The 144179-nt window shown below is 36.7% G+C and overlaps 1 protein-coding gene and 1 long non-coding RNA gene across 3 annotated transcripts; one reads left to right on the top strand and one right to left on the bottom strand.

Moving 5' to 3' along the window:
• Nucleotides 1-25100: 25100 nt before the first annotated feature.
• LOC100890426 (guanylate cyclase soluble subunit beta-2) lies at nucleotides 25101-95822 on the bottom strand. Of its 2 annotated transcripts, XM_030981563.1 has the most exons (16): nucleotides 95689-95822; nucleotides 71933-72551; nucleotides 57363-57436; nucleotides 45613-45707; nucleotides 43883-44146; nucleotides 41964-42172; nucleotides 39955-40014; nucleotides 37123-37134; nucleotides 35012-35417; nucleotides 32852-33048; nucleotides 32323-32446; nucleotides 30558-30706; nucleotides 29305-29451; nucleotides 28638-28792; nucleotides 27597-27805; nucleotides 25101-26233 (listed from the first exon to the last, which is right to left on the bottom strand). In XM_030981563.1, the coding sequence occupies exons 2-16, from the start codon at nucleotides 71933-71935 to the stop codon at nucleotides 26070-26072; spliced, it is 2268 nt and encodes a 755-aa protein (XP_030837423.1). In that variant the 5' UTR covers nucleotides 71936-72551; nucleotides 95689-95822; the 3' UTR covers nucleotides 25101-26069. The 2 variants fall into 2 exon arrangements, with proteins under 2 accessions (XP_030837423.1, XP_030837424.1); XM_030981564.1 differs by lacking the exon at nucleotides 39955-40014 and having other exon boundaries at nucleotides 95689-95821.
• On the top strand, nucleotides 80474-82438 carry LOC115922545. The gene is made up of 3 exons (XR_004063474.1): nucleotides 80474-80761; nucleotides 81374-81460; nucleotides 81871-82438. It is a non-coding gene; the product is annotated as an uncharacterized LOC115922545 (long non-coding RNA).
• Nucleotides 95823-144179: the final 48357 nt, after the last annotated feature.

Consider the following 144179-nt stretch of genomic DNA (forward strand, 5'->3'; position numbering starts at 1 on the left):
GTTTGCATTATGTTATAATGAAAATATCACATTCAATGGTAAGATTAAAGGTCACCAATTCGTTAGACAAACAGACTTTGACGTTTACTAATGGCTGTTGAAGCTTGCTTTCCATTGTATGAAGGGTTGCTGTGTAGTTCACACTCGGCTGGAAGGTTAAATCACTTGTCTATGATTTACCTTTTATTTCCAATTATATCAGTCATGCAGATAAGTGCTCTTAGATGTTATTATTATCATATGAAAGTGTTATCCAAACAAAGGCTGATATCGATGCAGAAAATCAATTCAAATGCATTACTATTTATTTCATAATATCACCTTATCTTTTGCTGAAACCCTGCCAATGAAAGGTAAATGCTTCACCACTAAAACATCTATACGGCTAAAATACCAACGTGTTTCAAACCAAGCAGAATCATATTTGATTCCATGAAGCATTAGATTTTAAAGGAATATTCTTATTCTAGAGAGAAAACGAATATTTGTTACATGCATTACAATCTCTTTTGATTTGACCTTTGTGTCGGGTTTAAGAACAAGCCATATCATTTGCATACATTTTTTAATATGCAAACATTAAAGTATATACAAAGCATTTCAAGGTGAAATGCTACGTGCCTGAAATGATTCATACATAGCATTAAATAGCAAGAGTAAAAGGGGCCGCCATCCAAAGCCTATGGAGGCTGAACAGTTAACAGAAGGGTGTTTCATAAAGCTGTTCGTAAAGTTACGAATGACTTTAAGAACGACTTGTATATGAAGTGCCAGATAGGATTCCAAAAGTTTTTTCTGATAATTTCAATAACCTCAATTAAGTTATGGCAAAAAATATACTTTGCATTAAAAATGTTTGTTATAATAAGAATGTTAATCTACATCTGTACAGTTCAACTTTAGTTAATGCAGTTAATAATGATTGAGCATCCCATTTGGCTTTTCATATACAAGTCGTTCGTAAAGTCATGCGTAACTTTACGAACAGCTTTATGAAACACCCCCAGTTTGATTATCCACAGAATTAGAAAGTTATACAATTTATAGTTTGGAGGAAGAGAAACAAATTATTTAAAACAAAGGTGTTGGGGTATTGAAATGGAAAGTTAAAATTATAACAACAACTTCTGATCATCACCTATTAACAAGAATATATCAGGAAAAGCAAATTATTTATCTTTTCAGCTGCTATCGCTAACACATTTATACTATTAAACAGATGCACATGCACGTGTATGGAAAGTTAAGGAAATAAACCTCGAAAATTGCCATTTTCTGCGGCCTCACAAGATGGCAATAATTATATTGGCTAATGTCAGTAAACCTTTATTAGAAGACGAGGAAGAGGAGGTGATAACTGTCGGGAAGTACGGACAAGTTCTGCGGGGGTTTGTAGAACAGTTGGCTATACCTTCGACCACTTGACTTCAATCCTAGATAGCTGGAGGCACCTCTGATTCCATTTCCACCATCTTTACAAGCCCTGCGCTGTCATGGAAATTGAGTGGTAACCGATCTTATTCCTGACATAAATTGCAGACGTGTACCATCGCAAAGACTGACTTTCATCAATCTAGCTTTACAGGGTTTCCATCATCTTCCCTCTTATCAGTGGCGTGGTATTTGAACGGCTTGAGAGCTATTCGTTGCGCTTCTCATGTCACCTGATGAACGGAGTCGCCGTCCGGTCTTTATCCTCTATTTCATTGTTCATGTCAAGAAGTCGCGTGCTTTCCAGTAAACACGCTTGATACAAATTATCAAGTAGCTATCTACGACAGGAATCTCAGATCGTCATCTATTTTTCTTTTCTTGGTAAAAGAATGAGTCGCTTTATTGTTCAGGGTTATACGGGGTTCTAAAAAATTCCAAATTGTGAAATTTTGAACATTTTATTAAATTTGGCGTTAATTACCTCTTTTTAGTCGCTGCACCCTTTCAAAGAAAAGAAATAAAACGCTTCGCGTCACCTAAATTAATCACAGAAGATTCCTTTTTGCATCACTCTGGCACTCCTCCAGTGCCATGTACACGCCTCTGTGTGCACATTTCTTCGAGCGAGTTATGCGAGCGAGCAAAGATACATTGTCATTTTTACTATGTATGTATTAATAGCGGTTGTGATATTTAGTTTTCACGAAATCCACGTTTTCCAAAATAGTTTTCTGATAAATAATTTTATTTCTCTAAGGGCGAACCTAAGATTGTTGGTTGTTAATGCATGATAATCGTCAGGAGCTGAATTAAATGTGTATACGATTTTATAATAGAGTGTGGACTGTGGAGATTTGAGACCAACCCTTCCCTCTCAGTGATATGCAGCATCTGTGGCAACATCGGATTCTAGGTTAAAACTACCATACGTATTGCTCAATGTATAAAATTGCTAAACGTTATCCCTTAGGAGCTGAAAATACTGAAATGAGAGGTAATAAGAGAGAGAGTGAAAGAGACAGAAAGAGAGAGAGAGAGAGAGAGAGAGAGAGAGAGAGAAAGAGAAAGAAAGAAAGGAAGCAAAAGAGAGAACGAAATGTTTCTGCTTGTCTTTATTAGTCTATTTATTTGCATTTTTTTATTAGCTTTGTATGGCAATTGTACAAAGTCAATAAGCCCTCTTCCACTTAAAATCATAGACATAATGCAAATACACACATTATAGGCCACATGGACATGAGCGGTGGAAAACAATCGCTCACTTGGGGATCGCTGAATGTTCCATATTTACTTCTATATTTTGGTATCAGAAAGGGTGAATGATGACTGCAGTGGCGTAGGGAGCGTCCAGGCATTGAAGGGGCACTTGCATAATCGGGTAGGGGCATCGGTGACATGCCTTTTTGTGAAGTTTCACAATTCCGAAGGGTCGATATCGCGAAGAATCGTGATTCCTTTGGTTCGTTTCTCCAAAGATTCACAATTTCAAAAGTTCGAATTTCCTCAAATGAAATAAGGGAATATAAAACATTCTGAAACTGAACCAGGGTTTATTAAATCCGTAAGTGAAATATGGTTGAATGGTGGTGGTTATTTTACCTGACTGCTAAGAAAGCCTACATGCTTGTAAGTTAGCAGCCAGACGGCCGACGGCTTTAGGTCCTCTCCGAGGGACCTGGTAATGAGGGTTAATGCCTTACCAAAGGGCGCGCATCGCCTTGGTTTCGAACCCGGGTCACCGGATTACGAGACCACTGCTCTACCGACTGAGCTATCGCGCCTCCGGTTGAGAATTGTAACGGTTCATATTGCTCAGCATTTTTTTTAATAACAAACCTTGGAATCACACAACAAACATAACAAGTGGTCGGAACTATGAAGAATATTTAATTTTCAGAATGATAAAACCCCTAGAATTGGTTGTTTGTGTACTGGAATTACAAGCCTTCAGAATGATTAACCTTCGGGAAAAAACGAGTGCCTCTCGATCTTATCAGGTGTAGGAAATACATATGCCCAACTAATGGGGGAGGGGTGTTTATGACTTGGGGGAGGGGGGAGGAAGTCATGTCTGCTTCTTTTCACATTCCTTTCCTCTCTCCTTTTTCTTCTTTTCCCCTTTTCCCATTTTCGCTCAACCTCCTTCCATAAAGCGAAAGCTAGACTGTGCCCCTTCCTCCCCCCCCCCCCTATCCAGCGTAGCTACGCCAGTGGATCTCTACCAAATACTGAAGAAACAGAGCATGAAGCAGACCTGACGGTGGTGTGTTTGGAAAGGATACAAGCAAACCTGTTCAAATCCAGCAGTAGTGTGTTGGTTGTCCCAGTGACGTACATGTCTGTTTAATGTGACACTCCTGCCTCCTCCGAACAATATACATACAAAGCGAAGACATGCTGTACATTGCTGTGCAATCAAAATTGCTGTCAACTCAAAGACATGAACATTGATGAACCTTTGATTAGGGTACATCAATGATTGGCAATTTAATTTCCTGTTCTTTTTCTCATGTTTAGACGCCGAAAACGGTACATGCTAGGATATTAACAGGATAGATGTTACTTTTTGTTGGTTTGTTTTACCTGACCAATGTTTAGGAAAGTGTGCCTATGTGTATGCGTGTGATTTAGCAACCTGGTGACTGATGGCCTTACCTCCTCTCCGAGGGACTTAGCAATGCGGATCAATGCCTTTCCAAAGGGCACTAGCGGGTCAACTTGGTTATGAATCCTGGACCTCCCGGTAACAAGACCCCTGTTTTTCCGCTGAGCCATTGCGCCTCCTCTCTTTCGAAATGTTAGAATTTGAACAATTAGAAATGTCTCCTCGTATAGAGAAGCTATATTGCAACCGATTCAGTATATTAAAGGGATAGTTGAGTTCTGTTTTCAGACCGCAAATGCCTTCAAAGTGCATGGTAATTGCTCTATTCTTATCTATGACACTTCTAGTGCCCTTTTAGAACCTTTTTGCTATGTTCTTTTAGACCCCAAAATGTGTGAAAATTAGCTAATATACGATCATACCAATTCAGCTCCACTTTCCCAAAAATTACGGTGACCGTTAATTAATTATTTGATTAAAAATAACAATACATGGGCCGGCTGATTGTGCGTAATTATAACCAACACGAAAATGCCAACAAAAAAAAGCATCGGCATTGGCTGAAATACGACGTAAAAGGCCCTATTTCGTTTTTTTTTAACGGCTTTTTCAAATTATCTAATATTTGTGTTGGTACACATGTATTAGAAATCATTAAATTTATGGATTTTTAGCCGTCTCTGAACCGATTTTGATCAAACAAAGATGATTTTGTCATTTAAATTGTATGTTCTTTCAAATTTGTCACTCAGTTTTTCATTATCTCACAATTATTTTGTGTAGCGCCCTCTGCAACTGAACTCAACTATCCCTTTAAAAGAGATGAGATGCATTGACGACCGTCGAGGGTGTTATTAAGATCCGTTGTATTATGTTGGTTCAGAAAGCTGTTTTCTATTCTCCATTTTCACATTTTTCTCTTTACCTTCTCCATCTCAGAGACGTAATTTTGAATATTGATGTCGACCGCTTAGGCTCGCCCCAATTAACCCATATACAATTTATAGATCTAATTCATCTACTCCATTCATCAGGCAACGAGCCGATGCACTTTCTGTTATCGGACATTTCGGCGGTAACCAAACGATTCTTCCCGAATAAAAACATATATCAAACATTGCTTAATTATCTCAATTCTTTAGTTAGGCGTATTCTTACAAACACGCCGATAACGGACAATAAAAGGTCAATGGCCGCAATTGGCATTACACTGTTTGAAACCTACTTGCCTTCGACTAAACATGTGCTAATTTGTGGTTTAACAAATGGATACCCGACCACTAAAAGGTTCCATTAATCACACACTCCTTTGTCCTATCTCATGTCACGTGTTGTGAGTATAAGTGTAGATGTAGACCCTCTTCGTCTTAAAGATAAAGTTGAGTTCTGGTCATGCGATTGCATTGTGAAAGAAACGGTATGGAATCGATCAGAAAAGATTGATCATCTAACATATAAGTATTCGTGTGTATTGCAAGGTTCTAGAATCATCAACATGATAAGAAATGTGGCACTGATGTCCTTTGGCAAGACATTGATCTACATCTGCCACACAGGTGAAGTAAATGGGTACCTGGTAGGAATTTATTTTTTGAAACGCAGCGCGCGTAACAGCTGCACTGCTAAAGCAAGGGTAATTATGCTGCATTATTGTAGAGCGCTTAGAGACTTCTGATCAAGTAAGTGTTAGGCGCTATATAAGAAAATATGATAATTATTATTAGGAATGGTCTGGTGTTTTAAAGAGAATCAACATGAAGTCAATTTACTTGAAATTACTTTAAGAGACTAACATTAAAGAGAAGGTTGAGTTCTGGGAAGAGGTGAAAAATAATTTGTGAGCGTTACTCATTCTTATTATGCAAGTGTGGAAGAACATCAGATAAGACATGTTCCCTGAAAAGCATGGCTCTCCAAATGCCTTCATATTCTAAATATGCATGTAACATCGTAAAAATCGGGGGGCCGGCTTTTTACGCCACGTGTTAGTGTAGTCCCATATATATCTTTCTGTGTACAGTGTTTGTAACTTTACCAAGACTTGGCCAAATTTCTTATCATTTTGATGATTCCAGAACCTTGCAATACACACAAATTCTTATATGCTAGATGATCAACCTTTTCTGATCGATTCCACACCATTTCTTTCACAATGCAATCGCATGACCAGAACTCAACTTCATCTTTAAGAGCAATGAGTACTCGGAAGACTTAACACCCAAATCAAACGAGTGTTGGGGTGGAGAGGATATTCGATATAATATTGCCCAACAAAAAAAACACGAAAAATACAAGGTAGAATACACGGTAGAACGAAAGGTATATCATTTAATGCAAATTACTCGCTATTTATATATGATAATGATAACAATAACTGCAATAGATGCTCATATTGGAGGCTTTTAACAAAATTATCGTCACTAATATTGATATGTATTTTGATTTGTTGACAGTGCAGACATTATTATGTACCATATATTTCAATCGCCATCAAACAAAAGTCATAACAAATAAATACATGAATAATTACATAGATAAATAAATAAATTAATTTTTAAAAAATTAAAAAAATGATGAAAACCTATTTATGACCTAGCTTTGGACTGTTTCAAATACATGTAGTGATATTCTGCCGAAGGCAATGCAAAGGAAACTATTATATTCGTGACATGTCATCCACCTTTAAAAGGTGGATGCAAGGTAGACGGAACTCGGCTGATATCAATCTCACTGCAATAGACTCTGCCTGTCATAAGGCCCGTTCACACTTAACAATTAGTGCGATTTAGAATCCTGGGATTAAATCAATCGATAGGTTATTCTCAATACCATTCACACACACAGTGCCTGGCAAACTATCGCGATTATTCTGAAAAATCGCAAGACTTACTGAGAATTGGATCGCGATGCGAATCGTGAAGACTAGTGAATTTAGTCTGTCCGCAAACGCCAAAAGAACAATTTTTGGCTCGCGATGCAATTTTGTTGTTTTTAATCTCACTTTTTTGGTAGGTGTGAACGCCCCTATAGTTTCTCCTTCTTACCCGATGAGAAATACAGCCTGTGTATGAAATGAAACAAAGATTCGATGATACACAGAGAAAAAGAAACAAAACAAAGAATAAGCAATGCTGCAAAGAGAAAGAAGAAGAGGAGACTGAGTAATTTTCTTTTTCTGTTAATGGAGACGATAAAAGGGGAAAGACGTGAAGCCAAGGGATTAATAAAGATGTTTATGAATTGGGATAGATAGATAGATAGACGGATAGGCAAGTAAATATTGCAAATAGAAAGATATACAGACAGATATCGACCACTTAAATGAGTTTAACAGCGTTCTCGCATGTCCTTTCCCCACGGTCTAATTGCCAACGTTGTTTGCTCCATTTTCCCTTTTTACAATAAAACCATCGATCACACATACTTACCTCGTAGGGAACCTTGTATTATTATTGGATACCTAAAGGTTTTTTCATAATCAGAATCATGAGGATTAAAAAGTACACTGGCATACCTGATATCGATTTCTGTCGAGCGGGGGACTTTATTGCGCCTTTATTTAATAATATTTTGAATTGCGACCAACAGGTCATTAAGGTTTTTTGGGGTCTAATTGTTTCTTCATATATTTGGGGTTTTTTTTCGTTGACGATCAGCCATGTACAGAGATGACGAAAGACTTGATGCATGGCTGATCGTCAATTAAACGGAGTTTAGTCTTTTTTTCAACTCTGTTTGTTGCTACGGTAGACAGCCAGTGAAAACGAATTCGTTTAATCAAATAATGGAAACGCAAGTATCACTTTAAACAATAAGAACCTGTTTAGTCCTGGTTTTTCCTGATTGAGGTGTCATATGAAAGGGCAGAAAATGAACTATCTAGAAATGTGATTTTTCTCTTTGAAATTCAGATACTGCCCGCCAAATGACTTTTTGATTTCCTCTTTCTCAATTTGTTTGTAATCACTCATGCGTGCAATATGCATCATATGAGTTGCATCAAAAGAAAGAGGGGGATCTAAGCTTTACAAATATGTGTCATTTATTAATTATAATTGTAATTAGGTTATGATAAAACATCGATCACTCTCGGTTTTGTTTTTCCTGGGCCGCACTGTATAGTTTATGTTATATTAATATATACCGTGTGAGTCCAAAAAAAAATTTACACCTAGAAAATTGCTAATTATTTTTAAAATCATCTATAAACAGTAAATTATTATAGATCTTACGAAAAAGTGTTTTATCCCAAATCGTTTGGTACCATTTTTGTGTGGTATGTGTTCACGCTTGGATGAACAGGTGGCATTGATTGCGAAAGTGCAAAAATCGACTTGCGCCAAAGTGATGCCTTAAGTATGTATTATGTTGGCATTAGCGGAGTGAGAGAATGGATTGAATGTATCAAATGAAATGCATTGCATATGTTTTTTTACAAAGGGCAAAGTCACACACACCCACACACACGCGCACAAATGTTCGTTGAAATTTGATATTCGACATATGATATGTGTGGCATGATTAATTTTGTTAGGGGTGTTATTTGGATCTGCAAAGACCGAATTAATACCCAAATCCCAATTGTTTTATTGAAACATCACATAGGCAACTTTGGCGCAATATGATTTTTGCACTCTCGCAAACAATGGCTCCTGTTCATCCAAGCGTGAACACATACCACACAAAAATGGTACCAAATGATTAATGAAAAAACACTCTTTCATAAGACATATAACAGTTTAATGTTTATTGATGATTTTTTAAATAATTAGCAATTTTCTAGGTGTAAACTTTTTTTTTGACTCACACTGTATATACGTATGTAATATAGTAACCTAGTAGTACCAATATTTATTACCAAAGACAGGAAACACGACTCGATTAGCACTTGTGCTAACTTTTTGTACTCCCTTTTACATCAACATTGTACACATAATCTTTCTTATATTTGTAAATATCATACTTTGTAAAACAATGTTTGTCTGATTCAAGTGTAATGTTATTTATCTTGTGCTGTATTTTTATTTGTTATGAATTCATGATTTATTCTTTATGTTTGGCCTGTTCTTATTGTTGTTGTTGATAAACTCAAACACAAATATTAGCCAATGTAAACGTGCCATCGGCGCCTTCTTCACCTTCCACCATACGTGTAGGCGTATTAGGATTGTGTATGGCATTGGCTTGTACAGTGTCTTGTGTGAGCGGTTACTGCTTCTTGAGCTTCTTAAGAAGGATTATTTACCTCTCTTTAGGAATCTAGCCATCTGATTGGTCGAACTGATTTTAGCCGTTCCCGTAAAGAAAATAACAATGCCAGTAACGGTTTATAGTTTATGAGTGAGATTCCCGAAAGATTCAGGGTACAGGGAAAATAGTAACATTTTGATAAGATCCCTATTGGTTTTAATACGTGTTAAAACTTACTTTGTGCGAGCTCGGATACCATACAGTTCTTTTTGTCTGCGATTCCCAAATGATTGTTTAATAAACATTCAGTCTTCTTCCCAGCGAAGATTAACATACAGTGTCTCAGATTTTCTGCGATGTTTTAACCAATCTTTACTCTATATTGTACGTCTGTCTAGAATGGAAAGACATATAGCTGTAAAGTGGCAGTTGCTACAATTGTTGTTTGTATAGAAAGATTATTTTGAATGTGTTTAAACATGCACATATATTTGATTTGTTTATTTGTGTGAAGATTGTTAATGAATGGCCCGTGGAGGGCTCAAAAAATGAAGAAGAAAAAAATCTTTACTCCAGAAAAGGATAAGGTAAGATTTCTTGGTAGATTTTTGTGTCAATTTTGTATATAAAAGATATATCGACTGCTTTAATATTCGAGGCCTGGCTGTTTCTATACTGGCTCTCGAGGACCCAGGCGCGCCTTGGGGTCATGACAGGATGCAACGTCCCCCTGAGCCTATAACATTAGCCAGGCCTCTCATAGCGGTCGATATATATATATATATACCATGTTTCTCCATCAGCAGAGGCTTAACCCTATTTAGCCCGGGAGGGGGGGGGGGCTTCTAAAGCCCCCCCCCCCCTCGACATTTTTCGCGATAATTTTTTAACGCAAGAAAATCTTGTACTGAAATTTTGTGACTTTTTTCTTTCGAGTCTTGCGCATCTTTTGAAAGAAATTTTTCGAAAATCGGACCTACCGTTACAAATTCACGTGTCCTTTTGTCTTTGCATGTCAGCCCGAAAATCGCTCATTTTTGTGATTTGTGTACAAAACATATGGAAATCTCATTTTTCAAACGTTAGTGGCGGTCTAAGATTCGAATCCTCAACCGTTGGATTATTATTCAAGTATAACATGAACGTTATATGGCACAACCATACTATAGCTCATTTTCTAATAGGCCTATACGTGTTTTTTTTTTCCGGTCTTTTAATATTTTGACCTGGGGTGTTGAAAATGCCCTATAAGGAATGAGCGAGTATGAAATGTTATTTCTTACCTGGGAGGTGGTGCAGGAAAACAATGAGAGCCAAAGCCCACGACTTGTTATGTACGTTATTCTCTACCTCACCGAATACACAAAATTATATGAATACAATTATGTCATATTTTATGTTCCTAGCAATATACAAGTGTATTATGTAGATTCAAACTCGAGAGAGAAGGCGGACTTCTGCTTAATCCCATAAAGGGGTTTCCGTCTAATAAAGGACCATTCATACATCCGTCGATTCCATCTATAAATTGGTTTGTTAACTCATGCTTGATGAATGTATATGGTAACGTAGGAATATCAAATGGCAATTTTCCTGAATGCTCTGGTATATTGGAATATAACTTGTACGATTCAGCAAATTGAAGGAAATGCGAACTTCATTGATGACTCTCCCTTTTTTTGGCGGGGGGAATTTAAGTTATATACATTCATGTATGTAAGACGTGAATGCATAATATGGATATTTTTATCACATGCGTCGAGAACTCTGCTGAGTTTTATTCGCATGCTTGTTAGTTTTTTCTGCCTGTTATGCATCTTCTCATAATAAAATTTCTTGGGAAACGTCGAGCTAATCGATGACTAAAATTATTCCAAATATTGTTAGTTCCTTGTTTGTTTGTCTTGTTATGTTTCTTTGACTTTTTTTTCTTACTTGTTTTAACTCTTTAGTTGCTGTTATTGTTGTTTTTCTGAGAAATGGCAATGAACATCTTCTTTTGAAGGATTTAAGCTCATTTGTTATCGAATTATTGTTATTGTTATTATTGTTATTATTAAGTATTTGGCATATTTGATTAAACCAATACAGTGTGCTTTCCATTATCATCTATTGCCCCTTCTTTCTTTCTCCAACTCTCATACACTCTCTTACTTTGTTTTTCTCTTATCCCCTCTCCCTCGCTTTCTCTCAATCCCCATCTCCCCTTCTCTCTACCTCACACCCTCATTGCTGACATGTTTGTCCCCACCGTTGTTCCTTTTTTTTTTATAGTGACAAAGAGATGTACAACTGTGATTAAGACAAAACAAATTTATTATTTATTTCGAACACTCGAGAATGCAAAATATATTATCTTTATTCATTAATGGAATGTAACACAAACTGACATAAGACAATAGTTTTGGGTATTTGAATGTACAGGTAGTAGGAAAATCAATGTACAAATTGATATGTACATCGATAAATACTGATATCTACGTCTTATTCATGCTCGAAACAGAGCCATCTAAATTATTCAGTACAAATGTATTCACCATTTTAAGGCCGAAGAATTATCTATTAATTCCGAGGAACTACAAGGGGAGAAATTAGAATACTATAACACTGGAAGGTAAAATCAATCAAGGGTATATATGCTTCCGTATGTAATATTTAACCTGACATGTAGCAACAGACGATGACAATATGCCCATGAATATCTGGGTCTTGATACTTTTATGATGCCCTACAAAGCAATAATTGTATATCTAATTACAACGGTTTATAGAGAGAGGTCGCTTTTTCTGTCCCCTCCCCAGAATAAGTCAGTGTCGAATGTGAGTCACGTGTTTTTAATATAAAGCATGGTAGATTAAGCCTAGTAATCACATAAACGTTTTAGAGAGTCTTCCATGAATTAACTTATCATGATAGCCTTAAACAATGTCTTGATTTTCTTTATGATAGAACACGTTATTATATGAATAAATGGTGAAGTTGCATGCAGTGCTCATTCTAGGTTTAATGGATGGAACAAGTTAATTGACACATTTAAAAAAACATATCAACATTAATGTTTTAATTAGAATCATATCCATACGACTGCTTCCTACCTACCCCTCCCCCGGGGCGATTTTCTCCTTAACCACCCCTCCCCCTATTGAAATAAACATGATAAGTCTCCAATAGCTATCCAATATCCAAACAGTCTTCTGAGAATGAGGGGCCAACAAAAAGACAAGGAATCCTAGCTTAAAACTTTTCTGCCATAGTTTACAGGAGGGATTAGACCGCCCTACAAGGTAACTGGACAGGTGGTTATCTCATCAACTCAGCTCTCAGTTAACATAAGAAAAAGAGGATCATGGGGGACCAATGGTCACCGATTAAGCATTGTTTGTTATATAGAGGGCGCAAGTAGCTACAAGTAGTGCAGTGGGCCTTTAAAACTTATATATGTCACCGTCTGTCTCTATTAGCGTGACATATTGGATATTATTTCTCTGTGGCATGATTTATTCACCGATTCGCAAGATGAATCTACCTAATACAATATAACATAAAACAAACAAAAAAGAATAAATAATGGGAGAATAAAGATTTGAAAAAGGTTAGACTTTTCCTAACGTGCGGCAGTGAGAATATATGAGTTCTTTTTGCCCAATGAAAAAACAGTCTCTGATAAAAGAGAAGACGAAGCAGAAGAAGAAGTAAAAGGAGGGGAAAAGGAGAAGGAGGGGGAGGTGGAGAAGGAAATGTGATGAAGAAGAAGAAAAAAAAACTGAAGAAGAAGGAGGAGAAAAATAAGGAGGAGTCAGAGAAAACGGAGAAGACGAAGAAGAAGAAGAAGACAGCATCGCATAAATTATGTTACACCCAAGTAATATCTCATTCTTCATCTGCCTATCTGAAGAAAAAAAAATCGTAATACCATCTGTACCATCAAGACATCAACCATCCCCCCCTTTGTTGCTACGGTCTTCACAGTTTCGAAAATGATGTTCTTCCACTGTCTCATTTTTGTCTTCCTTGAAGCATGTTAAATACGGTTTTAACGGATTTCTAGATTTTCTTTTTCATTTCATTTCACGGATACTGCTGGAAGACGATAGGTTATCCGATTCTAGGGCAATATATATATATATATATAGATTTATATAAAATTGATAATTATTTAAATTTATGTATGTGGTACAAAAAGCAACAACCTCCTGTTGTCATTTCATCAAAATCTGTTAATTTGTCAGTATTAAATCTTGAACTTTGAGCTGTGGTCGAAGCTATATAGAAGATCTGTTGTTTATGTCGAATCTACAAGCGGAATACGAGGAAAGCAGATGAGGGATAAGAAGGTCGTGTTTTCTGTGCGTATCTGTATCACTAGGTCGACTAGATGTTGATCTAAGGGGAAGTCGTTTGAAGATATCCCTGCGGATTCTATCTAATTCAAACAAACCCACATAAAAAAAACAGGGCATATTATTTCAGAGTCTAGTTTCTTTTTGAGTTGATGTATGTTTAGACGCCTCTCTCATTCTTTCTTTCCCTCTTCCTTCGTTTCAAATTTTTCTGTTTTTATGTTTATTAATCCTGCTTGATCATAACACAGAGGCAAGGGGTTATATTTTAGTAGTGGATATGTTTGCACACATGCTCCGTGCTTTAACTTTATTACACTGCAAATAACGGAATGAAGCTTAACGATTCTCAAAAACAAGCAATTCTCTTCTATAAAGCCTCCAGTTTTCAACTGCTACTGTTATTCGAAATGAAACAGTGGTTGGAATTCGAGGCGCCCATAGAAAATAGGCAAGTCTTCAAATGTTGCCAAAAATGCATCGTAGTCAAAGATATTTCTTCTTATTGTTATAGAAATTCAAGTGCTCGTATCGCTTACGAGAATGCTTTCCAGTCTGAAATTCCTGCCACAAAATGGTGATGATGGGGAAAAAGGTACATCTCTGCACTTTTTTTTTCAAGAATGAAATCCAAAGTCAATAACACTGCCTCCAGGAATCTAAACAAAGTCCACCCACTGGTTTCGGATGATTTTCCACCCGAAAAAAATGTTTGCTTTTTTTAAAGAAGATCCCTATCTTTCTTATCATGGGTTTTCGCATTGGATATGGCTAGAAACGGACCGATATTTGCTTTAATCTCTTCGATTCAAACTAATGCTATTAGAACACTTCAGTAATGTCAACGCATCACGAATGATATAAGCTGATATGATGTTTATCTGATCGTTGGTTGCTTTTTAAGAGGCATAGAAATGACTGAAAACTCAAGGTGAATAGCCTATGAAGTGTTTGAATTTTGTTGTTGTTATCAGTTATTACGTTTCATCTCAGGAATACGATGCGAACATGTTACTCCTGAAACAATCTTAAACGGTTTCAGATATGTTGTAAATGCATTCTTGCATTTTTCTACGCTATTAGTCTTATAAAACATATACAAACAATATCTGGACTTATTTTTTATTCTCCTTTGATTATGCGCAAATAAACGATATAAATAATTGTGAGGAATGTAAAAGTGAAAAGCAAAAGTTTTAATAATAATTAAATTAAATTTTAAAATTATCGGCCAGTATTAAGTGACACAAGTCGAACGTGTATGCGATATTGCCGTTCGAATCCTCACAAAAAAGACATTGTTTCCAACAGTATTGCTATGATCAACTTTACATTCCTTTTATTGAATGAAACATCGCCATGGTTACTGGTAACCTGTTGATTTATCGCCATTTCTTTTGCCCTCGCCAAAATGTGCGAGCTCGTGTAAATGCACGATGGAGATGTTTCCTAGATATTTTGATTCCAATTGTGATAATTGAATCAACCCATTGAGTAATCTGATATGGATTTTTCCATTCACATCGCCTCCTATTCTGCTTCCGTCTCTTCGACCGAGTCGCAAACTGAAAGAGAGGGAGAGAGAGAGAGAGAGAGGGAGAGAGAGAGAGAGAGGGAAAGAGAGAGAGAGAGAAAGAGAGGAAAGGGGCGAAGATAGAGCAAACCTTAGTTTTTTGTAACACCATTACTTTCTCTTTCTGGGAACAAACTGACCTCTGTCTCGTAAAGTTGCCTTTTCACAAGACAAATTACTCCTTACGACCTTTTAAGTTATTGAGAGGAAAGGGAGTAATCGCCTGAGGTCTGATGGTTTTCCGATGCATTTGATAAATCTACGCGCACAGGATTGGGTAGGGAGAGGCACACATCGAGGGTAAATCGTTCAGATTTTACACGGAGGGTAGGGTGTCGCCTCGTGGATCATGTTATTCCGAGTATCATTCAGTTTAAAGGGATCCCGTAACTTTGTCTCAGATCCTTTTAAAAAAATCCTTGATTTAGCTCATGCTGCAATGATAAGTATAAACCTTTAGGTCAGTCAGGAACCCCATGACTTTTACAAGCCGATCGCCTGTCTGATTATCAAGATATTTATGATTGAAAATCGAAAACAAATTTTGCGTTTGCCAAACGGTTTTCATAACAATCTATTGGGGAAACGAGTATGGTATAACCGGTCACTCAAAGGTTTTTTCTCTTTTGAGGCACTTCTTGATCATTTTGAAGCGCATTTGTTGTTAGGGCTTCAATATAACACCATATCACATACACTGATAACACGTATAGGGCCGTGCATCTCAGATTTAACATTGTTAAACGATCCCTTTAAAACATTTACCCGGTTTACGTGGGATACGAAAAACGTCACATTCTGGCGCCAAAAAGGTTTGGATAATATTTTGTTTAAAGATATACTGTCAGCTCTTAAAGAATAATTAACGTGCATTACATCATACTTTGCATACACTCGAACTTTATTTATGTGTGTACAACTCTCGCGCACAGCATAGTAAACGTGTGTCCCTCTTGAAACAAGCTGCGAACTTAGACTCCGAAAGCGTTCGGAAAGCGTTCGGAAATTTCAAAGGGATCCGGTAACTTTGTCTCAGATTCTGAAACAAAATTCTGGATTTAGCTCATGATGCAATGATAATTATAAACCTTTAGGTCAGTCAGGAACCCCATGACTTTTACAAACCGATCGCCTATCTGATTATCAAGATGTTTATGATTGGAATTACAAAAGTTGAAAACCGTTCGCCTGACGGTTTTCATAACACTACAGTCTTTTGGGGAAAACGAGTATGGTAAAACCGGTCACTCAGAGATGTTTACTTTTTTGAGGCACTTCTTTATCATTTTGAAGCGCAATTTTTTTAGGGCTTCAATATTACACCATATCACAGACACTGATAACACGTAGGGCCGTGTATCTCAGATTTAACATTGTTAAACGATCCCTTCAAAGTCATATCTCGAATGCGCAATTTATGATGATGGTATTTCCTTATCTGGTGCTTCTTTTTGACATTGGTGCAGGGCGAGTGCAAAGATACCACCAATATCGAGTATTGTCGAATTCCCATGGGAAGCCAATATGTTTCTTTCAAACCAAAACTAAAAAGAATGCGAAAATAGCTTGATATCTTTAGGGTTCTCCCTTTCTGAGTCAAACTCATGACACAGATAAGATAATGCAGGCAAGATATCGCTTGTTTCCCACCGACGAATTACTAAATCATTATTATTCGTACATAAGTATATTTTGTTTTGTTTACAAAGTGTAATGAAGATATAGGGGATCAAAGTAGATAGATCAAAAGACTACCTCTTTCGAGACATCAATACAGGGTGTCGGTCTTTGTATTTCACTTCGCTCGTCCCGTACATTATTTTAAAGGGCAATCAAAGCTTAGTAATGAGTTCATTTGTGTTAAAACAGAAAACAAAAGAAACCGAACATCGATGTGTATAGTGACTACAAATTAACCTCAATAAATATTTCCAATTTCTCAGTGCTTATCGAATTTCACGCACCAATCTCCTTCTCTGATTTTCCAGACTTTCTTTTAGTTAAGAGAGATGTGCTTCTAAGATTGGATCTTCCTTTAACTTGGATCCTTGCAAATGGGTGACTATTCGTAAAATATGGAAGATGGCAAATTGCTCTCAACATTCCCCCCCCCCCGTCTAATGCTTCTTTCTTCTGGTAAACAAATCGATATTTTGTCATTTTAAGAAAACAATCGATTTCCACCAACTCAATTACCACACGCGGTCGTAACCAAGAAACAAAGCGTACGTATGAACACGGTCTATCCCTTGGGGAGCTTAAGATGGTTGCAAACTTCTAACCTCTTACTCGGGTAAACATAAATGGTTCTCAGTTGTAGTTGATCAGGGCTATATTTAGTGAAGCCAGGCACCCCGATAGCTTGTGTTCTTCCATTAGGAGGGTCATATTGACAGAAGGGAAACGTACATATCCTTGCCTATTAACCCAAAGTCCTCTGGAAAGGTTTGCTTGTTTTATTTCCGGTAAGCATCAAAGGTACCAAAATAGAGTGTGGATAGAGACAATTTTTAAAAGAAAAATCACTGTCGCAAATGGCACCCACCGGCAAAGATCACCATAACTATTTTATCAGACGGGTAACGTGTCAACATTAAATAGACGGAATGCTAAAATGTCTGTTTGGATAAGAACGAGACAAATACATTCGGATACCGCATCGGAAGTTGTTTACGCTTTATTCATACCTTACATTTTGTGTTTCTTTTCTTTTTTTAAAGTCAACCAGTTTTATAATAGGGCATCTGATTTCGCCTATTTCCGCTAAATGAATTTCAAAAAGCTAAATTCGTATTCTAATTACTACTTATGAAACGTTAATGCTTGGAAAATATTATCAAAACAAAGTTATATAAATGCATGTATAAGTTGGCATATTTAGCAGTGTACTATAGCAAGACCAACAAAACATGGCAATGTTCAAATAATTGACGTTTACTGATCAAACGTCATCAGCAAAGTGGGTTCCAGAGTTACACAACGTCGGTCTGATACTACCAGACTTGCTATAGGAAAATTGGCACAGTTCTCTGTATCAACATTCAAATCAACAAAAAGCAACTTTCAAATGCAAATTACATACAGTAACGAATGCACTTGCTCGCTTTAGCCAAGGTTTTTCGATACTGGTAGAATGGGTTTCCAATCTGCATATATTTAGGGAGTCCTTTTAGGTTTCAGCTAAAATAAAGTGAGATTCAATTGAACTATTTCGAGCTGAAGGTTTCATGACATTTCTGCACGTCGACCAGGCCATTGTCCGGAGAATGAAGCGACGGAATTGAATAATAGAACATATTTGGGGGTCGGCGTGTATCTGTGGATGGTATCAACACAATATAAAACTAGAATGGTAACATTATCTGGCCCTTTGGTATAGAGATCATTAACAATAGACGATGACGTGTGCAATGAAATAATACATAACAAATTAAATACATAAACACAACGTACACACCTATCTGTCGGCTTTGTAATTTGGTTCATACAACGGGGATTCATCACCCAAACAACGTTTTTATCATTCTGAACGTGATATGATTATTAAAGCATATACATGTCTTTCACACACCTAAACAATAATGTATTCCTTAAAATACCTCTTAAATCAATCATATAAATAAGGAGTAATTAAGCAACTTATAAATCTAAAAATGAAAAAGAGGGAACAAGTATTTGGTGCCCTGTGATCTGTTAAATCGTTTCGCGCAAAAAAATATCATACGTACAAAAAGTTTACTATAAACTCTTCTTCTTGTTTTTCCACTGACAGTTTGAACCACGACTAGTGTTTCATGCATTTAATGAAAGACTTCGTTAAACCATTCAATTACTGAATGGGTTTTCATATCAATATCGTTTTTTATTCATGCCTATTCATCTACCATTTGGTCCTAATAGTACAAACCTAAACGTATTACACACCCACGACCATTCCCAACCCACACACTGATCGTATTATATTCAACCGTAAAATCCCTGCTTCAAGTATTGAATTTTCATATCAATAGTGATTACTTAGGCCTATCTGTATATTCTGGTAGATAATGACACCATTCAGTGGCACGAAAAGGGTAAGGACATCCTCATAATGCTTCCGAAATCATCTTAAGATATAATTTTTGAGAGGAAGATGGATTTTGACGGAATAATCTTATCGATTGAGATGACTCTATCATTCCAATGACTGGCGGGGCGCATAAGCCAAGCGTCATTCAACGCTTTCTTTCATAAATCTTCGATCGCTATTGGTATTAGAATGATTTAACTTCCTGAACGCGCAATCTTTATTTGAATTGTAACAATAAATAATGATGTATATTTATTAAGCAAATATTCTGCATACATGAGACAAAAATGAATGTTGTTTAAATGTATAATAGACAGAATAAGGCAATAATTCAAAAGAAAATAAAAATACAAGAAATATAAATAATATGAGTGATCGAGCCTCCAACCCATTCAGAGTAAAGGCTATTGACTGTGTTTCTTTTCCTCGAGAGTGTATTAAAGAAGAAAATGTTTCTGGGAAGGTTTTAGGAGCGTTTAATTGTAATGGTTTATTCACAAGTTATTGGGTCTACTTCGTTGTAGGCCTGACAAGGACAAAATGAATGAAAAAAATGGCAGTCTTGCAGGAAAAACACTGCGTTATAAAAGCGGTGGAATTTTGAAGGCGTATCCTGTTTTGGAGAAACGTTACACTTTGATTCACTTAACGCAATTAACCATATTTACGCCATTTCATTTCAAATGATAATCGTGTAGCATTTTCATTTTTAAAACGTCCATCGGTATTGGTGATATGTTTTGAATTTATAAAGGGGTATATGTTTGTATTGAGGTCAAAGTTTTAACTTTCGAATAACAAAATATGCTTGTTGATTAATTTCATGTCTCCTTTCCTTACCTTGGACTTCCAAGATTCCGTTTTCAAATTGGAGGCTTCGTTAATTAAACAACGTGGGTTGAGGTTTTCTTAGTACTTGTGCGAAAAAGTGGGTTATCCAATAGCAATATATGTGGCACGCAGTCGAGTCAAAAGGTCACAGTTTGTAAGCAACAATTAGGTGTTTACCTTTAGCAATAAGTGTAGTATTGATTGAAACAGAATGATATCAACTGTTTCGTAAGTGCCTCAATTGTCATGATGAGAGTAGGCACGTGAATCCAAGTTATGTAGCGAGGAGTGAAAGTGTCTTTGCTAATTTTTCTAGCAAGGCATTGATATGTTCTGTTATGTCACCTGAATTCAACTGCGAGTTGTATTACGTTGATTTGATTATTATTGTTGGAAAAAAAAAGGTAAGGGGGAAAAATTAGTCACATGTCGTGTTTTTTAAGAAAATATGTATTTCCAGCATTTCTCTTGATAAATTATTGGTAGGTTGTGTTCGGATATGCAATAATTATAATTAATTTAGTCTCATAAATGGGAATTCGACAAACAGTTTGTGCCGATAATTCTTTTTTACCCATTCAGTAACCTATGCGTAAAAAAAAACTATTCTACACTTTGGGAAATTACCCCTGTCTATTCAAAATTATTTTAGACAATAAGTTAGGTTTCATTTTTGACATATGGGATCAATATTAGTGCTGTTATCTATAAAGACAGTACAAATTGTACGAACAAAATAATGATGAATATAATAAATGAAAAATATAATTCGGACTCATTATCAGTTGTGGTTGATTGGCTAGAATATGGCGCGTGCATATATCTCTTTGAAATTTATATTTGAAATCCAATGTTCAAAATCCTCCAATGGAAGCCGTGTACGTCATAAAAGCACACACGTCTTAGAGCCCCGGATGTCAGGAGGTCGACCGCTACGTAACGGACGAGTTTTCGCTGAGCCTTGACCGAGATATTTTCTACGGCTTGATACGTTGTCCACCTCATCAGCCCGTGAATCCTGGCCGTCTGCTCCGGGTCGGGATGCAGCAGCACATGCTGCGTTAACCATGTTCGATGCTTCCTTTGATGACTCTGTAAGGTCAACAAACCGGTTAATTACATTATATGAAGCTACATCCATGAACAGATAATATATCGAAGAACAACATGATATATGACGGAATATTGCGATCATTGGCGCTTCTCGTTGCTTTGTTTACCTACAGGGTTGTATATTCAGACATCTTTCTTGTTATTTGTTAATGTTCTTGTTTAACCAAGGAACCAATCAAGAAGTAACATTGATATCGGCTCTCTTTACATTGTATATGAATACTAATCAATCATATTTTGGTAGACAATGACTGTGTTCCAGAGTTATCCAGCAGTCCTATTACAGTCGCAGCATATATGTGAACTATAGTGTATAAAACCGCAATAGAGTACTGTGTTCCGGCCTTATTAAACGGTTGAAATGAATTTTCAAGTCACACTATTTTGACAATGTTTTACATATTTTCGTCGGTTGCAAATTTCAAGCTAGTTATTTTAATCATACTCCTCTTCATATCGAATATGGCATCGGCCATTAAATTATCCAGGCAAAATATCCTATATTACGAGATTCATTTAAAAATGTACGTCTTTTACAATTTTACTTCATTCCACTACACTTGGCTTTCTTGGCGTATTCTTTCATCGATGTATTAATCAAAACCGATACCTTCTCCGCTTTGATAAGGAATAACAGTAATAATTTCGTTTATCCAATTATCATTATCATTATTATTATCGTCTTTATTATAGTTATTGCTAATGTTATCATCATCAGGAGCAGCAGCATCGTTCGTCTTATTTTGTTTTATAAATAGTTCCTTTCTTTATCACATTTGTTTTCATTGACGTCACTCTGCTACATATGGGCTGTATGAATAAAATTAAATCTACGACCCTTTTAATCTGACAATGCCATTGTTGGTGGCGGTTGGTATTCTTCTAATCAGCATGCGCTATTTTCAGAGCACGACCAAAAGAGGGCGTTGTAGCATTGGGAACGTGACGTGCAGCGCCAGGAGAGTCAAGTTTGACAGACATTTAAAATAAACCACTATCATTATTATCATTTAAAGTTTTGGACGACGTCTCTAAAAAAAAAAAAAAAAAAGCCAATTTTAGCTAACAAATAACGATATCACCTGCTATATCGCCTACTCTGTAATTCAAAACCCTGCTTGTAGTGATACATTTGTTTGAATGTGGTTTCCGTTTGGTTATTTGTTTTGTTTGTCTAAATTCTGTTTTCCATTTGCCTCGGCAGGTTCGTTGGCGCCCTCATTCGACAATGTTCGTACAATAGCTATTTTCGACGACAGTTAAACTTCAAGTGACTTGGTAACATTGTTGAAGGATGATGAAAAAAATTGCTTAATTTTTGTATAAAATATTACTTATTATATTCCTTCAACTGTACTAACCCTCTGACATGCAAAAAAATCCTGAACAAATTCTCAAACCACGAAGATATCTATGGTTTTCTCTGAAGGCGTCGATGTATGACCCCCTCTAACAGTGATTAACAGTAAATTCTCCCAACCATTTTTAAATTTTCCCAATCGTTTTTTCATGAAAGAAAGACATAAAACAGGTTATACACAAATGTGTCAACACTTAAATGTCTGGAATGGAATGTAGAGCCATGTCATCGCTCTGGGACGATTTCCATTCACCTAAAATGTAATTAAATTGTAATAATATAGTTGGGAGAATTAAGGAATCGATCAGATCAGTTTTTCCCAATTTGTACCATGAATAATGATCCGTTTTCACTCAAATTTTCAGATTATCTTTAATTGTACATCTAGCATTGAAGTCACTACCTTAGCACCATCATCTCTCATCTGAACAATGTTACCAAGTCCCTTTAAGGTTGTATCGTCTTCTCATGTTCAAGCAACCATCGCACAAGAGCGTTTTTCAAGAAATGTGATTCATTGAGGTAAAAAGAGGAAAGGCACGGGGCATTGTACATTCACGACAGCATTAACAATACAGGCCACGGCAAACGAGCTTAAAAACAAAGCATTGTAAATCAAAGCAAATCAAAAGAAAAGCAAAATAAAGAAAGTATAAATGTACTTAAGAAACGTTTATTGCAAGCAACATCACGTGCCCTCATATGTCATAGAAATAATAAATACATGCATATATAACTCTGTAAAAACGGGAGGTGCAGATCAGAAATGAACAATAAGTGTGTAAGAATACTCTACAATCTGAATACAATAAGTTAACATGCATAGAGTAATCAGAATATTTACACTAAACAGAATGAAATGATTCTTTTACATAATAAACACAATTATTTCATCCATCTTGAATTATATATAATACATTTACAAAGTTAGATATGACAATTTGTGTTGGTCTTTTCAATAAAATGTATCATACAAAACGTTCTATATTGGTAGATATAGAACAGAAGCGAAACACTGAGAGACAAAAAGAAGTATAAAGCAAATCGACTCGTATAAAACTCATTTTTATCATAAATATGCACTAAAAACAAAATATAAAGAACGTTACCCTGTAAAAGCGCCATACTCTTTATGAGAAAACCACAATACTTTAAACATCATTTTGGGGGAGGTAATGTAATGATAGTGTAAATGTCTTTTGTTTACGACCATAGCAATTTGTGATTTTGAAATGTACAACCTCATTTAATTTGTTTGGAAATATAGATTATTACATGATCTAAACGCAATGTCACATACAAAGACAAGCTTCACTACCATTGCTTTGAAATTCGATTTTAGCCAAATACTATTTTGTCATCTCTTAAATAGCCCTCCTTCTTTTCATTCATCATATAGATGGCAGAACTAAAGATCCTGTGATTCTAATGGTAGTGAATAAACCATGGTAAGAAAATAGCATCATGTGGTATGCATTTATAATAATCCTACTTTGTCATAGTGATGAATTGCAACAACTGCAGCTTTTAAAAGTTTAACATTACAAGAGAGACCAAATATATACATTACTCGAGATACACCTCTCTATCTAACATTTATTTGGCATAGAATATAAATGTCTAACTTTGGCATATAACAAACAAACACATACATGCTCAGAAGAAATCTGAATAAGGAAAAACAACGGCACTTATGTAGTACAACTTTATGTATATCGATAATGTATCAACTAGGCCTAAGCATAATTATACCCCTTGCAACTTAAATCAAAATAAGCAACTATATGCCTTTGAAAAGAACGGTTCATAGCGAGGAAGAAAAAAACAAAAAGAACGTAAGAAAAACGAAATAAAACTTGTATTTGAGATATAATTATGACCACAATTTATGGACTTCTAGCGAGGTCGCATACACGGACCAAACATTGTGGACATTGTGGACTAGGAACTGCATATGATTCCCCATGTTTTTGTGGCAGAAATGTATGATGAAGTTGAATGGAATTACTGCATTATGGGCTAAACCTATTTGGAATGAAAGGGTAAAGTTCGCAAACAATGTTTGCGACTGCGCCGACTAAAAACAACTGTTAAAGTAGTGGCGTGTCAAGAATTGAACGAGGGGCCAGAGTAGGGGGAGGTGCGTCCGAATTTTCCCTTCAAGGGAATGGGAATGATACATCTGGGATTCCCGTTAGGAGCATCCCTGTTGATTGAGTGGGTTTTAAACTGGGCGGGAAGGGGGGGGGGGGGTCGGGAGGGATGGAGGCCCGCTTTATCATATGCTAGATACGCCACAACCGATCGGAAGGCAAAAGTACAGAACACACAAAATTGAATATATCATTTGAATCGTTCTGGCATAATTAAACAGGGAAACATAAAGCTCAACCCACTAGCAAATACTAAAGGGATACTTTTCAAAACAAACAAGGTACATGCAAGTAAGGTATTCGAAAATGTGGAAAAGGAAATGTGTCCATACATCAGCATTTTCTTCTATTTCAATTACCAACGGTATAAAACCTCAGGTCGAAAACAATTGGCCCAATGCGGTTATCCTTAGTAAATAAGACCCAGGGTCTTATTTACTAAGGATAACCGCATCAGTGCTGGCACTGCAACTATTATTAACCCATCATTGCCAGGGACCCATTATCAAATGGGTGGAGAGTGGATAGGACATTAGTGCCCGGTTGGGATTCGAACCCTTAACCCTTGTATTGAGAGTCAAGTGTAGGAACCACAGTATCACGACTCCTCTATAGTTCCAATATTTAAATATACACGTAGCATGTACACCGATTTAACAATTGAAATAGTCAAGACATAATTTGATGTATGGACACAATCCAGCTAGCATGCATACACAAGAAAAATATTGGTAATACGTCTATACATGCAGGGTCAAAGGTCCAAGGTCAAGATACCGCAAGAAGACGTCACATGAACGGGCAAGAGTCACATGTTCTCCACTGATGCGCGCGCATGATAAATATGAAATAACTACCAATTTGTTTTAATATATTGGGCTTTTTTTTTGTTCATCATTTAATTTTAACAGATTCTTTCTCCCTCCTCAGGCTTCGTGAATTATATCAAAGTAAGTTTCATCTATGTAAGGCTTATTTCAAATAGGGTCCGTGTTTGTAGGTTGTTTTGTCTCATCAAAATGAAAAAAATATCGTCAATTTATTTATAGGAATCAGAAACATAAATGTTGAATCAAAAACATAAATTATGAATACTTAGAGAATACATTTTTTTCTCCTTCTACCCTAGAAATTACAAAAGAGCTGACGATAATTACTGTGGCATGTTAGTTCACATTCTCTCTAATTTGAGAATAATTTGTCAAAAAATATGTTATTATTTCACATATAGCATCAAAAGTCATAGTTGTTACCATACTCTAACATTATAAGCATTGTCCCTAACTCTTTCCACCAACGCGGGAGAGGGTGTAATAAAATGTGGGTGTGTGTTATGGACGCGTGTATTATCATGCGCGTGCGCACCAGGTTAAGAGATCACGTGATGAAGGTGACATGGGATCAGGAAGGGGTTCCAGCTGATGTATGTGTACTACCTGAATCATTACTGCCAGCGTTGGGGAATATTGGCGGTGAAATGTGGATAGCACTTCCGCTTGTCATGTCGTTATCGGGATACCACATAGGCACGACCACTGTACTATTATGGTGGAAGGTGGACACCCCTATCAAACAAACAAAAAACGGGACAAAGAAAAGGAGGTAGGTAATAGGAGCAATCTTAAGATCCCGGGAATCGGTATGCTAGTATTTCCCTGTGTTTGCAATATAATCTACATCTACAGCATGTGTGATTTATAACAAAGTCTAAGTCACATCACATCTAATAATTCTCAGAATTGATTTGTTGATATTTGTTGACTTTCTTATTTCTAGCAAGCTTTAAGATTATGCTGCCATTGGGTGTGATTTTAATTCTCATTCTCATTCTTTAGCAGTGTGTTTCAAAACAATGTCAGTCCTTGGTCAAATTATGGCATAAAACGTATGTCTGCCGAAAATCGCTTATTTTGCAATAAAACCGAAAGTAGAAAGTGAAAACATGCAAATCAAATTAAAACACGTGTGTTTTTTGCAGCGTGAAGTTAAAAAAGGAGTGTGTCTTTCAAGTATATACAAAATCAGTCTGACTGATGGGAAGACGGATTCATTTCAAATCAAACGTGAATGTGTAAAAAAAATAGATATGATTAATTGCATATAAATGTACTAAAATATAATGCAAAGCAAATAGAAAGAGAAGTGGTTTCACATAATATGACATTCGTAATAATTGATGTGAAGAAAGAAATCAAGATTTAACGATGTGTAGAATGTACTTAACAAAAATGACTCAATGTCACCGCCAGAAAAAAAGAAAATAGTACGCAAAATGTCATAAATATGTCAATAGTTTTGGAATGCACACACATTGCACACTTGATTCTGGTGACGCTTTGTCAAACATTCAAGCATGAGTACGAATGAAAAGAATAAGCATTTATAATTGATTCTTTCTTTGCCATTTTGAATGTCTTTGTATTTGTTCTGGAAGTGATGCTTCTAAAACGTTACAAGTTTTACAACGAAAAAAGAGCAAGTTTCAAAAGGCAAAAATGAGAGCGATTGAAAATGCTGGCAAAATTGTCATGACAGTGCATCATAAATGTCTTTGTATTACTTCTGGTATAGTGTTGCTTATAAAATGGTGCAAGTTTTACAACGAAAAAAGAGCAAGTTTTAAAAGGCAAAAGTGAGAGCGATTGAAAATGCTGGCAGATTTGTAATGGCATTACATCTTTCATTGGCCAGGAAATAATGCTCGCACCAGTTTCTGGAAATCTACAAAATCAGAATTCTTGGAAATACAAGAAAAACGCGTGTTACAGAATCAACACGCATTCAAAATGGATGTCCACTAATACTTCTCGAGGTTTCAAAGAACTTGCCCCTGATGGTGCTTTAGGGCATATTCTGACGATATATGCAGATATAAAAATAATGTTAAATTGTAAAAAGTGTCGAAAGCTAAATAGGTTTGAATCTTACCGTTGGGCATGTTATTGGTTGGTGTCTCTGGTGGTGACTTACATCTATCCGTCTTCTCTGGTGTACTAGCCTTTGACTGGCCCTTACCCATGATCTCATCCAAACCAGCCCCTCCGTTCTCTTCAAGGAAATAGGTTCGCATGGTTCCTTTACCCTTCACCACGATCTCTCCTCTCTCGCTGAAACGGAACGGGTAACCTTGAAGACATCTAGATCGGGAAATAAAAGCAAAGAGAACAAATCTTAGCTGTATTTACACTGCAACCAAAAATATTTGAATTTCTCACATTCCGGTGTCTGGTTAGTTGCTATGCAATTACCGGCAAAAACGACGAAACATCGGAACCGAAAAATCCACCTGTGGAGTGTGTTCTTTTTTAAACGCCTGCCTATGTTTTTTTTTATATATACGATTGTTTGAAGTGTAAAAGCAAATTTCTGTAATATACCTATTTTTGCGCACGTGACTCTTCTCGCTTCTGTGCTAAGGCATGCAGGGCATCGACGAGTCGCGCATGCGCACTACTCACACACAATTAATCAGTATATCAGGGTTTTTTCAGTAGTGTGAATGGTCTACCGAAAAATCACGATTTTTTTTTCAAGTGGTTTTTGGATGTGTTAATGGGCCTTCTGACTATAATTGACGGAGAATTAAAAGAAAAGGAATACAATGCCTATACCGACAGCGGAACGATGGGGAATTTACAACCAGTACGGGGTGGTTGCCTCCGCACCCCCCCTTTTTATAATAGTATTGAAATCAAGTGGGTATCAGGTAAACATTATGATATTGGGAAACGTTCCATCGTGGTAGAACGTATTTTATGTCCGAAGATTGTTATAAGTTTCCATGGATTACCTTCAGTTAAAAAAAAAAAAATCCCGAAATAATTTGTAATGCCATAGACTCCTTAAAGGCATTTTTTCTTGTCTTGTTTTCAATAATTTTCCCTGGCATATTGACCAGGAGATACGTTGGTTTCATATTATGCTTGATATATAACCATACAAACCTAGAAGATGGATGTTGGTTTTTACCTGTGAGTATGGCAGCTGAGATGGATTCTACTGGGAAGACCATGGCTCTCCATCCTGGAAGCTGTGTTGACTGTATCACCAAAGAGACAGTATCGAGGCATCTTCTCCCCGACCACTCCAGATACAACAGGACCAGAATGAATACCAACACGAATCTACAATCAACACAAGAAAAGACCACAAATTTCATTTTCTTCTGTTTATGATAATGTGTTATAAGATTGGAATAGATTGAGTATGTTTAATAGAAGTGATGAATCGTGTAATGACCCAACAATCTAAGAATCTAAGGACTGAGAGGCCAAGGAGAAGTACTAGCCAAACTATGGCTGTCATGTGGACCAGAACACCTAAGAAGTGAGAACCAAAACAAAAAATCAGACATACTAGGGTCGGCAATTTGGAAACTTTAAGTGGGACTGCACTACTTGTAGCTACTTGCGCCCTCTATATAGCAAACAATGCCTAAGCGGTGCCCGTTGGTCCCACATGATCCTCTATTTATTATGTTTAATAATTGAGAGCTGATCTAATGAGATAACCACCTGCCAGTGACCTTGCAGGGAGGTCTAATCCATCCTGTCCAAACTAGTGCAGACAGACGTTAAGTGTCTCTATTGAACTTTTCGTTTGCAATAAATAAGTTGACCTGTAAGTAATTACTCACCCCGATAGGCTCTCGAGTAACCGGAGACATGACCTCCTTGCATATGAACATCATACCTAGAGCTTGGTTAGCTATTCTAGCAGCATGTGAAGCCATAGGGATCGGCAGACCTCCTACTACCATGTAAGCATCGCCTATCGTCTCCACCTGTCGTAACGGGATGAAATACATAATGTAATAAATAAATAAATAATAGTGGGTTCTTTTATAGCGCTCATGTCGGTCAGATTTGACCCCCCTGGCGCTCCCGATTATTACCCTGGCTTTAGCACGGCTGCCATACGGCGATCTAGCATTTCAAGGAATAAATTCCTACCAGGTACCCATTTACTTCACCTGGGTGGAGTGTGGCAAATGTAGATCAATGTCTTGCCAAAGGACATACGCAATGTATTAGAGTGCCCTCTTAATTTGAAGTTCATTTCCGTCATAAATGGCAAATATCAATTCGTTGATTCATTTACTGAAACATATTCATAAAGGATAAAAAGCATGATTACCAGGGCTGTTTTCATCATGGTCCTGAATAAGGAAAAAAAAACACATTAAATGGAACTAACAAATACAGAAATTCATAAATGAACATTGCAATAGAAAACACAGTGAAAATAAGATAAACGGGAAAAAATATACAAATCACTTATCAGTAATGCAACAAAGAAGCCCCAATCGCGGACTCGGGGCTATTTGAATATGGAGAAGTGCATTCTAGAAGGCAAAGGGATTCGTTTGAATTTATATTAGGAAAGAAATAGGAATGTTAATTGTGAGGTACTGAATCGAACTTTAAGTGAACCCCTTTAACAGTTTTCTTATTACACTAACTTTTAAACGATTTTTTTTTCTTTTTTCTTTTGCCCTAGGTGCACAGCCTGGTGGGCTCAGTTGGGTGACCAGCTCAAACTTTTGCTACATGGGAGGGTACCAATAGCTTCTCTCTTTCATTCTACATTTGCCACTCTCCACCCAGGTGTTAAATGGGTACCGGTAGGAAGGAACTCTTTGAATGCTGTGAGCGCCGAAATCGACAGCCTAGCAGAGCCGGGTAATATTCGGAGCGCCTTGAGCACCTTGTATGGTCGATATGTGCGCTATATAAATATTTGATATTATTTATAATTATTCGTCCTGGTATGTAGGGCTATCCTATTTTTACAGCCAGAGGTGTAAAGGCAATTAAAAATAGTTGACATTGTTAACAGTACGACAATGGTAACATTCCTAACTATCATTTATTGTATTGATAACTTTACCTTATAGACATCGTGTACTGTAGTGAGTTTGTCGAATCTCGTGTAGAGAGCATTGAGCATGTTGACAATATCAATTGGACGGCATTCAGCACAAATATTGGTGAAAGACACGATATCACTGAAAAGAATTGTGACCATCTCAAACTCGCCTTGTATAGATAAGAAAAGGAGAAAATCAAGGAGTCAAGATAATACTGTGATTGTTCTTTCTACATAGGACCTACATGCACAGTCTATGTAAAGTATGATACAAAATCTGTTTGTACCTCTCTCAAATTTGTGTAAATGACATAGCAGGTATGAAAATTAATGTACTTTAAAGATACTATGTCCCTTTTGCAGCCAACCCCAAATTCTGTAGAACTTTGCAGGAATCATGAATATGTCATGTATGTCCTATCTGTGAAATTTAAACGTTAGCAGTGTCCTCATATTCAAATTATGCAAGAAATCCCGTTTACTTGCTAGACTTCACTGTCAGACACTATTGAGTGACTGACTGGCTTTTTTTTTCTTTGTTAATAACATACATGAAAAGAGTTGTAAAGGGTACATGAGCATTTGTCTACATCAATAGCCCACTTCTTGTGATGGCCAAGATTAAACTGATTGAATCTTTGCGCAGCATAAAACGTATGACCATTCGGTACAATTGTCTGAAAATCGAGACTATTACTTTTGGGCTCTATAGCCCTAAAGTCGATTTGACAACTAATAGTCGTTATTTTCCCACTTGAAGACATTTTCAAGCCCCACCTTTTTTAGGGAAGTTCTAAATTAGTATTATCTTTCAAATGCAGTTGGAATTTAACTTTTTCATTTTTTTGGCCTGCAAATGAGACATAGTGCCTTTAAGGAGCATACGCGTGCTTCAATTAGTTTACTCAACAAGTGCTTTCACTCTTTCCCGAGAGTATACTTAGGCCAAATTTTAAAAAAAACATGTTTAGCGTCCTGTTTTTTTGAAAAATAGGAAGGAGGAGGCCCTTTTTTGTTTTTTTTCTTTCAAAATGGCCGCTCAAAATGGCCGCTAGGTACATTTTCCCTGTCAGTCGGGCTATTTTTCAAGATGGCCGCCGACAATTTTTTTATTTTTTATTTTTAAAATCAGAAAAAGATCCATTTTAGCATTGTTTTTCATGTTTTTTTCTTTAAAAAAAAAATCAAAACAAATTAAAAAAAAAAAAAAAAACGGTAAACATGTATGATTTTTTACTTGGCCTCAGACTGCAAAGTCTCTTTGTAAAAATTAATATGTGAAGCTCATACTTTTAATTTATAGCAGCGACATGGAAATCGGTGATACATAAAACAGGTTTTAGTAAAAAGTACACTTCCCACCCTTGGAAAAGAGCCACATCCTGTTTGCCCAGAAGATGGCGCTAGCAGCAAAGAGAGTGTGTGGTTTGGTTCAGAATTCTTGGATATATCACATCACCTGGACCGATATTGCAAGTAATTAAATATTTATCGCAGAATTCTGCACAGGGCCTAAATAATTATGATTACTGTTATTCGGACGAATAGTACAGCCTCGCCTTTCCGCTTCTCATCGGCGGTCTGTTTTGGAATCATAGGGTGTCTTTGAAAGAGAATCTTTGTGACAAAACCAACCACTACTAGACTTACTAGCCTCGATCTTGTTGCCATCTCTGAGCTGATCGGCCACTTGTCATCATGGTCTTTGTTGAAGCATATGATGAGAAGCACGTTCATTACCCTTACCATGCCCTAAACCCAAGCCCATGAACCAGCAAAGACTTACCAGCCTCGACCTTCTTGCCCTCCCTGAGCTGATCTGCCACCTGTCTCGGAAGCATGGAATGAAGAAGCATGTCCGTCTTCTTCTTCTCTGCTTCAAGTTCTCCTAGTGCACCCCGAAGCTCTTCCTAAATTAATCAGGAGTGTGAAGAGAAGGACACTGATGATTAATACAATGTAAAACCTGTTGATTTTTGTCTAAGTAGTTTTCGCGCTGCCTTTATGGTCTCAACTCTTGTTCCCTCTCATGCCTGCCACTTTATCGTGAATGGAATGATTGGAATCTGCCGTCTTCAGGTTCTCGTAGAGAAATGATAGGTTGGAGTTGAGCGGACTTTCCACACTCGCCTCCCTCCCAAATGTTCATCTATGGCTATATATTGTGAATATGAATATGGTTGTGTGTTGAGATGTGATCCAAACTTGTGTATTATACAAAGTTCAAGTCTAACATACATGTTAGATATGTGCTCGAACAGGAGTTATCTTATCATGCTTATTATCAATATAATTTCATTGTAGACAATCCATACCTTCTTCTGTTCAAGCTGCTTTCCGATTTCAATCTCTGCTAGTCTTTGGTGATTGAAGAGGATAAGATCTCTGGTGATATCATGAAGAGGGATATCCGATAAATGAAGGTTCCTTTCTTCTAATTCCTTCAGACTAGCAACACGAGGTGAGCAAGCAAACAACATGGCGTCCAGGGAGTCCATCCATATCATTTGACCTATAGTACAATTGAAAGAGGTTAAAAATACCTGTAATAGAGAATAATATTTCAAGACATTCATTGATTACATTCTACTCAACGAGTTTATCCAAACAAGGATACACAAAATGTTCATCAAGTTTAGCACATAACCTAGGAAATTGTGACTGAGAGAACAAAATCTTTATTTCTAAGGGAGGATGTGAATGATTCGTTAAAATCTTTTATTATAACAAGCCATACGGCACACGACTACATTTCCGATATTTACTGCAATGACTATAAAAAAAGGGGGGAAATACACCCAGATACTATTTTTTTAAAGTTTGTTTTATTGAAGCAGAAAATGGCATCCAGTGAGTCCATCCATATCATTTGACCTATAGTACAATTGAAAGAGGTTACAACTGCCTGTAATAGAGAATGATATCTCAAGACATTCATTGAATACATTCTCCTTAACGAGGTTGTCCAAACAACGACAATAATAATGATAATGGTGGCTTCTTATAATAGCGCACGTGTCCGTTACGTTGTGACGCTGCCCCGATTATTACCCTGGCTTTAGCAAGGCAGCCACTGCGGCGCTCTAGCATTTCAAGGAATTAATTCCTGCCAGGGACCCATTTACATCACCTGGGTTAAGTGTGGCAAATGTAGATCAATGTCTTGCCAAAGGATACACATAATTTTCATGATACTCAGGGGATATAAATTGACGTTCATGAACAGTTTAACATCCTAATGCGTTTTAGCGAAATAAGTTAGATCGTTGGGTGTTTGATAGGAAATCGTTTTCACTTTAAGGCTATGACAAGGAAATCGTTTACACTATAAATATTTAGAATGAAAAGTACATTATAGGTCGTTTCACTGCTGAGCTGAGTTGTGACCCGAACAATGATTTTTTTTTGCTTGTTTGTAAGGTTATGACACTCCAAGTTCGTTCTAATCTCAAGGTATTACATGACACTTTAAAGATAAGACCAGTTATGGTCATGCGATGGCATTGTAAAAGAAACGTTGTGGAATCGATCAGAAAAGGTTGATCATCTAGCATATAAGTATTGGTGTGTACTGCAAGGTTCTGGAATCATCAAAATGATGAGAAATTTGGCCCAGTCTTCGTAAAGTTACAAGCACTGTACACAGAAATATGTATATGGGACTACGCACACGTGCGCGACACGTGCGTTATATCTATCAAGTCCAAATATATATAATAATATACCAAATATATCAATTAGTAGGCGGTTTCTCGGCAAAATTTGTATGATCACGTATTAGTCAAAGCATATTCTTTTACATGATTGGTAATAAGAGCTTCCATTTCATTTCTTGAGAGGGGGGGGGGGGCATTTCCAAAACTGGTCTTTACTTTTAAAGGCAACGAAGTAGATTATACGATGTCGAGAAGTTTGGTGGTCTATTTCGCATGTTTTTATTATTTAGACGAGCGCCATCATGGTGCAACCATCGCCATTTATTTGACTTAAATTTGGTTTACCTCGAATTAACTATATATGTGAACTATGGTGAACAGGAAGAAAGACAAAAACCACAGCATATTTCAGGAAATGTCTAATGGTCTATTTAACTTTCATACATAAATAAAGTAATGACGGGGTAAAAATTGAAATAGATTATATCTAAATACAATTGTTTATACAAATTGTCATTAGTTTTTCTGAGGTTAAAGAACGAGAAAAATGCCTTCCATATCTAAAAGTGACCTGGTAGAAAGAAAAGAGAGAGGGTGAATTCCCAAACATTCTCACCTCCTGCAATGTCTAATCTTTGTAAATGATGCATTACACCACCATCGTACACAAATCACATTTTCTACTACTCCCATAGTTTATCGGACGAAAGAACCCTGTACTCACTTGATTGATTTCGAAGAAATGTGCACTTGATACTTTCTTTGAAATACTGTGGTTGAATATATTAATGTTTGAGTTGATAAAAGACTCTTATTTACCTCTTAGTTGAAGCATTGGTTGTTCTTCGCCCCATCCGGGAATTATCATCTCTCGTTTCGTCTCCAGGACAAACTGCATATTGATGAACTTGCGTATACTGGGCACACTCCAGTCAATCTGCGGGTGCAACATGTTGAAGAGAGCGTTCACAGTGGTGTCTTCCATTGTCCGCAGCTTGGGCAGCGCCCTCTGTATGTGAACGCCGGATTGCAGAAGTCTGAGGTTGGAGTCAAAGACGAGGTGATAGGGGAAGTACTCGCAGAACATTCGCTGGTCTAACCAGAGCTTCTCGGGGTATGATGGACTGAAGCTGCCGTAGTCGTTGGCGAGGGAGACTAAGGAATTGACGTTGAGGGTAGCGGGGCGTTCATTGTTCGGTTTCAGTGCCTGCCTTTGTCGAACATTCTGCCAAACATAGGATTAAAATAATCGTTACAGCGTCCAATTCTTTGAATGCTTTTGAATATAAATAAATTGATACTTTTCAACAACAACAAAATCCGAATCAATTCAATATGTTCATGAAAACGTCCCTGGCGACCATGTCTATTTTTTATATATTGTTTTAGATATAGGCTTTACTATACTATCAGCTAATAAACAAGAATAATATGAATATCAAAGCATAATATAAATTAAATCCATAATTCATTTTACCATGAAATGTACGGGTTTTTATTTGTATTTTTAAATCATAAACTGTAATTTTTAATTCAACTGAACATTTACACTGTACACTTTAATAGAGAAAATCGAAATGCGATACGTCATGGAATACGATTCCATAAAAGCATAGAAGTTAAAATGTTAAAGAAACAACAATGGCTGATATATAAATGATATAATTGCATCGATCAATATCCCTACATCTATCACAGTCTTTGATCAACACACTGCGAGCCACATCGGTGCCAATCAAATCGTTTAAGGGCACACACAGGTACAGTTATTAGGAAATACAATTTGAAACATATTTTTCGACACATCTATGTTTTCTAGATATTCATAATTATGAGATCCAATTTTTATATCCGAAAAAGTTGAACAAAATGAGAACAAAAGTTTACTAACAAATATTTCTGACGCGGCCGATGAAGAATTCCTTTTGGGATTAAGTTATAAATGAAAATACCAAATGTCTTGTAAAGTTAACGTTAATTTTATATGTGGAAATTTGCAATCTTCGAAATTCAAACTTAATTTCTCCAAACCACTTCATCTTGTATTCATAGTTCATCTATAAAATCAGGGAATGTAATTTGTGGTTTGTTTATTCCTTTGAGAAGAAGAGATCCTCATACGGCTGCAATATATTTTTTTATTTTTTCCTCATCACATCTCCAGCCAAAACCACAAGAGATTCGTTTTTAAAAACCAAGACTCATCATCATCATCATCATCAACTTCAGGTGGCGCTGTAAAGCGCTGCTGTGGTCTTCACGAGAGTACGCCATGCAACTCTTTCACCTGCCATTTGTGTTGCACCTTTCATTCCTTGTCCAGACACTTTCTTGATATCATCAGTCAAGGATATTGGTGGACGACCTCGTTTTCCTTCTACTGCTCCTTGCAGTATTTGCTTCTCAACACCTTCAGATCTCCTAACAATGTGCCCAAAATAGTTTAGTTTTCTTTCCATGGTTCCCCTTCTGATGGTCAAGTCTGTTCCAATCTAATCCAGGACCCACACATTTGTCTTTTTATCTTAGACTCAGGTTTCCTAATTAAAATATTTCAGTACTGTTCATATTCCCAATACTATTGAACTTCAAATCCAAGTATTTCTTAGAGTGAGTTGCCCTTCTAAAAAAAGAAAAATTCAACCGCGGGTTCTTCTGACTCTACATATAATAGTCTTGTCTTGCCAAAGGACGTTAGTGCCGGGCTGGGATTCGAACCCTCAACCCTTAGATTGAGAGTCAAGTGAATGAACCACTATACCACGACACTTCTACACCACATCCACATAATTGAACAGGCTAAGCTTGAGCCTTACAATCATTCAAAATGCATACATCACGTGACCGATCGAATCAGATCACACTTATCAGGTAATACATATGTACCAATAAGAATAGAGGAATTAAGCCGAACGCAATGATATACTTACATGGTCTTCATCCTGAAGAAATAAATGTGCCGGAAGTCGAGGGACCAAAACAAAGAAAAATGTTGATATTAGCAATTAATATAACAAGTCATACAGAACACATGTAAAAGAAACTAGTACAATAAATTTATTTCGTATAGGTAGATAATAGAGTTTACTTAATGGTATTACAAAGGAAAATATGGTTATATAGTTTTGTTAAAAACAATAAATAAGTCAATATGTTGTTAGTAAAAAAATAATAAATTATAAATTAAAAGTCAAAATAATTCAACGTGTGCATACATTAGTCATACAAAATGGCAGAATACACGGAATTAGAGGGATGGGACAATTCAAGTTTAAATAATTATTTTGTGCCATTATTCAACAACAAATATAAACATATTCCTGTATTTATTTATGAGTGATATAGCTGATATAATTTGTAAGAAGGGTTTCAGATGCATACTTCGACTCTCTCTTCGCAAAATACGAGCGATAGCAAAACGTCAAACATAGAAGTCACGTTTTGATTATGATAGCAATAATGGTGATGAGACCTGTTGCTATGTCGGATTCTCCATACTCCTCTCGTACAAATGAGTAGAAGAGACCGTCATGGATTCTGGTTTGAGAATGTGATTTTGGGGTGGTGTAAAATCATTAGGGATAAGGACATGAATGAGGAGATTAAATACTTGTGAAGTCGTTATGACTGGTATGATGAGTGGCTTCATTGAAGTTCATGCAATGATTGAGTACTGAATAAGATAACTCATCCTTGGGGATTACTGATATCATGCTTTAATATAAGATGCAAATAAACTCTCCGTTCATGCTTTTGATCTACCCATGCAATTACGATCATTAACTATTAAGCCTACATGCCAGTATAATAATACAGATCAACACTCCCCTCAAAAAATTGGTTGACCTAACTTTATCTGAACAAGATTTGATCGTTTTATTCGACAAATTGAATCCATTGCCCTGCGAATGAGGCAAAATACATTCTCTCCTCATAAAACAGAAATGCTGACTGCATTTGATTAAAACGAACCCCTACAAATTGAAAAGTTGTAAGTCTCAAAACAATTTGAAGTAACTGTGGAAATCATGATGCAAACGAATACGGGCAAAAATAGTATGACCAAAATGGGATTTAAAAAGATCAAATTGCGAACGAATCATTTCCCGCAATATTTAGCGACTCGGAATACTCACAAATACGTTGCAATCTCCATGAGCACTTGTGAAATTACGCGCCATTGTTTCCAGTTCCTTTAATAACCAAGTTCTCGTAAAATTCCTTCTAAATGTAACTCGTGTTTTCACATGCTGAAATTGTATCGCAGTATATCAGGAAGCAACTGGCACAAGATGGCGAATCACCTTCGTCTACTGAATGTTGCCGTTTTGAACCCCTTGTACAAAGACCCGAAACTGATTGTTTTATATCAAGACGGCGACAGACCTGATCGGAACCACTCGGGAGCTTTAAACAGCTACTTATCCATCAATTTGGTTCGGATTTAGAAGAGACGAGCATAATCTTAAGCCGATTGCACAGTATCAGCTCGGTTCCATTCAACAGTGATGCTTATACACACTCAACGAAAAAGGGAAATTCATCTACTATTTGGTCTCGTTGTGTGAAATTGTACAATATACTATTTACTTTAGCCGCGGTAAATTGACTTTCTTTTATAATGCATAGAAGCGATTTAATCATGTTGACGTTCGTTTAAGGAGTAGCCGTGTTAAGGATTAAGCGATATGGCATTGTTAAAGAGAAGAGCATTTTGCTTATATCATTTCTTCAAAGTGATCTTCTAATTTGTTTTTAATTTAATCTTAATCTTTGTGCGTACATAAAGCTTAGTTTTGTGTTTCAGAAATTTATTCAGCAAATTTAGAAGACGTCATTTATGGAAATAACATTATGCTATTTTTACTTTAAAGTCTATGACAGCACTGTCAATGTATATCTATCATTTTCGCATCTATAGAAGCTATCCTAAACTACTTTCATTTTGTATTAGAGGTTAAAGGTAGAAGCAGAAATGCACTAAAAAGATCCCTTTGATGTCGGATTTGCTTTCTTTTCTATTCTGTGTTCTTTTCTTCGACAATTAACTTCGGGGATCACCGCGTTTTAGGTGAGTTGTCCAACTAAGAGTTCATCTTCGAATCAAGTGTCTGATTACGGCTGGATTACATGTTAAGTGTTCTTGTAATGACCGATGAGTATCGATGCTACTAATCACCAATCGTTCCTTTCTCAAACTCGTCCGTCGAGGGTTAGACGTTCTTACGGAGTTGTGTAATGAGCTTCAAATTACTGTGCGGGGGGGGGGGGGGGGGGGAGGCCTGAAGGCGGGGTGTTTCCACGAACCTCACTGTGTCACGTGTACAGAGAGTCTTTTCTTCGTTGAAAGGATATTTTAAATTCTCAAAGATTTGTCTTCCTTTTTCCTATTTTGATACGCGGCCCCCTTTTTATTTGAATTTCGATTTATCCAAATTTGTCGCAAGCCCACTAATAACTCAAATATAAATCTCTTTTCTCGATGTAAATCATTGAGATTGATAGTAAACTCAATCGCAGCTTTTATTAAGCATGGTAAGATGATTCCTAGTTTTCTTATAGTTTGTTTGTTTGTTTATTTATTTTCACTGCAAACCAAACATAACACTCGTTAACATTTCCTAGCCAAATATTTTGAAGGATAAATATGATATTTTGTTTATATTTGGCTGAGAATATTGTGCATGTTTAATAAGATAGTGCTGTGGGTGTTCGATCGCCGAGGGGTAGTGTGGTGACATCAAATGGATTACTTAACTCACCCATTTATAAGGCACCCATTCTGATGACGTCACCGATATATTATCATCAGTAGTGATGTTCTAATGAGAGGGTAAAAGATGGTAGTCATGATCACATGAACCAATCACAGCAATGGATTATAGTCCCGTCATGTCACGTGACGTGCAGTAGCATGCATGTAAAAGAGATTCCAAATTCCCGAGGAAATGTTCAGGTGATTCTTTGATTCTGTCATTTTTTAATAATTTCTTTTTCGGAAGTAGATTATTTGACCAGGAACAGCGGAATTTACCAGACCATGACATAAATTCAAACCCTTTTATTTAAAGACATAAAACGGAGGTGCAGAGCTGCGTGAATGTTCACATGAAGGAACATGATTTTACATAAATTTATCAGGCGTGAAGAAAGAGAAGTTCTACTAAAATTTTATTCCAGGCCTTTTGAATCGTTTTTTCAAACAATGAAACACTAAAAAAGTGACATTTAAACTCTTTGTTAATTCAAAGGTCGATATTTTGATGGTAACATTTTGTTGAATCCGCAAAAAGGGCAGCAATTGATGAAGCGGATATAGATGTTGTTCTGGGTAATATTCAAAAGATTGAAAGAAGCAAGCCGTTAAAACAATATTAATGAACCTTGCCGCGATACAAAAATAGTCTTTTGCAAGATAATCGGTATGGAACTAGAAATCAGAATGAGAACGAAGCGAAGAAAGAGCATTATTCCTGATCTAGAATGCTCTAGCACTGCTCTACGCCTGCCTATTTTGAAATATTCATAAATATCAGCATGGTGAGTAGTCATCTGAGAAAAGCATGAATTTTGCTTAGCTCTTATTTTTCACATGCAGTACAACCAGAAACTTCCACCACATTTAGCGGCAGCTCGTGGAATTCTCGAAAATGTAATACGGGGGATGGTTTCTGTTTTGTTCTGAACATTTCAAGCTCGAATTTGGAATCTCTCTTGAAGATAAGTGCTGGATGATAAGGAACAAAAGAAGATGGTTGGAAAATGAAGGATGTGCAAGATGGATTGATACCCCGAGCGTAAAATGACCAGAAAGAATAGGAGAAAGTATATCAGGAATCTAAAGGTGAACAAAGCTTCCTGGTTATTAATAATGGTAGTATGATATGGAAGAACGTAACACGTGCAATATACATCATTCGTATTCTGGTATACATTATGATTAAGAAATAATCATATTCAAAATTGAACAGGCATATACTACGAAGCCTTACAAAACTACCGATTATAGTTGTGTGTATTCCTGAATTATTTCAGGACTACATTGATCACATATTGTTATTCAAAGTGCTAACAAAAGTATTTTGTATTGCTAAATTGTTAAAATGAACTCCTCAATAGAAGAAGCTGTAAAGATAACTATGGTAAAGAAAAGTATGTCACTTCATCATTGTAAAGAAAACGTTACCAAATTGTTAGTATAAAGCTTTTAATCAGTCATCTTGTTGGTTAAGAATAGCATTTATCTAATCGAGTTCGCCTCTATAACGGTTTTTCTCAATATGCAGAAAATTAGTGCTATAATATAATTAAGGCATGGTATTTTTTTACCAATATCGCTACCACTGCTGCAATGTAAATTCAATTGCGATACATTTCAGGCGCGCGTAATTAGAGGAATATACGGTTCTTATTCCGCAGCATCACCGTGCGCGCGTCATGCAGATGGTGATGTATTGTGGGAAATGGCCGGCGACCCATCGGGGTTAGTTTGAACAACAGATGGCAGTATACGTAAATCTGAAGTGGTGTCAGTATACTACCCTGCTTTTAAGTGAAAGACACATTCCAACTGCACGTCTTTCCGGATCACTACAAGTCTATTACTGGCGTCTACTTTGATTTTTGTTTACTAACTATTAAAGCAAAATAGATAGTTGAACGCTTAATAAATCTTTTTCTACGCAAACCTAAATGCTACTGGAGCTCCTTGTCAAATGCTATGTTATAGAGGCATTCTCATAACATTTTAGAAATAACAACAATCTTCTACCTCTTTGTTGTGTTTTGACTCGCTCTGCTGCGTTTTATCGGAATCCGATTTTGGCGAGGTGGTATCGATACTTTCTTGTAGTTTCTTTTGAAAGATGGCAAAGGTCACGTGTTCCTTTTTGCCATTCCTCTCCTCCTCGTGTGTTTCATCTAGTACATCCATTCTGATTTCACTTTGAAAGAACTCTCTTGCAACAGCTCGAACAATACCTGCATAGGGAAATAATAGTAGAAGGAGACGTATTATGTACCAGGAAACTTATTATAGCTGCGAAATAAAAAAAACATATAACATGTTTAAGTTTTAAACAGAAATTTTATACATTGGAATTACGATTTACTACACTGCATTGTTCTGTAAGCTCAGGTAAGTTCTAAACATGAACTATAGAGTCATCATTAATCACATTCATTTTATATATTATTAGATTTTTTAATAATAGATGTTTAAGTGTTTAAGTGTTTGCGAAAGGCAATTGGCGACTATTAGCGACTATAAGCAAATGTTAGCGACAGTATTTGCGAAGATTAGCAACTATTCGCCAATCCTTTGCAACTATCTGTGGATGTTTGGGACCTTTTGCTAACTCCTGGTACTTAATGGGTCGATCATAATGGTCACGTGGTCGCTAGCATTGGCGAAGTAAAAAGAACTTCAGGGACACAGTCTTACAACCAATTGCAAAGGCTTAAAACTGTTCTGCAAACGCTTGCAACTGTTTACAAAGAAATCGTTAACAAAAAACAGTCGTAAGCATTTGCAAAACCATCGTTTTTCTGGATTGCTAGTTCTTCTAATCTTAATGAACACTAAGTGGGGGAATGGTCTACTTCTAGAGATTCGTAAAAGCAGATCATTTAAAGTGTTAAAAAATATTTATTAAAGTATCTTTTTAATTCGGCATATAATTAATTGTTCTGCCATTTCTGTATGGTCTTGCCGCTGTGTATTTGTTATATAATGCAGACGCTTTTATATTGTTTGTGTGTTTCTGTTTCATAATCGCGCCATGGGCATTTGAGTTCAAGTGGATTCGTCGCCTTACAAATATCTTATATTTGTATTGCTATTATTTTAATCAGAGTAAGATATAAAACTCGTAACGTAACCGAATATTTTGATTCACCCGATGCAACTCTCTGCCTCTCTCTCTCCGTCTCTGTTTCTCTCTCTCTCTCTGTCTCTCTCTCTCTCTCTCTCTCTCTCACTCTCACACACACACTCTCTCTATCTCCCTCTCTCCCTCTCTCTATCTCTTTCTCGCTCTATCTCTCTCTACCTATTCTTATGGCCAGTGACCCATAGCTTGGGGGAAATTGTCTATTGTAACATGGTCCTTGTAGAACAAAACTTCGGTGGTAAGCGCTTTATGAGCACCGTTTTTATTATTATTGTTATTATTTATTATTATGTCATAGCGTGGTTGACAAAAGTGGACCGAATGCTTTTAAGCCGTTTAGCCAATTATTGTTATCCAGTCGACGGACTTGACCACGACACAATACAATCAAAACAACGTTATAGGCATTAGTGCCGACTGACACGTCCTCCTTCTCCTTTAGTTGCAAAAGAGAAAATAACATTTATCAGTTATACACTGCAATATGATCCATTTTCTTTCTCCCTTTGTGAATATAAGTGACGTTTCCCTCACCAAGTACAAATGGGTGTACTCCTTACTAACCTATGTTGTGTTTTCTTACCACAGAGTGATGCATTAATAGACCACGTTAAATTTCACCAGCTACAAAGAGATACACTCCTTAGTAACATTTGACTCTTACCTACTGCCATGCGTACAAAGTTAGTTAGGTGGGTACTGTATTCCTAATTATGTAATAAAATGCACGTTTGCCCGTTACCAAATACAATGACTATAAACTTATGAACTGTCTAAAAGTGGCCTTTGACACCCTTACCGACTACTATGGGGTGCAATCCTTTCCTATGAGAGTAGTAATGTAGGATGAGTGCTCCGTCCGAGGTTCTCCTCTCGCAGCGGAAAGAGGGCGCCTCCATCTTCTTATAGGAGAAGCTGAGGTATGAGTGGAGGGCATCCAGGTTCTCCAGGAAGCTCTTGAGATTCCCTCCAAGAACCCTGAGCATCTCATCGTAGCCGGAGCGCTGACAGAATGTGAAGAAGAACTCCCCGAACAGCTCCAGGATTACTGGGATCGGTTGACCTAGAGGTCAAAGTCAAATGAGATGAGATTCATTCTTGAAGATGCTTCATACATATTTGTGACTGATATCACAATTTTGGTTACAGCAAACGTTAATGTTTGCAGAGTTCATATCTATTGCCATCTGCATACCCTATTTACGTTGGTATGTGGTGTATATGTTTGTCAGTTTGAGATTTATGTTTTTACTCAAATGTGCCTGAATGTTAAATCCTGAATAAAAACATCAATGTAGAAACAAGAGAATGTCCCATTCCTAGATCCTTGAACAATCGGATTAAAACTAATATATTGCTACGCCTATTATGGAACATAATAAACAATGAATGAAATTGATATTGCAATGATCGTATGCCTGCGTACCTTAATGATCATTCCTATACATCTGTTTTTGTCAAGAAAGTGCGATTTCTCTCAATACGTTGAATCACAGCTCCTCCATTTCCTAATAAATCCTGTCTACACCAATGCCAAAAGAACAGTAGGAAAACTTCTCTGTGACCCACTTCTTTGTGACCCCCTCCCCCCTCCCAGCCATTACACGACAGCGTGAAGGGTATGCCACTTATCAGAATAGTAAAAACATTTCATCCAATCGATGTACATTTTCTCATAGAACTAAACAATATGTTTACTGAACTGAACGCGCTATTTATGGAATCTGCCTGCTGGAGAGCGACAAATGTTCAAGGTCTAATTATAATTGTAATTCAGTTAATTTCCAATATTTAAAAACAAATTGACATTTACTGGCGTCAGTAACTGGTAGCCACAAAAGAAAATCAATTTTTTCACCTGCGAAAGACACGCATGAAAATCGGAAGAAAGAAAATATTTCACGGTTACTCTATTAATCGATTTTAATAATTGTTTCTTTCTTGGTTAGAAAAAAACATATATTAGTTGTTGTTTAATTTTGAATGGGTTAATGAGTAAGGAAAGGCTTGGGTTTCAGGTTGGGCAGGGACAAAAGGCAGATGTTTCATAAATAAAAAGGTGTCTCTGTAATTATTCGAAATTGGCTATTGATTTAAATAGGTTACACAATGCCCATGGTGACACTTTTAAAACAACTATGTCCCGTAACATTTGGAATTAAATGACCGAGTTTTGTCAATCTACAATAAATAAATTGAAAAGACAGGTGCATTGTTGTGGTCACACTGCATAAATATAATCAAACGTTCCATTTTTGTTCAGAGGAGAGTGACTTTCTCTCTCATGGGTGTTAGGAAGGCGTTTAGTTAAAGGTTAATTTCAATAACAATGTCGTGAAATCAATTAAATCTATTTTGTTTATTGTACTTATTTGTAAATACTAAGAAAACAATAACTACATGTATGTAGTGCTTATTGTTGAAATTTACATGTGTTTTGGAGAGACCTTTAACCCCTCCCAACTCCATGTGTAAAGTTAGAGTCTGTGCCTGCAGAGTAGTTCAATGTTAGAGTGTATGTCATCTTACCTGCAACCTCACTAGCTGCTTTGACTAGGTTCAAGGTGATCTGATCTGTATAGGTTGTGTGAGATATAAAGCTGTCATCTACTCCTGCCAGTGTCCTGCAATGCGTTAAGAAATGGAGTAAAACATTACAAAATATAAACAAAAGAAAAGGTTGGTACATGTTTGATTCAAAGTACTGATAATTCGATTTATGTAACTTTACTACATAGGCTATGGTTTAGCACATTCATATTCAAAGCAAAACACAATAAATATGGACTTGACTTATGGCCGCTCTTCTGTATGGGTAGGTTTGGGGTAGGAGGGGGTCCTCTGTTTCACCATTTTTGTCTCCGGGGCTTCCTTCTTGAACAATATTTACTTTGTAACGTTTTCATTTTCTGCCTTTTTAAAATCTTATTTTGTACCACTTCCTTTACTTCATGGTTATTGCTTTATTCTGTTTAGTGAATTTGTTTCTAATTATATAAATTATTTGTAAATAATGTGATTTCTTTTGATTAACCAATAAAACACAAATTAAAAAAATCAGACAATGGTCGAATTCTATTCATCTGTAAAGGTAAGAAAAACCTGGCAGAAAATAGCGTCAAGGTTTACATCTCAAAGCAAGGATTTATTTCACAATGTATAGTTTTGGCAGTTATCTTTAAATAATTAAATGGGTTTAAAAAGAGACTGCTCTTTATTAAGAAAAGAAATCGTATCTAACCATGAAAGGCAAAACATATGTGATCAAACTTCATGACAAAATACCTACAGAAAAATTTGTATTCTTGTATTGTTATCGTCTAAACAGAACTCAATAATCGCTTTCAACTCATTGATCTTGTGAGGTTGCATAACTTAATAGGTAAGCCATCACTGAAGACGACAACATGACGGCGTTATGGGGTTTCTTTAAAAATTGATAAAGATATTGGCGTCAGCACGCGGTTGCCGCCATTGTGAATGATTAAAATATAAGAAATATCACAGGCTGAAGAAGAAAAAAAAAATCGAAAAAAGATGTGGGCTGAAAAAGGAGAACTCTTGCCTAATGACAGGAAAGAGCATGTCATTCTAAGGTTACACAACACTCCGGCTCTCTTTCAATTACCGATAGGAGCAGCCGTAGACAGCCAAGAAACACATATCTATGTAGATTGGGAGGAGTGATAATCGAGAGAACAAGTCTTGAGGGATTAACAATACTCCGCTGATATCTGAAATTGAGATACTGAGACCGAACTAAGATTGAGACGGAGTGATGCCGATCCTCGATATACAGTTGTGTAAATGAAGAAACATTGAAACAAATCTTCGCTTGTTAGGCCTAACCAAAAAGAACTTATAAAAAGTTATGCATGTTGAACGAGAGGAGTCAACTACTGACTTAGCAGTGCGTCAGTGAATGGCGCGATCTGTAACGTGAGCGCCATGTTGTGGAATGCAAAATAAACAGTGTAAACGTTTCGCTCATATGATTGGTAAGATCATTGAATGACGGAGTGCAACGGACATCACAGTGACGCACGGATGTAAAACGTATGACGTCCGTTGCATACTAAAGTAACAAGACGTCATTTTGACTGCGTTACTGCCATGCTCTCATACGGATAATTTGTGTATACACAATACATTTTTCGAAAACTAGCCAAGATCATTTTACATTCAATTTCTGTACGATGTCACTCTCTCACGACGCGCCAAAGACTGCGCTAGCAGTTGACGCAGCAAAATGACACACAGTGTACAACGACCATAAGTCATAACACGAAGCAATTGCGAGCTTCACTTTCATTTCTCATTGCGTTTATGAAAGGTGCAGTATGAAGAGCGACACGTTCGTACAGCCATTTCTTACATCTACACTGCATAAATGTAGACATTTTAATCTTCATCACTTCTCTGCATCGGCCGGGGGAATAAATGGTTACCCGACATGAAGCAGAATTTATTTTTCTTTGAATGGTGTTATCATTATTTTGCAAAGGTGATTGAGCGGGAAGCTTCCTGGTAGACGTTTAGAATGGGGATTTGCGCTGTACGTGGAATTTAATGAGGAGTATAGCAATGACTGTGTAGATCGCTTACAACCGGTGGAATTAGGCTACACAAATGTAACTATTGTTATCATTATAATGCATGACATATTCGTAAATGTAACCTTCATCCATGTCTTATAGTGGAAAAATGGGAATACCAGAGAAACTATCAATTCCACCGCTATAAGCTGACAAGCATTCTCCAAATATAACGGATTCACGACAGGAAATATGATACGTGCACCTTGACATAACACGGAATACCTCAAGCACATGAGTTTAAAAAATCGGAAGGAAGAAAAGAAAGTTTAGGGGGTTGTTGCATAGCATACAGAGAACGACAGGATTAAAAGAGAGTGCTAGAGAAACAGAGAGAGAGAGAGAGACAGAGAGAGACAGAGAGAAAGAGAGAAATAGAGAGAGAGAGAGAGAGAGAGAGAGAGAGAGACAGAGAGAGAGAGACAGAGAGAAAAGGGATGGGAAGGAGAGGGGGACGGAGAGAGAGAGAGACGGGGAGAGATTGATGGACAATATCAAAAAGAGAGGGGTGATACAGAGATAGTAGGAGAGAGAAGATGAAAGTAAAGTAGAGAGGGAGAGAGAGGATGTGCGAGGGGGAGGGAGGTTTATTTTGATAATTTGTAAAAAAAAACATCTTTTTACGTCATGTATACTCAAATTATACAAATCTAAAAAGAAGCAATTTCTATAACCCTTTCTCGGTGTTTTTAATCTAGCAAGTAGCATCGTAATGCTGCTATGTTACAATGCCTCTCTCCGTGTTGATGTAATAAACATTCTGCTAATGTATATTTGTACACCTTGGTGAAACAAATTGACATGGTGAAAGACTATCGCGTCGGAAAATGTCTTTGCACAAAAAAGTTTCCTGAGATCTATTTCACATTGCTTGAAAATAGCATGGTACATACAACTTTTAGAAATCCTACACAGGCGACAAAAGGTCCTTATAGTGGTCGTAGGCCACCCCCCCCCCCCCCACCCACACACTCAATGTGTAAAGTAAATACGGGTAGGGTAGACCTTTTTCTTTTGTTATACGAGCCTTTTCAGCACCCCCTCCCCCCCCCCCCTTCCAGCCAAAGGCCGGTGTGTAAAGTCAATATGGGTATAGACCTTTTTTCTTTTGTTACGAGCCGGAGATTTCGGGAACACACATGGTATCCCTCCGTTCCCGGGGTGGGGGGGGGGGGGCGTAGGGCGCCGTTTCGCTATGAGTGTGATCGTTTCTGCTTAAGTATCATGTCAGCTATTCAGTTTTTATTAATCGTGAGCAAGTACGTTTGTTTTATAATGTCGAATAGATAAAAACATTTTTCTAAAGTGTGTTTATATAAATTATTATTCCACCTTATTCAACTAACTATTCATGTAATAAAAGAGACCGTCGTATTAGACATCCTGTCCACTGCAAATTATTAGCCCACGGACGCCCTAACATCGGTTTCTAACTTTTCGCTGTCGCTGCCGCCCCGTCCCCCACCCCCTCGCAATGTTCCCCGGTCCTTTTTCATAAATTAGGGTAAGGGTTAGCATAGCGTTGGATCAAAGATTGAATTTAAGCATTTGTAAAGCTTAGGTAATTGATCTCAATCTGAGCATCTGTCGTACTCCTTCTAAACCTTTGGTCCCCCGTAACCACGTTACATACCAAGACTCGAGATTCCCCCTATGAGCGATACTTGACACCAAGGTTTGCGTCTAATTTATTTTTCCCAATTATCCTTAATCGATAATGTCTAGTAAAATACAGCTTTTAGCGCATCACCCATCCGAACACATGTCCGCCGCGATTTGTGTTTCTTCTTCACTTTGTAGTGTGGCCATGAAAGACGGAAGCGCCGCTTTTAAGCCAAATTTCGAGAGGAAATGAACAAAAATGCCTCACGTCTGTTTGCTGGCAGAACTAAGAGAAGGACAATGCTCTGCATACGATGTTTGCTTATGTCATCTTTAGAGTGCCATAATTCTGAGTAAATAGGACCCGTTAGCGTATTAATCACGCCCTTAGCCTTGCTTAGAAATGACGCAAGAGATAAAAACATTAACAAGTCGGTTCGATTTACGAACAGTGCTTTAGTGGTGAAACTGCAAAGTTAAGAGAAACTGGCTTGAATCACGATGTTTTTAAGTAGTACATCAATCCTTTAAAGCAAGGCTTTAAAAATTGAATACAAAAGCTGGGAATCACATTGACCACGTTCACTTAAAGTAGTCTAACGTTTGCTTCCCTTCTCTTTACAAACTTCTGAATCCATCCTTAGTTTGGCAGATATAATATTCGAGTCTTAAGCAATCATCGACAGTTTCCCTTAAAACAATGGATATTAATTTAGCCAATACCATGCTTAAAGGCTTAAAGGGATTATATAGGGGCTGGGATTAACGACTACTAGGATAATCTCAGTAGCCTGATTTGTACAGTAAGATGTCCGTTGCTCTCTCTCTCTGCCAATCTCTTCTGGATTTCGGTCATGTTTTAAGACAGTATCTGTTTCCATTAGAGCGCCTTTCAATGACCCCAAGCACTGAGAAACACGGTGTTGGCTTTCAAAGACGCGTTACTTCTTCAAATGAGAAGTAAAACCGTCTCACGGATTAATACTTACTTCTCTCTCTAAACCTATATCTTACTGGAACCACGTGGCCTGTGTATCAAACCATGAGGGATTGTGTGAATACAGTAGTCAATGGGGTAAGAGCAGTGAAACGTCCCGCTGACTGACAGTATATACAAATCACGTCGGTACCGTGAGCACCACATCAAAGTATCAAATACTGAATTTGTCACTTATATGTTAACCCGTTTGTTACAACAAACCCTATGACGCCTTCATTGCCATGGTTAACAACTGAAGGCCCGTTCAAATATGAACCGGTAAGCCCCCGCAACCCCCCCCCCCCCCCCTTGCGGTTCATCAGTATTCAGATATGGCGAGGTAACGAGGTGCACAGTACGCGTCAAATAAGTAAATTTAAAGATAAACTTGAGTTCTGGTAATGCGATTGCATTGTGAAAGAAAAGGTGTGGAATGGATCAGAAAAGTTGATCATATAGCATGTAAGTAATAGTGTGTAATGCAAGGTTCTGGTGTCATCAAAATCATCATAAATTTGGCAGAGTCTTGGTAAAGTAACAATCACTTACACAGAAAGATGTATATGGGACAACACACATGGTGTCGGGGCTAGTACTACCCTGATTTCCTTATCTTTCTTTGCTCATTACTCAGCCAGTATACATTTTCTTCCAAGATTGTTTGGCACATGACATTTATTTGTAATCTTGAACATTCAGTGTAAGTTTCGTTAGATTCTGTGAGAATTCATTTTCTTTTTTTTACCAGAACTCAAGTTTATCTTTAATCTTGTTAGGCATTAAACTCAACTAGCAAAACCACCCAATTGATACACTGGAAGTATGCTAAGCAAAATATATCCGTCGACGTTCCAGTGTTAAAAAATTCTGAGGGAATTAAAATCTTTGTTCGGAGTTCTCTTCGTCAGTTTTACAATCAAAAGTCTGCACGACCTGTCATAAGCAGAACTTTCGTTGTCACGGCTTTTAAAGGGCCAGATAAAGTTGTTGAAAGAACAGATTTTACAAAGGCGTTGTTCATACTATCTGTAATTCTGATATCATTCAGCCACTTAGAAAACTGACATTTTAATAGGTTTCTCATGGGGAATTATGAGCAACGTCAAATTGATTCAAGTATATCCATCTTGAGGGCATGGTAATAGTATATCTGTAAAGCGCTAAGAGACATCGTAGATGTATTAAGCGCAATATAAAAGCGAAATATTATTATTGGATACACACATTTGACGATATAATTTGCCAGAGGAATACAACGCAATTGATGGTTTCCACCTGAACGTTCAATAGAACGTCCATTAAACTTGAAGGTGAATGTCCGAGTTTCGAGTGCACCCATAGTATGACCACTAATCTATTTCCAAACTAGTAAAGTTTGTATGAAAGTGATTTTGTCGAGCATTTGGAATCGTTAAGAATGTGAAATATAATTTACTTTTATTTAAGTGCTTGACAAATAAGTGTCCGGTGTTATAAAAGAGCATACTTTTTCGCTTATACACAAATTTGATATTTCCAGGGTTTTGATGATCCTCGCTAAATGCCACAGATTCACCGCTTCAAAGTTTTTGGATTTCACTCATGGTGTTTGTATTTGTATGTCACCAACTATTCAAGACATGTCATTGCAAAGTTTTGTTTGTAGTACCAAGAAATAGCGTTAGGGGTCGGTAATACGTTAATGCATCATACATAATACATTCATATCTAATCTAGACGAAACTCTTTCCTGAGAGTAGATTTTCTTCTCATTTCTCTCACCTATCACTCGCCAGAAAAATAGTATCGACTTCGTGTAAAATTACGAGAATAACGCACATGCACCAGGGAAACATATCTCCCAATTATGACTAACTAGATCAATACCATAAACATTGCTACATCTAAGTCCTCAGACTTCAGCGCTCCTGGCGTTACTCGATACACCTTTGAAAGCATTATTCTGTTGTTTTGCTGCAACTATCTTTGTTTCTGTGTGGGTTTGGGGTGTTATTTTTGCACATATTACGGTAGTACTGTTCATGAGGATCTGTACAGCAGTATAACTACACTAAAAGCACAACCCACAAATCTATCAAAGACAAAATATGTATAACGTAGAGGAAAACAGAGGCAAGAATATACTGAATTGAGTTGGAGGTGCCGATAAGTCTGTGACATATTTGCTGTCAATTGGGGGTTTGCGGGATGGAAAACTCTTTTATAAAATGCCAAATAATAAGTTTCTCGGTTTTCTAATAAAACTTAATAAAAATCCATATAAATACAAATTTACCTCGTCAGACAAGTACAAATACGATATGTTGGACATGAATGGGCGTCTCTAGAATTGAAAAATTTACAGACGGGACGAGTAAACAACTTATAAAATGATCATTAGTTCATTGGAAATAGTGACATATTAACATGACCTACATACATGTACGCCCGTGAACAAAGATGTTAGTGAACGCACGCAGTGTGCTAGAGGAAAATAAATGAGTTTTCCAACCATCTGAGACATTCTTCAAACAAAATGCTCTCACCATGATTTAGATATTATAGATGAATAAGGTAACGCCATCAGCATTATGAGGCAGCGACTGTGAGACGGGGCAGAGCCCTTCAGAATGTTACAATCCCCCACATTTGGGCAGCCGCCTACTTGAAAAGAACATTTCACCCAGAATGTTAGTTCTGAAATGCATACTAGGCGGTGTCACACAGAAAAATCCCTTAAAAATCCCTTGAAAAATCCTTTCAAGGGAGAATTTTCTTGCTTCGTTAGAGGATTTTTGAAGGGATAATATTGATGACAGACAGCAATTAAGAGGATAACTAAATCCGGATTTTTGGCCTCTGTGTGACACCGCCTATAGACAATAATAGATATACAACGGCAGAAAGGGGGGGGGGGGAGAGAGAAGGGTTTTAACAAAACCACATGACACAGCTATCTGCATTATTAAAGTAGAAATTGAAAGAAAACAATCCAAAGAGCAGTCTTTACTGCTTTATTTTTTTGTTTTGCGTTATTTCAGTCTTCTCTATACAGGCAGGCTCTGAGTTTAAAATATTGCTCTTCAAATCTTTAATCAACTTCATAGACATGTATTTAGCAATTAGAAAATGATGATAATGAAGAATGGGATAGAGGGAAATAAGGAGGAGAGTTCGAGAGAGAGGGTTTCACACAACCAGAGAGAGCTCATATTATTTGTCCTTGTTTCATTTGGCCGGGTTTTTTTTTTCTTCATCTTTTCAATTTCAAGTCGGACATATAGTCAACAGGCTTGTTCTGATTGCACCTAAACTAACCAGCAAAGCACGGAGAGGAACTGGGACAGGATATTGAAGAAGCGTTGGTCACTGGTCAAAAATTAATTTAATCTCTCCTCCCGTTTCCCGAGGTTGACCCGCTCCATCCAGTGAAGCACCTAGGATCATTGACCGTCTGGTAATATATACACAATCATGACTTGCTTCGTTCTATAGCTACTACACGCAGAGGCACATGTAGGGGTGTCGCTAATCCGTATTTTTTGTCCTGTTTACTTTTTTTTTAAATTGCAGCCACAATCGACTGAAATGACTTTGGAAAAATCTTCAGTCACTAGCAGACAATAAATCTGAAATGTTATGTCCGCTCTCTGTAGCATTGAAGTGTTCCTTCTTTTTTATTTTTTTTTTATTTTTTTTTAAACAAACTTCTCTGTACTAAAGAAACCAGTGCCATTTCCCCACTCAATAATCTTGTTCACGCTCATTAAACTCCACACTATGTTGCATGTACATTTCAGAGATGCATGTATGAGATGTGCTACGTTTATACCATGAAGATATGAGAAAGATGGAGAGAGAGAGAGAGAGAGAGAGAGAGAGAGAGATATATACACAAAGAGAGAACGAGAAAGATAGAGAGGAAGAGAGGTTGACATATTGAGGGAGAGGGAGAGAGAAACTGTCATAAACGATTATATTTTCATTTAAATTTCAGGTAGATCATCATGACGTTGGTTTAGGGGGTGAGACATTAGTATAACACCCTGATAATAGTCAAACCCGTTTCGGTGTATATATATATATCTTGAATGTATGTCCTATGGAAATGTCACATGAAGTAACTGAATAATACCAATATATCTTCTGCAGAATAGCGCGGCGATGCTTCTAAAATCATGGGATTTTGATGTGTGAATGACGACCACTAAAAACATCGCGAATACTGCTTACAAACCTGCTAAACAATTAAACCCTGTGATATGCGTATGAACATTGGAAATAATCACTACCATTTAGCAAACGATAATTTGCGCATGCGCACAACGACTGTGTATAGCGGTATTTCGAGCCTTGCTGCATTTTAGCAACAAGTGCAAACATCGTTTCAGAAAAAAAGGACCTTTTAAAATCCTGATTTTGTTTTTCACATTTTTCCTACCATTATCGGGAAATTCTGCAAGGATTGATGCTAGGGAAATTAAGAAAACGAGTATCTGAAAAAATAGCCTTGAACTAAGTCACCTTTTCCTTTGACTCGGTTTTCCAAGAGATAAAGGTTACGAAAACAAACAGTGATGCAAAGAAACTGGAAGATCGAGAGACACTAAGAAAACTGATGAAATGAAAACATTTATCTTCGTTAGTCTATGATATCGTGCGCGTAGGTTTCGTTAATGTTTCCAGGAAAATACATTTTTTTTCCTTCTCTATTTTCCCCCAAAATGGCGCCTTTAAAGGCTGGATTGCTAGCCGACATGTTACTTGATCTTCACCAAACCGCGACCTAGAGGTCTATCCCGTCAGAGTATGAAGATGGAGAGTAATTTCCGCTTCATAGGCAAAGGTATACGTCGCTAAAGAAAGCCCCTCTTAGCAATAACAATAGATAGAGAGACGGAGGAAGACGAAGGGGAAGGCTGAGCATGAGTGGTGCGCGGGGGCGGAGGGCGGGGTGGGTGTGCATAAATAACAAGAGGATAGGCAGAGAGAGGGGAGGGGCGATGAATGGAAGAGGAAAGGAGATAACGTATTACATAGTGTTGGATTGAGATGAAGAGAGAGAGAGAGAGAGAGGGGGGAATGACAAAAGAGGGGGTCGAAAAAAAAAGAAAGACTAGCGACATAAAACCTCTATCGTTTAAAATAGTAACGTAAATATTTTAATCGAATAAACGACTAATTTACCCCCCCCCCCCCCAACCGAAAAAAGTCAATGAAGAGTAAGGAGCGGGCCTAATATAAGTATCAAGTTCTTGCGCGCGAGGGACAAAACATTATAATAAGTTGAAAATTGATTTGGGACGGGGAAAGGAATAAGAAGAAGAATCAATAAAATGAAATGTGCAAGAAAGAGAGAGAGAGAGAGAGGGGGGGGGGGGGGGGGGGGGGAGAGGAATAAAGAGGAGGTGAATATTAGTGAGGATCAGTTAGGCGAATAACAAATAACAAATAAAAAACCGAAAATTAGGGGGAAAGGGGGAATATGCAGATGGAAGAAAAAATCTAGACGTTTATATACAAATTTTAAAAAACGAGGAGAATATGAGTATAACAATATTCCGCCTCACTCGCCATTTTTTAATTTCCCTAGTCCCACACGTGCTAATAATTTGCGGTTACCCGCCATTGACTTCATACCCCCAAAGCCCGAACGTCTCATATTCTGTTGACTTAACTCTCCGTTACATGATGAAGTCGAAAGTGCCGTACAAAGGAGCTTCCAGAACGCCATCAGCACTTCATCGCTTCGTCTCAATTTTTGTCGTTGGAATTTCTCATCAGCGGTGAGGGCATAACTTGGATAAAAAGATTTTTTTTTAATTGCCGGAAGGGGAAATATTAAAAATAAAGATTGCTCAAATCAGACACCGACATTTAAGTTTAGGCTACAACATGGTGTTTTCGTGCCACTTTTAAAGGGATCGTTTAACAATGTTAAATCTGAGATACACGGCCCTACACGTGATACACGTGTCATCAGTGTCTGTGATATGGTGTAATTTTGAAGCCCTAAAAAATTCCCGCTTCAAAATGATCAAGAAGTGCCTCAAAAAAGTAAAAAATCTTTGAGTGACCGGTTTTACCATACTCGTTTTCCCCGATAGACTGTAGTGTTATGAAAACCGTCAGGCGAACGGTTTTCAAAATTTGTAATTTCAATCATGAATATCTTGATAATCAGACAGGCGATCGGCTTGTAAAAGTAATGGGGTTCCTGACTGACCTAAAGGTTTATAATTATCATTGCATCATGAGCTAAATCCAGAATTTTGTTTCAGAATCTGAGACAAAGTTACCGGATCCCTTTAAGATGGCTACAATATTTTATCAAAGCCTTCGACGACGAATGTTTGAAAGAAGCATCAATCTTCGGATAATATTTACGGGGAACCCCCCCCCCCCGACCTTCCGGCGGGTGATTTAAATATAATGCTGTCATAGGTGATTTTTTTCTTAAGAGGGTAGTTATCCACGGTACTCTGGTTAGATACAGGTTTAATAGACCTATTGTTAAGGTAACAAGCGACGATATGTTTTTACTGTTCTCATTGGGTTGTTTTGAGTAATACGACATAAATAAATGATGCGATCGTGAAAAAAGCGGGAAAAACACAAGCTCAAGCAATAATAACGCACAAAAATCACGTCTCAAATTATTGCAACGAGAGGGGAAGGGGTACTCATTGGGGGGGGGGTGGTACATGTAACGGTAGAACTCTCGCAAAAGAGGGTGTAGGGGTGGTGGTAGGGGTATTCTAATAATTTCGCTTTCATATAACTACAAGCGCTTTACAGATTATTATTACCCCGGTCATCGGATTCATGCACATTTTCCAACTCCCTGGGGAGCATTCCGGCCAGGCGCCATTTTACAAGCGCACACTTGCTCATCCAACGGACACTAACTTTCGCATCCTATCGGGTACCCATTCAAAATCTAGGTAGAGAGTGGCAAAAGAAGATATACGTCTTGCCAAAGGACATTAGTGATGCGGTGGGACTTGAACCCCGTACCTTGTGATCTGCAGTCAGGTGACTTATCCACTTAACCACAACACCTCATTCAGGACACGTAATGTCCTGAACCTACTAGGCCCCTCCTAAGAATAAAAAGAACTTACTTTATTTTGATCCATGCTTCTTCTCCGAATTTCTCTGTAACCAGAGCCTTGACACAAATATTGATGAACCCGTACTGCAGAAAGAGAAAAAGTAAGAGAAAAGAAATATTCATCGTTAAATCGTAGGCTTGACAATCTTACCTTTGCTCATTAATATTGCTCTATATTCAGATTCAGATTCAGATTAATTTATGAAATTTATTAATAAATAATTTATTAATTTATTGATTTATTTAATTTATCTTTATATTATAAATGTATTTTGACTTTGCAATATCAAGGGTATTATGAGATAAAGATATGAGATTACGAGAATAGTAGATCATTGATTGTTTCAATGTTGTTGTTGGTTTTTTTTTTTACCAGATTATTAATTTCGCTGAAATTTAGTACTGTACAAGGCATTTTTTATTATCATCCCATGCTCACTGTTTCTCATGAGGTTGAATTTAGAAAAGGTTCGTATTGTCGGGGTCATCTCGTGACGAGTGGTTGGTAAACATCAAATATATATATACATTTTGTTTTACTATCATGTTGCATTTTTTTCTTTCCTTTTTCCTTTTTATTTGAAAAGAAAAGAAATAAGTTGTAAAAAGTATTACGAGTAATTCAATTTATTTTCATCTCTGTAGTATATTCCAGAAAAGACATTTAGTAGTATATTAATGTTTGTTATGCCTAGTTATTGTAATCTTATATTTTGCACTACATTATCTATGTTACACTTTAATTTTGGAACTTATTATCCAATGTTATTAAAATTTAGAATGTTTCTATTTGTTTGGATTTTAATCAACACAATTTTGATTTTAATTTGCATTTAATATTATACCTCCCCCTCACTGTTTCTGCAGACTTGCTGAACTATTCCATGATCTTATAATACTTACCTATATTATTTGTCTTAAAACAAAGAATATTTCGAGATAACTTTGTTTTATTAAACACCCCAAGATATAACGAACAGCTAGTAAAACATAAACCCTAATATACCCGTTATATTATCAATTTCGTTAATGTTAAGATCACGTGTTCTCTTTTCAATATATTTCATCACAACTGTAACTTTCAAATTTGGGAAATTTGTAAAATAAAATCCAACCGAACCTAAAGTAACAATAATAATTCAACATTATTGTTTATAAGATGATGGCGTGGATCCTAATCAAATGATTGGTTGAGAGTGTACACGTGATCAGGCATTATTTTGCCTCACACGTAATTTTGATAATGACCGGTCATTATCAAATGCTACTGACCGGTCATTAGTAAAATCATAAAACGTCATTTTATAAACATATAATACACGATCTTATAAAACAAATTATAAACATCATTTTGTTCGGGCATTAGTAAAATTACCCACAGTCGGTACCTTCGAAACAGTCCAAACACCCTCGGCTATCGCATCGGGCGTGTTAGACTGTTCCAAAGGTACCTTGTGTGGGTAATTCTTAGTAATGCCCTCAGTGCTGTGTATTATTTGTATAATAGCGCATAAAAGGTATAATTACTTTCGTGTTTTAATATCTAAATTAACAAGATTGTTTAATTTGTTTCTAATTTAAAAGGAATTAGCATCAAGCGTTTTATCAATTTAATTCACGTGCAATATGTAATGTGTAGGGAAATGGCTTACATGATTGGTAATATGTTACATTGTAATCGCGAAATAGCCGTCAATTAAACAGTTGTCAGGGTTGTATGCAAATCAAATATGACTAAGTTTCCATTCACCTCACGCTACCAATCACTTTCAATTATATCGCTTGGAACATGACCGCCACATCAAATGAAAACCAACATCCTGATAATTGTCATTTAAAGGGATTGGGTATCTTTGTCTCAGATTCTGAAACAAAATATTATTATCCTGGATTTAGCTCATGCGGCAATCATAATTAAAAATCTTTGGGGCAGTCAGGAACCCCATGACTTTTAAAAGCCGATCACCTGTCTGATTATCAAAATATTTATGATTGGAAATCGCAATTTAAAAAATCGCTTTCCCAACGGTTATAACACTTTAGTCTATTGGGTGAAATGAGTATGGTAAAACCGGTCACTCAAAGATTTTTACTTTTTTGAGGCACTTCATGATCATTTCGAAACGCAATTTGTTAGGGCTTCAATATTAAACCATATCACTGACACTGATAACATGTAGAATCTTGCATCTCAGATTTAACATTGTTTCAATTCAATTCAATTCAATTTATTTATGTTTCCAACATAACATTACAAATCAATTATAAACATTTACAACAAATGTAGAAGTACATATTGGAAACAGAGTGGTCCACTAAAAAGCGATGCTTGTACAAGTGTGAACACCTCAAATGAAATTTAGAAATTATGACTAATTAAATTTAACGATACCTTTAATACAATATCCCATGGTTGCTCAATATAGGTAACATTAGTGTGACCTTTGTGACTTTCAGTACGCTTGGGTTTGATCTAGCTGCTCATCAATTTCCAATCGAAAACCAATTGGCGCTTGATTGCTGCAATACCCACGATGCTAACAATCAGATTACCGTTTGCATATCATATTGTTTACTAGACTGAGTACAATGGAGTGCAAGTGTGGTTGAAGTAGTTTATTATTTCACTTCACAATTAATATCTTCATGACCATCCAGGACATAAATTCATGGCAAGAATTCATTATACTTCAATTATCTCCACCCGTGCCTTATTCCCACGTGATAAACGCGAATCAATCAATTCATGAATAGAATTAGACCACGGTATCATTGATGCGATTAAATGATATTGTTGACTTTTTTGCACGTCGCTAAGAAGACCGGTCATATTAGTTATATATATATATAGAGAGAGAGAGAGAGAGAGAGAGAGAGAGAGAGAGAGAGAGAGAGAGAGAGAGAGAAAGAGAGAGAGAGAGAGAGAGAGAGGGCGAGGGGAGAGTTGAGATAAGGTGAAAATGAGAGTATGTTAAAAGTACAGTTTTAGATTTTGTTTTGGTGACGTCAAGGGGAATAAATTCTCCTTGAATGCCTTAATTTAATTAATTACAAGTAAACAAGTGTAATAATCTCCTAACTGAAATTTTATATGCATCCCTCTGGTAAAGAAATGATATATACAAATAGATTCCAGTGTAGAAATGTATGCCAAGGCTGATCATACTCTTGACTTGACGACCCTTAACGGATAATTCTTTTAAATATATAGATCAAGTTCAATAACGTTGTCAACATCGAAAAAATAATATGAAATGAAATGATATAACAAATAATGTTTTTGAGCTGTGCCTTGTCTGTTAACAATTATCCTTGTCATGAATAACTAACAACCCTTGATTCAGTCAGTGAAAGTAATTAATATGATTTGCACGACAGATTTGATTGTCATTAAGGATTTAGGACATAGAAGGCCGATTGAATGATATCCATATACAGCACATATATGATGAGACAACAGGAACATCAATGGTAATTCATTACAACTGGTGTTCAAAACACGTGTGTGTATAATTTACATATACGATTGATCAAAGACTTGATATTTTGCTTTATTAAACAAAGTAAACGCTTAAATACCTAAATATAATTAATTTACGATAAACACATTTTGGAATTTACTTTTCATAATAACGCATGAATCCTATACAGACCTCTGCAAATAGAATCTCACTTTAGACCCCTATGTAGCCTCTTGTCGATGCCCTCGCGGTGTTGGAGTCTCTAAATTCTGGCGAGCGAAGCGAGTCAGAGAAACGCCTCGATTTATCTGACTCGCTTCGCTCTCCAGAATTTAGAGACTCCAACAGCGTGAGGGCATCGACAAGAGGCTTACCTCTTTGCCGTATACGGTGCTTCATTTTCTTACACAAAACTTTAATTTCGGCTTTGTTGTTGTTGTTGCTTTTAGTTTGTGCTCGCTTCTTCGTTTGTTTTAATAAATGCATTTTTTGCCCGTAATAGCATTGACGTTGCGATTAACTGCGCACCATCCTCAGTATCATCACAGCCGTACATGTACTCGATTAAAGAGGTTTCGAACCATTCTGATTTAGCGATATTTTAACCACACTGAGTGACAGTGACACACAATTCATTATACTTCAATTATATCCACCCGCCCCTTGGACCAACGTGATAAACGCGAATTAATCAACTCATGAATAGAATTAGACCACGTACGTATCATTGATGCGATTAAATGATTTTGTGCACGTCGTTAGGAAGACCGGTTATAATAGAGAGAGAGAGAGAGAGAGAGAGAGAGAGAGAGAGAGAGAGAGAGAGAGAGAGGAGAGAGAGAGGGGGGGGGAGTTGAGATAAAGGTGCGAGGGAGAGTATATTTATGTGTACGTATGCGCGCATTTGTGTCATCAATTTTGTTAGATACCAAAGTCTTTAAAAAATGATTCCCGACGAACTATCAAAGCCCGATTTGCTAGTCTATTGAAAGTATTTCTTATATTAGTTTACTTTGTTGTTTCGGTATTTCGAGAACGACATATATGTAATTCCACACGACAGTTATGAGGTTTACGAAGAAATGAAATTGACATTCATGATTACAGTTCAATTAGAGGAATGCGTCAGGATGTCTAGGTAAAAAAAATTAAAGCACGTATACTGATAAACCTGTAGATGCAACCCTTCAATCAATTGATCAAGTATTAATCACGGTGATAAGTGGTTTCCATAGGTCCCATAATGTAGACAATTGATTCACGCCATGATCACCATAATCCTGATAATTTGAAGTGAAGTACTCGTATAAAGCGAAATTACCGTTCTCATCAAAAGCTATAATACACCGCAAGGTCCGGGCTGGTATTCATGGAAACGATTAAATGCGTGGGAGACACAAAGCACACTTTTATCGTCATTGAGGTTCTACAATTAGGCCAACAAACAAAATTATTTGGTTGTCCTCCATTGCTTTTCTGGAGTAGGGGCGGGCGGGCGGATTTAAAAAAAAAAATTAAACTTCATTTTTTCTGGTGTCTTTTTTCTGGTGTCTTTTTTTTTAAAACATTTTTTTCCATTAAAAAAAAATCATTGGGATGTCAAGCATTTAAACAAACAAAGTCTATAAAACACTTTAATATGGTAAAAGACTAGTTTAATGTACAATGAATATCAAGACCAACACAGAAAGTATTTTTGGCTTTGAAATACAGCACCTTTTAAATCTCCATTGCACTACCTATAGCTACTTGCGCCCTCTATGCAGCAAACAATGCCTAATCGTTGACCATTGGTCCCTCACGCTCCTCTTTATCTTATGTTAACTGAGAGCTGATTTAATGAAATAACCACCTGTCTAGTGACTTTGCATGGTGGTCTAATCCCACCTGTAAACTAGTACAGATGGGCCTTAAAATGAGTTTAAGAATGCTCAGAACCTGCTTTAAATGAACGGCATTTTGACATAGAAAAAAAAATGGCAAGTTTAATAACTACTTAATTACGTACTGAAAAGACCAAACTGGCAACGGGACGCATTTCGTTCCTTGCAAATTATTCATAAAATGATACGTTTAGCATTTAAGATTACTACCCCCCCCCCCCCCCCAAAAAAAAAAAAAAAAAAAAAAAAACGAAAATGACGAGCGGGCGATCGAGGACAACCAAATGATTTTTTTTTGATTTTTTTTTTTGTTGTTGATTTATTTATTATTTTTTTTATTTATTTATTTATTTATTTATTTTATTTATTTATTTATTTATTTATTTATTTATTTATTTATTTATTTATTTTTTTTTTGGGGGGGGGGGCCTTATAGCGTTCAATTTGGTAGAGGAAAAACAAAATGAATGGAGAGATAGTAAAAGACACGGAGGGACAGACAGGAGGGATAGGCGAAGAAGGAATCACTGAAATTTTGAGGGTATATTGAATTCAACGAACATATCTGGGGGTCTTTGGAATGATCTGCCACTGTTTATTATTTTATTTTTCAACAACACATAAAATGTCACAGTCGAATCACAATTTGTTTTGGATAACAAAAACTCTCTGATCTATACTACTAACATGATATAGGAGGTGAATGATTCGAGCAGGGATGCTGTTACTAATATCTCTGATTCGGGAGAACTTCGAATACGAGTAATACGAGAGGATGTAAATGCGATTATTTTGGATAAACAATGCTATTTCAAAGTAACAGAAGTACATGTAATGCCATTTCTAATGAGCATAGGGATCAGGACTTGATGATAGCACCACAAGTTTAATAAAGTAGGGTTTACTGGGCAAAGCAGAAGGGTTTCTTGTCAGTGGATCCAAACCTGTAAAATGACCAAGTAATAGATCCGCATAATAACTATAAAGTAATACAAGCGATCACTAATAAACAGGATACAGTAATATGTCAAAGGTTATATACACTACAGGCGGTGGGCCCTGAAAGATAATACAGCGTAAACTCATACTTGAGGATGGTCTTGAACAAATCAATTGGTTTAGTTCTTAAAAGCGACAAGTGTTTGTTCAAGGCTTTTGTTCTTGTGATAGGCAATTGGTTTCGCTTCCAACCTGACGAATCATCATTATTGTAACACAGTTCTATAGTCCTCCGCAAGAGTAATCAACACGAATATACTGTGATAATGATATATGCATGTTTTAAGATTATCAATTTAAATCAAGAAGTAATTGTAAGTAACGTGGGATCGGCTTTGAAAACTAGAATAATGTCATTCTAAGAGCCCATCATCTGCTACAGTCTCTAATTTATCCTATTCTGTTTGCAATTTCTATTTCTTTTCTATCATGTTATCCTTATAATATGCAATATCATTGAGTAAATAATTGTATCAAATATACCAATTAAATTAATCTATATATAAGCTAGGTTATCTATTGTTATTTTTTTCTATGTCATGTTTTGTGCAGGATGTGAAATAAACGAACTTGAATCCAACTTGATAAATGAATTTTATTTCAATCCCTGTCATCATGAGCTTTAACGCCTTTATGTCATCGTTCTTGTAAAATCCGTCAAACGTGTCAACAGATCCCTTATTGGCTAGTCTTTTGCGTGAGTTGACCATGGTTATTGCTTCCAGAAAATCTCACCTATTATTAAAATAAATAGAATACGAGATTTTGCTCTGTAATTTCGTCCGTCTTGTCCAGTGTGTTTGCTCACAGTATTTGTGTTGCGGCCTCAATAATAATATTGTGCACTTGTGTACCTTCTTTATAAATCCTTCTTCCCTTTCTTTCTATCAATCTATCTATCATGGCTAGTTCATTCTTCGCTGTCTCCTTCACTATGCTATCTAAAGAAGATATCAAGTTATTACAAGGCAAAACATGTCTACTCTTACAATCAATACACTTTATGTTTAATACTCAAATCCTTATGAAAAATTCACGCAGCTCTAAGAATCAGATTATGCAATAATTAAAATTTTACGAGTTGGCCTAGAAACGACAAAAAAATCACAAATTAATTAATCAATGTAACCTTTTTTCCTGACGAAATGTGTTATTGCTTTAAATCTCTACAGTCTCCTTAGGGGGTAGGCGTACCCATTATACAACGTAAAATCTCAAAGCAAATCATTAACTAACAACATAATATGGTTTTAAAAACACATGACACAGGGTAGAAAATTAGTAAATTATTTAAACTCATTTAATATATTCATAAGCTATTTTAGCTGACATAGTTCATTAACGTAAGCACACCGGATATCAACTTCTTTTGTTCAAATGTGAGGGCACAATACACCCTTATATCAAAGAGTCCTTTTTAGCTGTAGCTGATGTTGCTGTTGCTTGTTTTTTAGATTTGATTTGTTTTGTGTTTGGCGAGATAAATTCGTTTCCTTTTTATCAAACAGATATAAATCTCATGTGATCACTCTGACACAGTTGTATTAGAGGGTCACGACTGCGTTTAATATATCACCTAAGTTGAAAGATCCCTTTAACATCAGGAACCTTACAAACTTAAGATCCCAATTTGACTGATCTTCAATAAATCAAGATATGAACTCACGAACAGTTTTGGGGTTAACCGCGGGAAGCCAATTTATTCAACCTTCGTAGAGTTGCATTGTCAAATAAAGCAGCCGAAGATATGTATGTTGGATATATTGAGCATTTAGGTGCGCTTTTTTAATGAATGAAAAGAATTCGCCTCATATTTACATGATCGATATATATGACAGAGTTGATGGCAGGTTTGATGGATAGTTTAGACTTGGAGATTCAGTCGCTATCGATCACTTTTATAAGGAATGTGGTTTTCCTCAGTCAGGTTTGATTTATTTTCTTCATGTCATCGTGGAATGATATTAGGTTCAACCGGATCCATGGTTTGTAGACTGTGTAGACTACATTTGTACATGTGCAGAGGCAAGGGCAGAAACATATTTCTAGTATTTAAAGAGCTGGTCATACAGTACATACAATTATGCTAGCATGGTTCAATGATCGAGGCCCGTTGCATATAAACTCGAAAAGAGAGTCTGAACTAGATTCTCGGCGACAGTTGCTTGCCTTGTGCAAAATTTCAGAATCATTGAAATTGTGAGTTAAGATTAAATATTTCCGGCTTTGGTAGATGGTATCATATTTGACTATTGTAAGTGGCTTATCATTGTATAATGCAGTCCAAAGCACCCTAAGAAAGAGGTTGAGGTTAAAAGCTACCTGATTACATTTGAGGTGTGGATATAAAAGATATATCATATATTAAATTCGTAGATTTTAAAGAATCGGGGAAATACAACCGCTATTTTTATTTGTTGTTAAAAACAAATTTTGGAAGCGTTTTTTTTTATAAAAGAAACAAACATAATTATTTTGACATTTTTCACACACTAAAAGAAAGTCTTTTCTAAATGGAACTATATGAATATTTTTCTTTTGTTTGATAGTTTATTTTACTTTCTCTTACCCTATCCTTCTTCTTTCCCTCCGCCTCAGTCTCTCCCCCCTCCCTTCTCTCTATCCCTCTCTCCCTCGTAGGATGCCATAAGCGATAATTTTGTACGATCCGAAAATATTACCTTATATCCTATATGCTATATTGTCATAAGCAAATCATCAATCTTTCGTTTAGGCCTTAATTTCTTATACCAAGGAACATAGTTAAACAAAATAAAATATATATTATATTGCTAATATCAGAAGGAAGCCTTGGACTGTATTTATGATTATCGTCCCTTTTACAAAGAAGAATTTCATTGTTCCATCCTCCATTTATTAAACATATGCTTAGTATCCCACTCCTTCTCTTCGGTTTTTCTTTATACGAACAATCATTTACAAATCAAAAGTATGATCATGACTTTTAATTTCCCTGTATTCAAAATAATGCAACAGACAAATGAAGATGAATTACAGCAATTAAAAATGTATTGTTCCTCAAAATCATATTGGCGGAAGAGTAACAATGAAGGACAAACTTTCAAAAGATAAGGAAATGCCCATAAATACACCCATAAATATTGCTTTTTTTCTCCTATATAAGTTCTTATATAGTCACAAAGAGAATTAATGAGATCATTGAGTAGTAAAGTTTGCTTTTTGTTTTAATGTTTTAGTTTGATTTGTTTCTTTGCTTGTTTTTATCTGCTCTTTGTGTGTGTGTGTGTTTTTTGTTTGTTTGTTTGTTGTTGTTTTTTTTTTGGGGGGGGGGCGGTAAGAGAAGTAAGAGAAGGCAAGCATGTCATCTGGTTATTTTGTTAAACTTCGTCATTCATATTCAGGATAAGGGCTCTCTTATTCGAGGCCATCTTCTCTCTTGAATTCATCAGGAATACATCCGTAATATCCGTGTTCATGAATACACGAATGAATGAGACTGAGATGAGTAAAGAGGTCTGACCTAAAAACATCAGATGCATGCATGGGAGCCGGTTTCATTCACCTGTCCAGGCAGTATTATACAAACATGGGTCAAGGGAATATAATAAGGTAAACCCATTCTGTAAGAATAAAAGAGCTTAGATTTGTTCATTCTTCATCATGTTCTTGTTGTTTTACTTTTATTCAGCTTTATCCATCTTATTAAACTGTCTTTTTTTTGTGCTAATCTTTAAATATTAATTTTTCTAAATTTGCCTTCTTTCTATTCAGTATGTATGCCTCACATCCCTTCCTTTCTCTATGTCTTTATGTATGTCTGTCTGTCTGCCTGCCTGTCTGTATGTCTGTCTCTGTATCTTTCTCTCTCTCTCTCTCTCTCTCTCTCTCTCTTTCCCTCTGTCCGTCTGTCTGCCCATCCCTCTCTGTCTCTCTTTCTCTCTCTTTCTTTCTCTCCCTCTTTTGTGTTACGATATTCTTTTAAATATTAACGAGTATCTTTTTCAAAATTTGACGATGCACATGGCAAAACATATTTAAAGAACTTCCACTTTAACATTTGAACTAACACTGTAAGCATACATCCTCAAATGTATGCAATAAATGCAACCCCTGAATCAATTTTAACTCCTCATCCATTCCATTGCCTCCATGTGAATCATCCGTCAGCCAGCCACTTATACATCCTAAATTCAAACCAACAACATAATCTGAATGCTATACACAATGATTTTGCACATCATTCAAGTCGACATCCCAAAACCAATATAACATTTTACATTGGCTGTCTGTCTGGACCGAGTTGAGAATGGATGTTTGTGGTTCATGGCTGAGGTTAGACCGTGGTAAGGATAGATCGGCTAAAGGATTCATGAATATTTTCTATTCAGGGTATTGGGTTGGTTTGGTTTGGTTTTATTTTCTGTATTATAACCTATTTCCATACATATGAATATAACAAAAATAATTATTAAGAATGAAGATGTCTGGATTGCTCCATTCAGAGCCATTATCATAATGACTGTGTTCATCCTAGGCCCAGATAATCGTGAACAATTTGTGAGAAATATAGTGTTGACTGAGCTATGAAATAGAGCTATAACTTGGAATAGCCAATGCCCTCATAATTTTGGAATATAACTTTTTGCATTCTTTGTCTTATGAAGCATAAATGATGTTTAACACGTTCAATGATGCAATGACGTTCCATATCATTATCCATGTAGTATGTATAGCATGGCATTTACAAGCTCTTGCAGCGCACTACAATATATCCATAGAGTTATTCAGCTTTACAAGTGATTATATTATTATTATATTATTATTGCAACACTCGAAACAAAATGTGATTCCTTACGCATTTATCGTCGCCTATAATTTACAATCTGAAAGTAATCATAGAAAGTAGACAGGTGTATATGATAACAACAACTATACTGATGTATAGACAAGGCTCGAAATTCTATTAATAGGTACAGGTTTTATCCTGCCCACACCTTTGAAATACATGTTTGTAGGATATGTTTGCATACTCGGGGTTAGAGTGGTGAAATGTGACGTCTATTTTTAGAATTTCTAAAAAAAAAAAATCTTCGTTTTCCGAAAGAGCATATAAAATAATGTCCAAATGTCGAAAACCAGTTAAAAAGGTTAAGTATTGGCTGAGATATGACCATATGAATGAAAAGATTCCCTATAGGAGCTCAGTCTTATATCGATCGCTCTGGCTCATATTCATAACTTTATGAACCAGATAGATATAACACTGAGTTCCTATAGGAAATCTTTTCATTCAGATGGTCATATCTCAGCCAATATTTAACATTTTCAACTGGTGTTCGACATTTGGACATTATGTTGTATGCTCTTTCGGAAAATGAAGAAAAAATTGAGAAGTTATAAGGATAGATTGTTGTGATGCCACAGCTTCGGTACTCTATTAACGTTAATGGTGACGCTATACACAGTACAAATACGAAGAAGAAGAAGAATTAAAATAGGTTAAGTAGATCCATTAAAGCAAATTGATTTGTAGGTTATGGAAGTGCTCTTAGCTCTTAGCATTAATGAAACATATGAACGCATATCCGTCAATGGCTATTAACAAATCGCCCATGCATTATAAATTAAATCTCGCTCGTTTTCCTTTGGGAATAACTTGTTGAAAGTACTGGGCAGTCAAACATCATACCGTTAATATCTCACTATTTGAACTGATATGATTTTCAAACGATCCCTCTACCAATTAAAGTCCATTAGCGCGTGTTGCTGATATGAAATGATAACAGACCATTTCATATCCTTCTTTGAATCTGAGATGCACGGCCCTACGTGTTATCAGTGTCTGTGATATGGTTAAATATTGAAGCCCTAAACAAAGTGCGCTTCAAAATGATCACGAAGTGCCTCGAAATATCAGACCGCTTTTACCATACTCATTTTCCCCATTAGACTGTAGTGGTATAACATTTCTAATTCCATTTATAGATATCTTGATAATCAGAAAAGCGATTGGCATGTAAAAGTCGTGGGATTCATGTATGACATAAAGGTGTAAAACTGTGATTGCAGCATGAGCTAAATCCAGTATTTTTTTAGAATCTGAGGCAAAGTTACCCAATCCCTTTAAGGATCATTTCGTTTTCGAGTTGAACCGATTTTAAATGATAGTGAAATTCAGTATAAAGCAGTTGTTGAATTACTCTATGCCAATCCTTTGAGTGTAAATTTTCATGTTAAACGAAGTGATGTTTAATATGACTCCTAAAAGAGTGGATTTTAACTCCTGAGGTGTTTCACAAAGATCCTAAGTCGAACTTAACCCTAATTTGAACTTAAAAATTATGAAGAGCCATTTGTAGCCTTAAAATAAAATATATTCAAAGGTGAAAATCCAAGTATTTTAGACTTTTTATCATTGATGACAGAACATATGAATAATTTTAATCAACATTTTATGCCTTTTAAAATAACTTTTACAAAATATTTTGATAGATGCTAACGGTTTTCCATAATTGTTAAGCCCAACTTAGAGATAATTTTAACTTAGGATAGTTGTGAAACACCCCCTAGACATTTAGAGACTTGTTCAGTATTGATTGACGGGGTTTATAGGAATGAGCAAGGTATCCTGTTACCTTCCCTATCTATATTGGGATAACATGATGTGATTAAATAATCATCCTCTTAATACACAAATGATCAAGATAAAAGAAAAGCGCTCCTAAAAATAGTGAATGTTTACCCCTGACTGGTATTGCTGAACTCTATAGCCTGCTTGTCCCTGTGCCAAATTGAAATACCTGTATTTACATAGCCATCATGAAGATGTACATGATCCGTTGCTCTATCACTTTCTACTCGTTTTCTCTTCTATTTAATCATTATTCACCTTTTGATACCACTGTGAGTCATACTGTGTCTCTTTGTCCGTTAATCAAGAATGCGACTAATGGGTCATGAAGGCTGTAATGACGATTTCACTCTCACAACATTCAGGTTTGTTAGGTTATTTAGAAATGGAGTAATGAGGTTATGAGCTATAACTACCTGCTATATCACTAAATCAAACAAATGAGCCTGTAACATGATAGATGTTGTTGTCATGGTTATACAATGCGAGCACCTACCCAAAGCAAATCACCTCGTACTCGCTCCGTCTGTATTATCTAATGAATCTGAAGATGACATACAACATGTACTATGGTACTCGAAGTTTGCTTTTATGGGGTGGCTCCATTTAGGTACATTAACATTTGTTAAACTACAGTAATAGTGATAATGATAATAGCCTATATGAGATTTGTAAGGCGTCGAATCCACTTACAATCATATGATTAATTTAAGAATGGTCTCTTCCAGGCTTTTTGTTATTCGTCTTCGTCGACTTATTCTTCTTTTTCTTCTTGTTCTTCTTCCTCTTCTTCCTCTTCTTCTTCTTCTTCTACTTATTATTAATATTGTTATTCTTCTTATCCTTCTTCTTCTACCCTTCCTTTGTTTTGCTTCCTTTTATTAAAGACTTATGTTTGTATTATTATTAATGTGATGTAATTAGTATTGTATTCGTTCTTTCATTGCTGAAATACTCTATTATCTTATTATTAATGTTGAATTTAAAAGAGCACTGAATGACAGCCCTTCAGTGGAAAAAATGGCGATCAAATACTCCATCCATTTTTTAGTAAAGAAATCATTGCCTGGGAGAACATGAAATTCTTGAATTTTAAACTTCCCACAAAATTGTTTTTGATTTACTATTGAGTATTTCTTTAGAAAATGCAAGTCAATAATAACCTCGAGACGTATAGATATATAAGCGAATTTAAAATCATGTTAAACTTGCATGAATTTGTACATTCAAGGCTGTCATTGTATCCTTTCTTTTAAATGGCTACTTTGATGGCTAGACATACAATTAAAGGATATATATCGCATGTGATTTCCCATCTTAAATACGATAAAGACGACGGTGAATTTGTACACTAGTAATTAGATGCACAAATATGGTAATAGTCAGAGGAAGATAGTAAAAAAGAGAAAAAGGAGACAAATACCCTGTGTTACTTTAAATCATGATGCTCTTTTCTCCTCATCTTCTTCCTTTAAAAGTATTTTTTTGTTCTTCAAAAGCGAGCCCCAAACTTTGCGTCAGGTTTTAATCGTGAGTTTCTTTTCATTTTTTCCTAAATATGAATAGCACGGACCTAAATGCTTTAGGGGCTTAACAATTCAAGATTCAATTTTGTTTGACTTACCATGTCGGCTTTGCTTTGCTCCTCTTCGTCAAATCATGAATCCCTAGAATACAATCAGTCCAGACGGCGACACTGCGGCGGGAGAAACACGGTAGAATAAGGGCATGAGGCACTGCTGGGTAGTCGTCTGCTACGGCACACATACAACAATCACCGCTCTCGAAAATTAAATTCTCGATTCATCTACTTTTATGGTTTCTTCTTTCTCATCCAATGTCACCCTATCTTGGGCAATGTAATTTTAGAGCAAACAACAATGTCTTTAAACGGGTGCTTGCTTTGGCTTTATTATTTATGCGAGTTTATTAAATGAATTGGCGCTGAGCACACGTCGTGGTCGAAATCAGAACTCATTCAATTCCGCAGCACATTCTGAACTAATAGCGCATCGTCCGGTGCGTGCCAGAGACTGAGTAACGATGTCGTTTATAAATTGGACGAAGTCGTAGAATGCAGTTATTTCCAGGGGATTGTTGGTTGTTGGTTGTCGATGTTGCTATGCCGATGACCTGGGATGTCGTGTTGGTATAATGAAGGCACTCTAATGCGGTTGGTCGAATCTTTGGTCGAGATGAGCTTGATTAACTTTCCTTTGCATTCTGCGTCACGGCGAAGTTTTCTGTGAATAGAAACAACAAAACACATTCCATGACAACCTGGATATAAATAATTTTAAATTAACGGTATCCACATCTGAATGACAGTGGCATCAACTTTCATAACCAAATGTGTTCGCTTGTAAGTTACGATTGATATGTAGTCTAAAGAAAGAAAATAACTCACTACACTTAAAACAGTTATTAAAATATTTAACTCAGTTGCCTTTCTCAAATAAACGGCTATCCAATTTTTCAATTCGCCTCTTCAGAACCAGAAGGACGTTAAATGTTAGTTGAAGTAAATGAGTTAACGCCCTTCTCGCTCCGTACATAAAATGTTGTATATTTCATTTCGCTTGAGGTGTCTCATTTACGTGTCCCTGAAATTCTCATCTGAATTGTTGCAAATACAGACCATAATTAACGTAAGCACACACCCCCCCCCCCCAAAAAAAAAGTCGAGCTTAATTTAGATTAGCGGTTAGTGACCGGTAAGAGATAGATACATTTTTGACGAATTCGTCTAAATCTTAATGAACAAAACCATATCGTCTTATATGCTTTGCTTAAGTTTTTGTCCAATGGGGGAATCGCCTTTCTTTTACATTGTTCTACGTGCGTTTTGCTTTTTAATCACTGCTGTAAACTAGTCAAGATATTTAATGAAACCGTTCCAAACCTACCCGAGATCGCTTTTTAGCGAATCTTAAATCGCTAAACAACCCTATCATGACCACATCGTATGGACACGGAGTTGAATTAAATTGAATTGAATTTATTAACAATGTTTTCCCTCTCAACGGTACAATGTAAAACACAATGTATATATCAATCATATGCGTAACAATTATTTCAACATTGTATACAGTAAATAATTCAGATAACAGAAAGAGGCGAAAACCCGAAAAAGCATAGCTTTTGTTTGGGACCGCCCATATTATAAAGTTAACACAAGTTACTGAGAGAACAATTTTGATATTATTATGAAAATTACATTTTGTATAACAGAACGGCTATAGCAAAGAAAATATAATAAATTGAGGAAAAACTGAGAAGAGAATTAAGTAATCATATTCACTTATAAAGAGAAAGTTAACTCAATTGCATATTCCAAGCCCTCTTGGACTGTGCATGATTGTGTTACATCATACAAATGACAAAGTACTACTACTACTACAATACTGAAATAGACAGTGCGTACATATCATTAAAAACAAGCAAAACTAACAAAAACAACAGTAGCTTCATCGGACAACACTGTCCTGTGGAATATAGAGATGGTACCTAGCAACAGCTGAGGCGTGTACGTAAGCGATCGAAATAAATAAATGGTCATACAAACATGTTATTGACTTGTACAAGAAGTCACTTTCACACAAGTCATTTCCATGTAACGTTAAATAAAATTTGTCGTACATACATAGCGATATTCGGTATGCCCATCCCCTCCCACCCCCCCCCCCCCCCCAAAAAAAAAATATATATATATCTCATAATTGCCGACACAGTTTGATAAGCATGTCAACAAAATCTTAAAAGAAAACATGAAAAAAATGAGAATACAAAAATCGTTATGCTCATTTACATTTTTTTCCCCTGCATTTTAAAAGTAGGAGTGGGGAATTGTTTCCAGTTTGTTTGAATTTTAGTTTTTTAGGTTTTGCTTTTGTACATGACCTGTTTTCCGTTTTTGTCATCGCATGAGTTTTTGTTGTTTTGTTTATTTTTATTCTTATTATTTGTCCATCCTTCCATCGTTCGTTTGAGCGGTAATCTATGATGAATCTGCATTCTGTAGATCCATCACGTTGTGTGTCATATTGTGCATCTGCTCAGTTGCTCAGCCTAGATGATTAATGGCAACACTATTCAATGGGCGCCGACACATATCGATTAGAAATCATATCGCGGTCAGTCCTCATCATCATTCTCGAATATCAGTCAAATGGTTCACTGTTTCACAAGCTATGTCTCTTACTCTCTTTCTCTCTCTTTCCCTCTCTCTCTCTCCCTCTGTTTTCTCTAGTTATCTTCTGCTCTCTCTCTCTCTCTCTCTCTCTCTCTCTTTCTCACCCTCTATTCATTCTCTCTTCTCTCTCTCTCTCTCTCTCTCTCTCTCTCTCTCTCTCTCTCTCTCTCTATATATATATATCTTTTCTGTATTTCTCTCTTCTTTCTCCACTCCTCTTTCTGCCCTCTCCCCCTCTAATTCATAATCCCATATTATTACCCCAGCATTGCCAGGTACCAACTTGGGTGGAGAGTGTCACGTGGGGATTAATGTATATCCAAAGACGTATGGCATACCCGAGTGCCAGGCTGGGATTCGAACCCTCAACTCTTGATTCGAGTGAGTCAAATGAATGGCCCACTATACGACCTCCGAACCTCCATGCACGACAACCCTCTGACCATGTGAATCATGCCTCCATGTGTAAACTGATTATTCAATTAAATTCAATTTAATTCATTTTATTTGAATTATATATCCAGCAAACTTCTATTCATATGTAATTAGACAATATTTTTAGTTCATGGTGTGTAATGCCGATTTATTTCCTCTCCTCAACGCTTCCGTTTTCCCTCACAATGACTATTCTTGCCTCCTCTGAAGTTAGTTCTGACTGAGCTAGGAAGTTAACCAACACGTTTTAAAGTATACATTTTATAGTTGATGATTTACTCTTAACTTCACACAGTGCAGGTGTAACCTTTCCAGCACGACAGGTTTAGATACAATGTTTGGAAGGTCCCTTTTCTGATTCAATCTCTATTTATATGTCTACATTTGTTAGGAATAGTGCTACAGATTCATTTAAAGAGCTCGCTAGAATTTATGGTGACTTTCACAACGTGTGACTATGAAGTAAACATATTAAACAGTTAAATTCTAGCTTCCGGTTGGTTCTGCAGGGTGTTCATGGCGACTGTATTAATGAAAAGGCGCAATGTTACCCATTTGAGTGGATCAAATTAATTCAGAAACAAGTATTTTCAGAACAATAAAAAAAAATGTAAAATCTGAAATATATATAGTTTGACCTTATACATCTTGTACAAATGCAACTCTTACCATTATGCTTTTGTTACTTTTATTTTCGTATACAATTATTATGGATGTAGTTACTTTATTTTGTCTATTATTTGGTAAAGAAATTACTTCAGCAGTTCTACTTATCTCTTTGAAATACATGTGTTAGTACTCGGCTATTCATCCACCAACTTAATGATTCGACAACCATGCCCACCCCCACCCCCTCCTCCCCCCCCCCCTTCCCACTGTGCTTTTGATTTCCAATTGTCTTAGTAATAAACACTTTATATATCATTTACAGGGCAACCTGGAATTACTTCGCCCAGAGTGCGATCGTGATGCTATTTGAACTTAGTCGTAAACAAATCCTTCCTCCTCAATTCATACCGACAAAACCGATACAAGACCGACGATAGACCAAACAATTACCCTCAAATGGCCTCAATAGCAAAAATGTAGACGGATATCGGTTAGTTTGGAGTCGGTTTGACGGTTTGACCGAGGTAGAAGGCACGCGAAACACTATTTGCGGCGGTGTCATGTTAAAGATTCTTCACAGAGTGCTTGAATACGTCATATGATACAACAAGGTCTCATAAATTGTCTTGATTGTTTTACACATTAAGGGTGAGATTTTAAATCCAATTTTTAAAGAAAAATCCCCCATGCTGGGGTAGTAGACGTAAGTCTCTAAGGGATAGAAATACAGTGGTTTCCATCATGATATGCATGTTTATGCCTGGATACCAAATCCCTTTTTTTCTTCAAATCAACGTGTCATGAAAACACAAGGAATCAATAAATTCTCAAACTATATATTTCAATCGATTGTATGCTGTCATTTTCCAGAAGAAAAACCTAGCTTGAGTGACTTTGGTCCATCTATCTCCCTCCTTCCTTCCATATGAATTCGAAAATGTTCACATGATCTCTTTCGAGTGTACCAAGACTTCGTTACTGATCTCTCACTCTCCTCCCCCCTCTCCCCCCCCCCCCCCCTCTCTCTCTCTCTCCCTCTCTCTCTCTCTCTCCCTCTCTCTCCTTCTCAGGCTCTATCCCTTCCTCTTTCTTTCCCTCTCACTCTCTCTCTCACTCTCTCTCTCTCTCTCTTTTCCTCTCTCTCACTCTCCATCTCCCACCCGCTGCATTTATCCCCTACCCCTACCCCCCCCCCCCCTCGATCAGAATCTTCGGAATTATACAATAATTATGTAATGGAGCGTTTAATAAAGGCCTAATGAAATTTGTAAAGATCACTACCTGTTGCTACTTTCGTTAAAAAATAACAAATAAATCACAACATTTTAAATTCAAAATTAAGCTACTCTGAGTCGGAACGAGAGAAACCTCTTACCTGCACCCCATCCCCGGACACTTATCTGCACCCCATCCTCTGACACTTATCTGCACCCCATCCTCAGACACTTATCCCATCCCAAACAAATAGATAAACACGCCATCGCTTTGAGACATGGCAGTTAAGACTGGAGAAGGCACATGATGTAAACACAGCGTTCTTCGGATCATTGACATTCAACTAAACATTTACAGTTTCTAAAAAGAGATCTTCGGTTTGTATGATAATAAACACACCCCTCATGTTAAATATATCCATCTACACGATGTCAAATTGAGTGACTGGTATATCTTCTATGTTACATGAAAAGGCATTGTGAGAAACATTAACTCTTGAATAAAAAAATAAATAAAAAAAACATGCATGGTTATGAACCTGTGTTAATGATGTACATGTATGCTGTAAAAGTTTGAGATTGTGATGAAAGAATTAATAAAACAAGACTTCAAAAAGAAGAAAAAACGTGAGGAAATGTGAAAAGAAGATATGCGATAAGCAGAAGCCAGATCATATTATATATCTTTCGAAAAGAAACGGAATTCATATGAGAAATCTCTGAAAAGGAAGCCTTAAAATGATCCAAGATGATGCAGAATCTCTGGTGGAACCTTAATTAAATTCGATTGACAACAGGCAACTTGTGTTGCAGTTAACCAATCGACTGAATCAGTCACGACAGTATTTATGTTCGCAAAACTGCTAATTACCATAATGAGTACTGTAAATATTAGTCACATAACCTCATATCAGAACTACCTTGAACATATTGAATGCATTTTCATCACATCGTAATCAATTTAAAGAAACACTCTTTGTCGACGAAATTTTGTGTTCGGAATAATCAAAATAAATGCAGTAAAATCGAACTTCAACATGTTTGAAAGGCCTGCTCTTAAAATGTATTTTGTTAGAAGAGATGTCACTCTTGCTGGGGCTGGCTTAATATTATCTTACATTTTCGCCTTACAAGACAACTCATTGTATCAGTTAGCATATGTCTTTTTTCTAACATCCTTATTTAATGCAATGTAATGGTATGTCTCTATATTGATAAGGTGATATGATGTCGACTCGTGGGGGTAACTCAAAACGACATCGGTCGATTATGACATGATCATGATGATCTCATGGATTTACAGGAAAATGTCATCTAGGATTTGCCTATAACGTGAAGCTTTACCTCATTCTTTATGTGCGGAAGACAAAGTGTTTTTTTTTTATAGAAATGTATCCGGTGTTACTCCTTTCCTCCCCACCAGCTAACTAATGGACTCTCAGATGAATACAGGGAACAGCCCGTTCCTGTAGTCAACATATTTCGGAGAATGTACCTGCTTTAAATCATATGGGGACATAGAATAAATGAACGCTTTGGAATTAACAAAAAAATAAATTTAAGAATTGAAATTCCACGAATGGGATTTCATAAATGGGAATTTCAAAGTATGTCAAAATTAGCGATTGTATTTCATTTTGTTGATGTGTTTTTTTACACATCATTAACTGATTCCTCTAAAAAAGCGCGTAGCCTCATACTGCAGCTCTCTAATGTCAACAAAATTAAATACATCAATGGACAGGCTATAGAGCTTAAATAATGATCATAAGTCTGCTAAAATGCATATTAGAATGCTTGAAATAAGGTCAAATGAAGCCATCTTTTGTCCCATCTTCACTTTTCATCCGAAGATTCTCAAAGAGCTCCTCAAGTATCATCTTGATTTCACCTCAGATATCACGTGACTTCCTCTGAGACGTCATCGATAACAGAACACGTGTTGAGCTTGTAAACTGTACGGATGCCAGTCTGCTAGGTGAGGAGCTTACCAATAAGGGAAGGGGTGAAAGGATGCGGGGAGCATTTCATCTCACAAATTCATGTCTTTCTAACTCTCTTGTATTTCCTTTGTCTTCATATCAAGGGCGCTGTTGTTGCTGCTACCGCAGAGCCATCTATACACAGAGTTTGGCCAACCCGGTTTGAGTTGGACACAATATGGCGACTACTGCTTTGTTGGGCAACCACCAACCAAAGGAATATACGCCATGTTGTACCCAGTGAAACCAAGTTGACCAAACTCTGTATATAAATAGCCCTGTGCTACCACTATCACTACTTTTGTACTCTACAATGTTTCACTTTTTCAACTGTTTTGATAGCGCTTTGAGTCTTCATTGGTGTATCAATCTCCATTCGTTGAAATTGTATAAGGAAACAAATTTGACATTGTCGGAATTTGTGTAGTGGGTGGTATTACATCAGTTGGATATACAATATACAATATACATTTTCCCCGCCTTCCTCTCTGGTATGGATCTGGGGGGTGTTTCATCAACTAAAATCGATTTCGATTTTAAAAATCAATTTTAAGGCCGAATCAGTTTTAGCTTAAAACCGATACGTGTGAGCTGTTTCATCAAATCGATTTTAAGCTAAAATAGATTTTTAGGTGTCTGCAATCAAGGCTAGTCAATTTGGGGTAAATCGATCACAAAATTGCTTGCTAAACTACTGCCAGAGAGTCCTTGAAAAAGTAAGTAAATTCCGTTTTTCTTTCAAAATATTAATTCTGTTGATAAAAAATCTTTTATTTTGGAAGAAGAAAAGTGTTCCTGTCATTTTTATAGAATTACATTTGTGTATAACTGAACAAAACTTTAGATAGATCTAATATCAATTGATATCACCCCCAACTGGGCTAAAAAGTGGACGAATTGCACTGGTTCAATCATTTCAGTCCCATTCATATAAATTCATGCAGGTTCAATAGGAATTTTCTACCGACGGTTAGGGCAGGTACACACTCATTAATCTAGTTTATTCTTGCAGTAGTCTTGGGGTTATATACAATATACTAGGCCTACTAGTTGATCTGGGCCTCTATTCTAGGGCCTAGATCTAGGCCTAGATCTAGGCCTAGATCTAGGCCTAGACCTAGATCTAGTCTATCTAAAATCAAAAATCAACGGGATCATTGTTTTGATGTTAATATTTTATGAAGAAGAAGATTAGTCTGGACTCTAGAGAGTAGATGGTCTAGAGTGTTGCTGTTAGACCCAAGTTACATTTAGATCTAGTCTAGATGTAGACCTCTAGACTCTAGATTTAGTCTAGATCTAGGTCTAGATCTAAGTTCTCGGCCTAGATCTAGATCTACTTGATAATGATACTTGATACTAGATCTAGGGAAGATGTAGACCTAGCCTCTCTAACGTACTACTAGGTCTAGATCTAAGGCTCTAGCATACTTCAGTCTGCAGCTCTCTTCTGCTGGACTAGTCCTACTCCTAGATGTGGACCTAGAATCTAGTCTAGACTAGAGCCGAGGTCTACTGGGAGTTACTCAGTTGGGTCTAGATCTAGTCTACTATAGACTCTACCTAGCACTACAGTAACAAGTTGGATTGTAGACTAGTCTAGTAGGCCTAGGTCCAGGCATATTAATATTAAAATTAGGTCGAGATCTATTACTCAGTAGACTATTAGTATTAGGGTCACTAGATCTAAGCCTTAGGCTCCCTATATTGATTTTTTATTCTTTCTTAATTTAATTTTTCTTTTAAGAGGCAGACTCAAAGATGGAGTGGACCTCAAGACTCAAAAGTTCTCTTCTGCCGTGTCTCTACTCTCTACAGTCTTGGACTTCTCATTCTACTACTAATTTCTACCTCGGCCTCTGGCTCAATAAGGAAAGGGTTTGGATATGCAGAATGTACTCAAACTCAATGTATAGGTGTACAGCTATAGACTCTAGACTAGATCCTACTGTGCTAAGCGGCCCTGTGAAGTGATCTTTTTACTAGTAAAAATTGCACACCAATATTTAAACAAGTGAAAGGTAAGTTTTTTTGTGTGTGGTTCTTCTAGACCTAGACCCTACATATAAATAAATTAATAACTTGTTGTTGAGGGTGTAATCTTGTTTTTCATTACATTTTCTACGTACAATCACAAACTGATAAATCCATGTAAGGAGAAGTCAACCATGGCATGTCTAAATCAAAGATAAATGACTACGTCAGCCAGACTGATAAATATTGTACAAATAATAGGGCAGCAATTAATGTATAAAAATGTGATTGAACAAATTGTTATGAGCATATATGTATGATGTAGACCTAAGCTGTTTGTTATTTACCAGCTGAGGTATATCTTTCCCTTTTACTCACGACAGGGGAATGTTCATTGATTCTGTGTACAACATTGTTTGGTTCAAGAGTAGGGTAACCGAGATCAAGATTAGACTCCATAGTCAATCTTGCAAATGTCTAAAACTTTCAATGTGGTTGGTAACAATGTGTGGGACCAAATTCATGTAAATTGCTATTGTAATTACTGATAAAAATGTACTGATGTTCTGTTGAACACATTAGATACAATGACAAATATTTTTCTGGAAAATAGATGTGCTCTCTTCATCACAATTATGTATCTCTGTTTTAAATCTCAGGTTGCAAAATAAAGAGCTATGGCATCTTCATGTACTGCTAGTTCATGACATATGGACTTTTATTGTCCATCTCTTCAAATTGAAAAGGTAAGCAGTATCAATTACCATGATTGGTCTTATCAGCATGTTCTGTGCCTGCCATTGTTGTCATACCTCTACAGCAGTCATTAAAAATGAAAAGACATTAGTCAGTACATTTTTCATAATCCTTGTAAGAAGTCTTAAACCCATCTTAACCATTCTGTTGTATAAAAAGTACACAAATGGTTATGAAAGGATTTTTCTTCTCCAAAGCAAACAATCATTTATCTTCTATAACTAAAACTACTTTTGTCTCAAATTTTTTAAAGAATATTTTGTATTCTTCTTCTTTATTTATTTAGCAATTAAAGTATTTGAAATAAGCATGAATACAAAAGTTGAAGATGGGTTGAAAAATTGCACTAGTATTTACTAATTGATTCATTTTTTTCCATAACTTTAAATTCTGATTCTAGACTGCAGAGCCTGAATTACCTGCAACGTTATGCTTCCTATGAAACATCAGCCAGCCCACAGATAGAAGCTCCCTTTTCCAGCTTTAAGCAAGAGAGACCACAATGAGACACAGATCTTGATATCATGGACTGGTCACTTTTACAACCAACACTATTTGTAAAATAAGATTTACAAATTAATTCCTAAGCTATTTCAAAGCTGATAGAAAAGAATTGATGATTAATTTCATATAGACAAACTATTGTATCAAGAAAATCACATTCTCACCGACTGCGTGACCTAGCTAGATGACAATGTATATCATCCATAGATTAACAAACATACGAGTAACAGAAATATTTGTGACAAGTATTACTCTTTTAATCTCCTTAAAAGTAACTCGAATAGAGAGTGGCAGATATCAGCTGCAGTAGTTTTAACAACTGGCTGATACTTTCATTGTAGCACTTTCATTTATGTCTTTTAAAATGTTCTTATTGTATCCCTTGAATGTATTTGCTATGCTCATCATTTACAAAACGTAGATTTCATTCATTAAAGCATAAGCATATTGATTAGACATTAAAATCTGTGTTAATTTTATTTTGTATGTATTTTTTGTCTTTTAAGAAGATAAAAAGGGGGGGGGGGGGTGAATAGATGACATTGTACGCTAGCGCATGGTGATAATTATTACATGATGATAAAGGGCAATGATGTTATTCAATAATGGTGTGTTTGTTTGCTGGTGAGTATTCAAATATCCCAGTAATGATCTTGTTATAAGTTAGTGTTTATTTATTCATTTTTGTTCTTTTTTTTATTTTTGTGTGGGAAGGGGGGGGGGGTGTTTTATATGAAGAAACAAAATTACTTTGAAAGGTGCGGCAAGCTAAGCGTTGTGATGGGAGTGTCATTTTATTTTAATGAAAGAGAGAGAGAGAAAATGAACGGAATAAGGACACATAATTTTAAGCACATATGGTTAAACAAATATAGAAAAGGGGGCACATAACAAAATGGAAAAGGGGCACTTCTAAGAAGAAAACATAAGAAGTTATTAGAAATAACATGAGGAAATTAAAAACAAAGAGAAACGGGACAAACTACATAAAGGAAAAGTGCACTTTTAATAAACAAAAAGGGTTGTTAATCCGATGTAAAAGGGGCACTTTAACCCTATCTAGCATGGGTTATTTTGAAACTGCATAGCCTGGGGGCACTTCTAAGCAGTGACAGATGTAGGGAGCCTGGGCCCCCTCCCCTGGGAAAAATAATGTGTAACGTTAACTCTACCTTCTTTTTGGAGATGGGCCCCCTCCCCTGGCGTTCAAGGGGGTGGGGGTGTGCGATTGTTAACATTTTTCGAGGGGCCCCCAAAAAACAGTGCTCACCCCCCCCCCACAATGAGCGAATTATCGGCCGGCTGTTTCGCTGCTAAATATCGTCTCACAAATTGGGCGTCCTCCCGTGCCGCCGGCTGGATAAGGCCCCCCCCCCCCCCCCTCCCAGGCTAGATTGGGTTAAGTAGAAAACGGGCCGCCCATGTATTTTTGAAGAAAAAATGGGCCATTGTGCTCCCCCCCCCCCCCCCACCAGAGTGCCAAATTTGGTATTGATCATGCCTTACTATGATGATTTAAAAAAAAATTGGTTATGAACAAAGATTTGTTCCCCCCCCCCCCCCCCAAAAAAAAATGCCATTCATTTTTAACAGGATTCTTCATTTTCAGATGTATGAAGCTAGCCGACACTTACGCCTTTAAAACCAATGAATGCTGAACATAGCATATCAATAATGCAAAGACTAAGGATAAAATTGATTTAAAATTGATATGGATCACACTCTAAGTTAAAATCGATTTTAAGGCCAAAATCGATTTTATTTATTTAGTGAAACTGCTGCTAAAATCGAAATCAATTTTAGGCCCTTAAAATCGATCAAATCGATTTTAGATCGATTTTAGGGCTTTAGTGAAACACCCCCCTGGTCTGACAGTGCCATTTCGTGAGCGTAATCCAAACCCAATATAGGAGATTTTCTCGGCTGAGATCATCATTTCAACACTCTCTTTAACTTGTGGTACTGGTTGTGCGTATTATAACCAACACGAAAAAGCCGACAAAAAGCCATTAGTGGCATTGGCTGGAATAAAACGTAAAAGGCGCTCTCTCGTTTTCCAACAGCTGGTTCAAAATTACCGAATATTCGTGGGGCACCACAAATATTAGAAATGGTTATATTTATGGATATTTCAGCCGTCTCTTAACCGATTTTGATCATACAAAGATGATGTTGACATTTAAATTGTATTTTCTTTCAAATTTGACACTCAGTTTTTAATTATCTCACACACACACAAAATTCTGTAGCGCCCTCTGCATCAAAACTCAACTACCCTTTTAACTTCAGCAGCGCAGAAAGTCACTCTAGATTGTCACGTTTCAGGTGATAATATACATGTATTTTCAGTTGTATTGCCAAAATAGTATAGTCTACGTACCAATACCCAATCAATGCATTATTTGACGTGCACATGCATACATTAGTAGTGTTGAATTCAGATTTTGGCCCCGATATTAATCTTTAAAAGTTTAAGTATTTAATTTTGGTTGATAAAATACTCAGTGGTGCTTTATGCATTAAAGTGTTAACAATGGATTTTTGCATAAAGTTGCATAGTTACACATTATCATTGAGATATAATGTCCTGGGTGGCAAGAAAGATATTTAGATCAGCATCAAAAGTTATCGGAGAATCCTTCGCCTTTCAGTTGATTTGATGTTAGCTTTTTCATTTAAATAACCAAATAATGGATTTGCATATCAATGCCACTTTTCCCAATGGGATACTGGTGATTGTGTATTGATAAACAGCAGATTTAGCATAAATTTGCATAAGGAAGCCCCATTAAACTTGATAAAGAGCGATTTTGTTGCTTGGCAACATTCATGTTTTAATTCAGCACACAAAATACACTAAGGCTTTTAGGTGTGGCGCAAATGCGGCCCACAAAAATTAAAAAACGTAGCCTCTTTTTCTATATCATCCCATATAGGAGGAATTACGTCGCTCACCTCATTGGTTATAGTTTCTCAGTAGATCTTTGGAATTCACATTGTGTACACTGTTGCTATGTCAGAGAAATATTCGGCAACTTGAGAGTTAGTAAATCATTAGCTGCATATGAAAGGTGTGTGAATGTGAATTTCATGTGCATGCAAGTACGGCATACGTAGCCTTTTATCCCCAATTTTGTGTGTCATTCAAGCACCTCTTTGATTTATAGTTTCCGAGTAGATCTTTAGAATTCACATTGTTTACATTGTTGCCATGTCAGAGAAGTATTTGGCAACTTTAGAGTTAGTAAATCAAAAGTTGCATTATGAGGAGTATTTGAATGTGAAGTTCATGTGCCATTTTAAAGTAAGGCCTACGTATAAGCAATATTAGTCTATTGTAAAGTTCGTTTTCAGTAAATGCATTAATGTGCATAAATTTGCATACTTAACATTTGAAAAAAGTAACTACTGATGTGGAAAAAATGACAAATGCTTGTCATTTGTCTACTTATCACTAATTAACTTTTTTTTTATGACAAAGTGAAGTTGTTATGACAATTCAAAATAATCGTGCCCTCTTAGAATAAATTTGCCTATGATAGTATGATTGAGACCTGTTTATTTAAGATATTTGCTGCAACGATTGATTTATTAACAAGATGTATGGTTACTGTAATTAATGACTACTTTCAGCCATAGTTTAACCAGTTTTTTGAAAAAAAGAAAAATGTATACTTTTGATAACATCTGCTCTTATAAAAATAAAAACAAAATCTCATTAATTTTCATAAATTTGTATAAAATTACCTAAATGAGAACGACTTAATTCATTAAAGCAAAATATTCACCCAGTTAATCATCTACATGTATATTGATGGAAAATCACACAATTTTCAATACAAATTTGACTGGATACTGATTGGTAAATTTGTAAAAAATACAAAATATTAATTTGTTATACATTTTCATAATTCAGCCTCATTTTCGTGAGAACTGAGAACGTGCACATTTTACGCGCGGCAATATTTCTTTTTAAAATTCCCTTCTCTTGGTTTTGTATACGAACGATTACAAACTACTAAACTACTAACTTAAAGTAGCCTGAATTAATAAGCAATAAAATAATTGTAGGGGTGTCTCGTAATCACGTAGATACCGAGATTCAACAGAGGATAGAACCAAGAATGATGAAGAGCAAAACAAAAGTAGAAGAAACCTATCACCTTCTGTACCAGTTGCGAGAGCGATGTTGATTAAGGTTACCTAAGAGATGCGATGAGAAGTAAGTGATATTGTATTATTTCATACCCGTAGTCGTATTCCTCTACACAGGGGGAATGAAAAGATCTTTATTAAAGTCAAAACTACCAAGACCTCTTCGAAGGAAGTCACGCTTGGTAATTCCGTTTTATGATTCCCTGTGGGAAAACTTAGGTATATATTTCATGTGTAGGCCTATTTATCAGGAGAGGTATCTTTGTAGTTTCAGTTAAGACCTCCCTGGTCCGACGCGGTCAAATATAGAAATACTGCTGAAAATCAGCACGTGTTTTCAAGAATAAGACACTGTGGAGAAATAATATCGGTCACCCTGGTGAGGTAAGGATGACAACAGTTGATGTGGTGAGTGTCTTCAATTAAGGAAACAATACAAACAAATCCAAAAGCAAAAGCAGTAGTTTAACGTATTATTGATATGAAGTTACACATAATACAAATTCCCGACCCTACATGTCATACTAATCATGTATTATCCGTAAACTTTGTCGTAGTCGTAATTAATAATCGTCATCGCAATCATGTTAGTTTTTGCATGGACCTACAGTTGTTGTCAGTGTCGTGGTGTGGTCATAAACAAAAGTCGTAACTTTCGTCGCACTCCGGAGTGTCAAAATGCTATGACAAATTGTCCACATCCAATAGAGTACAGGGATATAAAAAGCTTATATCAGTCAATGAATTTGCAATTAATAATACGTGTTTTTCACAGAACTAGTCGCAACCCATGTAGGTAGAGTATGTCGTAAACACGTTAGCGCTCGTAACTTAATGTACTGTGTTGTTCATTTGCTAAATTGGTGATGATAAGATGAGCGTTTATAATCGTATTGTGTGTCGGCATTACTCAAGCAACATCATCCATAAGCAGTACAGATCATCAATCTGAGAATGATATGGAAATCAAATCTATGCCTTGTTTACTGACGTAGATGTCTAATTTATTTATAGATTCAGCGTAATTCAACGAAAAACAGAAAATCAGGGCAAAATCTGAAGAATGCCCAAATCGATAAAGTCTTGAATAATCGAAAGTCTGGAGAGGCTTGACCGACGAGATCGCGATTGTGACGAAGCCTTAATCAAATTGATCAGAATTCTCGCCACTGGCTCATCCAAACAATCAGACAGTGAGCTCTCACATCTTTTTTTTTTTTTTTTTTTTGCTCATTGTTGTTGTTGTTTTGTTTTCGGTTTTTGCTGTTGTTGATGCTGTGGTTGTTGTTTTCTTCAAGGAGTATTTGTTGTTTTATTTACCTATTTCCGAGTCCGTGCATCAAACGTGATCTCATCATCATTATACAGGTTTGTCAAACATATCTGTTTATGGTCATGGTCTCCACATTACCAGTTTTAAGAACCTCTGCTCTATACCACATTGTAAACAAAGAAGATTAATATCTAGACAGAGGACTTAAGCTTGAAGCAAATACTATTATGATATGTTTGATTTTAGTGAGTAATCAATTCTAAAAATGCTGTCATCTATCTGATTCAATCTATTTCTTACATAATTCTACTATGTTTGTGAAAGCACCGAGTTACTTGCATTATTTTACAGTTAGTCTGCCACAGCATTGAGTATAGTGCCATATCACAATAGACAATATTCCTATCTAAATCAAGGGCGTAAGAGACAGTGCCCTTTTCTATACGATGAGTTAAAGCCATTTATAAGATGATGACGTGGATCCTAATCAAATGATTGGTTGAAAGCGTACACGTGACCAGGCATTTATTTTGCCTAATGCGTAATTTGTATAATGACCATTCATTAGTAAAATCATTTATAAAAACATCATTTTATATAACAAATAAAACATAATCATATAAATAAAAATAATACACAACATTTTGTTCGGGCATTAGTAAAATTACCCACACTCGGTTCCTTCAAAACAGTGCAAACACCCTCGGCTACCGCGCCTCAGGCGTGTTAGACTGTTCCAAAGGTACCCTGTGTGGGTAATTCTTACTAATGCCCTCACTGCTGTGTATTATTTGTATAATAAGGTTGCAATAGTGATTACAGGCCATGCGAAAAAACATATCGTTTGCGTGCAAAAATACCTGAACTTCTGTGTATGATTTTAAAATTGATAACAGAAACTTTATTAGTTAGTCCTCGAGTTGGGAAGGGGTTGATTTGGGAGTTGTGTTTTGTTGATCCTACCAATAAGAAGCAATCATTGAGCGGGCTCCCACTGAGGGATCTTATTACATGAGATCAAGACACCTGTATTTGCTGCCTCCCTCCTGCAAACATAACACGGTTGTCACTGCAAAGACAGGTGTATTCAATGAACAGAGTATCGGGTTGGTTATGTATGCCCTTGACATAGACGGTTCAAAAGGGGGAGGGGGCAAGGCTCTGCCTCTCCCTTTTGAGAAAAAAAACGTACGAATAACTCATGTTAAAAAGAAAAAGTCCTACTACCTATACTTTACTGTTCCCCGATGACCGGATATTAAGTACTTTATCCCCACACAACAACAACAAAAAGTGACGCCGATCCCCCCTCCCTTGGACCCGCCCCTTCTTTATCAATGTACTAGAAACAAAATTTGCATGCTCAAGAGTTTCGAGAAAAACAGAAACGCAACATACGAAAAAGGAGACATTTCATTTATGCAAACTCAATTTGCTTTCATTCCAAAGATGCATTTGTAAATTGAGCGATATCGTCCATAAAAATAAACGTTCGAATGTTTCGTAAAACTTGATAAAGAAGCCCCTTCGACATACCAGGGTTATAAAACACCTCCCTGGACATACTTTGCCTTTCATAGATTCAGATGATAAAATGGCAATAATAGGATAAATGCTGATAGACTAGACGCTTTGATTTATATCCTCAATTAGCCGTATACAAATAAATTCACTGAGCACGTAATAGATACACGCAACTGTTAAAACTTACAGTTAAAATAAACCTAATTTGTTATTATTATCATGACTATTAACTCCTCTTTCACTATGTTCACGCGGTACATGAAGGCACTCAAGAAATCATAATTTATTACAACTTCTTCAGATTACATGAATGTCATAAATAGACGCCATAAAAGAGCCAATCCAACATCATAAATTCAAGTCTAACGAATTGTACCGTCCTGAAGAAACAGACCGTTTGGAGGCGATCACCGAATTCGGTCAAAATGTTTTTGAGAGGTTTAAAGTTACAAGCCCGGGGTTTGCGTGTTACGAAGGGATATACTTGACTTTGTATATTTGACACCTTCGACCTAAATATATTGAGTTAATACAGAACACGTGGGATTGATATAAGGTGCCATGATTATCGTTAATTCCGAATAGTCCACCTAAATACATTCGTGTATTTTCTTTGGAATATCTAAAAATATAATGTTATTTAGAGGAGAAATAGGCCGTGATGTTATGAAAGTCGGTACCTCTTTAAAAATGGCAAAGATGTTGATCTTTTTATTTTAAGCTCTGTCCTGCTGTTTCCATGCCATTTAGAAACCGTTTTGTAAAGGCACTAACATTTTGTATCGGGGCGTATACAAAGCGAGGAATATTCTTTAAAGCATTTTAGTTGCATTTTGATATCGAATTTGAACTCAATATTCATCAATGCTTAGGATGACGATGCTTAGGATGACGATATCATCAAACTCACAAATTTTCATAAGAGATTCAATATAATTATAAAATACAAAGGGTATAAATACGATCTCCATTGCTTGAATTCTTCTCTTTCTTTGTATGAAATCGATGGATTTAGTTGCAGATAACGCAGGCAGCTCCAATTCGGGAAATATCTCTTTAATTAGAATTTTAAGTTGTTTTTGTTATCAATGCAAACCTTTGTTGTGTAATGCTATCCAATTAAAAATTCTGGAAAGAGAGAACAATAAATGATAAATGATGAGAACAGAGCAGAATCAAATTTGAAGAAAATGCCAAATAATTATCTTATAGTTATCGGCGAATTTTGACCTTAACATTTTCCGGAGTCTCTCAATATATTTATCGATATCATTATATATAAGTGGTTTGTTCTCGCCATGTTTGACCTCTATAAATATTATTTGGCCCGGTATATCAGCATGATTTATCGTTTCATTTTCGAAATAAACACCAGTCTGTCCTTGTCAATAACTGAATAAAATGATAAAATGGTATTCTGGCACAAAGAGACATATTGCAAGTAAAGAAAATCTCGCTGTTTTTCATAATCATGTATTACTTCATGCAGCTCATGGTTGAATCGAAATGAGTTGCATTGTTCACGTTGCCATGACAATCGCTTAATACAGGTACGGGATGGGTAGAACATATATTATTTCTTATAAAGATTAAAATGATTTTTGTTTTCTTGTTGTTGTTGTTAGTATGTGTTATTTGCTTTTTCGTTTGTGGGTTTGTATAAAGTTAACAAAATATGTTATCATACATGCACAACCTGAGAGAGATTGATAAACAGACATTTTCGAAACAAATATCATTTATCATTATCTTATGGCTTCAAACAGCATACCAGCTATACATTTATTAAAATATGTTGGAAAGTTTAAATAATTGAAAATTCAATCATCACATCGTAGATAATATGTACATATTAAAGTCTAATGCCTCACATTACGCACAGTGGCGAAAATATAAAAATGAAAATAATGGCAGCCATGCTAAAACCGGGGTAATACTTGTGGAGCGCAAGGAGTGTCAAATCTGACAGACATGAGCGCTATACAAGAACCCACTATTCTTCTTCATATTATTATTACTAATAAAGGCGGGAAAAGTCTGGTTAATAATGATGAGAATGGATACCTAGCATCCTATTCAGAACACTAACACCTGACAGATTATCAATGTAGAACTCCGGACATTGACCGCGCGTCATCTACTCAACTTACATGTACATGTATATCACGCTGAAAGTCGCTGTTATTCAGGTATATTATATCGGTTAGAGAATATATGATACTCAGCATTTCAGTTGCTTGAATGAGTAGCATGGAAGTTACCGCATGTTGCCAAGAAACCAAGTTAGGTCGTTAGAGCAGGGTCTTAAAGGTACTATGTCCCATTTGCAGGCCAAAAAAATGAAAAGGTTAAATTCCAACGGCATTTGAAAGATAATACTAATTTAGAACTTCCCTAAAAAAAAGGGGGGCTTAAAAAATGTCTTTAAGTGGGAAAATAATGACTATTAGTTGTTGAATCGACTTAAGAGCTATAGAGCCAGTACGTAATAGTCTGATTTTCAGACCATTGTACGGAATGGTCGTACGTTTTATGCTGCGCAAAGAGTCAATCAGTTTAATTTGGGCCATAACAAGAAGTGGGTTACTGATGTAAACAAATGCTCATGTACCCTTTATAGCTCATTGTATGCATATTATGACCAAAGAAGAAAAAGGCCAGTCAGTCACTCTATAGTGTCTGACAGTGACGTCTAGCAAGTAAACGGGTTTCCTTGCATAATTTGAATATTAGGACACTGCTAACGTTTAAATTTCACAGATAGGACGTACATGACATATTCATAATTCCTGCAAAGTTCTACAGAATTTGAGGTTGGCTGCAAAAGGGACATAGTACCTTTACACTGTCCATCATTTTAGGTTTAACTCTCTGCACATGTAGCATACTTCATTACTATCAATTCAAGCTTTGCATTAAAATATAGCCATCCTTCATTTCATTGAATCCTATAAATTATTCTGTATGAATCCGTATATCGTCACATTTGATTGACGTATGCTCATTGAAAACAGTCATCATCTACAACTTAATAGATGAATTATAACGATTGGGGTCATGAAATTTTGAAAGAAAATATATAAGAATCCATTAATTTATATTTAAATATCTGTATTACAAAATATTTTTAAAAATATTTTTTGTTCAATTAAAAGAATTGTGTGTGTGTGTCTCTGTTATTACAATCTACGTTTATTTGTACCATTTACTTTGTGAAATCATTGCAAAATGTTAAAAATATGTGAAGTGTATGAACCATTAAACTGAAACTTAATACAGCAAGTTTCTCTTTTATACAAGTGAGCTACAGTCAAGCAGACATTACAAACAAAATGATTTCGTTATCTTTGATATGAATATATTAATATTGTCTATTGTTTAAATTCAGTTTATGACAGTTTTGATCGGCCAATTTAATATGCCAAGCAACTTAATGCAGAGTTATCATTTAATTGACGCAATCAATTAAAATCCAATGCAACTTAATGCAGAGTTATCATTTAATTGACGCAATCAATTAAAATCCAATGCATCTATATTGATTATCAATGTCTTTTATTTGCTGAAACCCAGAGAGACTGAAGTATTTCCGCATAGATTATATTCAGACCCTCAATCAAATTCAAGTAACTACATATCTCTACAGGCGGGTTCGTTGTGTCAATATAGACAACCTTTCTGCAAATGAACTGCGTAATGCCGAAGAGAGTTTATTTTTGGTGAGCGCAAGTTTTGTGATAACCGATACCTGGTGTATCCAGCAATTAATACCTGGTGGGGGGCGGACTGGCACCACAAACGTATTCGATCCTTTGCTGAACAACAACCCCAAAATAGAAACAAGATATGCTCCTTGCATATGGGCTTGTTTTGGCGAGGCCGCTTGCCGTATTTACATTCAAAGTTGCATGGATACCCTACCCCCTTCCCCACCCTCGTTTTTCTAATTTATTGGTTAATTGATTAAATTATGATATTCATTCATCCATTCATAAATGTTGTCAGTAATGAATTTATATTTAATTTATTTATTTGCTTATTTGCTCGTTTATCCATTCATTTATTCATCCATCAATTCGTGCATTCATTCATTCATTCATTCATTCATTCATTCATTCATTCATTCATTCATTTGTTTGTTTGTTTGTTGTTGTTTGTTCTTTCGTTGGTGGATGCGGGTTCCTTTCTTCGCCACTGCATTGAAATATAGTACAAGGGTGAGAGATGGGAAGACACACTCAGGCTAGAAAAATTAAATGCATCATTCACTCACACAATTGAATCAAGCGGGATATTTCTGGACTCTATTCAAATATTTGCGAAATGCAAGAGAAAGTTGGAGACAGACATGGATGCACATACAGTCGCAAGCTAACACAATTAGCCGTGAATGATTGCTCCTACGTCTAACTTAAGAAACTATATTCATGCCAAGACCTTCGTTTGGCTTCGTCATTGAGGCATCATTCGTAATTGTTCTTAGAGTGAAATCAAGAAACCAAGTTACATTCCTATATTGTTCTCTTTGCCATCAATTTGGAAACAAATATTTTACTCGTAACATAAGTACATACTGGTACAATACATAACCGTTTTTATTTGACGTATGGAAGTGGATATATTCCTTAATTTATCAAACTGTCTGTATGTGATCAATCTCTCAATTAATTGATTTCATTACTTTCGACTCGTTTGAAGAGCACTCAGAGCGTTTTTCAATTATCTTCCAAAGAATAATAATTATAATAAACTGCCTTTTATAAAATCCAGGCATCGATACCAAATAATTTGTATAAATCATTATCGCTGTGAAAGTATTCATTTCTATTTTCTGGAACAGATGATCAAAGTTCCATTTGACGATTCAAGCGTTAAATTAAATTAATTAATTGGCGATTATTGTTTTGTTTTTGAATGGGGGGGGGGGCATTCAAATATGTTCATTCTAAGTCCGGAGCAGCAATATTTTATGTTTTAGAGAGGCTAAAAAAGAAGAAAATTCTAGGGCCAAACAAAAGTATTTAACAAAATAGAATCTTTGCATTGGCGAATAATATTTGGAAGTCGGGGTAGGAGAAAACAGTGTTTCTTTCAACATCCAAGTCAAAAGTTGTGAAGAAAACATAAATTGGAGTGAAATACAAGAGAAAGTGAGAAACAAAATGACGACATCGTTTCTATAAAATATACACGTATATTAGACACGAAGATAGAGAGAGAGAGAGAGAGAGAGAGAGAGAGAGAGAGAGAGAGGGGGGGGGGAGAGAGAGAGAGAATGGGGGAGGGAGAGAGAAAGAGAAGGGACAGTGTTAGTATGTTTGATTTATATCAATCATGCATATGTGAGAGAATCATTTTCACATTGATGGAATATCTTAAGAGGCTTAAAGCACAATGATTAACTAATTATCTATAATTAACCAGTCTTTTCCTTGGCAACTATGTATTGCATTGAAGCCTTGTCGTGAACGATGCGAATAGAACTATAATCACGATAATCCCAATTGGAAAGCTCTCAACGCGCACCAACGGCGAACCACAATGGAAAAAATAGAGCTAATTAGGGCATCATCCAGACAAGGCATAACCAAGAACGCGTCTGATCATTACCGATATCAGAGAAAATACTCACTAGAGAGTGACGTAGAGGGGGCACTGGTACCGGTCTTAATTTTTTTACTAGGTCAGAGTCATTGATCAGGAGAGTTTGACAAACCTTGTTCTAGTTGTGCACAATATGGCGAATACTGCTTTTTGGGGCAAGCACTAAATACAAGAATATAATTATATTGGCGTTAATTAAAATTGCGCGCTCATCATGCTCTTAATTCCTTCGTACTTCCTATTTGTATATATACTGTCCTTCAGCCATCCTCTCCACACCCATTCGTCCCTTTTCTTTTGTATAATTGTGTCCGTCATCCCCTTTGTAACCAGTGATGGACGAACAATCAGAATATCCATTCAGCTATTTCGATGAAACAAGAGGAGAATTTGACAGCGGTAAATGAGTCATAAAACCCTTTAAATACCAGGGTTGTTATTAACGTTATCCATAGAATCAACAACATCAACGAGTACAGAGATAATATAGTATGCCATGTACACAAATATACAGGTTTCTCTAAGAACTTAGATAAAACCCTTTACTACAATATATATTTTGAAGGAGAATTTATCTACTTTTTTTTTTAATCTGAGAAATGTCTAAGAATATAATCTGTCAGATAATTTTGTTAAACGTCAAATATCTTAACCAAAGATTGCGTTTTTTCTTCTTCATGTGAAAAATATATGTGAAAAAACATATCATATTTGAATAACAAATATTATCAATGTCTTTGACTCATGTCTCGTGAGCTTTAAGCACAAGGTACAAGTAATAACGATAATAATAACATTTAATTTGTATATAGCGCTTAATAGAAATAGCCCAAACGATCAAAAGACAATTATATAATGGAATAAAAGCTTTAATGATAAGTGCCTCGTCACCTCACCCCCTAAAAACACAACAACAACAATACACACCAAATCATCTGATTTGAATTTTCCCCCCCCCCCCCCACCCCTTACGATACTCTAGTGTTTTATTCTTAATATCGAGTCATTAACACAAAGGATTATACATTGATGAATTAGAAATAATATACATCCTACAGTTCTCTCTCTCTCTTTCTCTCTCTCTCTCTCTCTCTCTCTCTCTTTCTTTTTTTTTCTCTCTTTCTCTGGTCGGTAATTCAAAATAATGGAAATACTTACCGTATACCGAACTGAATCCCTTATAGAATCACTCGAGTAACCAAAAGGAATCTCTGCAATCATCCAAAACAAGAAAACACACTTAACCTATCGCACACAGCACAATGAAGTCATCTTATATTCACATAGTACATGCATATCGACACACGAACCTCTTCAGATCAACTGAATAACCATGCCAGGAGGTTTCAACAAACAATTTACCCATAATGCACCTTGATTGGTTCTGAACGAGCCTGACTACAATAAAAGACGGTCTGAAATTACCCTTAATAGACTGAAGGTATCATAAAACGCGACGAGAAGGAGAGGGGGAATCATTGTGCAATTAAAGTTGATAAGTACTTTTATCATGTCATATGGTGGTCAACAGAAAAGCGATTTTTGTTCGTCCGTCTCCCTCTCTCTCTTTCGTTCGCTCTGTCTTCCCTTTCTCTCTCTCTTTCTCTCTCTCTCTCTCTCTCTCTCTCTCTTCTCTATTTTTATTTAAAACGAATATGTACATGTCACTCTTCTCAGTAACAATAATTTAAACTAGTAATTAATTTAAATTTTGTATGACATTGTAAAATCTTGTTATAACAGGTAATGATATAATTTGTATTATGTAATCAAATTCTTTGAAGTCATTAGACTTTCGTGTTATACACGCATATTTTTCGAATGACCAAATTCTCGCTACCCCAAATAGCGATTCTGCCGAGATCCGGGGAAAATCCTGAAAACGCGCGTTGCATTATGGGATAGCTTTTCGACATTACAGCTTCCTGTGCAGGCGCTATATTACTAGGCGCGATAGCGCAAACGTAAAACGCCGTCGCCACACAACGTGTATGCACCGAATATGTCGTCTGCTCGGTCTTGTTTTTTTCTCGCAAATATTTCAACGTTTATTTGAACATTTCATTCGTTGTTTTTTGCGTCTTTTGACATCAGTGACGATGGTTTTCTTTTGTGAGGCTGCACAGTGCTGGGCTCATGATTCCAAGCGTAAGAACCCTGAAAAATGGGGGTGGATGAAGGCCGTGACCTGGGTGAAATTTCCCACCGAAGCTGGAACACGAGCGACATGGCTGCGCTTGATTCGCCGCAAGGACAAAGTGAATTTGACCAAAAAATCGCGGCTTTGTTCGAGACATTTCGATAAGGAGCAGATTGATCCAGATGGTTATGCCAAAGGCTATCCCAAATACTTTTTCTGGAATAATTTTGGTCTCATTGGAGAAGACAGGCGCTAGCGCCAGCGGGATGGGACTCTATACCGGAAGTTGTAGTGACGACCCGAGAGAGTGAAAATTACCTCGTCTCGCGAATTTCGAGATTTTCGTACCTATTTAGGGTAGCGAGAATTGTTAAGGGTACCTGCATTTTTGTGTAGACGCCTTTAATACACATTTCGTAATACTGAAAATGTTTTGTATAAATGAGTTGGAATCTTAGAATCTGCTGAAAAAATATATCAATTTGCTATATTTATTTTGTTTTTGTTCCTTAAGATGTGTTTCATATATAGGCCTACCATTACTTCTAAAACCGGGTCTAGTGAATTTGCCATGGGACCCATAATCCTATTTTACAGGAGAAAATGATTACACCTATCTTCATTTTATTGAAATTATAGCACACCAAAAAATGTTTGATATCCAAAGCATTTCAATCAAATTAATTAGGATGAGTTTGTGTATCCTTTCCGCCAATCCCCACCCTCTGCCCTTCTATTCATACCCCTCTGCGGATCTTCAAATGGTGACACTAACCAGACATTTGGGATTCACTGTCACACCTCCAGGCCCAATCAATCGGAGCTAAAGCCTCATGAATAAAGTGTTCTTCTCTGGGAGTCAAGATGATCATATTGGAGCCTAGATTGGATAAATTCAATTTCTTCTCATTTATATTAAAGTAATTCGGTAACATTGCCTCAGATTCTGTAACAAAATCCTGAATTTAGCTCATGCTGCAATCATATTTATAATCCTTTTGTCAGTCAGGAATCCCATGACTTTTACGAGCCGATCGCCAGTCTGATAATCAAGATATTTATGATTGGAAATTGAAATTTCATTTTTCGTTTTCCTAAGTTTTTACAACACTACAGTCTATTGGGGGAAACGAGTATGGTAAAACCGTTCACTCAAAGATTTTTATATTTTTTGAGGCACTTCATGATCATTTTGAAGCGCTTTTGTTCTAGGGCTTAAATACTACACCATATCAGAGACACTGATAACACGTAGGGTCATGCATCTCAGATTTAACATTGCATTTTAAACGATGCATTTAATGTTCATTTTCATGATATTCAATGTATATACTATGCAAAATAATATGTAATCAATCTAAGCTATAAAGATATGAATATATTGTGGAAGGTACGAAGCATTCATTGAATATAATAAATGTAAGACATCCTAATACGAAGTTTAATTCATGCTTTCACTTGGCCTACATGGTATTCAATGGGTGGTATAAGAGAGTAGATGGCATCATGTTTTCTAACGACAATCTATTCTGGTACTAAACAGAAAACCCCGCTAAGAGTCATGTTTGCGAGTTCTCAAATTTTCGATCACTTTATCATGACCGTCGTCAGGAACTGAAACATATGAATAAATATGATGCCTTCATATAGTCTGCCAGTATGACATTGAGTAAACTCAAAAGGGTATCTTCAAACAAATGTTGTTTACCCTAAATGCTAATTTTGGGGTCCCTGTTGTTAGTTTTCATCCGATATTTCTCCTTAAACAAAATATGAGAGTATAAAAACATCTGCCTAGCTCATATCTATCATTTGCATGTCGCCTCGCTTGCTTCATTCTTTTTTTTTTTACTAATAGTTCGGTACCAAGGGAAAATAATAGCTTCAGACAGGTATGTGTTTTTTTTTGGTTATTCAAAATGCCCCGCGGGTCGTTTTCCATTAACGGAGGATGCATGATATTGTTTTCTGTTCTTTGAAAGCTTATGATTTTCCTCTATAGTTTTAACCATCGAATGAATTTGCGCTTTACTTATGATATTATCTGCTTCCTTCCTAAACCCCTGTAGGTCGAAGAATGATTGATATTTGAAAATCTCCTGATGCTATTAACATGTTGGAACAAAATGTTACTTTTACATGGGTGCATTTTATTAGGTGAATTGGGGAATAACAATTATCCTCTAAAACTTAAACATTGGAAAGGCAACCCTAATTGCAATATCACCTCCATAATTAGATATACGACTCGAGCACAGCTATGATAATTGACAATCACGGCTAGCCCCGCTTGATTAGGGACAGTGAAGAAGAACAAATCCATCCATTTTATTCTCGGTTGATCGCTGTTTTACCCCAGATTCTTACTTCTGATCTAGCCTAAATTTTCGTGAAAGTGTTTGTGTCCTACTCTAATTCGTTTCATTACACCTTGACCGTGTTGAGTATCGGGTATTTTGAATTAGTAGTACTTAAAAGTCAAGGCTGGTCCACATGCTGTCGTTTTTACATAATTTTTTTCTTCAATCATCATTTTCCCTATGAGGCTATTTTAATATGACTCCTAAACTAGTGGAATTAGACTTTCCTGCAATTGGGAGACTAGCGAACATAGAAAATATATTTTTTTATTCAACCACGAGCCGATCCAGGAGAGTTTGCGGCAATAAATCAACCAATGTTTTTAGCTGAAACGTCAGAATTAACGAAGGGAAACGTTTTAGACTGAGATAATTACATTTGAGAACATGACATTTGATTGAATTGATAAAAGCGGTAGCATCATTGTTTCTAATCTATAATCATTAAAGAAAAACAAAAACAAAAACTACGTGTCCTGATTGATTAATGATTCTGTTTCCTCCCTATAGAATTGAATCTGTTAAACTCTAGGGGCCTCGGCTATCACATTAGGTGTAGATGATTCTTCGTAGAAAAAATAATTGCTACTGGGATTACACTTTCTATTCGTTTACCAGAACGCCTTAAAAACGGGGGCACAGTATATATTCTCAATCCTCAGGAAGTATAACCTCTCTAAGGCATATGTTTTACCCGTTTGTAAAATGTTTGCACAATCCCAAGATGGTGTCTGATTTTATTTTCCAATGAAAGTGGCTCCCAGTGCAGGATGGGACAGGAAGGAAGAGGTGACGATTTTAGCATTGTGACGTCCCGAGACGTTAAATGGATGAGATAAATGAAATACCATGGGAAACCTGAAAGGTTTAGTTTGACATTTGAAGTAATATGATCCAGAATATATTCAACGTGCGATGGTTTAGAATTAGAGCAAACTTGACTAAGAAGACAAACATTGGGTGGAATGATCAAAACAATTGAACAAACAAAGAAGGAAAAGATATTGCACGACAGACCAAATTTACATCGCCTTCATCATGATCATGCCATGCATTCCGATACAAAGGGATAACATAAGTACGAAAATAGATTAGAGAGCATTCATTCCTTGTTTAGAATGATACACGTACATGGACATTTCTTAAAGGGACTCGGTAACATTGTACAACCTGACATTATAAAGATGAAAGAAAATGGTGCTAAGGTGATCACTTCAATGTTAGATGTACATTTAAAGATAATATAAAAGTTTGAGTGAAAACGGGCCATTATTAACGATAAAAATTGGGAAAAACTAAACAGATCGATTCCTTAATTCTCCCAACTACATTATTACAATTAATTACATTGCAGGTAAATGTAAATCGTCACAAAGCAATGAATTGGCTCTATATTCCATTCCAGTGTTGAAAGATTTTTTAAAGCCTGTCTTTTGTCTTATTTTCATGGAAAACGGTTGGGAAAATTCAACAATATCTTTTGCTGATGATATACTAACATCTCATCACATCCGTATTGTGGCGGATTCCTAAAATGCAGCACGAATGCCCTAGTCTAATGTATACCAAAGCGATTAGCGTCTCAGGAGACATTTACTGATGATAGTGATAGTTCATCGAATCCACTCAGCATGCTCAATAACGGAGTCCTAACAAAACGATACATGTACCCCAGGCCAGGAGAGAAAATTGACACGTTGATTTGTGATGAGGTGTGATCATTGATGGGAATGGACTCAAGTATTTGTCACGTTCCGTGTCATTCCCAGCGTAACAATGGCGTAGCTACGGGGGGTAAGGGGTTTGCCCCCATCCGAATGATGGAAAAGGGGAAGATCATGAGAAAAGGGATAGAGAGAGAGAGAGAGAGAGAGAGAGAGAGAGAGAGAGAGAGAGAGAAAGGAAGCACCTTGTACTGTCAAAATAAAAAGCCCAACATGGGGGTCATTATACCAATCAGCTCTTAGGCAATTGTATGCCGAATTTGTGTCTTTTTTTCTTTCTTCTAAATATGTAGAAGACGGTAATCTTGACATAAACCATGTTGATCGACACATAACTACCCCAATTTTTGATATGTTGTAGTGAAATACATTTAACAGTGTACATAGAAGGGGGTAACACGAATCCCTATTACACTCCCGCAATATATGATTTCCATTCACCTATAAGTACCAGTGCCCCACCCCGCAGCACTGGCACCCCTGACTCAGGCTACGCCCCTTGATAGTGGTATTTCTCTCACCTAGACTGATGTCCCCAAACAATCAAGCTAACAAGCCAGGCCAATTCGTCGTACCCATACTCAAAACAAAATAACGGGTTCGTTGCAACTCGGAGCAATTATCTTAATCATCTGACACCAAAAGGGCACCTTCATTACAACATGCAGAAGGTCCGTAATTAAAGATAAAGTTGAGTTCTGGTCATGTGATTGCATTGTAGAAGAAACTGTGCGGAATTGATCGGAAAGGGTTTGTCATGTAGCACATAATTAATACTGTGAAGCTTTGGAATCTTTGAAATGAGAAGAAATTTGCCTAGTCTTGCTATTAAGTCACATGCACTGTAGACAGAAATGTACATAAATATAATGGGGATATGCAACCATGTGGCATGTGAGTGTGATTCACAACGTATAGCTGTTACTTGACTAATTTTGAATATGGGGGACATTCGAAGAGTTATCCGTTTCAGGAGACACTCTTTCTATGACAATCTTCCACTCTAACGTTTAAAAAAAATGTAAAAGCTCACAAAATATTTGGTTCACCTTTCTCAAACCTCAATCTTCTCTTTAAAGGCAAGCAACTTTCTTCCGTGACACAGATATATACGTCATGTAGCTATCAGTATACCTTTTTATGCCTCCGTTACGAAGTAGCTGGAGGCATTATGTTTTCTGGTTGTCCGTCCGTCCGTCCGTCCGTCCGTACGTCCCGTTCTCGTGATCGCGTTATCTGAAGAACCGATTGATGGATTCCTGCCAAACTTTGGTCATGTATGTATCTTGCAGAGCCGATGAACTGAATAGATTTTGGGGTCACGAGGTCAAAGGTCAAAGGTCACAGGGCTCATTAGGTATGCAAAAACAGCTCCTGATCGCGTTATCTGAAGAACCGATTGATGGATTCCTGCCAAACTTTGGTCATGTATGTATCTTGCAGAGCCGATGAACTGAATAGATCTTGGGGTCACGAGGTCAAAGGTCAAAGGTCACAGGGCTCATTATGTATGCAAAAACTGCTCGTGATCGCGTTATCTCAAGAACCGATTGAAAGATTCCTGCCAAACTTAGGTCATGTATGTTACTTGCGAAGCCGATGAACTGATCAGATTTTGGGGTCATGAGGTCAAGGTCAAAGGTCATGTGGCTCATTATGTATGCAAAAATAGCTTGTGATCGCATTATCATTAGAACAGATTGATGGATTCCTGCCAAACTTAGATCATGTATGCATCTTGCAGAGCCAATGAACTGAGTAGATTCTTTGGTCATGAGGTCAAAGGTCAAAGGTCATGGGCTCATTATGTATGCAAAAATAGCTTGTGAACACATTCTCATTAGAACTGACCGATGGATTACTATTTAACTCGGGACATCTTGCAGAGCCAATGAACTTGAGTAGATGTTAGGGTCATGAGGTCAAAGATCAAAGGGTCATATATGTATATGAGAAATTGCTTGTAATCACAATATTCTGAGAACCTGTTAATAGATTACAATTGAACTTGAATTTGAAAAATTTCTTCTGTTTTGGTTTGTAAATTGCTCTATGACGGAGGCATCATTTCGACTGCGCGCAGTCGAAGTTCCATCTAGTCTTTGAAGGCGTCACTGTGCAACACCCTCTAACAGTCAATTTTCCCAACCAATTTTCCCAACTGTTTTTCCATGAAAATAAGTCATAAAAAATGCTTTTAAAATTATTTCAACAATTAAATGTTTTGAATGGTACATAGAGCCAATTAAATGCTTTGTGACGATTTACATTCACCTACAATTTAATTAAGTTATAATAATATAGTTGGGAGAATTAAGGAATCAATCAGATCAGTTTTCCCCATTTTTTATCGTTAATAAGGGTCTGTTTTCACTCAAACTTTCTCAAACTCAAACTCATATTATCTTTCATTGTACATCTAGCATTGAAGTCACTACCTTAGCACCATTTTATCTCATCTGAACAATGTAACCAAGTCCCTTTAATATATATCTCTTGATAAACATCTATGTGTGAACTGATCCCTAGATGGCCCTTAAGAGCTCCCTCCGTCATGAATGATCAGCGGTCACGGCCGATTAATATCCACATGTGAATGAAGCCCCAGATTAATAAGTGCTTCGGACTGAAGCAGTAAAAAGAGATAGGTGAGATAACATTAACCTAGCGGCTAAGATTTCCTCAGAAATCGATTGACACTGGCATACTACACTGTGATTGGAAGGCAACGGTGTTCAGACAGTGAATGAACTCTCAACATTTCTTTTTTTAGAATGAAAACAAAAATGAGAAAAAGAATGATGAGCTAGGAATTGAAGAAAATGTGATTAGATTAACATTTTCTCTAACTTTATACAATTTGAAGACTTGGAAAGAGTAGCCTTTGTATAGCATTGGAAGAGGGATCGGAAGTGCGATTTAGAAGTACCTTTTTGCCAACATGCTTAAAGACATTATTATTAAACTAGTTAATAATCATAATAAGACAAATATCAATTGGAAGCATTCAGGGCAATGATCAAAGAGTGGTTTTGTAAATACAGTGAAGAATTAATAATAAATTCTATCAAGAAATTTAGATGAATTTTGGTAAACAGATTTTCAAAGGTACAAAGACCATTAGGAAAGGAGGAATACCAAGGAAATTTCATACCACTGTCGCCCTCGGTTCAGATATAGTTGCTTTCCATATTTCAATTTCATCTCGGCAGGAACTCAGAAATAATGAGATGATTTTTGTTATTAGCACAAATAAATATGCAGCTTAAAGCCTCTATCAAAAATACTTTTGGAACACTAATCAGGTTATCTAATTAGATTAGTCCATCATATCAGTATAGAAAATTGGCAAATGAATTTGGTACTTTGGAGTACTATACATTAATAATAATAATCTGGATTTGAGCACTTTACAGATATTATTACCCCTATCGTCTTATTCATTCACGCACAATTTGCACCATCTCCACTCCCTGGGTAGTATTCCTACTATATAGTCACCTTGAGTTGAGGGCATATGGCTATTACTATTAAACACAAATGCTTTTGTTATCCTACCAGGTCCCCATTTCTCTCCTGGGTTTAGAGGGGCAAATGTAGTTTAATGCCTTGCCAAAGGACATTAGTGCCGAGTTGGGGATTGAACCCATGACCTTTTGCATTTCAAGTTGAGTGCTTAATCCACTCGATTATGACACATCGACGTTAGCGTAAGTTTGATTTAAAATTGCTTAGGTGAACACAATCATAAAGCTGGCCATTTTTCATTGGCCTTAACCTACTAAGCTCATTGAACAGGTTCTTCATGATAAACTACTTTCTGGAGTGATGTAGACAAAAATTGCATTCTGTTCTCTCACTACCTTTAATTGCATATGAAGCACACAGGAGATGGCGGAACACAGTAGATTGCAAGAATATGAAGCGTGGAATCGGAGATTATTGCAAAATGAATAGAAATTGCTTTCGCTGCTCCCTCATCTAAATTGGAATGAGAGAACGTGTAGAATTATTTAATGTAAGTACCAGAATTTAGATTTATTGTAGAATGCCCAGCATATTTTGATGGCATAACTGAATGGGTACGAGGGTTCTGTTATTAGTGTCTTCCTTTGGGTGCGTGTGTGATATTGCACTTTTTTGTTTAAAGGAGTTGCTCAGTCCTGCATATTTGTCCTAAAACAGGTTGTGTTTGGTTTTGAAGTAACTAGTCCCAGACTTAAAGCCAGCTTTTTGTGTTAGAATTTTAGAATTATTTGGATGCATGTTTCATCTTCTTGTTTATATAGAATAATAATGTAGCTAGTCAAGTAGCCTAAAGTGTTTGGCTATTCTAAATATAAGCTTCAATTTACTTTTTGAAAGATATATTTATTCCATTAGGTTTTAAATTTAGTATTAAGCTTTTATAGTGTGCCATCCATCTACTTATTCATTTTCAGCACAGAGGGATATTGAAAGGTTTAATCACATTTATGATTGAAGTAGAGAGGGAGAGAGTGCCAGAGAGAGAACATATAGAGAACAAATAGAGAGAGAGAGAGTGAGAGAGAGAGAGTGCGAAAGAGAGAAAGAGAGAGAGAGAGAGAGAGCCAGACAGAAAGAGAGAGTGAGGAGTGCCAGAGAGAGAAAGAGAGAGAAGGCGAGTGCCAGAGAGAGAAAGAGAGGGAGAGACAGACAATGAGACAGAGAGAGAGGGATAGAGGGGGAGAGCGAGAGAGGAAGAGAAGAATATATACTTTAGAATATTTACATATGATTTTTTATTGAATTTTCATTATGTTAATCATCTACATATAAGTCGGGGTAGGGGAGGAGATGTATGGAGGGAAATAAGGGGGATGCTGGAGTGTGAGGAGAGGAGAGGAAAGGAGAGGAGAGGAGAGGAGAGGAGAGGAGAGGGTTGTTAATTTTATAATACCATTCTCCAATTTCACTTTAGAACATTAGCCAATTGAAAAAATTAATTAGTCTGCTGGGAAATGTGGTTTGAGATCTCACATCTTACACTGTTAAAACAAGTATTACAATTTTTAATCAAGTTGGTTAAAATTGTAATCAACCACGGATTACCAGGTGAATCACACAATCGTTGGTTAAACTTTCACCAACAGCCTGTTGATTAAAATTTAACCTGTGGTTGATTAAAAATTTTAATCAATTATTGGTTAAAAAAATTTGCTCAATGTTGGTTAAAATGGTGTTGATTAAACTTTAACCATTTGTTGATTAAAAATTTAATCTTTTGTTGGTTATTTATGCTTTGTTTGGGGCTGATTCACATGATGTTGGTTAAACTTACATGGGTCGTTGGTTAAAATTGTAACCATTGTAGGTTAATTCTTTTTTTATTCACACGATGTTGGTTAAACTTTAGTGGGTTGTTGGTTACATTATAACCACTGTTGGTTAAACTTACGGGGGTTTGGAGGTCTTATCCTCGTGTTTGCGGGTAAGAAATTGTTTAATATGATTACCATCAATGCTAAGATTGTAAGGAAGAAGTGAAATGAGGTTCTTGCTCAAATCCGGGCTCAAATTAAAAACGCTTTGTGTCCCGGCCCGTAGGTTGTAGCTCAGCCAGTAAGTGTAACGGATGACCTACCCAAATTGCATGCATAAAGACGTTTCACTTTATGATGACATCTTATTTTATATTTAATTGTTTTAAACAATTAGATACAATTAGAAAAAATAAGATTATTATTCATGCATGCAATTTGGGTAGGTGATCAGTAATTTAGGCCTACACTTCTCCTTCTGTAATTGGGTCTGCCTCCTTCACGGTTGAAGATTATTGCAGACTGATGAGTATGTGTGTGCTTACGAGAGAGCCAGGTGCACGGTGCAAGTAAAATGTTACTTATTGGTTGAGCTACGTACAGCCTACGGGACACAAATCGTTTTTGATTTGAGCAAGAACCTTATTTCACTTCTTCCTTACAATCTTAGAATTGATACACGGAGATAAGACCGTCCAAACCCCCATTTCTCAGGTCCTCGCGACAACCTCCATTGTTAATTTTGTCGCACGCGTAAACTGCATGTACTGTACTTTGCATGTCGAGCGATCGCTAGCTACGCGCTTCGATATCGTTCCGTTGGGTCACGTGACCAGTACTTTAATCAACATTGATTAAACTTTAACCGGAAGGGGGCTATCATCCATGCAGGGTTACAGTTTTTGCCAACGTCTTAGACTTAACTAACATAGGTTAAAAGGAATAATTTTGATCAACACTGTTTTTAACCAACGCAAGATTAAAAGTAAATTTTAATCAACACTACATTTTTAACCTTGGTTGAGCGTTTTTTAATAAACAATTTTTTAACCCGCAGTTTTTTAATACTTGTTTTAACAGTGTATGGACAGCATAATGTGATTAAAATAGAACTTGATCTAGTCGGGTAACAGACAGAAACATGGTATAACCATAACCTTACAATCAACTAATCAAGGTTCCTAAACCAATCATCCTTACAATGCTATATGAAACCTATCCAAGGCACAATGAACTAGCATACATCATTCAGTATGTTCTCAGGGAAGACAATGCATTACATTGAAGGAGAGACCTTGGTGTATCGGCCATCCAAAAATTGCTATTCTCTTTGATGATCTGAAGAGATTAAATTCAGAGAGGCATGATCAAGATGAGAGAGTGGAAAGAGGCTGAAGTAAGTATCAGGACATTTTTCAATGATGCCATGTGCACTATGGCCTGTCTTCATCAGCTCAAGTTTGTCAAATAACCCGCTATTTTCAGATGGATATTATCCCGAAGCTCGAAATTACGTCCTCACCAGACCGATATGCTTATCACAAACTAGCTCGGACGGTCGCAAATTAGCCAGCTATTTCCCCAATAGCGGGATATCTGGGAAACAAGTCCAAGATTTTTTGGATGTTTGCTCGACCAAATATCCCGCTAATTGCAACTGTGGGCCGATGAAGTCGCAAAGTAACCGGTTAATTTGCGATCGGGATAGTTAAGATTATTTGGCAAACTCGAGCTGATGAAAACAGGCCATTTGTCAAATTCATTCAATGCTTTTGAGGAATCGTCTTCTGGCATGCAAAACCATAATGCCAATCCTGTCAAGTAGTTTGATTACATTGCATTTGAGATCTGTAACAGTTATAACTTGTCATTTTTCATGTAGTCTAATATTGATTGATTTATATTTTTCCTATTGGTTTCAACTAGGACAAGCCCAACATACATGACTGTACATTTCCCTTTAAAACAATTGTATTTTCTATATGTTTGTTTGTATCATAACTCATCTAGTGGTGTATGCCCCTTTTAGATCTATGGGTAACATGTATGTTAATAATAATAACAATATTTAATTTTTATATAGCGCTTAATACAAATGTCTCTCTTTGTATAAGTCTTTTTATGCCTCCGTTACGAAGTAGCCGGAGGCATTATGTTTTCGGGTTGTCCGTCCGTACGTACGTCTGTACGTCTGTACGTACGTACGTCCCGTTCTTGTGATCGCGTTATCTGAAGAACCGATCGATGGATTCCTGCCAAACTTTGGTCATGTATGTATCTTGCAGAGCCGATGAACTGATTAGATTTTGGGGTCACGAGGTCAAAGGTCAAAGGTCACAGGGCTCATTAGGTATGCAAAAACAGCTCGTGATCGCGTTATCTGAAGAACCGATTGATGGATTCCTGCCAAACTTTGGTCATCTATGTATCTTGCAGAGCCAATGAACTGATTAGATTTTGGGGTCATGAGGTTAAAGGTCAAAGGTCACAGGGCTCATTATGTATGCATAAACAGCTTGTGATCGCGTTATCTCAAGAACCGATTGATGAATTCCTGCCAAAATTAGGTCATGTATGTTACTTGCAGAGCCAATGAACTGAGTAGATTCTTGGTTCATAAGGTCAAAGGTCAAAGATCATGGGCTCATTATGTATGCAAAAATAGCTTGTGAACGCATTCTCATTAGAACTGACAGATGGATTACTATTTAACTCAGGACATCTTGCAGAGCCAATGAACTGAGTAGATTTTAGGGTCATGTGGTCAAAGATCAAAGGGTCATATATGTATATGAGAAATTGCTTGTAATCACGATATTCTGAGAACCTGTCAATGGATTACAATTGAACTTGAATCCGAAAAATTTCTTCTGTTTTGGTTTGTAAAATTGCTCTATGATGGAGGCATCATTTTCGACTGCGCGCAGTCGAATTCCATCTAGTTTCATGTAGCGATCGGAATACCTTTTTCTTGGGGTGACGAACAGAGAGAACTGATGGAAAGCGCTCCCTTCGTTTACATGGAGACCTATCACATTACTTAGGAGCTCCAGATTAAAAAAATATATATATTGTATGGTTCAACCTATTTCCGATCTTGCGGTCAGAATGGCTCTGTAGGGAAAGTTTATTTTTCGCGAGGACATAAAGAATATACCGAAAGGGTGTATGAATATGAATTCATGATAAATCATATTTCTACGTTTTTCAGCAATGCTCTTTAGCTAAATATTACATGTGAAAGCATAAATGCTGTTTACTTATTGGTAACAATGTAAAAGTGTCAGCGTTCAACAGGCGTACATGATAGAAACAGTTTGAAACGTTATTCGGACGAAATAGGAAATAGTCTCTAAATTCGTTGGATAAACTATACCGTGAGATGTTGGTTTAAAAACCACTTTGACCACGAACACTTTAGAGATTATGCTGCCATGATATCGATCTATTCGGGAAATTAGTTTCCATACATCTCGTTTGATTTCTCTCTCTCTCTCTCTCTCCCTATTTTTCCCTCTCACTCTTTCCCTTACTCTCCCTCCTCTTTCTCTCTCTCCCTCCCCCTCACTCTCTCTCTCTCTCCCATCTATTTTTGTCAATCTGCCTTTGCATTTCATATTATCCCCTCATCATTCTTCAATAATGTCTATGGTATAGATGATATAAATAAATTGTTATTGTAATGGCCTGTGCGTTTTGTAATTCAAAAGAACTGAAACACATATTTGTTCATCCGTACAACTCTCATAACGACCAGCGGCCACCAGCATTACAAAATGTGAGGAAAAAATCGAGATGAACATGATAGGGTGAAAGTATGACAGGAAGAAAAAATGAGATGTCGAGAGAGAAGATATTGTGTAGAGTAGAAAAAGGTACAAACATGAGATCAGTGGTATAGCCTCAGGGGAACAGAGAACGTGCACCCCCCCCCCCCAAAAAAAAAAAAAAAATCACAAAAAGCGAGAGAAAGAGAGAGAGAGAGAGAGAGAGAGAGAGAGAGAGAGAGAGAGAGAATATGAAGGCATTGTGAGAGGAAGATGTTGAGAAGATTCCTTTTCACCCTCTTCTTCATTCCATCGGGTTTTTCTCTAACAATTCATCAAGAACAATGCCGCCTCGATTTCATACCCGCCGCAGACACAAGTGGCCCGTCAAAGGCTAGATCCAACCCATGTCACTGACATGAGTAGGAGCAAAAGAACGAAAAGAAGTATTATGCCCCCCCCCCCCAACTCAATGGTCCAATTGCCTCTCCCCCCCCCCCCCCCCCCCCCTCTTCGTCGTCAATAACACCAGTAAACCAGAACAAGGTTGATCCTACCCTTAGCCACTGACTCATGTAAGAAGAAGGAGGAGGGTGATGGAGAGCTACCAATGGTCCCCCTCTCCCCCTCCCCCCTCACCGGTTCAATGGCTGCACCAACTCCTATGCCACTGGCGGAGGGAAAGAAGGAGAAGGAGAGTCGATGTAGAACTACAAGTGATTCCCGCCCCTTCCCCCATCAATGACACTAGCGCCCCACCATCGCTGGACCCTCCTAATGCCACTGACACGTGTGGGAAGAAATGAGGAAGAAGGAGGATGATGGAGAGCTTCAGGTGGTTTCGAGTGGGGTACGGGAAGACGGGAGCCGTGATCTGTAAGAGGGACAAGAATTCTCCCAGGAATCTCTCTGAAGTGTTTGTGAGCAGAGCAACTCAATCGTCTATCATGCATAACCAATCATCACAAGGCATGTCGCACCTATCAAACTGTTTCACTGATTTACATTACTCTAGGAGAAGTATATTAACATCAGTTTGGAGCCAGAAGGGCGTTAACTTGTATACTCTTACACAGAGTTAGTGGACGTTAAGGTGATATGTCGAGGGAGGAGGCGACTCAATGCAAGAAAAGTGTTTTGTTTTTAAGTATATATACGTTTAAACAGTGGCGATGCTAAAGAGGGCACATGGGGGTACGTACCCCCCCCCCCCCCCACCCCCCCCCCCCCCCCCACCCCTCCTAGTACCAGCGCCAGGAGCGTCACAACGTGACGGACATGTGCGCTATATAAGAAGCCACCATTATTATTATTATTATTATTACATGGCGCCAATAAAGGAAAGGAGACAGAGTGGGAAGAAGAGGGAGAACACAGAGGAGGGGAAAAGGAAAAAAGGGGAATGAAGCTGATACGACCCCTTTTAATAGCACCCTCCCCAAATCGGTGGTCTCGTTGATTTTCATGTTATCCACCAGTAATCCTCTACTTATCTCCTCTCCTCGAACCAACATTAAATTTAGTTTATGTCAAATATTTCAAACCTTTTAATAAAGTTTTGAAGGTCCTACTTAACTTGGAATCAATGTGAGTTAGATTATCTTCTAACTAACACAATAATGTCTGTTGAATTAACCGAATTTAGTACCGAATGTTCCAAACTTTTTAAATAGAATACTCCGCTTGGAAATAATGTGAGTCAGACATAATGTTAAAGCTAATACTATTATGTCGTATTAAGCTCAATAAATTAGTTTAAAAATTCAAGTAAATCTGTAAATGGACCTAATGAAATGATTGCGCTAAAGTCAAGCAAGAATAAGAATTTTACTGACGCAAAAGGATGGCATGGAATTAAATGCAATTTAAATGAACGTGAAAGATGCTACATTAGAATGGTTAGCATAACCTTATGATCTCCCCCTCTCTCTCTCTCTCTATCTATCTCTCTCTTTCTCTTTCTCTCTCTCTCTCTCTCTACCTCCCTCCCTCCCTCCCTCACTCCCTTTCTCTCTCTCTCTATCTCTCTCTCTCCCTCCCTCTCTCCCTTTCTCTCTCTCTCTCTCTCTCCATCCCTCCCTCTCTCCCTTTCTCTCTCTCTCTATCTCTCTCTCTCATTTTTATTCTCTTTCTCTATTTTCCTTTCCATATCTAACGTTTATTCCATCTTCATCGTTTTTCCTCTCCACTCGCATACTGCACAGTCCCTGGGAAGTAAAGCACGCAATAACATGACATGTTATGGATAAACCTTCGCCACCATCTAGCGCGGAGTAGTCAAATGCATAGACAAACCAGATACAAAATGTGTTGGTCAACATAATTTATATGATAGAAAAAATGATAATCCAATTATCGCACAAAATGTTAGAGATGTAAAACGATTTGAACTCATTTTACGGGCGGTGTAACAATGATATCACCCTCTCCGGAGAGTAATTGCCATTACACTAATGTGATTATAAATAATCGTAGTCTGTTGTACGCTTTGATGCGGTGGGTCTCATTGAAGGTATTCATGATAATAGTGGAATTAAATGTTATATCGGGACTAGTGCAATTAAACAAAAGCAATTATGTTTGTTTGAGCACCTCATTTACCTGTTCGCATGCTGAGTTCAGTGACTCGTCAGCTCAGAGGAATTTGTAAGGTTTTTTTTCCAGACTTTTTTAATGCAATATTAATAGGTTTAAAAGCGCGGCAATCATGATAAAAAATGTCTTATTTGAGGGATTAGGTCCATTAGTGATAATGGTTCACAATTACGATAGAAATGTGACACTTGTTTTAATAAGCTTTGGACAAGTATACACTATATCATTACTGTTTATATAAAACTAGAAGTACAAATATTCAAATATATAAAAACTAGTTCGAGGCGAACTAGTGTGAGCGCTATCTTTAAAAGACAAACATTATATTGAGTAACTTTTCCGGTCTCAAATATCATCAATTATGTCCAATTACGTTTAACGAAGGTATATTTATTTTGTTTTGTTCATTCTAGGTGATTTATAAAGCAATATTGATTTTTGTTCGGATAAATTGAGTGTATAAGTATAGAGGTAGTTCAGTGAGGTCTACAAAATCATCGTCCGCGAAAACAAAAACAAAGAGCAATAATACATGGAAAAGCCATGGGACTAAGTCATTACCATCATCCTCATCATCAGTATAGTCATCATCAAAAACAATGACATCATCAACATTTTCAAGCTTATGCTTATACTCGAAAAACGAGTTTTACCCAAATATGTTGGATACAATTTGAACCACCCAACATACACGTTCTCTTTGTGTCCCAAAATAGAATTTGTTTTATCCAACTCTTGTTATTATTGCCAACAAGTAATGAATTTCAATTCAGAAGGTTAAGCACACTTGAAGGTTTATGATCGTAGCGAATACTTTATATTGCTGGCAATATATACAGTACATACGTTATGAATGCTCTTTCAATGGTTGTATGTAGATGTAGCAATGAGAAGGATGTGCTATGTATTTGTCTGTTTGCTCACTCCTTTGAACACTTAATAATAAATCCTAATTGAAGCAGATTACATCACACCTTGTGATTGTTTTTTGATGAGTCATATTGTCCAGCTGATAGATCATTAAAATAACGAGAGGTGTTTACTTATTAAAGAGAAGGTTGAGTTATGGGAAGAGGCGAACAATTATTTGTGAGCGTTATCAATGTATTATGCAAGTGTGGACGAACATCAGAGAGAAAATGTTCCCTAAAAAGCATTGCTCTTCTAATACCTTAACATCCTAAATATGGCATGTAACATCACACAAATCGGGACGGATTTTTATGCCCCATGTTCGTGTAGTCCCATATGCATCTTTCTGTGTACAGTGCTTGTAACTTTACCGAGACTGTGATAAATTTCTTATCATTTTGATGATTCCAGAACCTTGCAGTACACACCAATACTTATATGCTAGATGATCAACCTATTCTGATCGATTCCACAATGTTTCTTTCACAATGCAATCGCATGAGCAGAACTCGACTCTATCTTTAAGTCCGTGACCTCTTCTTCAGATCCTACCTTTCTAGGTAACACAGAACTATCACCTGGGGCTGTTTCACAAAGACTAAAATCAACTTTAATTAAGTTAGACTTAACTATGGCAGACCATTTATGCCACTGGTTACTCTCACCATTGGTCTCTCAATCATGATGTAGATAGATAATTCTTTTTTCCTTCAATAATGAACTACCAACAAAATTAAATTCTTAAGATTTGTGGCCAAAATTTGTAAGTCCCGTGAGAAACCAATGCCAGGAAAAATGAACGGCCTGACATAGTTAAGTCTTTGTGAAACACTCCCCTTGATAGAATCAACTGGTCATTGCTCAAATGTGTAGGACGTCTAAACGTCTATGAAATGGGTGTAAAGCTACATACTCAAAGCAAGAATATTGTGGTAATGATTTCCTAGTCGTTTCATTAAGTCCGTATTTCAACAACAAAAACATGTAATATACATGTAGTAACCATGGCCTTGGTCCCATTCCGAACCCATGAAAGGTCGTATGGCTTTAAACTGCAGAATGCATTAGTTTATTATGATGATTACAATACATTATTATTCGTCCGGTGCAATAAAAACTATAACAAATATTGTATAATATGTCATATATATATATATATATATATATATATATATATATATATATATAGTAAACAAGATATTATGTGCGCCATCTCCCCTCCAAATTTATAATACTTATAGGCCTACTTATATACATAATAATTATGTATGCCTCATTATTTCTGAACAAATTGAATCAAAAAGGCATCCGTACATCCATCTTACTTTTGCAAGACATAAACTACATTAATTTTGATATTCTATTGTTGTTTTCAATTCAATTTCAATGGTAATGATTGTAAGCTTTATTATCATTATTGTTATCAATTTTATCATCACCATCATTATTATTATTATCATCATCATCATCATTATTCTTATCATAATTATCATCATCAGCATCATCAGCATCATTTCGATGATAATCAATACTCTTGCACGCATAATTGGAATGTTGTGAATACATTTCTACTACTGACAGGCAGAGGGGTGTCACTATGATTATGTAAAACTGTTTCTAGTTAATAATAATAATAATAATAAAAGGCATTTGTATAGCGCCGTCTATCTAGACAATGCTATTCCGAGGCGCACAAGAAAAATAGAAAAAATGAGAAAGTTTGGACGAGAAAGTTCGGCTGAGTGTCATAGTGCCAAGTACAGGTATTGTTAACGCCCTTCTGGCTCTCAGCGGTTTACACTCATGGATCTGATCATACCAACCATGTTTAATGTATCATTTCATTACAAGACGAGGAGAGAAGAAGAGGACTTGGCCTAACCTATAAAATAGAATTACCCCCTCTATAATCATGCTAGGGAATGACGTATCATTTAATCTCATTATCGTGAATCTGACCTAAAATTAAATAAAATAAAATTTAATAAAATCAAATGAAATCAAATGACATAAACTCAGTAGAGGCATAATATCCTTCGGGGCTAATTGTTATGCATCGCGGCTCTCTCTCTCTCTCTCTCTCTCTCTCTCTCTCCCACCTCTCTCTCTCTCTCTCTCTCTCTCTCTATCTATCTTTCTATCTTTCTCTCTTGTTATATATATAAATGTATAGTATCTATATCACTGTCTTCTAATCCCCCACATCTATTCATGTACATGTATATAATTTCATTTCCCTTGCTTTCTTGCTCTCTTGCTCTCTTGCTCTCTCCCTCTCTCTTTCTCTCTCCCTTTCACTTTACTATCTCTCTGTTTCTTAAAACATGCCTAGATTTAGTCATTTTGGTATTGCTCAAAATGGTAATAATACTATGTCATATCGCCTTTTTTCTTTCCTCATTTTTTCCCATCTAAACATACCTCGACTGAAAGTCACCATTGATCACGCAGGCCTTCGAAGCCAATGGAAGACCAACACAAAAGAACTTCTCTTGAAGGTTTTGTAGAGTTGTGAGAAAAACTTCGCAATTATGTGAGACTTTTGGCGAGAAGGTATTACCGGAAATGCATCAAAGCAGACATGTCAGAATAGTCGTGAAGGAGGTTTACTAAAAGCTTTCACCTTACCTCTTTGCTTATATGGTTCACTGTCTACAGTTTGAATATAATATGTATTGATGAATTGGTCTCTATTTGTCACATTTATAATGCTTTCTTTCTATACCATGAAGGTTGATAGTAAATTTACCTGTGGTGTTTTATCCAAGATCGAAAAAAAAGATTATCTATGTGAATTAGGTGTTTTTTGACAAATTGCCTTCCAAACCGCTTCCACGCCTCGTAACACATGAATAACAGATAGACACAATACTAGGGACACGTGTGCACAGTCTGATAGGGTATTCAGAGATGAAGTATTATGACGTCTTTTGACACGGGGCAAATGGAGATATAGAAATGAAGGCATGCATGAATTGAATAATGAGTGGTTTAAATATCGATTAATCACGCTACGTAGCTAACAAGAATGGTGAATCTTCCGTTGCACGATCTCTAATGGGTTGTTTTCAAAAGCCAAACAGTTATACTCAATCCTCGCAAGTCTCATCACCAATGGTGTGTGATGAAGAAAATATGCCATTTATTTCCAATTCATTGGCGTCGATTTGATCCTTCGACGCCTCGAACTTTGATTCTCCGCCGAAGGTTACTGAACAAGTTGCAAGTACGACACGATTTCTAAACGTTATTGTGTCGAGAGGGTCTGCATATTTGCCGAGGGTTTGTTGGCCCTGGTTAAAAGCATACCCGTTGCCATTTGATGACAGTTTTGAAACACGTTTTCGATGTGTTTGCATAAGACTGTGTCATGATTGTATTTATCTGACCGAGAGGGTGTTTATTTTCGTTTCAGTCTATGTCAAATAAGGTGTTGTGAAAACCACTCCTTTGGTGTCGATATTGAAGTTGACGTGGGGAAAGGTTATACCAAAACACCTTATTGATGGCCAACAGTTCTCTAATTATTTTTATCGTTTTCAACGACGAGCAATTAATCCACCGTGTTGTAGATATCCCATGCATCTAACTCACAGAGTCATGATATTTCAATAAGACATCTAATCTAAGCTTCCGGACCTCATTTTGAATGTGGTTGCCTTGGTTGTGTTCACTTGTTGAACTTGAACTATGCTATTTATGTATTCGACAGCAGATTACAAAACATGGCCTACAGCGGATGTGATTCCGCCACGAAATAATAAAAACTCATTAAAATTGTCTTTTTTTTAAAAGAAAACCAATCATGGACACTTCAACAAATTAAGCACCTTCTAAAGCCTAAAAAACACTATAATAAGGAATCCACATATAAGTTATATTTTTTACTCTCTATTGAAAGGAAGAGATCAGGGAAATCGTCCCTCCGATCTGATATACGCCATGTAATTTCTCCCAGGGTTATTTACAATGGATGTGTAAGTGAGGTTACAGGCAGAATGCCTCAATATCGAGACAGATTGTCAAACAATGTTACTACCTAGATGTGAGCCAGTGAAATGATACTTTCCAGTCCTTCGGTTTGTTTATTCTTGTATCCGTCTGCAGGAAACTTTTTTGGAATTAAAACGAGGCAATTCCAAGGCGGGCATAATTGTGTCTATAAAAAGAACTTGTTTACATCGAAAAGTTGAAATTGAAGGTAGGCCTATGTTCATTCATGCTCAAGTAAGACCAAAATCTTGGTACAAACATTGTGGTTTTCTCTATTATCCTTTGATTTTATTGTTTATCAAACATCACTATGCCCATGTTAATCATGAACATGACAACATTATATAGAAGCTATTTTATCATGTGTTACTTCATTATTAAGAGGGAAGAGTAGCTATCTCATCCAATCAATCCATATTTGCAAAGTGTTGTGCTCTTGGTAAAGACATAACTGCTTTGCCGGGTATCGAACCCATGATCTTCCCCTGTCTGGTCTACTTTTCAAACCGGTTTACTTGACACATATACAAACGTGTGTAAAGACAAACCACTACGCCTACGGGTTCGGTTTAATGGTGCAAAGGAATATCAAATATGTTATCAGACTATTTTGCTTTTCCAGGAAGCCCACCAAAATCTTCATGATATTCAAGAGGTCAAACGTAATGTCTAGATAAACCATTTAATAAATATTTATCGAAACGAATTTAAACCTGTTCTCGTTTTGAAACTAAAGAGTATCAAAGCGACTATGAGGTTTCAGTCAAAATAATTTGTCCGTCCTCTCGCTCCATGACATTCACTGTGTAGACGATTATGTGAACCTTTCTTCGGAATCATAGGATGGATACCTTAACAGAAACCCTGAGATTAGTTAAACACATATAATGTGATTGTTTACATTGTTCAGCATTCTATCATTGTAGGCAATAACATTAATAAACATGTACATGCAAGGCTGTTGATTAAAAGACCGAATTATACGGCTAAAATTTGTTTTTAATCTTGTTTTTTGTGTGTAATATATTCACTCAGCCAAAACAGGAAGAGGTGACATTTCATAATTCAGATTATCTTATTTTTTGTAAACTTATCTTTCATATTTCAAAATAAACATAAATACATTTTTAACATTTTTTTTTTTGCTGAGTGTTTTTACAGCACACTGTAGAACTTAATCCGTTTAATGAAGGACAAAAGAAGCAAAATCATTTTAATCAGTAACAAAAGAATAAACAATACGGTCTACACTTAAGAAATCTTACAAAAATATGTATATACGTCTATAATTTATTATCGTCAGCTCTTTTTTTACCTTCTACAATACTGCAAACATCTATTTTGTAACATTACTCAAAGTAATTACAAGCAATATATGTATTCCTTTACATTAACTTGTCACCCTCTCTTTCTCTCTCTCTCTCTCTCTCTCTCTCTCTCTCCCTCTCTCTTCCTTTCTCTCTCTCTTTCTCTCTCGCTCTGTCTCTGATAATATTGATACTAATAATGATAGCAATAATTATTTTATTTCATTTTATTCTATTTTATTTACCAGATGTTGTTCTTCTTAAAGGCCCTGCAATTATTCTTATACCTCAAAAATCGTCCAGGTACCCATTTATACCTGGATGGAGAGTTGCAAATGTGGATCAACGTCCTGCCAAAAGACGTGAGTGCCAGGCTGGGATTCGAACCCCAACCCTGAGATTAATAGTCAAATGAATGAACCACGTATATCACGACACTTCCACGCTCCCACGCTCCCTTCCTTTCTTGCCTAAACCCCTGCCCTTGGCATTTGATATTATACGAACATGTATGTACATAAACGTACACATGTATATGTTTGTTTCATCAATTGTCTTTATTGATGAGAGTAATGCATTGGTTTAAATAACAGCTGTACCACATTGACTGTACACAAACTAAAGAGCTGTAATACGGAAAAGGCTATAAACAAAAGATTACATCGATTTCCGCTATTAGAATAAGATAAATAACAAATGTAGTTGGGGCTCCGCACTCCCGAATGCGTTCCCAACATAACCATTTACTTTCGAGGTTTTCATCTCCTTCTGCTGTTTTAAAGCCCCATTGCACTAGTTTGGCAAGGAGGGATTAGACCTTCTTGCATGGTCACTGACAGGTGGTTATTTCATCAAATCAGCCCTCAATTAACATTAGAAAAGGGGATCATGGGGGACCAATTGTCACCGATTAGGCATTGTTTGCTATATAGAGGGCACAAGCAGCTATAAGTAGTGCAACGGGGCTTTAATGCATTCACTGTACTGTTCGTTGGGTATATTGTTGACCATCATGTCAATGAGATGAAAGTACATGTAAATTTTCTTCTTTTGCAAAGGGTCAATTACAGGCCACAGACCAGAACCATCCCCTCTATGGCATGTAAACGTATGCTCGCAAGAGGTTGATAGCGTAATTACATATCAATCTAATCAGGAATCGCGGACAATAACGTTTTTCTACGTGAAGTGATTCGGACTCTCGGGAATGGATTAATAATAGATTATATCATAATTGCAAAAGTGCATCATTATCTCTTAATCACTTAATGCAATTGTTGACCTTGCCAGTTGTTGAGGAAGCGTTTACCTTACACAAAGTGTCACTGAATGCTATCCCATATACATGAAGGTTATAACAGAATACAAAGCGAAATTGTAAATACAACGGTCTAACCTTACCAAGCACGGGTTATTGATTGGTAATGTAAAGGATTGGAAAAATCCAACGTTGTTGCGAACTCTTAGCTTCCGTATTATCATGTGTAAGAAACGGTAAAGCATCTCAAGATAATGATTCAGAGTTCTTTATGATCTTCATGGAACAAGATTATGGGAGAAGAAAAAAAAATCACACACAAAAATATATATGCCTATTGACCATGTTGACCGTATTCCAAGCCTGCCGGTCATAGTTTCTGTCGAAAATACACAATTACACATTTAAAATTCATACGTCAATCCTAGTCTTCAAGTAAGAATATTGTAATGATAAAACAAACTTACCATTAACAGGGGATTCCAGGATAAATCCAATATGACTTAAAGAGTTGATAATATGTTGAACATGTCTGTCTTTTAGATACAACTCCACACTGTCTCCTGAAAAACAACAGCACAGTTTACATGAACCAAAGCAATTTTCCTGGATATACATGCAATGTTCCGTGAACGAAACTAGCTGCAGGGAACAATTTCATAAACCATACATCCCAGTTAAGAGCTCTTAGCCGCAAGCCACAACTCTATAACAAATATAGACAGGTATGCATGCGAGAGATGTCAACAATTCTGGTGACTCTTTTACCGAACCAAGAGAGGCAGTCACTTTTTTTTCCTGATTAGTCAGTTAAAATTTCCGATTAAGCAAGAATTGTCATCAAACAAGTAAGTGAGACTGCTTTAACCATTCTGATCTTAGCATGCCAATCTAGTAATGATTTCCTTCTTATTGTCTGCGACGACTTTCAGGACTTTACTACGGTACGATCGCCACACAGCGACACGGTCTGTGTAAATACCGGCTATCAGCCAGCGCGCATGAATCAAAGTGTGTGTGTGCGTAAGGGATTTTAATAGTGTGCGTGCGGGTGAGTTTATATTTGCGGTCTATGACTAGGCACAGGGAAATGGGGAGATAATAATGAGTTTAGTGAACCATCTAGCGAAACTATGCAATATATGTTCTGACGGAATCATGTATATTATTAACCTCTAGTTACAGTTTTCGTTCAAGTGATTAAAGGGATTATAATCATAGGAAGAGATTGAATTTACATGATTCACCTACAAGAAGGTGAACAAAAGATAATTTATATGTACTTTGATTAACAAACTGCACCGCTTGATAGGTAACTAGTGAGTACTTCAACAAGTAATGTGATCGCAAACAGTAAATATTCTGTATCAAATATACAAGACATGTCGAATTTACGTAGGCCTATATTACATTTCGTAAATGCAAATACTTCGTTTTAATGTATTTGTACATAATCATGTTACATTTATAATATCAATTTTTTACCATTCTGGTAATTCAATGATCAATTCCCCCAAAATAATAAACTAACAACAAAAGATTCTACACATAAACACCTTACTTTCAAAGTCTTTGAGGTATGCAGGGCACAACATGTACATATTTGTTGATATCCAGGTATTAATTTCATTAAGCTAGTGATGGAATGTCAACTCTCCCTTCAAGTTGACGGTGAGACCTGGTGATTTACTCCTTGGTTAGGACTTGAGTGACAATAATATTTATTGGATAAAATAAAAAGGTGTCTTTAACATGTCTGAAAAGGTGTATTCAGCATGTCTGAATAACATATTGCGGTGGGTTGGTCAACTCCAAGGAGAGAAGCTTGATGGCAATTGTTTGAATCGGATGAAAAGTAAATCGTGCAGTTCATCAAAACTGAATGAACAAGATGAAAGGCTGTATATGAAAAGATGTGACAACTTATCAAGGAACAATTATACACTTTTCGTCTGAAATGACAGTCAACTAATTGTGAGATCTAAGGCTGTTTTTAGAATACCAGGGAAACAACACGTCATTAGAGAAACTTTTAAACATTAGTTTCCTTGCTCCTTGATATAAATGTATAATTCACTAAGAAAATGTTGCAATTTGTGATTTTCGTGAAGATTCATTAGAGTTTTGAAAGGTCTTGCGACATCACCAACAAAATCTTGAGTAGGAGCCGTTTGATAATATCAACTCCTTCAACGGAGACATTCGAAAAAATCTTTGGTGTTGAATAAATGCATGCATTTCATTTGAGGTTATACTGTGGTATACATGTGTAACGTTTATAAGTCACGCACAGAAAGTATAATTATTGGAGTGTTACGACAGTTACTAAAATGATAAACTGCTAAATGACCACAATTTCTTCCTGATTACGGGCAAACATCAAAATTAATTTAATTTAAAGTGTAAATCCACAGCGTAAAGATTCTAAAGAAATTGAAAGCACAAAATAAAAATTTAAATCAGATAACTTTGATACGTGGTGCTACTCTTGATGCTATAGGATCTCTCAAGTTGTCTTTAACCTGTTCATATCATGACATACCATTTAAGAAGAGAACACAGATCGCTATTGAAGCTGACAAGTGGTATTACCGAACGAGAACATCAATTTGATTGTCCAGGGTAAATAGATATCTATGAGGCTCTGGTATCCAAGCAGGAGAGACTGTCATTAGGGCAAGCTCCAGGGTTGACTCATGGACAACAAAGCGTAGGAGTCTCTCTCTCTCTCTCTCTCTCTCTCCCTCTCTCTCTCTATCTCTCTCTATCTATCTCTCTCTTTCTCTCTCTCTCTCTCTATCTATCTCTCTCTTTATCTCTATCTATCTCTCTCTCTCTTTCTCTCTCTCTCTATCTTTTTTTTCCTCTCTCTTTCTCTGTTTCTCTCTCTCTCTCTCTCTCTCTCTCTCTTTCCGCCTCTTTTTCTTTCTCTGTCTCTCTCTCTCTCTATCTCTCTCATGATTGTGTCTCGATCCGTTTCTCCGTCTCCATCTATCTCTCTATAATACGAATAACTAGCACATAGCACGCTCTAAATAAATCCACTATACTGTATAACCAAGTTTACAAAATAAATAACACATGATATTAAATTAAACTTGAAACAAGTGCGAATTCAACTTTAAATAATTGCAAATTAAAGGATGAAGATTAACGAAAAGGATTTATATATTCTCTCTCTCTCTCTCTCTCTCTCTCTCTCTCCCTCTCTCTCTCTCTCTCTCTGATGTAGTTGATTACCCTGGCTTTTAATCGGAATGTTTTATTGCAAACAAACTCTTTAAGATCATCATGGCGATCGCCGCGTTGTTGTGTGACCATTCGCAATAAATATTAAAGGGCGTTCTTAAGCACTAGTTAGATAGAATAAAATAATTATAGGTATACCTATAGAAAAATGCAACTCGTCATTTGACTAAGCTATTGACATGACCGAAAAGACCTCTCCCACCACCCCTCCCTCTGCCCCCCCCCCCCAACAACAAATAATTATATACAATTGCAATAGTCTCGTGCGTCACCTAATGATTTCTTGAGTCTTTTCGATCTCGCTTATTTTTATAAATTAAAGATTATCATACTTTTCGTGTCTAAATGTTAGAAGGAAATAAGATGACAAAACTTTGATTTCAATTTCCTAGTATATTGTAGAGGGTCCCCTACCCCCGCCCCTTAAAGGGATCCGGTAACTTTGTCTAAGATTATGAAACAAAATTCTGGATTTAGCTCATGATGCAATGATAATTATAAACCTTTAAGTCAGTCAGGAACCCCATGACTTTTACAAGCCGATCGCCTGTCTGATTATCAAGATATTTATGATTGGAATTACAAATTTTGAAAACCGTTCGCCTGACGGTTTTCATAACACTACAGTCTATTGGGGAAAACGAGTATGGTAAAACCGGCACTCAAAGATTTTTACTTTTTTGAGGCACTTCTTGATCATTATTCATTTTGAAGCGCAATTTTTTAGGGCTTCAATATTACACTAAATCATAGACACTGATAACACGTAGGGCCGTGTATCTCAGATTTAACATTGTTAAACGATCCCTTTAACAAAAAAGTTCGCCTCACATTCTCAATTGATGGTTTTTAATGGAGTTATGCGTCCCCATGAAATTAAGTCGGCATTTTGCGGTGATTGATCTACATTAGGCTTAGATGAATGATTAAACATTTATAGAAACGAGTTTCTTATTAAACAAAGGCAGGTGTTGGGAGTGTCACCTTGAGCCTAGTGGTGTCACAGACACAGTGTTTAAAGATAAACTTGAGTTCTGGTCATGCAACTATATTGTGAATGTAATTGTCTCCAAGCAATTAAGGAAAGGTTGAATATCTTATTTTGTCTAAATTTAGTATTGCATTCTATTACATTGTATGATTGTATTTGTTCTACTATTATTCGAGTTAAATTTATTTCCTGTGTGCTTTGTAAAGCGCTTAGAGAATGATGTCTAATATTAAGCGCTATATAAATTCATTATCATTATTATTGGTACCTACAGTGTACAAAAACAGGTATCTCCTATGAGGTTTGGAGATCATCGAGGACAAAAAAAGTGACTCAGTCTCGATGAAAATGCAAATACACTGCACACAGATTTGTTTATATACAAGGAGCCTCCTTGGTATATGATTGTGACTCCACACATGTGACATGAATCGGCATGACTGATTGGTCCAATCAGGTGCAATCCCAACTCCCTGGTCCAATCACTTCAGCTATTTATCGTTTTGCGAATGAGAGGGCATTAGAAGAGCAATCCTTTTCGGGGAACATAACTTCCAAGAATGAATTTAAGAAGCTCACAATTATTTTGTTAACCCTTTACCAGAACTCAATCTTTACTACATTGGTGCATTATTATTGCCGTTATTCTTTTTTACAAATAAATATTAGAATAAACGAGACTCAGGGCAAAGGAACGAACTCTTCGGAATCTGTTATAGTGATTTTAGTACTCTATGCGATTTACGCTGTTTTTCAATGACGAGCGAATTTAACAATTGAATCACTTATTTTGTCTGTTGCTAATGTTTTACTTTTGTTAATGTTATACGTATATTCATTGTAAAGGCACTCGAATCTGGAGAAATATATCTTTTAGATTTTGTTCCCTTTAACTGAGGTTACGATGTCTTCAAACTGTTAAATTCCCTCCAAAAAAAATCGAATAATCCCATCATTTGAAAATAAGAAGATATCTGTATCACCCAACTTGATATACATCACCCATGCCATTCACTCTTTGTGTTGAAGAAATCGAAGATGCATATTGATTTGTGTCTTTAGTTTCTAGGTGTTATTTCAAATTACGCATTTTAATGGATTTACAGCACTGATTAAACTACTGTCTCCTTATACAGTTCCCATACTCCCTTCTCTAATTTCCTGTGACACAGTTAAACGTCTGAGGGCACGTGTTGGAGTACATTGACAGCATTACTTACAGAATTCAGATGAAGTCTAGAACGAACTACAAACAAAATCACAACCCATGCGCGGCGTCACAAGATCATAATAATTGTGGGGGGGGGGGGGGGTCGTGGAGGGGTTTTCTCATTTATTTACGATTGGATCCCGAAATTAAACAACAACTTCATGAATCTGAAAAGTCGTAAACTGTTAATTTGGAGAATAATGCGTAATAATAGAGAGAAGATTTGTGTATGTGTGTTTGTGAATCGATTAAGGTGTTTATTCACATCAAAAGATGAAAAATGAAATTTAGAAAACACAAAGTACAGTGTTGTCTAATCTATTAAAAACAAAAGTAACTATACACTTCTAATACATGTAACATAAAAAATTAGTGGAACAAGGTGATAGTATGAAAGTGTACACTGATATGGAGAAAGGCGACATTACAAGACACAAAAGAAACAAGATCTATTAAAGCTAGCCATTCTTACGGATTATTACGATTACTATTAAACGCGTAATATCCAACGAAATCCTACAAACTAAAATCAAAATACATAACAGAAAGGAGTAAAGCAACAGGTTGAAAAAGCACCTCATAGTGAATAAAGGTACAAAGTACAAAACACTTCATCGTCATTCCTTTGAAATCCCCGCTTCCGAGATTCAAAGAACTGTCATAAGTGTCATTTTGATTACGAGGGTTTTCTCAGGTAGGTGGCTAAATCTGGCCAGGTTTCATTCAGTCAGAGGGAACACCTCCATTCAATTCACACTCAGTGGATTTTTACGACCAACAATACCTGTCATGGTACCCTTTAGACTGAGGTGGTGGACACGTATTGAAAAGAATGCTTCGATTATTCCGTTCGAATGGAATAGTACGAGGTAAAACTACAACCAGAGACATTCTCGTAACAACGGTTTGCAAGGTTTTCCAGTTTTTAAAGATAAACTTGAGTTCTGGTTAAAAATAAAAAGATTTCTTACAGAATCAAACAAAACTTACACTGAATGTTAAAGATTACAAATAAATGTCATTTGCCAAACAATTTTGGTAGAAAATGTATACTGGCTGAGTAATGAGCAAAGAAAGTAATGAAATCAATGTAAGTAGCCCCGACACCATTTGTGTAGTCCCATATACATCTTCCTGTGTACAGTGCTTGTTACTTTACCAAGAACTCCAGAACCTTGCAGTGCAGTACACACCAATACTTACATGCTACATGATCAACTTTTTCTGATCCATTCCACACCTTTTCTTTCACAATACAATCGCATGACCAGAACCCAATTTTATCTTTAAAGACCAGACACATGCAGTCATGCTTTTCATCCATGTAAACATTTTTCTTGGTAGACATGAAGTTTTTTGGTAGTCTGCAATGTTTATCTTAAGTATTAAGAAAATAGACCTTGGTGCAAATATCACACGTCGAAAAAGAAAAAATTGACGATACAAAGCGCCATCTCAGTCTATAAATGAGAAAGATCTCCCGACGTTGGCTATTTTGGGTTTTCAGAGCGTTATAAAACGTAATATATTTGTTTGCCGCGTAGGAGAGTTACATTCCAGAAAGTAAAGTTCGATTTCATTCCAGATCAACACGCTGGTAACACCCTATCTCATTCCTACAAACAATTATTGTTCAGACTTTCAATTTCAAGTCAAAGGCGATTTCAATTCTTTTTATATCCTGTGGAAATCGTGTTCGGATGTACGTCATACATCTTTGTAAAATTGTTCGCACATTTCAAAGTTGATGGAAGCGCTTAATAATAATAATAATAATAACAATAATATACCTAAGATTTATAAAGCGCTGGTGTACACATACAGTTTCGTAGCGCTTTACAAAACAAATGAAATGAAAATTACGGTTTAACTAAATATCTAATAAGGATCAACAAGAAACGTGAAATGAACATTGCGCTTAATTTGGACGAATTATTGAAATTCCATTAGTTTGATTTCACGAAAGTCGTTGCGAACGTGTTACATATTCAGGAATATTTATTAATAACAATATGTACTAATCGATGGGCATTTGTCCAGTGGACTTAAATGCCCTCTGTACTAGTTTGGCCAGAGGGGATTAGACCACACAGCGTGGTCACTGACAGGAGACTATCTCATCAACTCAGCTCTCAATTAACATAAGAAAAAGAGGATCATGGGGGACCAACAGGCACCGATTGGGGAAGTTTTCTATATAAAGGGAGCAAGTAGTACAGTGGGGCTTTAAGAAGAATGTAATGAAATTTCCTTTTTCTCTCTGATCAAGACGCGTTGATACCGACGGTGATACCAAGGTAGTTGATGTTTGAAATGAAAGGCTCTCTTAGTGTACTCCCAGATCACTTTAAAAGTTTTTTTAAATTTTTCTTAAATTGTTAAATTTCTTGCAAATTAATACACACTGCTGGAAATATTAATGGCAATGCCAATAACAAATCAATAGTTTAGAATAGGTCTGGGGCCTCTTACACGAATCAACGCCTCGCCAGGAGTTCAACGACATTCACCATGTGTTAACGGTCCAAACTCTCCCCTTTTTCTCCCTCACCCGACCATCCGTTTCTGCGTCTTGAAAATTCTAGGCTTTCCCCCTTTTTAGTCTTCCTTCCTTTCTTTCTTACTTACCCTCTTCTTACTTACTGAGTTGTATTTAAGTTTCTTTCTATTTTTCTTTTCTTTTTTCATTCCATTTGCTTATCAATCCTTCTTTTCAATTGCCTTATTACATGAACCATTACATTTGAATCCTTTTCACAGATGAAATCCGTTCTTTCCCACACCATGCACATTTCGCTCATTGGACTTCTGTTTCTGCCAATCTCCTATGTAATGAACCATTCATGTATCATTTTTTCATTCCCCATTCGTTCATTGGTTTTCTTGCTGTTTGATAGAGATGCTCATTTCCATCCTGGTTACGCCATCGGCGTGGGATCATAAGCCTAATGTGCTCCTATTCTTCCGCCCACGTCTCATGTATCCTTCAATCTATCTTCCTCATTGTATTCCCCACCTCCCATCATCATCTTCATCATGTCTTCCATCCCATCTAATCCTGGCTCACATCTTCTCGCATCCATTCCTCATCCTGGCCATGCGCACGAGGCATAGAGCATGAGTCTAAACATTGAGGACGCACCTGCATAGTTGGGGAGGGAGCATTGAACATGGTAGATGTATTGCAAATTAGCGAGGCTAAAAGGATGTAGGAGGTCGTTAAAGAGAAGGTTGAGTTCTGGGAAGAGGTGAAAAATAATTTGTGAGCATTACTCATTCTTATTATGCAAGTGTGGAAGAACATCAGTTAAGACATGTTTCCTGAAAAGCATGGCTCTTCAAACGCCTTCATATTTTAAATATGCATGTAACATCGTAAAAATCGGGGGGGGGGCGGCTTTTTACGCCACGTGTACGTGTAGTCCCATATACATCTTTCTGTGCAAGTGTTTGTAACTTTACCAAGACTTGGCAAAATTTCTTATCATTTTGATGATTCCAGAACCTTGCAATACACACAAATTCTTATATGCTAGAGGATCAACCTTTTCTGGTCGGTTCCACACCGTTTCTTTCACAATGCAATCGCATTACCAGAACTCAACTTCATCTTTAAGTCTTCTCTTCACAATTCCCGCGCCCTCTCACTTTTCTCCTTCAATTTACCATAGGTGCTCTTTCTTTTCTTTTGCGCAATTTGACTGGGAGGCACGATCCCCCCCCCCCCCCCCCCCTTAGTGGCTGCCATAGCTACCACAGCTCGTCATGATTGAACACCACGTGACCGACGGCTAATGCATGCTCTGAAGAATGACACTAATTGAAATTAATCATTTGCAAAGCACTGGCACTAACGGTAATATCCGGATCTATCTATTATTCAGAGAGAGGGGGTAGGGTTCATGTTTCCTAATCACTAAAATAAATTTTCTTCTAGCTAGGGAATAAAATCGCTAAATGAAAAGCAAATATCCTGATTTATAAACACTCTGCACATTTGAGTGTTGTTGTTCTGAAACACATTCTAATTTGCTGCTGGCTGCTTTGAAAAATGATACTTTTCTCATTTGCTAACCAAACATGAAACACTCGGGCAAATTGCCTAGTTAAATGTCGTTATGCTCTTCATATTTTCAGACCGACCATTGCACTCCCTCTGCTAAGAATACCTTCCAGATTGAACCAAAAGGCTAGTATAGCATTATTCCAGCGTCTCATCGTATACAAATTAATAAATACCTCTCTTTAGAAATCTAGCCGTCTGATTGGTCGAATTTGGAGTCGTGATATTAGCCATGCCCGCCTACCGGTCAATAGTCTTTTAAAAGATGCCTGCATTAAATTTTGGTGAGATCCCCATTAGTTTACGTGTAAACAGTTTGTTTGTGCGAGCGCGGATGCAAAATACAGCACAGTGTGTGTGCGATTCCCGAATGATTGTAACATTCAGGCAACGTTCCAGCGAAGATTTTCTGAGATGTTTTAACTCAAAAAAAGTTTGTTTTTTTTTTTACTCAAAAAATGATAAGAATTCTCTGTAGATTTTTGTGTGAATTCGGTATATAAAAGATATAAAGACTACTTTAATATACGAGACATATTTGTTTGTAAAGGCTCTCGGTGTCGCTACATACTGATATCACCCCTCGGCACGCCTCGGGGTTATGTTAAGGTGTAACGTCCACTTAAGCCGATACAAACTAACTATCCCCATCATAGCAGTAATTCCATCTACACTATTTACCAAAGAGAGTATCTGATCTGACTATTTGCGTAGGATAAATAGGCTAATCAAACATGACAGAAGATGAATGATCTATAGTGATATCACATGTTTTATATAATTGACACGGTTATTATCAACAGAAAAAAAAATATGACAGATGACAAGTCTGGTAGAAACAGGTTTTTGTTAATGGAGAAAAGGTAGCAATAACGATTACGTGAATGTGCCTGAATCCAATAAGTGAAGCAAAACATACACCCACAAGTACTACTATCTTGACATTGAAGTTTGACTACTTGTTTGGCTATGCCAAACATAGATATTTGATATTATTTGATAATAATATAAGTTTCTGAAATGAAAATGAAAATATATGTTATTAAGGTGAAGCTCTCTCCTGTGTGGCATTAAAAGGATACATGTCATGTATTTTACCGTTAACACTTTCATCTATATATTCAGCGATTTCAAATTCACTTTCGAATCTCCGATAGAAAAGTTATATATTTTATGGCACCAATTAAGGAAATATTTATGTTATCATGTCATACGGTAAAATATGGTAAATGCAATTTTTTAGAATTTATGACTTTACCCTTAATACTATCACAAAAGCCACGGCAAAGCGATAAATACAAACCTGTATAAACATGCCAATCATCCTCCGAGCTATTACGGTCCGTTACCATAGCAATAATTAAAAAATGACTTTAGTTTCTATTATATACGATGGTTGGTATTTGTTTACGTGTTTGACTATTGCATGGAAGGCAGGTTAGCCTATTCTAAAGGTTAGAGATTGAACTAGTTCAACAACAAAACAAGCGTCAGTAGTCCCCCCCCCCCCCACCCCCTCCGTACACATACAAACGCACACCCTCATGCACCTAAACACATAAACACACCCTCATCCGCATATCTGCATACACATCGGGTAGAGTGCATTGAGGAGTTGACTGAAAGTCGAGTCCTGTTAAGCACCTGAACCTGCTGAAGGTCGAGATGAGCCGTGGACGTGTCAGACCATTTCTCTTCTTCTTGATGAGATGATAGAGAGCCTCTCCTCTCAGCTTCTTCATCAGATGTAGACATGCTAGAGGGCAAGCCGAAGGGTTGTTAGTTGACTAGGGTGGGGTCGTAGTAGGGGTATTCAGAAAACCAGCGCTCTATCCCCTCCTTTCTTTATCGTTCTTTGCAAGCCGTTGTCTCCACTTAAAGGCCGTCTGTTCTAGTTTGGCTAGGAGAGATTAGACCACCCAGGGTGGTCACTAACAGGTGGCTATCTCATCAACTCAGGATCATGGGGACCAATGGTCACCGATTAGGCATTGTTTTCTATATAGAGGGAGCAAGTAGCTCCGAGTAGTACAGTGAGGCCTTAACATGCTTAATAGAGAGCTACAAGCAATTCAATCTTCAAGTTTTCGATGTACACCTTCTATATCTTATTTAATTTATCATGTAATCAGGATGATACCTTTATTTCTTACACATTTTCTACTTCTGTACTCTACTAGGGGGAAATAGTGTCAATTTCATAGTATCAATGTCATGTTTATGCAGTCACATTGTAATGTGTATTTTTTTAATGATATAGAAACCATTAAATTAATATTCAAAGTCAAACCATTCGAGCAGTGGGCACGGTTCTTTTCTCGATGTTTATAACATGTACGAACAGTGTTTTTCAAACGGGGTGCTGGCCGGGTGCCGCAAGATATCTCTTGGGGTGCCGAGAATTGTTTTAGTTATATTAAATAGTCATTTGGGAATAAGGTCAATTTCCTGAAAATAAGGTGTTAAAAACCGCTTTGTATTTTCATGAGGTAATAACATTTTGAAGATTGTTAAAGTCTTTTTTTTTTTCCTTCGCTAGCTCACTACATTTAGAAGAAAAGGTAGATTTCAAAATTGGCTTACCGCCTACATAATTGGGTACCGATACACATGGGTACACATATCCCATTTGATGGGGATGTGTCTGAATATCGTCTTATTCGAGCAGCAAGGGGGCCTGAATATATCTGATATGTTTTACATGTACATGTTTATAGAAAAACCCTTTTGACCTTGCTCTTTCGCTTCACTTGCTCGTAACATTTAGAAACAGGACTTTATGGGTAATGAGATGTGCGAAGTTCCTCATATTTGTGCATAGAGGTGACGGCATACATAACTTTATATCTAGTGTTTTGATTGCAGAAATAACATTTGGCGCCTTAAAAATCTCACACATTATTATTATCAAAATAGCCCAAACGGTGTTTAGCCCAAAGATGGGCGTCACCGAATTTTGGAATATTGGTAGTTTCTAAATTATCTAGCGTTGATGCCCATGCGTATTCCCCCCTCCCCCCCCCCCCTCCCCCCCCCCCCCGGTCCTCCTCTGGTGATAATACATGCCCTGCGGCATAGGGCAGCCATCTGAACAAAGAGCTTGGCGATCTTGGTTGCATTTGGACACAACATAGTTCACATCAAAGCAGCAGTCGCTAAACTGTTACCGATTGGACCCCAGTTGGCAAAATTTCGTGTAGAGATTGCTTTGTACATGCTGTTGCTGTATGAAGTTTCTAATGAAATTACAGTAAAAATCGTTATGTAAATTTTTGTAAGCTATCATACTGTGCAAACAAAGAAGTAAACAAACGAATGACATTATTTATTAAATTGCATCATTTTAAACATCAGTTACGTGTTTAGAGAATATTGACTTTTACATATTCCAAACGATCCAATCAATAGCAAGGTCGATCGATGCGCGGCGAATTTGACTGAATCTTAAAACATCACGAACTCTTAAGTGCACAAACGTGACGAATGCATAAAAATTGAGCAAAGAGAATGTAAAAATCAGAGTGATTTTAGTGATTTTATGAAAGTGGAGTGGAGCGCAGCAAGAATGAGACAAAGTGCCCAACGGGGGAATGGGGGGGGGGGGGAGATAAATGGGAGGATAGAGAGGATAGGAGAGGGAGAGAGCGGGTGATGGAGAGAGAGAGTGAGGGAGGGATGAAAAGAGTTAAAGGATAGCGGAGAGCTTTTTTGTGTGTGTACGAGTTTGATTGAGTGGAGGGTTGGTGGTCAGATGAGGGGGTCTGTAGGAAGAAAGACATACCGTGTAATTTAAAGGTATGTAGAAAGGGGCATCAACATTAGACGGTTAATCAAACCTCCCATTAACCCACTCGACCCCCCCCCCCCCCACCTATTTTCCAATACTCTTCACCACAGATTTACAGAGCATCTTTAAGAATTGGGATACTGTCGTTGATGATTCGTACACACAAAACAGAACCATCTTTTTGCGACAGAACAAATTATAGATTCATAATCTTCTTTCTGCTCTTTAACCATTTGATAAACCATTCCGAGCGAGATAGGATGACCAAAATGAACAGCATTTATTTATTTAAGTTCTATCGATCAGGTTTGGGTAATACCTCGCTGATGAAAGTCGTACGAAAAATTATCTCATAAATATTCATAAAAGCTCATTTATCACGTCCACTCGTGAAATGCGGTTTAATAGTTCCGGTATTTTTTTCCATCTGATTTTGTGGTCTGGGCTTTCCATGTTCATTATCAGAATATGTGAATATTGCTGCTTTTTTCAAAATGTTGGATCGGAAATATCATCAAATGCAATCAACATGTTGATCTCACTGTGAAAAAAAAGAAATGCATTTATCCCCAAAAGTTGTCATTTCTACCAGGACTATTTATTTAAAAACGTATCTTTAAAGGTACTATGTCCCTTTTGCAGCCAACCTCAAATTATGTAGAACTTTGCAGGAATTATGAATATGTCCTGTATGTCCTATTTGTGAAATACAAACACTCGCAAATTATTATTCAATAAAATCTGAGAATGTATACTATTATTTAGATCTATTAGGAATAAATCATTTTCAAAATTATTCCACAAATTGGGGTAGAAATAATTATTCCACCATTATGACCAACAGAGTATATATTGTATATAATTTCTATTTTATGTGTGTGTCTATATTTTCTGTAGAATGTGGAAAAAGAAAAATTGAAATTTGAAACTTGATATAGCTTAACTTGTACAAATTTCACACGTGGTTATTTCCATCTCATGCATTCCTCTCGTTTGTAATTTGCCCTACTCCTTCCCCCCCCCCAATCTCTCTTTCTCTCTATCTCCCTCCCTCTCTCTATCTCTATCTCTCTCCCTACTTCCTCTCTACATCTCTTTCATCTCTCTCTCGTTCTCATCCCTCCCCCTCTCTCTCTCTCTCTCTTTTTCTCTCAATCCTCCTCTCCTCTTTTTCTTTCCCTCTCTCTCTCTCACTCTTCCTCTCTCTCGCTCCTTACCTCTTTCCATCTCTTTCATCTCTCTCTCGTTCTCATTCCCTCTCTCTCTCTCTCTCTCTCTCTCTCATCGCAGTAAAGTAAGAGAGGACACCCAGTTGCATATGATATGTTGCGTGTAATATATACCACTATTACCTCTATCGTATCTATTAACTTCTACAATGGATGTTCGATTGAAGTGAATTTGACAAGTACACTTGAAAACGATGCACATCAGGCACATTTCTCTCTAAATAATTGATGACAATCAGTGGGATCCTCTCCATAGATAGAATCCCTTGCTCAACCAATCATTCATTAAACATATCTGACATCTACATCGTGCGGATGTGGTTTGGATTGAGTTCTGAAAGGGGTTAAGCTATGCGGGAGGGATGGGCAACGCAACCCCCCCCCCCCCCCGCCCCCTACAACAACCATATATATATATATATATATATATATATATATATATATATATAGTGTAGGAAAACAAGAACAATTAGAGAAAAAGAGAGAAGGGGACAAACAGGAAGAGATAGAGAGAGAGCGTGATGAAGGGAGGGAGGGAGTGACGACAAAGATAGAGAGAGAGTGGGAGAGAGAGAGAGAAATAGAGAGATAGGAGAAGGGGAAGAGAGATGGAGAAAGTGAGAGAGAGAGATTTTTTTTAAATAATGTATGATACGACTGTTTCCATTATCTTGTCGTTTTCGAAGAGAAAGATGAAAGGGAGTTCGGGAAAGGAACGTCAGGGTGAAGATAATACCTCCCTCTCACTTCTTTCCTGTCCCCTATTTGTTCTTCGTTTTTGACGCACTTACAATTGGATCACCCCCCCCCGGCCCCTCCCCCCCCCCCCCCCCACTCTATGAAACCAGTGCCCCCTAAAATGTCTAGACTCTTGCTACGCCACCGACTCTGGAAAATGCGTTGGCGAAAATATGAGCTTTGCGAGTTTAATACCCTACCACTCTTCACAGGTGATCTAATGGACAACTTACTGGCTCTATCTAGTAGCGTATATTATCAATCATACAAGAGCATATATAGTCGACTATCTACATTTCTATATATAAACTGCGTTAACGTATTCATCATTGTTAATGGGGAAAGTCCCCCAGCCGAAACGACTGGCTGCTATTAAAGTATGACCTCACATCAACTTTTATCTTGTTGTTGATAAATATAAAAATTAACAAGCTCCGTTTGATCCAGCTAAGATATTCCTTGATATCGCATTTGTATATAAAAAAATCATACAAACTCGAAATGCATGTAACCGTGTAACCTGAATTTGTATAGGTCAAAAAGTAGCGTGGTTATCGTGTATTGAGGAGCATCCCTTGATTTCAAGGGCAATCAAACCTATGTAATAAGTTCATTAATTTGAAGGCAGAAAATAAAAGAATCAGAATGACGAAATGTTAAAATCGATCGGACCAATAATAAAAAATTATGAATGCTTGAAAAAGGAAATCATTACGTCTTAGCGACTCTCAAATTGACAATTTGGTCAGTGGATTGTGACCTGTGTTCCTTTGTTATGGCCTATGTACAAAAGTCACGTACACTTTTCAATAATAACTAAACTACGTGCTTTCTACGGAAGATGTTAAAGTGTTCTTGTTGTTTTTATTTTTTTTGCTAAAAATAGCATTTATTAAAGAAAAACCACAGGCATAGCTTAAAACTGAGTCAATATCCATCCCGCTACCCCTCCCCTTCCCCCCCCCCCCCTCTCTCTCTCTCTCTCTCTCTCTCTCTCTCTCTCTCTCTCTTATCTCAATGTTTTAATTGCTTGTTTGTTTCATTCTTTTTTTTCTTTTTCTTTTCATGGAGGTAGTCCAAAGATTGAATGCCTACATACTTGTTGATAAACCTATTGTGAACATTATACTACAAATCACAGCCCCTGTAATAGAATTGTGAAAATGGTGCATAGGCTCAACGCTCCATAGATACATGTATGTCGATAATACATGAGCAAGGTCGAACTGTTTTCTTCAGGTGAAAGTTGTAAAGCAAAATCTGGGACATTTCCAAACTGAAAGCAATTTAAGTTTAAGTCTATGAACAAAGGCCAATATAAAAACAAGCGCTAAACATAGCTTCCATAGAGAGGTGCTCGGGCCAAAACTGAATTACAATTATTGGAAAGGAAAATTGGAAACAGTGATTAGCTGGAGGCTTTTCAATTATTGACCACTTGTCAGTCGATGTTTTGGTCCAGAGGAGGCCTGGTATCCCATCATAGTCAGTCACGTGGTTTCATTTATCGTGTTTTCACGTGAGAATCGATAACGTACCAACAGGTTTCCAAGTGACCATGCAGTTTGGCTTAAAGGGATTTCTTTTTCATTCCTCTTGGCCCCCCCCCAACCCCCCCCCCCCCTCTCTCTCTCTCTCTCTCTCTCTCTCTCTCTCTCACTCACACACACACACACACTGCATTTATACATCAATGAAATTCATTGACTTGCTTTATCAACTTCTGTTCAGCGGCGCTGTTGAAGTCTATTTTTACTTTATTAAGATTGATTCAAGTGTTTATCAATTAGTTCTCTTTTATCACGACCATGCAAAGATCTACAATGAATCTTACGTTCCAAAGAAAATATATATACGAATACTTGTTCAACATTCATCCGGCCGACAAGAAACATCCACATTCGCATATATTGGACTACATGTACGTGTTAAATCTAACACCGTAACACCTAACACCCAACTAGAGGAATCTAACACCGTAACACCTAACACCAAACTATGGAATCTACCACCGTGTTACACGTTATAGACTCTGCATAGAACCATAATATATATATATATAGGTATAGGAGTTGGAAGGTTACACTTTATTGGTATGAGTTATACAGACTGTTTCGCCAGAAGGCTCATCTACATTTGCTCCTACAGTTGAGCACTGTCAGAAATTGCAGTTTCACTAAACTTGCTTATATATATATATATATATATATATATATATATATATATATATATATATATAATTCTGATAAAACATGCCTTCAATCACTATTACTATATAATTGTTTTACTTGTACAATAGAATTTTACAGCATTAATATTATTCTATAACTATTTCAGTATAACCTCGCATGCACATCCTCGCCCATAGTACATGTAATATATTTAAGTCTTTCGGATGGTGACGTTAAAGGTCGGTCCCCAAACGTAAATAATCATATCTGATTGATACACGTCTGTAAATACCCAATTACCCACACACACACACACATACATATATATATATATATATATATATATATATATATATATATATATATATATATATATATATAAAATTATATATTTTTACGTCTTTCGGATGGTGACGTTAAAGGTCGGTCCCCAAACGTATATAAATAATCATATTTGATTGATATACACGTGTGTAAAAATCCAATTACACACACACACACACATAATATATATATATATATATATTAAAGATAAGAACTATATTTGGGTGTTGGGTACGTTTATTCGAGGATATTCCGCTCCTTGATGGTGAGGTCAACCAATAAAAAATTAATTTTGGATTTAAATACATGCTTTCACATGCCTGTATTTATCTGTTTCTACTATAGTCTGTCACCTCCCTGGTCTAACTCAGACTGCTACAGACAGAGTAAAAATAGACCAGATTGGAGAGTGAGATCGTCGGTATAGCATTACACTTTTTCCTTCCATACCTACTTCAGCACTTGATGATCAAACCATTAGTATTTGCTTCACTCTCTGTCGTTAAATTGCACTACTCATGTTGGCTAGATCATACGCGATTGTGAAAATCAAGTGATAATAAGATCATTGACTCCTGATGTACGAATGTTGAAGAACTTAACATCTATGTTTTCAATTGCATCATGTGACCCTGCAATGCAAAAGATAAAAAAAGTAATCAAAATAAACCAGAAAATTAAAAAGCGGTTTTGTTTTCTTCGCGGCTCAATCAACGTGCATTGATCAGTATTTTGTGTACTGTCTGAAACATATAACATCCAATTAATATTTGCATAAAGCTTTGAAAATAGTTTACGACGATTTATTCATGCATCTCTATAGCATAATATACCAGGTAACCTAAAGCCTCGGTCACAAATGCAATTACGAACTGCTACGAACGCCGTAGGAACGATTTTCAGACAATGGAAATTCGGGGAGACAATGGAAAAACAGGGAGATTCGTACGAAATTATCGTTCGTACGAACCGTTGTGACTGTAGCATTACCACACTTGTTAATGACCAATGGACGATGCTGATGACGATTTAAAACTCAACTTACTTTATATTTCTCGTGTTTAATTTAAAAACATTTCTTCTTGTTTAGGTAAACAAAATGTAATGATATGTATGAAATGCTCCATTGCCTGGAGAAAGCCTACATTCACTAATAAATAAATCACTTTCTTATTCAAATATTAATGATACAGCTTCCGATAAGTGGATTAGATAATCATAATAATGTTGCCCTGCAAATTTGGTCAATTTAAAGCTACAAACTTTGAAAGCCTGAGAATAATCTTATTTTTGTTTATTTCATTCTTGGTAGTATCTACGGATCGGAAAGTCGATTGATAAAACTTTCAGAAATAACCCAGATTCGAAAAGTTATCTTTAGTGTGTTGGCCACTTGGTACCTTATGCAACACTTACTCCATACACTATTTCTGTACATGTGTATGTGTTGTCGCTTGAGGGGTCGATATCTCAGTAGGCTGTGTATTGAAATACTTGGAATCAACCAATAGAAATAATGTTTGGCTGGAATTCGTTATTGCTTAAGGTGATCTACAGCACTTGTATGGCGCCATTTATCTGTTTCAAACATTCAAAGGCGGCCGCTCCTCCAATAATCATGGGCTTTCGCCTGAAAGATGTGTACTTACGATCTACAGACCTGCTGCACATCACCTAATAATAGAGACATCAAGATTCAACCACTCATTAAATTATCTCGACATTCGATGAGAAAGATTCTTTAACCTCACAATGCTAGGAGCCGACACACTTTGTCACAATGAAACATGAGCCTATGAGTAGAGTTCGATAATCCAACATAATTGAAAGGTTATCCTTGATACGAGTGAAAATGAAGGTATCAATGCCTCCCTCGAATTAAATAGAATTTATATTCAATTCAATTTGATTCAGCGAATCTGGAGAGGGGTTTAAATGGTGTGCTTATCAACGCGGTGGGAATAGAGGAAACCAAAACAAATTATTTCCAGTTGAATTATAATACTAATATAATTATGCTGTTCTTGTATAACGCAAATCACAGTATGATAAAGCGTATCCATATACAGACTTTGGATATTATTACCATGGCTTTATCTCCGGCAACCGTAGCACTCACTGCATTCAACGAATGAATCCTACCAGGTACCTAATTTAATAATACACCTTGGTCGAGTGTGGCGAATTTAGATTAATATCTTGCCGAAGGACATTAGTGCCGCGGCAGGATTCGAACCCCGTATCTTGTTGTTCACAGTCCGGAGATTTATCCACTATACCACAACACCTCTACGAGTTTAATTTAATGATCTGATTTCCCTGACACATTATTAACATTATGATCGTGATTACGCTTGAACTTGTCTATGACGTCAGGTTACATAACCTACATCACATGACTAGGAGCTAGACATACACTCCAATGTATGTACACCATGTTTGGTTTAAAATATTCTACGTGCATAAATGTATACTTATCAAGTATACATGTTAGCAATAGTAAATTTTCAGTACTCATATCTACCGTCACGATGCATCCATTTGCCATGTTTAGTGGGAAAATAAGATCTTTACGTCTGTCGTAATTTATTCATTTTGATAAAACTACAATTTGAAACAAAAATTGAATAGTCCTAAAGTAAACTATTAAAAGCGTTGATTTGGACTTCTCTCTCTCTCACACACACACACTATTCCCCCCCCCCCCCCTCTCTCTCTCTCTCTCTATATATATATTTATATATATCTATCTCTCTCTCTCTCTCTGTCTCTCTCTCCTGTAAAAGTGCAGCATATATGTTGATAACATCTGAAACCATACCAGACAATGTCTCGCAAGTAGACTATTCCTCTCCTCGGGCCATTGTGATATCTTTAACAACATCCCAATTCCCACACCTTTGTAGCAATTGATACCCAACACGCTGACAATATGTAACCCTGAGGGGTCGGACAATACCAACCATTACAATACAATGCATCACCTCTTACAAAGATCCATGTAGTCACACCGCCCTCTCTCACACCTATCCCATTATTCAAATCAATTAATTATTCATGCATTAAAACCCGCCAGTTGACATAGGCGGCGATCACTCAAGACTAATCGATAATCCGATATACCCGTCCCCTCGATACTGCGAACCCGAGCCGGGGGGATTAAGAGGGGAGTATCGAATGAAGCTGATAGTGAGTGACTGAGGGTGTATCGGCTAATTGACACGATAATCCGTTTATAACGGAGCTCCGTTATTCTATGACGTCATAATGGATAGTAGTTACTATGTTTAGCTAAGTTATGTATCCTATTAAAGCATTGCTACATGGCCCTAGGCAATTGAAACATGCCCTCATTTTCACTGACGCCTTCTCAGACGAATTCCCAATAAATTATGTTCTTTTTAAGACCATTATCTAAACCATAAAATGATAATAGTGTTATCATCTATTACAGGTCAGTCTACAAGTACATGATGAAGCTATTTTGGATGTTTCTATATATAGAACATAGTATTTATCATTAGCCAGGTAATGTGCTTTCCATAACTTCATATCCAATCCTATTAATAAAATGTCATTAGATTTGCTCCTTCAAAAAAGATAAGCGGATGTTCTTGCGTTAGAACCAGCGAATGACTCGATATGATAAAGATAAACACTGTGATATGTAGTCCTATAAAGTTTAATTCAGAATTCTTAAAAAAAGTATTGCTTAAATAAATAAATCAATAGTTTCACAAAGTATTTTTTTTCATTAACTTCCCAAAGGTGAAGATGCACAGCCCTTACCTTCGTCACCACACCTTATTGTGATGTAGGCCTAATGATGACAGCAAACTGTCCTCTGCCGGACAATTTTGATGAAATTTGGCCTAGAATACTAGTTCTGTCATGCGAGAATCTACTCAGGATACGTAATTAATTGACCTGCATATTTAAACCAACACGGTCGTTAATTAGCCGATTTCCTGCAAAAAGCCTAAATTAAACGTAAATATTGTCATTATCCATTTCACGTCAAAGCGTGCTCTAAGCAAAAAGCGTGCCTTTGAATTTGGGTGACGCTTGAAGATGATTAAAAACCAAATTACAAAAATGTTTATTTTGAACACCGAGAACCTTGAACTCGAAAGAGTGGAAAATACACTAGCAACGATTAAACAAACAAAAAAAAACAGCAATAGTACGGTATGGATGAGTATGGAAGAGTGTGGGCGAGGGTTTGCGAGGTTGTGCGAGTGTGTAAGATGGTGTGTGTGACCATAGTAGGTTCATGGTGTGACACTACGACTACATTGCAATGTTGAGTTTTCACTGTGCCTCTCATGAGCACCAATTGGCTATCAACCACGGATCCTTTACGTGTTTAGGCTATCGGCTCACAGAATCACACTTCATATTTATTTACCCTTCAATACATCGACCAAAATGACTTGGCAACAAACAAAAAAACACGGGAGAAAATAATGTTATTGTTACTATATTTAGGTTGACCTACCATCACAAAAGTTGGTAAACGTCGAATGACATTTACATAGCAGCTATTTCTCTCCTTTTTTTTCGGGGGGGGGGGGGGGACAGGGAGAACAGGCCTAACTGTTTTTCTCTCCTCAATCATATTATCGTATCGGCTTAAAAAATCCTCTCCATGTTGATTTTGACCAAAACCAATTCTTCGCCGCGCAAACAAGAGTTTCAAGTGTTTGTTTTTTTTGTATAATATAAGATACAGAAACTAGTATTTCTTTATTGGTAATAATCCACAGGCATCGGTTGACGCTTCTCTTTTCAATGTATACTTTGTTTTTTTGTATTCCTTGATATTGTTACACTCCTTTATGTTCCTGGAAAAGAAATTTAATTCATCTGACAAGGATACAGCATGATCATCAAAGAAAGAAACTGTGGCATTGATTGGAAATAAAGATGACCATTGCTTAACTGTGACTCATTCCATAGTAATAACAGGTGAAAAATTAACAATATTTTTTAACCAAGCAGCTCTCAAAACAAAGAATGAACATAATTGTCTACAAGAGAAAATGTACACTTTAAATGACGCTACACCTACATACTGTGTAGTATATGAACTAATGTACGGTCTAACCTGACTATTAATATCATCAAAGTGAAAAAAAAAAAAAAAAAAAGCGGCCGTTGTAGAAAGGAGGCCTTTCTAGACAGGTTCTACAATACACATTTCTTTCTTAAGGAAGGCAAAATACATGGCAAATATAGATGTGTGAGCTTTATAGAGAGGTGGTCACTAAGGCAGGTTGGAACGTAATGCATTTACTATTCTATATCACTCCGTGGTCATTTGAATGAAAGTGACCTAAATACTTCTAGGAGTCAGTGTCAGTTTGCCAAATTAGATGCGATTGCATCAATTTGCAAAACGTGCCATCACATCACCAATCCAGATGATCTAGACAGAAAGAGGAAGAGATCATGCTGTGAATCTACAGGCTACATGTCAAATCATATTACAACAACAGTCTATTCTTCCTCTCGAATTCCTGAAATCATACAACGAACGTTGACATTGCTCTAGATAGAAACACTCTTTCCCTAATAACGAATCCAGAGTAATGCGCTATCCCTTCCTCTCTCTCTCTCTCTCTCTCTCTCTCTCTCTCTCTCTCTCTCTCTCTTTCTCTTTCTCTTTCTGTCATCAAAAGTATCGTTAAGTTGGGGTAGTTATGGTCAATGCGCAGTAATATTTTTTTTTTTTCATGTCGGCACAGTAATTCTGAACAATCAATTCGAACAACAGCTATCTCGAGAGTCGATACCAAGATATTTTGAATATTTTGAATAATATCGTAGAGGTATATAAATGCAAGATGCAGTTGAATTTACACTGTGAGGGACGCAATCATTACAATAAAATACTAGATCGCAGTTACCTGTTATCTTTTACACATGAACTAGTAATATAACAAATAACATGAGTTGTAACATGTGCAGCGATGCTTCCTTTTATTTCAGAAAGGGTTACAAGTAGAGACTGATTTAAAATTGTTTACTTTGTGATTACACCATGTACATCATGAGGCTATTCAACTTATTGACTAAATTCATATATGGTTCTATAATTCCTTTTTTGATGCCTTAGAAACTTTTAACTTGACTCATATCAGATGACTAGTGTATCATTTCAAAGAGACACTAATGTCAGTGCCTGGTATTTCATGATTTTCAATAATGTTACGAGTTGTTTTGATGTGCTGGAAGATAATGCTGAATGTAGAGCGATATGGTGTAAACTTTGACCCAGTACGACTTCGATTTCAGAAATCCCTTTGTGTATACTATCTCTGCTGAATATAACCCTTGAACCACAAAATGCCAGCTATTTCATGTAGGGATCAGTCTAATGGGTGTTTGTCTTTTTTCAGATTGGTGCAAAACCAACAAGAACATCATCCTTCAACAAGCGGGTCATTCATCATTTTTTCTAAATCTAGTCTAGCGTTGAGACCGGGTAACATAGAACCTGGATGTAGCCCTATGTAGTTGCTACGCCATGGGAGACCCCTTTATAAA

Source organism: Strongylocentrotus purpuratus, unplaced genomic scaffold (assembly GCF_000002235.5).
Source record: "Strongylocentrotus purpuratus isolate Spur 01 unplaced genomic scaffold, Spur_5.0 spur5_scaffold_12, whole genome shotgun sequence".
NCBI classification, from domain to species: Eukaryota; Metazoa; Echinodermata; class Echinoidea; order Camarodonta; family Strongylocentrotidae; genus Strongylocentrotus; species Strongylocentrotus purpuratus.

Bases quoted from the DNA above. Each gene is read 5' to 3' on its own strand.
- LOC100890426 (XM_030981563.1), bottom strand. The intron at 44,147-45,612 runs GTAAGATGACAT...TTTGACCTCTAG, and splicing joins AGCAGCTAGTGAGGTTGCAG to GTCAACCGATCCCAGTAATC. The intron at 30,707-32,322 runs GTAAGTCTTTGC...TATCTATACAAG, and splicing joins GGGCAAGAAGGTCGAGGCTG to GCGAGTTTGAGATGGTCACA.